This window comes from Leucoraja erinacea, chromosome 30 (genome assembly GCF_028641065.1).
Source record: "Leucoraja erinacea ecotype New England chromosome 30, Leri_hhj_1, whole genome shotgun sequence".
Lineage (NCBI taxonomy): Eukaryota > Metazoa > Chordata > Chondrichthyes > Rajiformes > Rajidae > Leucoraja > Leucoraja erinaceus.
The window spans coordinates 13,799,371-13,943,549 of NC_073406.1; the positions used below are offsets into that span (position 1 = coordinate 13,799,371).

A 144,179-nucleotide genomic window follows, 5' to 3' on the forward strand; every position below is an offset into this window, starting at 1 on the left:
GGCCAGCACTAACACCAACACCAGCACTAACACCTGAACATCACACCAGCTAACACCAGCACACAGAACTAGCACACCACATCAGTTTGGTTCCAAACCATTTTAACTCCTCTTCCCACACCCATACTAACCTTTCTGTCCTGGACCTCCTCCAATACCAGAGTGAGGCTACATGCAAACAAGAGGAACAGCACATCATATTTCACTTGGGTACTTCCACTTACAACCCAATCTTATGAACATTAAAATATCCAATATTAGATAACTACCAAACCTCTTCCCCCCACCCTTCTTCCCCACCATCCTTTCTTTTCCCCCTCTTTCGTCTGTGCCTCATCTGGGCATACCTAATTCTGCCCTCCCCCTCCCCCTCCACTGTGTTACTCCAGCTCTTTGTGGCTTTTTTTTGTAAACCAGCATCTGCAGTTCCTTGGTTGCACAAACGAGCTCACCATGTTGGCACAGCCAGCCAGTTCCAACTTCAAGGCACCACAACAAAACTTCCCATGTGTTCTCAGTTAACATTTTAAATCAATTAGTTTATTTCACTGAGTCTATGCTGGTAATCAATATCCAAAACCAAAATGTGTAGAAATTAACTGCAGATGCTGAAGATAGACAAAAGTGCTGGAGTAACTCAGCGGGACAGGCAGCATCTCTGGAGAAAAAGGATGGGTCGGGACCCTTCTTCAGACTGAAGGTAGAGGGGAGGGAACGAGAGGTAAGAAAAGGCCAGAACAAAGTGTCTATCTCAAACCAATGTGGTTTTTTTTTGTGAAAATACAGATGAACAATTCTCTAATTAATTGAAAGAAGAGAAATCTGATAACACTGAGGATTTCTGCCACACAATCCTCGGCCTCTCCTGTGCCTCGACTGGGTTCCATCTGCACCCAGTGTACCAATGTTCACATCTTGCCACAGTTGTAAGAAACAACTCCCTCCATTTCTGGCGGTACTGTCTGAGTATTTTCAGTCATCCAACAAGAAGCATTGCTTTGTTACCTGGAATAAATGAACATTGTAAATTACGTGTAGATTTCCTGTATAGCCTTGATGACAAATGGAAAAAAATGTTCCAATTTCTCTGTTATTTCACACTTGACAAGTTCCACCCCAAAACAAGGCTACTTGTCTCTTTATTCACTTCTCCCCCATTAGTGATACGAATGTTACATTCTGCAGCTTCTTGTAGCTTTTAACCAAATGTGCAGCTTTAACTCCCCAGTGAAATACAAATTACAAACCAGAGTCAAATGTTTTGTGCAACTAATATTATTTTAGAAAGCAAAATGACACAGTGATTCTGCATTGGATGATTGGGGACTGTATTTCAAACATTCCATTACTCCATATTTCTGCTAAAATTACTTCAGTGTTATTTCAGATTTCTGGAGGGTATATGAATTTATGTATGAAACATTGCACAGCTGAGAATATGAGAAGAACAAGAGTCTTTGAGATTGCTCTGAAGAATGAGAGGAAAAGTGAACAGTGAAACACCTGAGGAGACACTTCCTCGGAATCCTTCCCAGCCCCACATCCCACCTAGCAGCCTACATCAGTCTGGAGATCTACAGTAAATGAGGACCAATTCACCAGAATGTGGACTCAAATGGCACCTGTTATACTCCACGCATTCACTGAGCTTCCCCCCCGGCTTGTAGCAATCTGACCTCTGAAGCAGATTCAAGATCATTTCCCTGAGCTTCAGCTCACGGTCGAGACAGGCAGTGCAATGCAGTCCTCAAGTTACCCCTCAGCCTCCTGCGTTCCAATGTGAATATTTCAGTGATTATGTTCCAGTGAGGAGCTTATCCAGTCTCTCCTTATATCCGCCTTATCCAATCTGAAGAAGGGTCTCGACCCGAAACGTCACCTATTCCATTCTCCAGAGACGCTGCCTGACCCGCTGAGTTACTTCAGCTTTTTGTGTCTATCCTTAAAAAACTACAGCCATCCATTCCAGGCACCATCCCGGTGAAAATCTTAAGCCCCTGTCCCACTTTCACGACCTAATTCACGGCCTCTGCCGAGTTTGCCCTTGACTCACACTCGCAGCATGGTCGCCACGAGGTCGTAGGAGGTCGTAGGTAGGTCGTGATGCTAGTCGTAGGTACTCGTGGCATCAAGTAGGTCGCGGCGTATTTTCTAGCCTCATTAAAAATGTCCACGAGTAAAAAAAAGGTCGGCATGAAAAAAATCGATACTTTTTACTCGTACGTAGGTCGTAGGTGGTCGGAGGCAGTCAACGGTGATAAATTTGGGGTGAAAAAAAGGTCAGTAGAAATAAAAGGTTATTTAAACAGCAGACCGTCACCTCTGTCACTCCAGGGCATGTTCATTCATAGCTGGAGAGTGTTTTTGGAGAGGAGACTTGTGTTGTAGAGATGGCACCAAAAGGGCAGCAGCGCAGGGGAGGGCACAACCCTAAAAACAATAGGCCATGCAGGTGTTGCCCACCCAAGAGGAAGAGTGGCAGGAGGAGATGCCACAGGGGGTGATAGTGCAGGAGGAGGTAGCTCTGCATGAGAGACCCCTGGGGGAGGAGACCAGGGTGGTGGTATATGTCCCCACCACCACTCCATCCTTCACTGCCTCATTTGAAGGCAGCAAAGCAGCCCTTTCTCCTGTGTCTGGCACATCATCAGAGGCAGATGCCCCATCGGTGGTGAGGGAGGGCTGGAGGGAGGTTATGCCCTACACCTTCACCAGGCAGCAGGAGGGAGACATTGAGGAATGGTTCCAGCAGAATGCCACCCTGTACAATAAGGAAAATGAGGGGTACAGGGACAGGGACAAGAATGGCATGCTTGCCTACCACTGCCCCACATGTGTGCTTAAAGTTCCATCTTTTGTCAAAGTCCAGCGCCACTCTCTTCCAGTCATCTGGTGTACTGGTATAGTCCATCACATCATCTCCATTCACCCATTGAGATCTCTTCTTGTGCTTCACCCTTGCTCTTCCCCTTCTGCCTTTCTTAAAAGGCTGCTGAAGCAAAACAGCTACTGCAAACAGCAGTAAGACGTACATGGTCGAAGCCAGTCTTCACCATAGTCGAAACAGGTCTTCTTCATTGTCCTTTGAAGGTCTTCAACATAGCGGTGGGAGGCCTCCAACATAGTCGTAGGAGGTCGTAGACATGGTTGTGGAAGATCTTAGGAGGTCGTACACATAGTCGTGGAAGGTCGTAGGAGGTTGTAGGTTACCTCGACCTTGATTTCTTTAGGTCATTTAAGGTCATCAGAGGTCGCGAATTAGGTCGTGAAAGTGGGAAAGGGGCTTGATGCACTCTCTCCATTATTACCAGTCTTGCTGAAGTGTGGAGACCAGAACGGTATATAATACCATAATTGTGCACTAACCTATGTTTTGTATATATTCCTAATCAACATATCTCTCAGAGCACCTCATATTCCGCCTGGGTTGCTTGCGTCCGAATGGCATGAACGTTGAATTCTCCCAGTTTTGCTAGCCCTTGCTGTCTCCTCCCCTTCCTTAACCATAGAGCTGTCTCCTCCCATCCCCCCGCCCTCGGGCTCCTCCTCCTCCCCCTTTTTCCTTCCTTCTCCCCCCCACCCCCCATCAGTCTGAAGAAGGGTTTCGGCCCGAAACGTCGCCTATTTCCTCCGCTCCATAGATGCTGCTGCACCCGCTGAGTTTCTCCAGCATTTTTGTGTACCTTTAATCTCTCAGAGATGCCAAGATCCTGTACATTGCTGCTATTCCACAGAGTATTCATGCCAAATGCATTTTAAATGCAGTGAAAGACCAACCCTTCAGATCTCATTCCAATTTCTTTCCTCTCACCTTAATCCCATGTCCTTAGATTCTAGACTCCCCTGCTAAGGGAATAACACTGTGACCATCTATCCTATCTATGTCTTCATAACTTTATAAACCTCTCTCAGGTTATCCCTCAGCTTCCTGTGTTCCAGCGAGAATAGACCCAGCTTATCTCTCCTTAACCTCCTTTCTAATGAACATCCGGGTGAAGCTCTTATGCACTTTCTCTATTGCTGCCACATTCTTCCTGTAGTGTGGTAACCAGAACTCCAATTGCGCTATAAAGCATGTTTGGTATCACCCAGTCAATTATGGATCTAATTCACCAACAAGATTTAGTAACTTCTTTAAGAAACTCAAATTTATTGCAACTGTACAAAACACTAATTAGAGCACACTTGGAATACTGCATGCCATTCTGATTTTTGACCACCGGGTGGTGCCCGTAATGGCGCCCGTAATGGCCTCCTCGCCAACAGTCTGCCCCATTTCATCTCTGTTTTTGTTATTTTGAGTGTGTCTTAAGGGTATGTTTTAGTGTTTCTTGGTATGTTTTATGTGGGGAGTGGGGGGAATTGGGGGAAACTTTTTTCAGCCACTTAACTCGAAGGAGATGCGATTTTTTTCCATGTCGCATCTCCGCCCCCCCCTGCGGCCTAAGAACATGGAGCGGTGCGGCACAGAGCTTCAAGCCATGGGCGCAGCGCAAACCTACCATCGCGGAGCCGGTGAACCTTTGCCGAGGATCGCCAGCGAAAGCGTTCCGACCGCTGGGCCTGTGGACTTTAACACCGTGAAGCCGCGGTCTCCGGTAAGAAGAAGCCGACTCGGGAGCTCCATGCCGCGAAGTGTTCTGATCCATCCCGACGCGAGGGCTTTGGACATCGGACCGTCGTCAGCGGCGAATGCTGAGGACAGAGGCATTGGGTTGGACAGAGGCATTGTGAACCGAATCCTATTCATGTGTTGTACTGCTCTATGTTCTATATCGTACATCTGCATAGAATATCTTCTATGTTGCTTTACCCAGCTTAAATTGAAGTAATGAAGTAATGAAGCGATGGGCTGAGTTTCAAAGTAAACATCTTTTCCTTGAATAATTGTCTGCATTGACAAGATTTGTAACTCAAGTCTAGAGTGTTTCATTGTCATATGTCCAGAACAGAACAATGAAATTCTTGCTTCCAGCAGCACAACAAAATACATAAACATAGTACTCTACAAACACATATTTCTGCCCAGTTTAACACAACACGGATAAGGCAATATGACCAAACTTTAGCAGAAATCAGAATAACCTGATTTTGGCCAAGTGTCGAAAGTCCCTGTTGGTGAAATGTTCGCTATTTTATAGGCCTTTATATAGAACAGATGTTATTTAATTGGCAATGATAAACTCAAAAATCCCCCACCTGGAGCAAGATGCAGGCTTCAATGCTGCAACAACAGCCAACTGTAACCTGCAAGTGTGAGCTCCTTGAAAAACTAAATGTGGAATGACAGGATTACACCTATCACATTAATCATGTCTAATTATGCCAATATTAAAGGAGAATTAATTGCCTTATCTAAAGAAATTAGATTCTGGGAGAATATTCTAACGTTTCCTTGCAGCGAAACAAGATGTCTCCTTATGTCTCCTTGTCACTATTACAGGTATCAATCATTCCTTCAACTATTATTTATGAGTTAATTTACTAATGGAACAAGATTAAGGCAATGAGGCAGCATTTTCCACTGCCTAAATTCCCCATTGTTTCGCTGTTAAGCAGAAACTCGGTTCTCCCAACCCCAGCGGGTTCATGACTCTCCCGATTCCAGCAATTTGTTTTGTTTAAAAAAAAAAATGACGGGTTTAAACTTTTGTTTTATTAGAGGTTGAAACGAGCAGACCATTTCCTCGCTGAAGCCCCCTGATGTTTAGCAGTGCTGCTCGGTGAATTAATGAGTGTAACGTGAACTGAGATTTAATTTTATAAGATTGAAGACGCTCGCAAAATGATGTGCTCCTAATTATCTTGAATGACATTCCAACCACATTCCAAAGACATGCAGGTTTGTAGGTAAATTGGCTTCGAAAAGTGTAGGGTAGAACTAGTGCATGTGTGATCACTGGTCGGTTTGGACTCTGTGGGCCAAAGGACCTCTTTCCACACCGTATCTATAAACTAAACTTTTATGGAAGTTGTGACAGAATATTTTAAGGGAGAAAAAAATGTAAAATATGGTTTATTTTAATAGAGGCAAAGTCTTTCATTAGTACAATGCCATTCCCAAGTGACCTCAGGTTTTTGAATGGATTAAGAAAACGTACTTCATATTTTCTAACGACGACTAATCTAAATATGATCTTTTAAACTGGAACTCACGTTACTTTCTATTTCAATGACATTGGTCGATGTGGGACTTTCTTTTGAATTCATTTAGGGGATGTGGCTATTACTGACAAGCCACTTTATAATTACCTTGAGAATAGTGGCGAATTATCGTCTTGAATTGTTGCAGTCAGTCAGTGTGCTGAAAGTACACTCACAGTGTTCTCACACAGACAGTTGAAGGATTTTCATCAAGCAAGAAGAAAATAGTGATAGATTTCCAAACAATGACGGTGAGATTGAGAGTTGTGGGTGATGGCATTCCCACACAGCTAACATCCTTGTTCACCATGTCAGGCATTTGGGACACAGCATATTTCTCTAATTTCACGTAACCTTTGCATTCCCTCTCTCTGTCCACCCCTCCCCCACCCTAGTCATCTTGCTAGTCTCACTGTTCTTATCCCTTCGTTTTCACCTCCTCCTCCACCAACAACGGACCATTGTGGACTCTTTGGCCATCGCTGCTGTCTGATCTGTTCGGCACCTTTTCATATCTCTAGTTTCCCTCTACCTTGACTCTCAGTCTGAAGAAGGGTCTCGACCCGAAACGTCACCTATTTCTTTTCTCCAGAGATGCTGCCTGACCCGCTGAGTGTTACTCCAGCTTTTTGTGTCTATTACAAACCTTTACCGTGGTGCATTTTATAGATGGTGCACACTGCAGCCAAGGAGCATCAGTGGTGGAGGGAGTGAATTTTTTTTGTGATCAGATGTAAAATTGTGAATCTAGGCACCATGTCTGATATTAGCATTCAGTGTGCAGGTTCTGTCTTCGCTGCATGGACAGTTGTAAAGGCTGCAGCTTTCAGATAAGTGTTATACATTCACACAGGGCTATCTTACTTATTTATCTATAAATAAGGTGTTTATTTTATGAAATGTGGATCTGAATCAAACTCATTCAGATCCCTTTCTATAAAAAAAAAGCAGAAAATGTTGGAAGCACTCAACAAGTCAGGCTGCATCTATGATGAGAGAAACGGGGTCTATATTTTAGGTCAACAATCCTTGAACAGAACGAGAAAAATTAGAAAACAAGTGTTTTTTAGGTTGTAAAGAGATAGAGGGTTGGAGGGAACAAAAGCAATGTCTATGGTCAGGTGGAGACCAAAGTTCTCAAGATAATTAGCATCTCCTATTCCATCCGACCATGTTACATGGACTTTCAGGGACTGAACATTAAATTCGACTGTGTCAGGAAACCAGCTGTTTTTATTCTCTCGACAGATGTTCATGGATAATTCAAGTTCAGTTTGTTTCTTTGTTTCTTTCATGCCTCTAATCTGGATGATTATCTTGACAACTGGTCTCTATCCTATCACAGACAATCTGCTGGAGGAACTCATGGGGTCAGGCAGCATAACAACCCCGGATCCTAATGCAAACACCAATTTTCTTGGATTATTTGGTGCTTCAGATCAGGATCCGGAGTTCCTATTGTCCCTGGTTTCCGAGTTTCTATTTTCCCAGCTTAGGTTTTGTTGTGGATATATTACACTTGATTCCCTCTTCAGTCAATGATGTATATTATAGCCTCAGCAATGATCCCCCTGGTACCCAATGAAATACTAAGTCAATAATAAACTATCAATTACTATGGGACTATCCCATCGTTTAAGCAACAGTTAAACAGGTTCCATTGACTCAGTGAGAACGTCTTTAAAAGTGAGGAAAATTGAGATCTCTATGGCACAACAGCAACGTACTGAACAGGGAGGAGGTGGAATGTTGGGATCTCTCCTATAGTGGCTACTGTGTGGACCATCTACAACATGGTCTTCATTTACTCACCCAGGCTTTTCCGCCAGCACGTCCCAAACCCATTACCTCTACCAACAAGAACGACAAGGCCAGCTGGCGTGCGTGACCACCACCTCTTGTAGGTTCCCTCCCAAATCACACACCGATCAGTCCTGAAAATGCGTCACCAGTCCTCCATCGTTGTTGGGTCGAAATCCTGGTAATTCCACATCAGTCCCGTGGGACACCTTCACCTAAGGTTCGGCACTCAAGAAGGTGGCTCACCATCACCTTCTCAAGAGCAATTAAGGACGTGGACCAAAAATGCAAATACAAAAAATATTTGAATGGGATCTTGGCATACGCCAAAACTGCAGTTGATAACACTATGCCTATGGATATCCATCTCACCAGCCCAAGATGCAGATCACCTGTTCCTGGGGATTCATAGGTTTTAATTTCTCTAAAACAGTTATATTGTTATATTCTCCAATGTTGTTATATTGTCTGGAAAGTCTAGTCCAGATACTGGTTCCATTGACTTCAAGAAGGTCTTTAAAAGTAGATAGGGCATGATATATTTGCAGAGGTGTGATCATGGGTCGCGACTTCCCTTTGATTTCTATGGAAGAGATGTTTGATAGTATTGGCAATCAGGCTGCAGAGATTAGCATTTCTATGGAAGAGATGTTTGATAGTATTGGCAATCAGGCTGCAGAGATTAGCACTCCAGTATTGATGTTTAACAATGTTTTACTGTGTACCTGATATCTTATTGCCCGATTGCCTTCCCATAGAGAGGCATTATATCTCCAGTGGAGAGCATCAAGATGAAAGCATTTTCTACTGTGCACACACACACACACACACACACACTCAGTTCTGCGCCTCCACAGAAGGCTGGTATTTGTCATCTCCTTACCTCTGGCATCAGATATCACCTACAGTGAGGGTGTGGTGAAGGTAAAGGTGTATGTTTTGTGCATGTGTATGTGCCTGTGCATGTGTCACTGTGTGTGTGAGTTTTGTGTGTATGTGCTTGCGATGAGCACGTGTGATCGTATGTGTGTTCCTATGTGCCTTTGCGTTCATATAATAGTATGGATTTGTTTGCATGTTTGTGCATGTGTGTGTGTTTGTATGTATTTGGGTGTACTTGTGTGAGCGTGTGTGTGTGTGAGAGGGAGAGAGTGTGTTTATGTGAGTGTGTGTCACAGAATCAGAGTTATAGAGCTATATACAGCATGGAAACAAACCCTTTGGCCCACCTTGTCAATACCATCCAACATGGCACACTGAGCCAGTCCCATTTACCTGCATTTGCCCCACATTCCTCTATATCTTTCCTGTCCAGATATCTGTCCAAATGTCATTTGAAAGTCATAATTGTATCCGCTTCCAAAGACTCCTCTGGAGGCTTATACCAGATATTGACTTCCCTCTCAGTGAAAAGGTTGCCCCTCAGGTCCGTTTTAAATCTCTCCTCTTTCAAGTTAAACCTTTGCCCTCCAATATTTGAATCCTCGACCCCAGTAAAAAGATTGCCACCGTTCACTTGTGAGTATGAGCGTGCGTGTTTGCATCCATGAGCTTGTGTGTGAGAGCAAGAGTGAATGTTTGTATGTGAGTGTTTAGTTTACTTCTGTGTGTTTTTGTGCATGCATGTGTGCGTTTGAGTGTATTTGTGTGTGTTTGTGTATGTGTGAGTGTTTGTGTGTGTCTGTGTGCGCTTGTGTGGTGTTTTATGTGTGTGAGTGTGTATTTGTGTGCGAGTTCTTGTGTTTGTGTGCATCACCATGTGTGCGTGTATTTGTGTGTGAGTGAGACTATGTATGAAACTGCATATGCGTGAATGTGTGAGAGTCTGTGTGTGTGTGTTTGTGAGAGTGTGCATGCACATGTGCGTTCTCTGCCCGTTTGCCTGCTGCTGTTCACGTGCATCTATGTGCATCATATGTAGTGCAGGAGCTCCCAGGAGTTGTGGATCTATCCACAAGACGTGGTCACCTCAGGCAAGTCGAGTCTTCAATACTGACCTCTGACTGCCCCTGAAGTCGGTGTCTTGGAGTGAGGTCCACCATGGAGCGAAGGGTTGGAGCCACTTTCAAGTCGTGTTCATGCCCCAATTGAACTTTTCCATTGATCCAGAAGATGCATGTCCCAGATTATTAATATTCTGAAATCGATGAAACAAATTTAAATTTATCTGTTGGGGATTTGAAGCCACAACTCTGAATCAACAGTTCGGAACTCAACATTAAGCTCAGAAAATTAACCACTTTGTCCCATACTTTCTCTTTGATTATCTGTTCCAGAGGAATAGAGGCAGGCTAGATGAAAGGGCAAGGATAGGCAGATGGAGTATAATGCGAAAAGAATATCAAGCCATCCACTTTGATGGGCAAAATAAAAAAGATTAAAATGTGTTAATGTTCAGAGGAACCGAAATTTCCTTGTAAATGAACCACTATAAGTAACCATACAGGTATGGCAAGCAATTAAGATGGCAAATAGTATTCCGGCTTTAAGTGCTAGGGCATTGGATTATACGAAGTAAGGTTGTATTATTGGAGTGATAAGGAGGCTTGGTGAGAGTACAAATGGCACATTGTGCCTAAGTCAGTCCCTCTACAAAAGAAAGAGTACACTTGCTAGAAAGGGAATGTAACAAAGATTAAGCAGATTGATTTCAGGGATTGATTTGTCGCATAAGGAGAGATTAGGCAGACTAAGTTATTCTCCGCTTTATTGAAGGAGAGCTAATCTCGGACAAACCTTACTGGGCTTGAGCATCAGGTGCAGAGGATGTTTCTATGCTTGAGGAGTCCAGGAGTGGGGCGCACAGTTGACGAATAAAGGGGAAATTGCTTTGGACTGTGACGAGGAGAATATTCCTCACAGAGTCATGGACCATCAATTCACAGAATTGTACAGTGCAGAGCCGGCTGTACTTATTGAGAAGGCTCTGCTCCTTCAACTTCTGCAGTAAGATGCTGCAGATGTTCTACCAATCGGTGGTAGCCAGTGCCATCTTCTTCGCTGCCGTGTGCTGGGGCAGCAGAGCGAGGGCCGCGGGCACCAATAGGATCAACAAACTCATCAAGAAGGCCGGTTCCGTCCTGGGGGTGGAGTTGGATTCATGGCAGGTGGTCTTGGAGGAAAGGATGCTCCTCAAACTGCGAAGCATCTTGGACAATACAGCTCACCCCTTCCATGACACACTGGTCAACCTGAGGAGTACCTTAAGCAACAGACTGGTTCCACCAAGATAAGTAGAGAATGCCACAGGAGATCTTTCTTCCTTGTGGCTATCAAACTGTATAACTCCTCCCCCTTCTGTCAGGTGAACTGACTCCCCCTCCCCCCCTCCCCCCTCCCCCCCCCCCCCCTCCCCCCCCCCAATCTTTGCACGTCTTTACTTTCATGTTTCATGTATTTTGTGTTTCATGACTGTTGGCAGATCAATTTTCCTACTGGAATAAATAAAGTTCTATCGTATAGTATCGTAGAAAGAAGCCCTTCGGACCACTGAGTCCACACCGACAATCAGCATTTATACCAATCCTACATTAAGGACAGTTTCTTCCCAGCTGTTATCAGACAACTGAACCATCCTACCAACAATTAGAGAGCAGTCCTGAGCTACTATGTACTGTACCTCATTGGAGACCCTTTGATCAGACTATTGGATGTTATCGTGCACTAAACGTTATTCCCTTTATCATGTATCTGTACTCTGTGAATGGCTTTTGTGTGAAAAAGTTGCCCCTCAGGTTCCTATTAAATCTTTTCCCTCGCACAAGTCTATTTCCTCTGATTTTTGATTCCCCTACTTTGGGTAAAAGACTCTGCTCATCTACCCTATCTATTCCTCTCATGATCCTATATACCTCTATAAGATCACCCATCCTAGCCTGCCAAACTGCTCCCTATAGCTTAGGCCCACCAGTCCTTGCAACATCCTCATAAAGTTCTCTACTCTGGTCGGCTGTGGAAGCTCAGTCATTATTTTCATTCAGTACAGAGACTGGTACTTTTCCCGGGGCTTTACAGGAATCATGAGGTATGGCTCATAGAAAATGGCTCTGAGGTGGAAGAGTAAACATGATCCTGTGGGAACCTGAAACGTCACCTATCCATGTTTGTCAGAGATGCTGCCTGACTCACTAGGTTATTCCAGCACTTTGTGTCATTCATTTTAACTGGGTGTCAGTGATACCTCCTGTTTCAAAAACCCAAGAGACCGTATTGACCACAAGGTATCAGCCATTGTCCTCTTCTTTAATGGTTACCTCTTCACAATGATGCGCAATACTTTAAGAATTGTGGTTGAGTTATTTGTACATCAGATTAAAATTTTCTTTCAAAAATGCTGCTCATTCAATTTTACAAGTGTGAAGAAAGACATTATTTCTTTTTCACAGTTATATTGTGCTAGAATTATTTTTAAATTAATATTACAATTTTGGAAAAACCCAACAACCCCCACAATCTAAGTGTGGATTATGGAGATGTCGGAGACCTTACATTTGGAAAAAATGAGACTTGGCTTAATTGACAAACCAGAATTATTTGCTAGAATATGGTCTCCATTTCTTGATTTTCTGAAAGGGTAAATTGATCCAATACGGAGGCCTGACTGAAACTTGAATCCAGGATTGGATGAATGGTTACGTTTTATAATCTATGGACCTATCTCCAAAGCTGTATTATTGGTAATTTATTCTATTTTTTAAATCTTTTTTTTCCTTTCTTTCTATCTATAAAAAAAATAAACAAATAGAAGCTATGTTAATATGCAATTGGTAAACGAGGACCCCAGCTATTTTGATAACTGAGATCCCAGCTATTAACAATATGTAATTGATAAACAAATTGTGTTTTGATTACAATATGTATATGCTTCTAATAAAAATATTATACACAAATTATTTTAATCGTTCCTTCTAAATCCTGAGAAATAAATATCTCCAGGGTGATACAACATTGTAACATGAGATTTTTCTCCAAATTTTCCAGCTAGTCTAAAATTCATCTGTATCACAATACTGCCACCTACTGATGAGATCCCTATATACTTCTATACCACATCCTGAATTAGTCACTACAGAGTTATTTTCTTGTGTCACTCAGCGGGTCAGACAGCATCTATGGAAAAAAGGAATAGGGGACGTTTCGGGTCGAGGCCATTCTTCAGAAGAAGAGTTCTTCTGGAAGGGGTGTCATTCTGGAATAGGTGACATTTCGTGTTGAGACCCCTCTGAAGAAGAAGGGTCTCAACCCGAAACGTCACCAATTCCTTCTCTCCAGAGATGCTGTCTGAGTCATTGACTTACTCCAGCTTTTTGTGTCTATCTTAAACCAGCATCTACAGTTGCTTCCAACACAGTTATTTTCTTCCTGTCTTAGCCAGTCCCTCAGGACCGAGGATGTCTTTCTTCTACACTGTTGATCTTCAGTCCAAAGAAGGGTCTCGACCTGATATACGCCATCCATTCCTTCTCTCCAGAGATGCTGGCAGTCCCACTGGGTAAATCCAGCAATTTGTGTCTATCTTTGGTGTAAACCAGCACCTGCAATGGAATGGAATACTTTATGGAATAGAATACAAAGCACATTGAAATTCCTTGCTTGCATTCCTTTGCTCCCCTTGTGCTTCCCCCTCCCTCACGATGGTCCCCCCATGCTCTCATCAATCGCCGACCTTGGGTCGACCCACGAGGCTTCGCCGCCGCCGCGAGGCTTCACCCCCACCGAGGCCCCATCGTTGCGAGGCACCACCACAGCCACAGAGGCTCTACCACCACCACCGAATCCCCAATGCTGCCGTTGAGGCACCAACGCCACCGAGGTTTCACCGCCGTCGGCGAGGTTTTACAGTGGCTTTACCAATGCCGAGGCCCCACATCAAGAGTTCTTTCCTGCTCACATTGTATCAAGTGGCCATTTGCTGTGCCACACCTCCCCACCTGCCACAATAGGGAGGACTTCTCCTCACACAGATGCACCTTCAAAGCTCATCACTGTTTGTAAGCATTCATGCATTGAGTGGAAGTAGCTTAAAGGCAAGTTCTTTCTTATATCAATGGTTCCTCTATTTGTTTCTCAACTCCCTCATTGAAAACCTAAAGCACAGGTTTGCAATATATTTCCAATTGATTCGTCTGAGTTCTGATGTGAAAAGTTTTCTGACTCTTCTTTGTGTTGAAAATACTCTTGTGAACTGATGCAAAATATTTTATGAATTTGTCATATGCCTCAACATCTTAAATTAAGCTCGGGGATTTTGATGATTTGAAAGGATTTTGAGTTATTTCAAAGAAAGGAAGAACTTGTTTCATGTAGCACTTTTCACAGCTTCAGGACCTTGCACCAAAGAACTTTTGAAATGTTGCATTGTTCCCACAAGAGCTCACTGCAGGCCACACCTGAATATTTAGCCCAGGAAATGATATTAGCCCCGGGCACAGAATGACTTCCAGCATGGAAGCATCATGTAAAACAGAACTGTAACTCCAAGTGACCCCAGGAAATAATAATTCACAGTTAATATGCACTACTTTAGACTCTCGACTTTAGAGATTCAGCGTGGAAAAAGGCCCTTCGGCCCACCGAGTCCACACCGATCGGCGACCCCGCCCATACAAACACTATCCCAAACACTAGGGACAAATTACAATTTTACCCAAGCCAATTAACCTGAATGTCTTTGGAGAGTGGGAGGAACCTGGAGCAGCCGGACAAAACCCACATGGTCACAGGGAGAACGCACACACTCCATACAGACGGCACCCGTAGACAGGATCGAACCCAGGGTCTCTGGGGCGATAAGGCAGTAACTCTACTGCTGTGCCGTTGTGCTGCCCCAAATATCATAACCAACAAATTGTCAGTTTAGATGTAGCTTTGTTTCCTGTTTTGTTTGAAGTGATAAATAAAGGATCAACACCTGCCTGACTCAATGGAGAGAGCAGGGTCCCATGAATGACATTCCTGTTCATCTGCAGATCCACCACATTTAATTCTAGACACGTCTATACACACCTGTCCAAGACATTCAAGATACCAAAGTGTGATTTTTAACCTCCACCTGATTCTGAGCCCACTAGACATAAATTGATCAGCATATCCAACCGATAGCCAACATGGCCACACTATCTTTCCCTGCAGAAAGTGAGTTAAAATTACCCAAGCGTGAGATGGGCTCTGCTATAGTTCCCACCCTTTAGTTGATGATCATTGCTCTGCATTGGAGAGGAAAATGCAGACTGTATGACTGTTTTGTGGCACTGCTTCATTCAGCAATTCCTGCATGCTTATTTCAGATATACCGTAGTCCTTCCACACTGAATCTTGGCAACATCTTACTGGGATAAAGAACCTTACTCTGATTTCACCTGCCCCTTGACTCCGTATCAGGTCACCAGATGTGTCTCTCTCTCAGAAATATTCCCTATTTTTTACCCATCCATCTCCACCCACTGCCCCGCTAAAACTAACTTGTTTTCTCGCCTTTCCAAATCAGGTCTTCACATTGAAGTGTTAAGTGTGACTTTCCACAGATGCTGCCTGACCTGATGAGTGGCTCCAACAGTTTCTATTTTTAAGTCAAACCACATTGTCTGGTATTTTCAGATAATTATCTTGCACTTACTCATCTCTTACTTGGATTTCCACTTTAGTTCAGCATGCACTATCAGATTCAGATTCAATTTTAATTGTCATTGTCAGTGTACAGTACAGAGACAACGAAATGCATTTAGCATCTCCCTTGAAGAGCGACATAGCAAACGATTGAATAAAAAATAAATAATAAGTGTCCGGGGGGGGGGGTGATGATTGGCAGTCACCGAGGTACGTTGTTGAGTAGAGTGACAGCCGCCGGAAAGAAGCTGTTCCTCGACCTGCTGGTTCGGCAACGGAGAGACCTGTAGCGCCTCCCGGATGGTAGGAGGGTAAACAGTCCATGGTTGGGGTGAGAGCAGTCCTTGGCGATGCTGAGCGCCCTCCGCAGACAGCGCTTGCTTTGGACAGACTCAATGGAGGGGAGCGTGGAACTGGTGATGCGTTGGGCAATTTTCACCACCCTCTGCAGTGCCTTCCGGTCGGAGACAGAGCAGTTGCCATACCATACTGTGATGCAGTTGGTAAGGATGCTCTCGATGGTGCAGCGGTAGAAGTTCACCAGGATCTGAGGAGACAGATGGACCTTCTTCAGTCTCCTCGGGAAGAAGAGACGCTGATGAGCCTTCTTGATCAGAGTAGAGGTATTGTGGGTCCAAGAGAGGTCATCGGAGATGTTGACTCCCAGGAACCTGAAGCTATAAACATGTTCCACCTCCGTCCCGTTAATGTGGATGGGGGTGTGCGTGCCGCCTCTGGACTTCCTGAAGTCTACAATGAGCTCCTTGGTCTTCTTGGAGTTAAGGGCCAGGTTGTTGTCAGCGCACCATGCTGCTAAGTGCTGGACCTCCTCCCTGTAGGCCAGCTCATCGTTGTCATTTAATTCTTCACCATATCAGAGATATCTTCCATCCTCCCTTGCACCTTCCACTTGGGGTTAACATTTGCTTCATCTGTAACTATTCCCAGTTGCGGTGAAAGGTCATCAATCTGAGACATTACCCTCCGTTTCTCTCTCCACGGATGCTGCTCAACCTGCTGAGTATTTCCAACATTTTATCATTTTATTTCATAAATGCACAACCTGTTCAAGATGTATTCAAGATGGATTTCAATTAGTGATAGGCACAAGGAACTGCAGATGCTGGTTTACAAAAAAAAAAATTAAATATGCTGGAGTAACTCAAAGGGTCAGGTAGCATCTCTGGAACAATTTCAACATAAATAGTCAGAGCAATTTAGACTGATTGTAGTAGGGATGGAGATATCTGGAAGGAAGATAAGGGTGGGCGTGGGAAACAAAACCAGGCAAGGGGTAATTGGTGATGCTATGGTTAGCGTGGAAAATAGTGTAAACGTGGACAAAGGATATAGATCCTGAAGAAGGGTCTCAACACGAAATGCCAGCCATTCCTTCTCTCCAGAGGTGCTGCCTGTCCTGCTGAGTTACTCCAGCTTTTTGTGTCTACCCTCAGAATATAGATCAGATGGAAAGCTTGGTGGTATTCAGGTAAATGGAATATATTCCAGACAAATGCAAGGTGATGCCTTTTTGGAAGTCAATTAGGAGCAGGACATAAGCAGTAAATAGTAGAGACCTAAGGAATGTTGATGAACAGAGAACATGGGATTCAAGTCCATAGTTCCAATTGTTAGGAAGGTGGATAAGCCCTGTGGCACGTTTGCCTTCATAGTTCAGGGTATAGAATATAAAAGTTGGGATGTTATGTTGAAATATTGCAAATCATTGATTAGGTTGAGTGCACCTCTGGTCTGCACACTCTAGGAAGGATGTGATTGTACTGGGGAGAGTGCAAAGGATGCTTCCTGGATGTGAGAGATATAGGGAGATTAGATAGGCTGAGCTTGTTTTCCACAGAACAAAGAAGGTGAATTAATAGAGGACTATAAAAATATAAGAGGTACAGTTAGTTCAGTAGGTCAGTATCATTTTCACAGAATAGATAGAAAATAAGGTTATAGGTAGGTAGGTTTAAGGCAAGAGGAAAGAATTTGAGAGGAAAGGTTTTTTTTCATCCTGCCAGATGAATTGGTGAAATCAGATAAAATCACCACATTTAAGAGGCACTTAGCCAGGAATAGTCAAGGCATTGAAGGATGTGACATCACACAGAGAAATGGAATTAGTGTGGATAGGCAAAACAGTTGACACAAATGTGGTGTCCGAAGGGCATGTTTCTATGTTGTGCAATTCACAGAATCGTACAACACAGAAATAAGTCCTTTGGCTTACCTAGTCCATGCTAACCTTGACGCGTGCCCATGGTAATGACATTTGCTTGCAATAGACCTGCATCCCACTTTGCTTTTTCTATCCAAAGACCTATCCAAATGCCTTTGTAATTGTATCCACCTCTGTCACCTTCTCAGATAACTTGTTGCAGATACCCACTTCCCTCTGTGTGAAAAACGTACCCCTCAGATCTCTTCAACTGTCTACTTTCGAACCTTAAACTCCCCTGCCATGGCCAGAAAAAAACTTTTATACCTTATGTATGTCTCTCATAATTTTATAAATCTCTAGGTCACCCCTGAGCATCTTCTAGATCCAATAAGAATAAACCTGGACTATCCAATCTCTCTTTATAACTACAGCCCTCCATACCAGACAATACCCTGGTGCATCCCTTCTGCACTCTCTCTATTACCACCACATCTGTAGTATGGTGACCTGAACTGTACACAATATTCTAAATGGGGTCTGACCAATGTTTTGTACAGCTGCAACTTACAGAATAATGAAAGGCATAGAGTGGATGTGGAAAGGATGTTTACACTGGCGGGAGTGTCTAGGACCAGAGGTCATAGCCTCAGAATTAAAGGGTGCTCTTTTAGAAAGGAGGTGAGAAGGAACTTCTTTAGTCAGAGGGTAGTTAATCTGTGGAACTCATTGCCACGGAGGGCTGTGGAGGCCCAGTCAGTGGATATTTTTAAGGCAGATAGACAATTTCTTGATTAGCATGGGTGTCAAGGGTTATGGGGAGAAGGCAGGCAAGTGGGATTAGGAGGCAGAGATCAGCCTAATTTGAATGGCGGAGTAGACTCAATGGGCCAAATGGCCTATTTCTACTATAACTTGTGACATCTAACTTTTATCCTCAATGCCTCAGCCAACGAAAGCTAGGATGCCAAATGTCTTGTCACCACTTTCAGGAACCTATGGACTGTATGCCATGGTCTCTCTGTAAATCAACGATCCTCTGGTCCCTGCTATTTACTGCGTATGGCTTGCCAGAAATTCCTTCGCAAAGTGCATTACCTCACACTTCTTGGGATTAAATCCCATCACCCACTGCTCCGGCCAACTTTCTAGCTGATCTATGTCTCTCTGTATCCTTGGATAATATTTTTAACTATCCACTACTCCACATGTTGTATGCGCTATGACTCTACTGGAATATATTCTGGACTAATAATCCAATGTGGTATGAAAGGAGTGTTGCAATAATTTTTGAATTAAAAATGAAGTCCAAACTTGTGTAGATATAAAAAGATCCTCTGGTTTTATTTGGCGAGATACATTTTCCATGATTTCTGACCAGCATTTATCACTTGACTGAAACAGGTGAAGCAAGGGCACAGTGGAGCAGCGGTAGAGTTACTGCCTTACTACACCAGAGACCCAGTTTCAATCCTGACTACGGTTGACGTCAGTATAGAATTTGTACGTTCACCTTGTGACCGCATTGATTTTCTCCGAGTGCTCTGATTTCCTCCCACACTCTAAAGATGTGCAGGTTTGTAGGTTAATTTGTCTTTGGTAAAAATGGAAAATTGTCCCTAGTGTGTAGGATGGTGCTAGTGTATGGAGATCACTGGTCGGTGCAAACTCACTGGGCCGAAGGGCCTGTTTCCGCGCTGCATCTCTAAATTAAACTAAGATAATAATAATAACTTTATTTATAAAGCACTTTTAGGCAACATCAGTTACCACAAAGTGCTGTACAAGGGAAATCAACAAAAGTTATCACAAAACTAAAACCATTAAAACGACAGGACTATAAAAACAGTAAAAAATTAAAAGACATTAAAAGCACTAAAACAGGAACAATGTCTCAGCCAGTGTCGAAAGCCAGTGAATAAAAGTGCGTTTTTAGGGAGGATTTAAAGATGGACAGTGAAGGGGCCTGTCTGATCTGCAGCGGCAAGGTGTTCCAAAGTGCCGGTGCAGCAACAGAAAAGGCTCTATCCCCTCTGAGCTTCCGCTTAGACCTTGGTACCTCAAGGAGCAGCTGATCCGCTGACCTGAGGCACCGGGTAGGAGCATATAGGTGGAGCAGCTCAGAGAGGTAAGGCGGGGCGAGGCCATTCAAAGATTTAAAAACAAATAAAAGAATTTTAAAATGAACTCGAAAGTGCACTGGAAGCCAGTGAAGGGAGGCCAAAATTGGGGTAATGTGCTCCCTCTTTCGAGTTCCGGTTAAAAGGCGAGCGGCATGATAGTGTCATTATCTCATTCATATCTATAGGTCCCTGCTTTGTTCAAATTAACTGTTGATGTTTGCAACAATACAAAAGTGAGCACAATTCGGGCTATGGATATAAAAATCACATGTTAGTGTACACTGATTCAGAGACAGGAGTCCATCACACACAATGTGCTGCTTACTGTCAGAGCACAATGTACATTATGTACATAATCACAATAATACACACAGGTAAACATTTCATGGTAGTGAAATTGTCAATGAATTTGAGCAACTTTCTTAAAAATGAAATTGCAATACTAACTTTGAAATGTTCCTTTTCCTGTGATGTTCTGAATATTATGCACTACCAATTATTCTAATGCTGAACCACGTTCATAAATATCAGGATCAGAGGTGACAAATGAACCACATAATTCAAAAGGAAGTGATTCACTCTGATCTTAACAGATTGAAAATCAGATGGGTTTTATGCTGGTTTTCAAGTTCGATTGTCACCTGTAGGTTAGAGATAAAACTAGCTCAAACTATGTGGATAGACGGTTTGTTGTGGATTTTGAGACATTAAAGGAAAAGCAATTTAATTCATTCATTTTTATGAGTTAATGTTGACGTTTCCTACAGTTTCCAACATAGCAGTGACTAGACTTCAATGTCTGTGAAGTACATGAGGGCTTCTAAGGATGATGAGAGGCACCATATAAATGCAATCCTTTCTTTTGTTGTCTTAAAACTGTTTGATGAATGAAAACCACCACCTGTATTCAGAATGGGAAGGGACCAAAGAGCAGGAATTTACAGATGAGTCAGCTTAACACCAGTAACAGGAAAACTGTTAGAAGCTATATTAAAGAACTTATAGCAGGGGGCACTTAGAAACAAAGTAATCAAGCCGTCAATATGATTAAAAGAAAAATCATGTTTGGCTAAGTTATTGCCTTGATAATAGGAGACAGAGGGATGATGATAAAGGTTGTTTTATGAGTGGAATACTGTGAGCAGTGGTGTAGAAAGGGGATCAGTGCTGGGGCCTTTGACATTAACAACCCAAATGTGAATGCTGGAAGTATCATTGGTAAGTTTGCAGATGATATGAAAGTTGGTTGTGTTGGCAATGTTGAAGAGGATAATTTTAGGCGACAAAATGAGATTGATCAGTTGGGCAGGGCAATGACAGATAGAATTTAATCCTGACAAGAGTGAATTGTTGCATTTTATGAGGTCTAATAAGAGTACGATAGATAGTCAAGTCATGTTTATTGTGACTGATACCCTGAATGACAGGGATCCAGGGAGCATTGAGAAACGAAGGAACATTGGTATTGAAGTTCAAAGATTCCCAAACCTGTTGGCACAGGTAGACGGGGTGAAGAAGGCATACAGGATGCTAACCTTCATGAGTTAGGGCCTAGCGTATATGAAAAGGTACAGGGTAGGTACAAAGTTGGTAGTTAGTAATTAGACCACAGTTGGAGTACTGTGTGTAGTTCTAGTCACTGCACAATAGGAAGCATGTGGTTAAACTGGAGACAGTACAGAGGAGAGTCACCTAAAAATTGATCAGGTTCAAAACTTTCAGAGGCACTGGATAGACTGAGTTTGGCTTCCTTGAGGCAAAGGAGGTTGACGGAGTACCTGATTTGGCGTGCACAAAATTACGAAAGATATAGGTAGGGTAGATAGTTATATGTTTTCTCATGACGGAGGTGTCACGAATGGATGTAGATATAAGGCAAAGCATAAGAGGGGATCTGAGGAAGAATATTTTCACCCAGAGGGTGGTTGCAATCTGGAACACATGTCCTGAGGAGGTACTAGAGGCAAATACGTTCACAAATAAAAAGAACAAAATGAGGATTTGAATCACCAAGACATCTGGGCTCCAGACCAAGTGCTGGTAAATGGGATTTGTTCAGACAGGACCCTATGGTTGGCATGCTGGGCTGAAGGGCCTGTTTCCATTTCTTATGACTCCATATAAAGGTAACGCACTGCATATAGAAGGGGGTTGGTGAAGGCACAAAACTTAGATTTTTAGAAGGCAGTTTATAAGGTTCCACATTGAAGGTGATTACAGAAAATAAAAGTTCCTGGTGTGAGAAGTAACATTTTGAATAGCAGACTGGCTAGCTAATGGGAAGCAGAATGTAGTTGTAAATGGTTCTTTTTGTTGGTGGGCAAGAGCGATGTGTCACTTGTTATCGATGCTAAGGCTTCAACCTTTTACAATGCATGCAGATGATTTTGATAACAGCACAGAGGAATGGCCAGAAGGAAAAGTGTGAAGAGAAACAAGAAGAATGACAAGGAGATAGTGTAGGATTCAGTGCAAATAGGGTATAAAGTAAGAAAATGCGAATTTCTATTCTGGAAAATGTCTATTTTGGTGCAAAAAATAAAAATGATCCTGATCAGAGCTTTGAGGCACAGAGGCATATCCTGGTGCATAACTCGCAAAGAGTTAGTATGCAGGTTGCACAAATAGCTACAGACTCTTGCTGTTAATGTGAGGGGAACTGAATATAGGAACAGGAAGGTTATGAAGAGTTGAGGTGAGAGTGGACTTGAGAGTCTGAGAGCTTCTCTCGCTCGTCTCACAGGCTTGTATCAAAATAATCCACAAGCTCCCGGGACTAATACAAAAATATATACAGCTGTACATTAGCCACGCTCAGCAGGTAACAATATCCTTTTTTTTTAAAAAGAATCCATCAAATGAGAAAAAGAGAACGTATTTAACACTGCAGTGGAGGCAGTTACAAAACTGAAACAAAATAAAGGAACATAAAAGGTCCCAAAGTGCAGGAAGGAAAGTGCTTGTGATTTATGAATTGTATTGCAATTCCTTGGTTCCCGCTGAGGTCCCTGTGTTTATTTTGTGCAATAGTGTTTGTGGGTTATGGTACATGAATGCTGAAGCATAGTTTCCGAAGTGGAACCTACCACAGTATGTGTGAATGTGTAGCTTTAAACTGCTGCTGTGAAGATGGAGGCAGCTTGACGCAAAGAATCAAATGAGGGATGGAAGGACAGGAACCTGTGATAATAAAGAGGCAACTTGTCAGCAGAATTTTTACCTTGCACACGTGGAAAGTAATATTGCCGATGTCTCCTGATAATTCAGTGGGAGAAACGTAATCAAGCATCGCTTATTAGTTTAACTGTTTCTCGAGAAAGCAAAAAGCAATCCTACCAAAGACGGCTATCTCTCATCTATGAATCTTTTGTTCCAATGCATAAAACAGATCATCCAGGTGTTTAATGAGAAAAAGCAAGGCAGCCTCTCAGACCCTTTGTGAATACAATTACAGAATTAGATCTGCCGGACTGGCAGGTGCACAGATTAACTTGACACTAAGCAGCATACTTTGCTGAAATAATGCAGCTGTCTCTCACAGAATAAATTCGTCAAAAATTCTATTTCACGGAGAGAAATCATTCGATTTTTGTACTACAGGTGCTTGTTTGCTCCACTTATGGCAGCAGATTTGACAACTTCCATGGCAGAAGCAACGGGAGCACTGTGGTAATTCATCAGGGCTTGAGACAAGCTCTTGATTATAGTATTACAGCATTAACATGATTAACCACTGCAGTACAGTGTAGGTTGTCATTCACAAGCAAGAGGTGCAACTTGGCATGTAATGCCCGGATGATCAACATTAGAGCAAAACGTTATTAATCAATTGACGGCAATCATTGTTCCAGTCACTTCACACCCAATGAACATTATTGAGAGAGATTTATGGACATTCTCTAAGCACTTTGAAGGAGCCAATATTATTTTGTCAATATAATTAGGGATTGGCTGTGATTTTATGTGGTGAAATACATGGCTATTACAATATAATGCAAATTACACAAGACACAAGGTTCAGTGTTGTTTTTCTCATGATGCTTTCAAAATGGATCTACAATTGTATGAACATTTGTTTTGACCTGCGGTTAGTGCCACCTCCTCACCACCCACACATTCTGGTCCTTGTGAAATTACATAATAATTAGCCAAAATGCTGCTTGAAATGGCGTGAAGGTGGATTCCACCTGGAGGCAGCAATGATTGTACAGGCTAGATGCAGGAAAAATGTTCCTGATGTTGGGGAAGTCCAGAACCAGGGGTCAGTGTAAGAATAAGGGGTAGGCCATTTAGGACTGAGATGAGGAAAACGTTTTTCACCCAGAGAGTTGTGAATCTGTGGAATTCTCTGCCACTAAAGGCATGTTTTCAAGAGAGTTAGATATAGCTCTTAGGGCTAACTGGATGTTTTCAAGAGAGTTAGATATAGCTCTTAGGGCTAACAGAATCAAGGGATATGGGGAGTAAGCAGAAACGGGGTACTGAATGTTGATGATCAGCCATGATCATATTGAATGGCAGTGCTGACTTGAAGGGCCGAATGGCCTACTCCTGCACCTATTTTCTTTGTTTTCCTGGAACCACAAATAGCTTCACGTGTTTGCCTCATGCCAGTCAAAACAGGAAACCACCCCTTGAAGGAGATACTCTCTCCGAATAGCCAGACAGCCATAACTCATATGATGGCTGCCATGCGGAGCAGGCATTAGGAGAGAGCTCCAGATTTCACTCAGATAAACACAAGAAGCCACACGAATGAGATACACGCGAGGGAGGTCCTGCATACAGCGTAGGGAGTAGGCATTCTGCCAAGTTGCCGTTCGAAGTCTGGCAAAGAGTGATTACAGCAGTCTCCTCAAGGAGTGGGAATACCTTTACAATGGAGCAATGCATGAAGAAAATAACTTATTAATGCATATATACTGTATACTCTTACATACTAATGCGCACCTCATGGGAGACTCAAGAGGCTGCAGATGATGGAATCTTGAGCAAAAAGCAAACTCAGCAGGGAAATGAACAGTCATCAGTATGAAGAAAGGCTCTTCATGCCCATTGTTTGAGGAGGAGTCCATCACCAATCTCTCATCGGCGGTAGTTCAGACCATGAATTCTACTGGTGGTGATAGAGGTCACACAAAATCTTGCAGGTTCCATGGCCTCTCACACTGATCCAGATAAGTTTGGTGTCTGCCAAAAAGGAGCTTGGAGGCAGTCTACAGTTTGCATGTTCTGCAACCAAATGTGTTTCCTGCAACATCACAAAGTCATGTGGTTTGGTCTGTTTCTCTAACTTCAAGTAACCCTTCAAGTAACCCTTGCTTTCCCTCTCTCTCTCCTTCCCTTCCCCACCCTAGTCCTCCTATTACTAATTCACTGTCGTCCTGATTTATTTTGGTGTGCCTCAATGTCACCTTCCCCTCAGCCAAAAATGAGCCATTCTACATTTCCTCGATCGTCAGCTGCTTTAATCAGTCCTTTACATACTTTACATTCTTGTTCTACCTTTCCATATCTCTAGTTTCCCCATCCCCTGACTCTCAATCTGAAGAAAGGTCTCGACCCGAAACATCACCCATTCCTTCTCTCCAGAGATGCTGCCTGTCCCGTTCATTTACTCCGGCATTTTGTGTCTATCTTTGACCGATTTCTGTGTGGTATAACACCATGCAGAAATGCTTTAAATGCATTTTTTTTTTTTTAAGTTCCTGGTTTATGTTTTAATGAAACAGTTTCGTAAAGATTGTCAAAGCAAATACTGATGTCAGATAACATCATGAAGTCCATTCTGAAGGTGCTAATGATGAGTGGCCATAATACAAGTGAATTAGTTGCGGGACATTGACTAAAAGACAAAAGGACCAATGAGCACTTGAAAGTTCCAAAACATCCATAGAAGCAAAACATGTTTGCAATAGAATGTGAGGTGGTTCACATGAGTCCCTTTCAATAGTATCTCCGATGATCTTTCCTGGACCCAGCACACCGATGCAATTATAAAGAAGGCATATCAGTGACTCTACTTCCTGAGATTACAGAGATTCGGCAGGTCGAAAAGGATTCTCCTAAACCTCTACAGGTGCACGGTAGAGAGTATTCTGACTGGTTGCATCGTGGCTTGGTTCGGCAACTTGAACGTGTAGCAGCGGAAAAGACTACAAAAACTTGTGACCAGTCCATCACCGGCTTTGACCTCCCCACTGTCGAAGGGATCTATTGTAGTCACTGCCTCAAACTCATCAAAGATCCACACCATCCTGGCCACACAATCATCTCACCATTGCCATCAGGAAGAGGATACAGGAGCCTGAAAACTGTATTGTCCAGGTTCAGGAACAGCTTCTTCCCTACAGCCATCAGGCTATTAAACACGACAACAAATAAGCTCCGAACTGCAAAAGACCATTATTATTGCACTATCTTTGTTAATCATTGAACTTTTATTTTCTCTTCCCCCATTATGTACTATGTTTACATACTCACATATTCTGTTGTGCTGCAACAAGTAAGAATTTCATTGTCTCATCCGTGACAGATGACAATAAAACACCCTTGACTCTTAACCCAGGAAGAAAAGGAACAGCTCAGCTTGAAAGAGAAACAAGGCTACCAACTAAAAAAATTATAAAAAATGGCATGGTGTAATAGCTTAGGAAACAGTTACTCACATGTAAGATCAAATAAACAATACATGTAAAAGCATAGAGAGCAAGTGCAACTAGAATAAAGAGAATGTATTTAAAGGACCGAGTATGAAGAAGTGCGACTCAAACGGTCTCAAGGATTTGGAGGGGGGCAGCCTCCAAGATTTTGAGAAATAGGCTACAATTATTGTTCTATTGCATAAGTGTGCATAGGTAGTTTAGGTATTACTTTGGCATTGGGCTTGGTTGAGCGTTTATGCTGGTGTTATAGGATAAGTACTTTGTGTGTTTTAACAGTAACTACATTTATTGGGCTCACAACCAATGTATCTCTGCCAACAGTGGCTTGTTAAGAGTTACAACATAGTTTCTTGAGTTATTTTAAATTACATTTTGAAAGTGAAATGAAACTTTGAATTGGCAAATCTTAACGATCTGAAATGTCAGCTCAGAGTCAACATCGATGTCCCCTCACCTGCTGAGTATTTCTAGTAATTGCTGTAAACCTTACAGTACATTAAACTAGGTGACAGGAAATGAGGATCCTCAAATGGTTCAAATATGTCATTAAGATATTATGAAGGCAATGTTTCAGTGGCCTTTTGCTATCTGATCATTAATACATCGGGTGATATATATAGATAATTACTTTTGCCGACTTTTCTTATTCATAGGAGGTTCAGCAAACCGAATAAAGGAGTAATTGTGGTGAATTTTCCAGAAGTGTATCTGTTTATTAAAATCTAATACTGGACAATGTGAGAAGGGATCTCATTACAGGCATGAAATGGGTAGAAAGATATTTTACAACTTCCATATAATATACTTAATAAATGTTCAGAAGCCAAGATTCAGCCTAAATCAATATTTTTATTCATATTGTAAACCATTCTGCATAGATCTCATAGGTCAGGTTTTGAATGCAAACCAGCTTAAAACGTGCAGTATCATCCAAGATTCACAATTCACCTTGTATGTTGTCTCTCTCATTTTTATGGAATTCTTTCACTCTCCGCTCCCACCCACAGCCCCGTTTCCTCAACGGACCCTGCCCCTCACCCACAAATTATGAAGATAAAATGTCCAAAATTAATAACCCCCGAATAAGACTGCAGTGAAAAGCTTCATTTAAATCAAGTGATCACAATGACCAAATGTTATAATGATGGTCATTTAAAATAAAAACTTACGACATCAGCTATATAACCTTGTTCACTGGAATAAAATATAAAACAACAAAATTAGCAAGTGGATGCTGCTAAATTCCTCGCCTGACCCCTTCAATATGAAGAACATGTATTTCCATATTTTAAAAAAATAAAGCCGCATTCCAAACACCGTAAATTATTTCAAAGCCACAGTAAGAATACTTTTAAGTTAAAATATAAATGAATTCTCACTGTGTGTCTTCCGGAAATCTTAGTTTTATTCTATTGCAAAAATAAAATCAATTCCACCAAGCTACAGAGAAAAAATAACAAAATCCCTGTGGTTTTATGATTCAAAGCCATTGGAGGGCATTATGAGAAGGTAAGGAGGTTTTAATAGATCCTGCTATAAAAAGCAATCTCACCTTTTAAGTTATATCAATATTCTGGCCTTTTACAAGGTTAATAGAGGAGACAGATGAAATTGCATTACTTTGTTCAATGTTAACACTTATGGTTCAGATAGGTGAAAGGCTACATAAATGTACATCACCAATAATAATTGCCTGTCACAATTAAATATTATTCCTTGACCATTAAACACCTGTCATTTTGATTATTTTTCCAGTATTTACATCCAATAGCACACTGGTCATGGATTGTAAATTTGACTAACTTGATTGTTTATTACTGATATCTTGAATGGATCGAAGATATCTTCAAATTTTTACTAATGTTTTTAACCAATTGAATGAATATCCAGCTAAATGAATCCAAACTGAAATAAATATCCAGCTAAATGGTTTTAGCAATTCAATTTAAATCAGCTCATAGAAGTGTCAAATGACAGTGTGCAGAAAATGGAATGTTCAAGGTTTTGTGAGTAAAATAGGTTTTGAGGAAAACTTAGACAAGATGTCAGCTGCTCGGCAAAGTACCAGCAAAGGCTCAACACTTCAACTTTTTTCCCATTCACATCAGATCCACCCTCCCACAGTGAATCACTTCCACATTATATACACACTTGCTAGATCCGACCGATAGCTCACTCAATAGTCACATCTGGAGTCGCTGGAGTCAAGAGGCAACAAAGCCCGCTTATGTACTGTCTACAAGGAGACTCATGGCATCATCTCCAATAACATATCTCATCTCATTCAATCCAATACCCATAAATCTACAAGACAGTTCTCAGGTCACATTACACTAGAATTAGAGCAAACAAAAATGGCTATCTGTCACTATATCCATGGACTATCACAGAGTGGAGCAGCCTTCCCGACACCACCAGAAGTACACCAACCTTGTCACTCATCAAGTCACAGCTCAACAACTTGGACATGGATCATCTCACCCAATCAAAATAACCCTTTTGCAACCAGTGCCCATTCGAGCGTAGCCTGCACGAGATAGCCAGTTGTGCAGTAGCAAACACAAGCAGAAATAAATCCTAAAGCTTGACCTTAACCTGAGCAACTTCTCTTTCGAGACTATTGTTTCGGTTTTTACTTGCTTTCCAGTTCTGTGAGTTTGAAATTGAGGAGCAACACTCATCCCAAGTTGTTCCTTTGAATACTCAGTGTGAACCTCTCTGAATAGTCTTGCAGCTATCCTTGACCATTTTACTCAGAGGCTTTTTCATTAGTTCCAGTATTTTTTTAAAAGACGTGTAAATCTGCATGTTCACACAATGCGTTCACATAATGCTGCGGACCTCACACAATGTGCGAGCATGGAATGGACTCTGAAAATGGCACCAAAACACGGTGCCTCTTGTATGCGGGATCAGTAGATTATTTCTGTACAATTTACTAATCAGGAATGTGCTTGGGAATGGCAATATTCCTCTGGACTGTTTGCAAGAAAATAATTTCAATGTGTGATTGCACTTCACATATGTGACCATCAAAGCACCATTGATATATCTAGAGCCTAGCATTTGAACACTATGTTTAATATGTTTTAAACTTCACTTTCTCCCCTACATAGTTTATAAAATATGTCCAATTTTAGACTTATTTTCTTACTATTCTGGCTCTATCAATATTCTGTATTCTGTATTTCACATTTAAAAACAATGTATATGCACTGGAAAAGTACAAGGACGAAGAATTGAGAGACCACAAAAGCAAAATGCCACTAATTAAAAGATGTCAGAAACAGGCAGCATCTGTAAAGGGAGAAACACCGTTTTTTTTTAAAGATATAGAGTGGAAACAGGCCCTTCGGCCCACCGAGTCCACACCAACCAGCGATCACCAGCACACTAGTTCTACCCTACACACTCGGGGCAATTTACAGAAGCCAATTAGCCCACAAACCTGTACATATTGGAGTGTGGGAGGAAACATGATCACCTGGAGAACACCCACACGGTTACAGGGAGAATGTATAAACTCTATGCAGACAGCACCCGCAGTCAGGATCGAACCTGGGTCTCTGATGCTGTAAGGCTCTACTGCTGCCACTGTGCTGCCCATTCAAGAATTCTGAAACATTAATTGTGTTTCACTCTCAAAGATGCAGTCTTGTCTGCTGGGTGTTTCCAGAAGTTTGCTTTGTGAGAGATGGTACTGAGATATATTGCTAAGTATTATATGTAAACTACAGAGCACGGCAAAAAAATTAAATCATTAACTGTTGTCTGCTGAATGCACATTTTCATCTGATATCCTAAATTTGTGAGGAAGAATTAAAAGACCAAAGGAAATAGCTTTGATGGGGTAGCCTTTCTTTGACCTTCCATAAATTCTTCTGGACGTGACTTTGCAAATAGACAAGTTTTAACAAATCAAACCAAGTACGCTCAGCTTTCAAAGCAGATGGTCAAAATGAGATTTTTACACAATCACCCATGGACAAATAGATATTAGTTCATTTCTTTACCCAATTGGACTTCACTTCACACACCCCATCCATTGGAACAAAAAATAATCTGAAACACTTAACATAATATGGAGTTCATTGCAACCTCTGGAGTGAATATGGAGTTCATTGCAACCTCTGGAGTGAATACCAATAAATTGCAACCCTGCTAATCAAATTCTAACTCCTCTAATTATATGGCGTCAAGTTAAAACATTTCAAATGCTACGGACAATTAACAGCAGTTTTTTTTGTGAATGCGCTGGTAGGTAACAGGTCCACAACAGCTTTACCGGCACCTTGGTTCCAGAGCCTTACCGGATTATACGTTTTGCTGGACCAATAGTAGGCACGTAATAATATTTCATAATGATAATAATCCGGGTTGCTGTTCCAACTCGACATGCTGATTTATCCAGAGCACAACCTCAAACATTTTGCTCAACCTCGACTTTACTGTCCAATCTCAAACATTTTGCAAATTTTATTACACATGCAACCGTAAGCTACATCAGAGTAGCGACCTTTAACAGGTACAATTTTGTTACAAATGGTGTCCCTGATGGGTACAACGTCTATCAGTGTGAGGAATAACACATGCCACCCTGAATAATTCAGAGTTATTTCTGCAAACTTTTCAAATCCGTCTCGTTGCCCAGCAATGCCAGGATTCTTTAATGTCTTCTAAATCCACGCCGAGATATGATATTCTTGGGACTACATTTATGTGTTTTATCAGAGAACATCCAGTACTCAAGGACAAAGGCAACCAATAAGCAAGGAACAATCCTGGCCTTTCATCTCCCTCTGCGTTGGAATACCAAGAAGAATTTAGAGATTCCCCTGTCTCTGCGAACCACCTTAGCATCGACCATTGATCACACCCGAACCATACAATTCATCCTTCACTGAGGCAATATTTCTAACTTCCTCAACTATTGCCCACAGAACTGGCTGCTTGAAATGACTGGGGAACAAGGCTGAGGGAGACCACACGGTGCTACTACTGCAGGCTTTGTTGTAGCTTCAGCCCAACAACCTTTCCATTTACGAATGTTTTGGCTCTACAAACATTCAGGACTTGCGAGATATTTTATATCAATGCCTTTTAAAATATTAAAATATTTGCATGATGTGTGAATCTTAAATTACATTGTAAAGGAAAATGTTCTGGTCATATTCTTGAAGTCTTCCAGTGGTGTTTTAGAGTATTATTTCCACACATTTTCATGGAGTCTCTCCACAGATCAGTGTCACAGTCCCATCCAATAGGTCATCCACATTAAGAGCAACAACTTCATGATGTCCTGAGGAACCATTCTGAGAATCGGGCAATGCCACAAATACCTGCGATGCAACACCAGCCAGGTGAGTTTCCTCCAGAGAAATGACCTGCTGGGTGGCTGTCAATTGTCCAGTTGCTTGGATAACCTACATTTAAAACAAAACAAAAATACATTATGACAAATTCAATTTTTAAGAGCACAACATAGATCAGTATCGCACAGGAGACAGCCCTTCGTCTCACAATGTCCGTGCCACATATGATGTCCAGTAAAACTAATCTCCCTTGTATGCACATGGTCCATATATCTCCCCCCCCCCCCCCCCCCCCCCCCCCCCATGGGACAATATAAAATCTTGTTAGATACCACTATTGCATCTGCTTCCACCACCACCCCAGCAGCATATTTCAGGCACTCACCACTCTGTGTAAAGAAACTTGTGGTGTACCACTCAATGTCATAGAAACATAGAAAATGGGTGCAGGAGTAGGCCATTCGGCCCTTCGAGCTAGCACCGTCATTCAATAGGATCATGGCTTATCATCCAAAATCAGTACCCCCATACCGCCCTTTCCCCCATATCCCTTGATTCCCTTAGAGCTAAGATCTAAATCTAACTCTCTCTTGAAAAGCAGAATCATGGTGTCCACCTGAAACAAATCTGATTCAGAGAATGAACATAAACTCTGAAACATTAACCTTGGCACCACCATCCCATAGATGCTGCCTTAGCTACTAAATATTTAAAAAATGTGTTAAATATTAAGTTTTTATTAATTTCAACTTCTGTATATAAAAATTAAATATTAAAATTAAATATTCTTAGATGCATTTTTCAACTTATCTTTCCTTTCAGCCCTTCCTCTCTCCAAATACTTACATGAGCCTCACATAATCACAATCTCATCTCATTAACCACCTTCTCATCAGATTAACATGCACCAAGCGGAAATAGATTTAGCTCTTAGGACTAAAGGAATCAAGACATACGGGGGAAAAGCAGGAACAGAGTACTGATTTTGGATGATCAGCCATGATCATATTGAATAGCGGTGCTGGCTCAAAGGGCCGAATGGCCTACTCTTGCACCTATTTTCTATATTGCCGTTTGGGAGTGTGTTGGAAGGTGGCGTTAGCCAAAGGTCAGGTATCAGATCAGTGCTTTATTGGATTTTAGAAAATAACCCAAACATGGGTATAGGGAGCAATGTTTAAAAAGTCTACAGATTTCATTAAAATTGGCAAAATGGCAGATGGTGATGAGGATAATTGTGGAATCAGGAATGCCATATGGACTTTAATGTATCAAAAGGCATGAAATTATGCTTCTTTGCTGGACTAATACATTGTAACTAGCAATATTTTGAAAGTTTGAGTGAATTTTAACTGGTTAGTCCTCAGCTGGATCAGAGGCTAGCACAGCTTCACCATATTGACTGAAGGGAAGTTGGGTTTGATTTATGAGAAAAGATTGCACAAACTACACCTATGCAGTCCTGAAAATAAGAGGTTGTTTCTATAAACAAAACAAAATTCTTAAGACTGGACAGGGCATATTCAGAGTTGAGTTTCCCCTAGCTACAGATCTAGCAGTGATTATTAGTCTCAAAATTATTCTGCTATTCAGAACTAAGAAGAAATTCTTCGTCCAGTGGGTGATTAATCTTTACAATTCTCTATCAAGAAGGTGATGGGTTCCCACTCACTGAATATATTCAAGGAAGGAATGAATCGATTTTCAGAAACCAAGAAACCAAGGAATATGCAGGGAAATGGCAAACCTAAAAGAACAGCCATGCTCTATTGAATAGCAGGGCAAGGATGAGGGAACAAAATGGCCTACGCCTGTTTCTACTTCTCAAATCTCAGTGACAAATCTGGGAAATATATAAATTCTTTGAAAATGCATAGCTGATGTTTATAAGGATATCATTAGAAATAAAATATGCCGGTTGTAAATAAAGATTAGGAAAATTACATTGAAACAGATTAAATCAAGAATTTTTCTTAATTATACGAATCTATCGATGGACGGAAACAATTTCTTCTGGCAAATGGGTCAGTGACTAGAGGTCATGCATTAGAACTAATTGCCAATCAATCTAGAGACAAAATAGGGAAAAAATATTTCCAAGTGTCATGAGAATCTAAAAAAACTGTCCAATAAGACAGTTAAAACCAGGTTAAAATAAAAGCCAAAAATGTGATGAATATAGTGGTAGGAAAAAAGGAATTGTCTAAAAGCCTTGGCAGTAAGCAGAGATAATAAAAAAAGATTTCACTTACATTACTTTATTCCTTTCAGCTACTACTTTTGAATGTAATTATTGTTATAATGTAGGAAATCTAGCAATCAATTCACTCACAGCAAGCTCCCAAAGAAAAGTAAAGGGATAATCACCAGATAACTAGCTGAGGGACAGCCAAGGACAATGCAGACATTTAATAGATATTTTTGTCTGAATATTTACCATTTGTGCTGCCTCTTGAACATTAGCAAACAGGATTCTAGCATGCTTGCTCCTCTGATGCTCTTCCAGGTCCCGCTGAGAACCGAACAGCTGGGCACAATCCCCGCACAGGAAAGTGCTGGTTTGTTGAGTTGAATGTTCTGTGCTCAAATGATGCTGCAAAGCTCCGGGAAATCTGAATGTTGACGGGCAGTATGTACATTTAAATGGATGGATACCTAATAATAAAATTCCACATAAAAGTCAATTGACAGCACCAAGAAACAAATTAAACTGTCTACCTTTTATAAAAACCTGTGGAAAAAAGTTAATACATATTTGATTTAAATAATTGCACTTTACGTGCCATTAAATTGCCACTGCATCATACATTTTATTTAAGCTGTATATTCCAAACAGCTTTGTAAATACAAAATACTGTAAGACAGTGGGAATCTGAAATTACATTAAAAAAAAGCTATGAACACTGAAGCCAGACAGCTTCTGTGGGGAAGGAAAGAAAATCAACATTTCAGATTGACGACTATCCATCAGTTTTGCAGCCTCTCGTGGGGATTACTATCATTTTCAATTTGTAGAACGGCCTTGCAAATTACAAGAAATAGACCCAGGTGGAACTGTAGAATATTCTGTTATCTCTGTTATTGAAAAACACAACATTTGTGTACCAAGGTGCAGATCAAAAAACTACAGATGCTAGTTAATACACAAAAGGACACAAGGTGCCGGAGTAACTCAGCAGGTTAGGCAGCATCTCTGGAGAACATGGATGGGTGACGTTTCGGGTCGAGACCTTTCTCCAGATGTGAAGTATTAGGCACCATAGATATTGTTCTTCAAAAGATTCTTGGCACCTTCAATATCATATGACTTCAACAATCCTTTCAGTACAAAGATTCAAGCAACGTGTGGGAACGATAAACCGTCAATATTACCATCAGTGCTTTCACCAGGTGCTATGATGCTGCATTATTACAATTGGCCTTCATCAGTTAGAGTATTGAGTATAGAAGTTGGGAGGTCATATTTCAGTTGTAGAAGACGTTGGTGAGGCTGCATTTAAAGTATTGCATTCACTTCTGTTATATCCACCATGATAAAGGAAAGATGTTGTCAAGCTGGAAAGGGTACAGAGAAGCATATTGCCAGGACTAGAGGGTCTAAGCTGTAGAGAGAGGCTGAGAAGGCTGGGACTCTATTCCTTGGAGCGCAGGAGGATGAGGGGTGATCTTATAGAGGTGGATACAATCATGAAGGGGATAGATCGGGTGGATGCACAGAATCTCTTGCCCAGAGGACATAGGCTTAACACCGGGTGGCGTCATCAGCAGTGGCTGCCTTGCCAACAGTCTGTCTGTCCTTTTGCAATAAGTGATGATCATAAGTAGATAGTTCAAATTAATCACAAATCCAACATTTGATGTTCATTGGCTCGGCAGATGGATTGACTCTTTCCAGCCTACCTGAACATACCTGAATGTTTGGACTTTGTATGTACATGCAATAACGCTTGTGAAGCAAAAGTCTCATTGCATTCTTCACACTCCAACATCTTCATATCTGAGAAAATTAAATGCAATATTAAGTGCAACATTACAATAATAGAAAAGGAGATAAACATTAGAATTAAATATTAACAACTGATAATAGTTAAAGTTGGTACCACTGATGAATTCTACATTGAGCTTAGTTTAATGATAGAAAAAAATCATGGACAGGCAAATGCAGAAGCGGAAACTGCATTTCAATATATATCAATTCTCAGTCATGGAGACAGCACAGAAAACACTGGAAATCAGCAAGTCAGGTTGAAATTGTGGAGAAATGGACAAATGTTTTAGGTCTGAGGCTTTTCATCGGAACTAGGAAAAGTTAGAAATCAAACAAAGGGCAAAGGACATTTATTGTCACATACACCAATTGGTGCAGGGAAATCCGAGTTACCATGCAGCACACAAATAAGATAAACACAATGCTATTGTAATTTACCATAAAACATTAAAAAAATCCCCCCACAGAGGAATCAATGTTTCCCACTGTAAGGGAAGGCAACAAAGTTCAGTCATCTTCCACTTATAACATAAGTATAATTACAGGAAAAGATATGCAGCAAAGAAAACTAAAGGGAATTTCCGTAATAGGGTGTAGACCCAAGGGAGACAGTTTGCAATATGTGGCTGCAGAGTCAACGGAGTGTGGTTGATGGTCACTTAATTCCCCTGTCTGGAGAAGATGCAAATAGAGCAGGATGAATGAGAGATGAGAATAAAAACAATACTGGAACAATGAAATATAAACACTGCAGATGCTGGAAAACTGAGATAAAAAGAATGCTGGAAATACCTGCGAGTTAGGTAGTATATGTGGAGAGAAAAACAGAATGAATGTTGCAGCTTCACCATCTTCCCAATTAACCCAACTAGTTCTGATACAAACTGAAAAGGATGATCATTAAAGCCTTGAACTCAATGGTGATAGATACTCTGGCACAAAATGTGATTGTGCCTCAAGTATACATAGCATTTTATTGGGATTAGTATAAAATCCAGACATAGTTTAGAGTAGTATTGGAATTAAGAATGAAGGTGGCAAGTCTTCTGCAAACTGGTCATCTAATATGCATTTGGTTTCTTAAGTGCAGAGGAGACCGCATCATATGTAGAAAGTACAGCTAAATCGCTGCTTCACCTGACCTGGTGTGCTTTGACCTGATTGTTTAAGACATTATCATCAAATCATTACTCTCTTCAGCAACTAAACAACCATTCTAAATGATCAATCGTGCACTTTTGTCCCATGCAGACTACTGACTTATGAACTAGAGTCTCTGCGACAGTTACCTGAATGGTCAGATTTCACGTGTTTGTTCAGAGCTGTCATACTGGCAAAGGATTTTTCACAAGCTGAGCAAGTCAGAGTGGCAAACTTTGGAGAGCGGTGATTTTGTGCTGCAAAGATGTCAGGGTGATGAGTTCGATTGTGATACCACAGTCCAGACAATTGCTGCATGAAAGATCATAGGAAGTATTTATTACTTGGAAGCTGAGGATTATTAACGGGTGCACAATGACAGTGTTTCTCTCTTGGATCCAGTGCAGTCTCTCCTCCACCTTCATTTTGAACCATGTTCCGTTTTGAATTTTAAATGCTTTAATGAATTTTACATATATGAATTTCCGACGTTATATTGAAAGGATATTATTTACTGCACTTCCCACTTTCTTGCCTTGGTCTAATGATGGCATAATTACTGCTGCAGTGCACACACACCTCTGTTACTTTAGCTGCAAGATCATTCTTCATTTCTGAACCTGGCCAAATGGTCAGCGATCACAGAAGCAATTTGCATCTACTGCTTTCACCTGCATGATTTGGCACTGACAACCAAAATGGAAACTTTTGCCCTTCCTTGTTCGGTCTCCAAGCAAATCAACAATCAAATAAAGAGTGGCTCAACACAAAAATCAAACCTGCTGCCTTTCTGATTCACACAGCTTCAGTATCAGGCAAGCATAATCCTTCTGATGGGTCAGCTCTCCAACTGCACATTTTAGTTCTGCACATTTTAGTTTAGTAATGCATTTATGAGTAGCAATTTTCATACTGAATCAGAGGAAATCTGATGGAAGTGATTTGGACTTTCTGATAAATAAGGGCAATTTGGAACAAAGCTATCTTACATTGACATGCATGCAGATCATTTTAAGTGTTTCTTATCTACAGAAACATTCCAGGGCACTGTCACTATAACTGATTATAAACCAACACCCAAATACAAAATTCTGGATTATGGTTCAATGTCTGGTTCTGAATCTGCATCCAACAATCCTACCTGATAAGCCTTGTCACAAATTTCACAGTTATATGGCTTTCCACCAACATGTGTAACCACGTGTCTTTCGAGAAGTGATGGTGCACTAAAATTCTTGCCACAAACATCACAGGGATTGTACTCGGGAGGATGCACTTCCTGGATGTGCTTCTTGTGCTCTTCTAGAGATGGGAAACTCATTCGGCACTTCTGACAGTCATATGGGTCTTCCACATCTGCAAAGATCAGAAAATACATCTCATCTGCACAAGTTCACTGCCAACATCAACAAAGTAATATCATCTCATTCCTATTTTCTTAATTTTCAAGCTAGATGTAGTTAGTGTTAATAAGAAGTTGCTCAAAATGCCATCCATCTTCCAGAGAAAGGTTCTTAATTTGAGATTATGTGGGTTAATAGTTGAGCAGTTTGATCACTTTTACAGCACATTGAGGTTAGAAGTTTCAATATAATTAATGACTTGCTTCAGTCAATGCGTAATCCCCATAAAATTACAATAATAAAGCATATTATCCAGATAAACAGGTTTTATAAAGTAAGTTCTGCTTTTTCGATGAATGCACCCAAAACTAGCAACATACAAGCAGTAAAATACTAACAGGGCAGGAACTCAGCTGTCCAACCCAATATACATCTATCAGAGTGTTTAAGAAGGAACTGCAGATAGAACATACATCTATCAGGTGTTTCTAACAGCAATATTGCAAATTTGAGGGAAGAATGGAAAGAAACGTCATGCTTATACTCTTTTAATACAATGCTTGACTGTACAATTTCCAAGACACTTAGTTTTTCATCAAAAACACTTGTATTTACTTATAAGCTATCTCTGATCCATTACTGTAAGCTCCAGAAAAGAATTTAAAAAAGCCTATTTTTGGAAAATCAAAATTGGAACAGAAGTCTCTGTGATTGTCTTTACATTCTACGTTTGACTTTTGCAGCAACTTCGAAACAAAAATCAGTTACTCTTATTCAGACTATATTTACTACATTACCAGATAGAGATTTTTCACATTAGGTTTCTTAGGATGGAAGAATGATGAAGATTCACAGGACTGTTAAACCCCACAAACATTATAAAACTATCAGATTTGATCCAAACGGAATTCTCTAAATCTCTTGAATTTTCGGTCCATACGTGAAAAGAAGTTGAAATCCGAAATGAGCTGACCACTGACACATCCTTTAGATCAATAATGTACATACCACTTGGTGGCATCACTGGTGATGATCTAAGATATTCCGCAATGAATTACTGGAGAGTGAAGTCACTTTCTATCCTTATCTGCAGCTAATCACTTCATGTTCACACATGGGTCAGAACCAGATAGTAGCTCTTTGGCATCCAGTTAGAGCCTTACAATTCACATGTGACTTGGATGAACAAAGCAAAATATTGGTTGGTAAGTTTGCTATTAACGCAAAGATAGGAAGAGAAGTAAGTTGTAAAGAGAGCATAAGGAGGCCACAAAGGAATATTGATACGTTATCCGAGTGGTAAAAGATCTAGCAAGTGGAGTAAATGTCATAAGGAATAGGAGTAGAATTAGGTCATTTGTCCCATCAAGTCTACTCCACCATTCAATCATGGCTGAACTACCTCTCCCTCCTAATGTCATTCTCCTGCCTTCTCTCTTCTCCCCATAACCTCCGACACCTGTACTAACCAAGAATCGACATATTATGTCGAAAAAGAGAAATTGTACATTTTGGCAAAAACAAGGCCTATTATTTAAAGTTCAGAAAGCCTGAAAACAAAATGCACGGGGACTAGGGGATCCTATTGCAAGATTTGCAGGAGGATATTATGCAGGTATAGCAAGTAATCAGGAATGGTTACATAATTATATTTATTGCAAGGGCAATTGAACACAAAAGTAGAGAGGTTTTGCTTCAGTTCCATTGTCCACAGATGAGATCACATTAAGTCTTAAAAAATCATTTAATGAAGGATGTTAACACAGAGGAAACTTTATTAATCTAATACTTTGGTTCCTTTATGCGGACAAATTGGACTGCCTAGATCTGTACCCTCATGAGTTCAGAAAACTGGCAGATGATTTGATTGAAGGTAGACACAAAATGCTGGAGTAACTCAGCGGGACAGGCAGCATCTCTGGAGAGAGGGAAGGGGTGACGTTTTGGGTAGAGACCCTTCTTCAGTTTTGATTCAGATGATTTGATTGTCTTGATTGACAGGGCAAATCAGGAAAGAATGCTTCTCATGGGAGAATTTAGAACTGGGGGGTCATAGTTCAAAAATAAAGGCTCACTCATTTAACCTGCTTCAAGGTCCGAGTATTCTATTCATACTCCCATTTCAGATCTACTACCTCTGAAATAAGGTTGTACCTTTTGCCCACCATATTTATCTCTGGACATCATTATTACAAAACCCTCTTGGTTTTGCAAAGCTGTTTTTGCTGAAAATATGGTACAATCTCACTGGATAGCATACAAACAAAATGTTTCCACAGTATTACACGTGACAATAATGAATCAATATTTCTCAGTTAAGGCCCACTAGTCCTCACGTAGGGCTCCCTGATATACATTGGCTATCATTCCAGCAATGCACTAAGGATTTTAAAATCCTATTGTGATACTTTACTATAATATACAAATTATTTCATGCCCTTGGCCTTTCTATCTCTGTATCCACTTAAAATCTCCAAGATTTCTGCGCCGTCCTAAGCTCTGAAATTCCATATAACTCTTTCCTTCCTTTCCCGTAAAATGCACCAACAGCTTTACACTTTTGTGTATCTATCCCAATATTTAGATAGTGTTGTTCCCATCACCAGATTCTGCTGCCTTGTATATTTCACTTTCTTTAAAGGTTCATAATAAACTTGGGAAAATCCTGCCAGCAAATATTATTCAATTATACATTGCTGGATTAATTCCTTCAGTTGAATTGTTTGCTGCCCTGGAGTATCTGATTGACATTGGTTTATTCTTGTCACATGTACCAAAGTACAGTGTAAAAACTTTGTTTTGTGCAATATCCACACAAATCATACCACCCAAGAGGTAGTTCAAAAGAGAGAACAAACAGGGTGCAAAATACAGTATTACAGCTGCAGAGAAAATGAATTAGGTGAAATTCAAGGGCATTTTGATTTATTGTTGCATTGTTAAAAGTCGCAATGGAGAAAGAGAGCTGTGAAATAATGCGCATTAGTTTCAAACTTTATGTTTGTGCAGAGTAGCTCTTGAAGATTTTGTTATGATACTCACTGTGAAAGGAGCGCAAGTGCATAGAGAGCCCATTGGCCTGGCTGAACCCTTTGCCACATTCCCGGCAGACATATGGCTTGTCCCCAGTGTGTGTCCGCACATGGCGGGTCAATTCAATTGACTGAGCAAACACTGTATCACAGTACTGACAAGCGTACATTTTTCCTATTGGATCACAAATGTTCAAGATATTAAAACAAGCTAAAGAGCTACAAAGTACTCCAAAAATACTGGTGCTTGGCCATTTATGAAATTTACAGCTTGGAGCTTTCTCAGATAAGAGACAAGATCAATGGCTAATGCCTACTTGGTCCCATTGGAAAAAAATCAAACTCTGGTGAGCTGTACAGCCCAACAAAGCGATGTTGACAATATTATTTTAATATCTGATACTATAAAGACCTCTTTCAGCACTGATTCCATTTGCACTCTTAATCCATGGAAGACATCAAAAAAAGTGGACGAGGGAAGAGTGTCCTCCCTTTTGTACCACCCATTTATTTTATCATCATCACTTTTAAAAAATGTTTTGTATCACTCCTAATGCATGAGATATTTACTGTAACAAAATAAGCCCATAGTAAAACCCAAAGTGCTGGAGAAATTCAACGGGTCAGACAACATCGCTGGAGAACATGAAGAGGTGTTGTTTTGGGTCAGGATCCTTCTTGGTAGTTAAAATCGGAGAATTCAATGTTTGTACCGTTATGTTGTAAACTACCCAAGCAGAATATGAGGTGCTGTTCCTCTACCAAAAGTGTAGGCCCAGGACAGAAAGGTCGGTATGTGAATGGGAAGAGGAGTTAAAATCGTTAGCAACCAGGAGATCCAATAGGCCTTGGCAGACTGCGCACAAGTGTTCGGTGAAGCAAAAACATTTGGTTTTGCCAATGTACAGGAAGCCACATCAGGAACACCGGGTGCAATAGATGAGTTTTGAGGAGGTGCACATTAAAGGAGTTGCATCTCTACCCCCTCACATGAAAGTACCTAGAAGGGGTCCATGGATGGAGATTAGGGAGGAGGTATAGGGACAGGTGTTGGATCTTCTGTGGTTGCAGGGGAAAGTGCCTGGGGTTGGGTTGGAAGATATGAGTGAACCAAGGAATTGCAAACAAGGTGACGGGAGTGTCGGAGAAAAATGTGTTGTGGGTGAAGGTTGATGGGATGAAAGGTGAGGACCATGAGAACTCGATCCTGGTTCCGTCTGGAGGGAGGGGAGCGAGAGCAGAATAACAGGATACCAAGGAGACGTGAATGAAGGATCCATCTACGACTGCAGGGGGAAACCACATTTACCAAAGAAAGATGACATCTCGGATATCCTGGAAGGGAAAGCCCTATCATGGGAATAGAACTGTGGGAATTGCTAGGTTTGTAGTAGATGTCAATGGATAGTCTGTACCCTGTGATGGAGTCAGAGATCATGGAAGGGAAGAGAGGTGTAAGAGATAGTTCAAGTGAATTTGAGGGCAGCCCCCCCCCCCCCACACCAAATCATTCTGAAGAAGAGTCGTGAGCCAAGATGTCACCTATCTATTTTGTCCAGAGATGTTGCATGACCTGCTGAGTTATTTCAGCAATTCATGTTTTTTTTTGTAAACCACCATCTGCAGTTTATGTGCCTATTTGCCTTCATCATTCAGGCTATCGACATCATGTTGCAAGTGTAAAAGTCAATGGTGAGACTGCACTTGGAGTATTGTGTTCAGTTCTGGTCGCACAGCTATCCAAGAATGTTATTAAGTAGAAAAGATTCACTGGGATGTTTCCTGGACTATATGTCTTGAGTTTTTAAGGAAAGGCTGGATAGGGTGGGATTTTATTCTCTAAAGTGTAGGAGACTGAGGGCTGACATAAAGAGGTAGGAAAAAAATCATAAGGGGTATAGATAAGGTGGACAGTCAGTCTTTTCCTCACAGGAGAGTTTAAAACAAGACAATAAAATTAAAGATAAGAGGAGAAAGAGTTAAAAGAGGCCTGAGGAGCAATTTTTTTGCAGAGGGTGGTGGGAATATGGAACAAGCTGCCAGAGGGATCTGTAGAGGGTACAGTTACAACATTTAAAAGATGTTTGGATATGTACATGAATAGAAAATGTCCAGCCAATAAGCCAAATTCAGTCAAATGGGACAAGCTCAGTCTTAGTCGGCATAGACGGTTATGACCACGTGGCCTGTTTTCACGTTGAACAACTCTATGTCACAAACAGTGGCACGGATACCTCAGTAAAGAGTTAGGGAGACAACTTCAAATGAATTGGAGTATCAATGAAAAAATATTACAACATCATTGCTTTTAAGTGCTTTCGCACTCATACCTTCCGAATGTTTTTTCTTCATGTGATATGCCAAGGCAGCAGCTTGTACAAATGTCATGTCACAAAGTTTGCAAAAGAATGGCTTCTCTCCAGTATGGAGTCTCATGTGATTCTTCAGCGTGGAATTTGCTGCAAATTTTGCCCCACAGTCATTGCAGGAGAAGGGCTTCTCATCAAAGTGATCAGAGCGCTTATGATATTGCATTCCTGCAGAGGAACATGAAACACATGAAAGCTTTAAATATTTAATATATAACATAAAGCAGGCTAGGGACAATCATGTCGTCATCATGTTAGCAATGTGTGCACAGGATTATTATAATATAATTGGGTTTAGAACTGCCTGGAGGTAGTTCTTCTTCAGTGCTTGGTACCTTCATAATTATGGTCATGGATAAACATCCAAAACATAAGGATTTAAAATTCTGCAACAACATGCTATGAAACCTTTTTTTTTTAAATGGCAATCTATAAATGATAAGGAAATCCAACAGTCACAAATCTTTATTTGATCAAGAGAAGCTACCTGATCTACCGATGCAACATTTGCACAGCTCCAGTGCTGCATTACATGGTTAATTCTCAACACTGCTTAAATTAGAATGGTAAAAATAATGCCAAATTGTTGTCACCTAGATCGCGCAAACAAAAAGCATAACAATGTAGGCAAGTTGAATTTTTACTGTTATTTGCTTAGATTATTTTTATGTTTTACTACACACACACACTCCCTCTCAGCTTGTCAATAGAGTACCTTTACCTTCAGTAAATTTGAGCCTGTCAAGTTCAACCAGTCTTTCACTTACTTCCTTTTATTGAACTCATCTCTCAATCTTACATGAAAATAGCAGAGGACAGCAGTATTATTAGAAAATTCAATAATGATTAATTTCTGAAATCATTTGCCCAGGAATTACTGATGCAAGCAAATGACATTAGTTAAGTGCAACATTTACTTACAGCAGGAGAAGAGATAGAGAAAATTAGAATAGACACGAATGAAGAGGAGGGAAGTTGCATGTCAAAGGTGACCCCGTGAATGAAAGATTCAGCAAAATTATGGGCTCAAGGAAAGAGCGTTCACGTCGCGGCCCTGTTTCCACAAATCTTTCCACCATTACACACAAGAAGCACAAGAAGCGCAAGACGCCATTGTATGCAGATGCTGAGAAGTGTGTTCAGCTCTGGTTGAACAATTTCTAATCTTGTGTTGTGGACTCGATTAGAAGAAGCAGGATAACCCCGTTGAATATCTATCAACTTTATTATCAATCAACTGGTGCTCAGACTCTCATCTGTTGGAGATGAGCATTACCTGACACTTGTGAATAACAAATCTCATTCACCACTTAACATTACATTGGGTTGTCCAGGTCTTATTTCACACCGACTTACAGACTGCTTCACAATTTGAGTTAGGAATATGGCCAGACACAGCAGTTAAAAAAAAAATGGGAGGGGAGGAAAATTGGGCTGATGAGATTCCTTCCCAGGAGCAGACGTACACCCAATGGGCTGAATCGTATCTTCTGTCATAATTTGCAAGATAAGGTCCATATCCCTACATAGTTACCGTTGCAATCTGCTCTTGGCTAACTTAAATATGGCTACATGTCATCCAGTATTCCCCCATTAATTACATTCTCAAAATACCCAATTCAATTTGTCAAACATGATTTGTATGTCTAATTATATTATTCTTTTTTTAATATCCTGCAACCACATACTTAAAAATGGTTCCCAATGTTTTCCAGGCACCTGGAATTAGGCTGTTCATTATTTTCTCCCACCTGTTAGTTACTAATCCAATAGGGACCATTCTAAAATATCGAGAATGCAGCAATAGTCCTACAGATGCTTCCACTTTCTTTGTTAAAAGCCTAAGATTACAGACCATTAGGACAGACACCATCTTTTACTAATATTAATTACCCTCAGTATCCCAGTACTTATATTTCCCACTTGGACAACAGATGAACAATTCCCGTCTAATTCCTCATCTAAAGGTAGACACAAAAAGCTGGAGTAACTTCACGGGACAGGGTCTCGAACGTCACCCATTCCTTCTCTCCAGAGATGCTGCCTGTCCCGCTGAGTTACTCCAGCTTTGTGTCTATCTTCGGTTTAAACCAGCATCTGCAGTTCCTTCTTACACATAATTCCTCAGCTAGTTCCTTATTCCCCATTACAACTTCTCCCAGCTCATCCATTTATAGGGCTCATAATCAGCTTTGCAGCTCTCTTTTTGCATAAACTTCAAAGATCCTACAATCTGTTATATTTCCTGATTGCTCTCCCAATCCCCATGTTTCCTTGTCTTCTTGGAAGAGGCCCTTCTTTGAGTTTAATACAATGCTTAACCCCAAATTAACTTTGGCTAGGTCAGTTTCCAACCGAGTTTATTTTTTCTTAATACAAAGTATAATGCGAATAAAATTAATTTTTATGTTTTCCAATTAGCTTTTAATCCAATTGTCCAATCTGTCTTTAGCAAACAACTCCCACCCCAGTACTATGTAACTGATTTTAGTTTCAAGACTTGAATTTCAGACTTAAATTATCAAATGCTGTCAGCACAAATCCTTTCTAAAGGCTCCTTTACACGAAACAAGCCTGATCATTGATAACCGGGCAGCACAGTGGTGTGGCTGGTAGATTTGCGGTCTCACAGCACAGGTTCAATCCTGATCTCAGGTGCTTTCTGTGCGGAGTCTGCACGTTCTCTCTGTGACCGCATCAGTGTGCCCTGGGTCCTCCCACATCCCATAGACGTGGGCGTTTGTAGGTTAATTGGCCTCTGTAAATTGCCCCTAGTGTATAGGAACTGTATAGAATTAGCGTGTGTGAACGAGCGATCGATGGTTGGGGTGGACTCGGTGGGCCAAAGGGCCCATATCCATGCCGCCTCTCTAAACTAAACTGATGGATAACTCCAGGAAACATCTTCAAATGCATTTTAGAAACACATCCTCAGAAACGATTTTACTGTTATGATTCACCCAGTCTAAATTAAAAAAATGAAGTTATCCACAATATTGTATCAACATTTCAAATGCAGAAGCATTTGACACCCCAAAATATAACACCCCAAAATATAAACAGTATGATAATGCATGTTTAAACATCATTCACTGTAGCTGCTGAGTTTTCAGGTATCGGGCTACTTAATATCAGCTCAACTCTAATACCTCTCTCAAAATTAATACAATTGTTCAGGCCCAATATTACAGATCCTCATAATTTTCATAATCGTCATAATCATTCAGCACACAGCCAGTGCTTCACACGTCGCCCACCCAAGTCTACCTCAGCATCTTAGGTTATAAAGTATCCCCTGTAACTGTAAACACTATTCTTTTTAAAATATTAAATACTACTGCCACACCGACTAGAAAAACCTCTCCAAATGTTGAGAAATGACAAGCTTTGCATCGGCTAAAATCTAGCGGTAAATTCTTCAAAACATTGATTCACTATTTCAGCAATATTATTATATATAGAATTAGCGTTAATTCTACTGACACTAATCTTTTAGAACTTTGAGTCTGTGACTGGCAATTGCACTAGCTGAATGAATTACCAGAGCTTTCTAACCTGACTGGTGAGCAAAGGACTTCCCGCAGATGTCACAAGATACTGGCAGCCTTCTCTTCTTTCCCTTTGGTGCAACATGCACATCTTCTCGGGGATTTTCTAAATTCTTTTGGGAAGTCCTAGTCTCTTCACATTCCTCCCAGTTAACGGTTTTAAGTGGACCAATCTTGCGACAGCGGGTGAGGTGTAGCTCAAGACGACATTTAAACATGAAAGTCTTGCCACATGCAGAACAGGAAAAGTCCTGCTTTCCCCTGGGTTTGTGCATTGGCTTCATCGGATCCATTGCTGGATCACCGCTACTTTCCTTGACATGGCCAGTGCCAACAGGGTGATCCCCATCTTCCTCACTTCTCTCATCCAGATCCATTGGATATTCCTTCTGATCCTCTTCCAGATCACTCATTGCTTCTTTCAATAGCCCTAATAAATTAGAAAAAGATTTGGCTTACACTTTCAGAACATGAAAACTCTTTAGGTTGCTAAATAGGAATATCGTAAGACTATTTTCACAATATTTCCAGAAATTTGCAAAGTTAATTTATTGCCTACACTCAGTAAAAAGTTAATACAATGACTAAAGGTTTAAGCTTCCTAATACAGTTTTGCTCAGTATTTATTTTAAGTTATTGCTCCTTGGGGAACGCGGCATCAGGGTTTAAAAATCACATTTCTCCTTTCACCTCTCGATTAGGGCAGTTCTAACAGAAGGGAGAGATTCCTATGTTAAGAATTTGGCTGCTTTGACCCAGTTCCAAACATACAACACTATTCATAATTTGGCATTAAACTTGAGGATTTATTCTGTAGTTGGCATTAGAATTGGAAGTTGAAATGCATTTTGTTACAATATACACTTAACAATCTAACAAATTACTTCAAAGAGTAGAAAATCACTATTTAACACATATTTATCTATCTATATAATACTAAAAGTCTTGTCTTGTTTATCTCTCTATGAGATCAAGGAATTGCGCCAAAACGGTAAATAGCGCGAAAATCTTTTACTCAGCTTTTTCCCGGGGTGGTCAGTATCAAGTTTCACAGTATCACATTTAATATTAGATTTCACGTTATTGATATTTAAAGTTGATATTTAAAGTTTAATAATAGCCAACTTTGAAAATAATAACTGCCTGTGAGAGTAAGACTTTTCTAGCAGCTTCCAGTATTGATGTCACAATGCTCATCTCATAGTCGTCCAATCACAGTGGGATCTCATTTACACAAGCTGCCGTGAAGATTCCGAAAACCGAAAATGACATCACAATGTGATCTCTGCTACTGATCTCTGTTGTCAGGAGAGGGACATGGTGGGGGAGATTTAAAAGTTTTAAAGCAGGGGTCGGCAACCTACGGCCCCCGGGCTGAATGAGGCCCATAACCCAAAATCATCCGGCCCGCAGGCGTATTTTTTTTCCGTAGTCATCCGGCCCACAGACTTCCTTCATCTCCGGTACCTCAAGGTCCCGAGGCGCTCAGGCGCGGTGACACAAGGAGGCCTGCGCTGGCGGCCGCAATTGCCAGAGCGGGGCCGAACTCTGGCTGTACCGCTTCCTGCGCAAAGCCGCCGGCACGGCCGTGCACCTTCTGTGTCTGGGATCGGGGTTGTCAATAGGCCGGGGACGAGTGAGTGTGAGTATTCGAGCTACCGCCTTCAGGACAGTACCAAGGCAATGGACCGTAGGTACGCCGTGTTTGTGAGCGCCCGTAACTAAGGGCCAGTGCTCCGGGTGGTGTCCTCGAAGGGGCGGGATCCATGTGAACACGTGATTTGGTGCCTGCCGTGCGGGGCGGGATCTATGTGAACACGTGATAGTGGTGACCTGCCATCCGCTCACAGACATGCGTCCCGGCCCCTATGCAGAACGAGGTTGCCGATCCCTGTTTTAAAGTGACATTTAAAAATTGGATTTCTTCAAATTTGCACTGGCAGTTATGACGTCACAATGCCCTACCGGCTACAATGTTTCTATCCCAGAACACTAAGTCCTTCACAGCAAATGTCCTGCAGGAAAGGAATCTGCAGGCCTAACCCAGCACAGAAAAGTTTAACGATTAGATTTGGATAACAAAAGGTGGCCTTGTCAGTGGCACCTACATCACATTAAATCTGAGTGCAATTTCATTTTTTTTTTTAAGTTTAAACTATCCTGCACAATAGGGGGCTATGGGTGAGCAGTGTAATATTGCATTGGCGGAACAGGTTGCGTTGGGGGAACGGGCGAGTGGTGGAATCTTACGTAGGGGAACGGGTTGCGTTGGGGGACCAGCCCTCCCGTGTAACAGGGAAGCAACGGGTGAGTGGTGGAATTTTACGTTGGGGAACGGGTTGTGTTGGGAGACCAGGCCTAACGTGGGGGCTATGGCTGAGTGGTGGATTATTGTGTTGGGGGAACGGGCTACTTTGGAGGAACAGGCAAGTAGTGTAAACGGGTTGCGTTGGGGGAACGGGTGAGTAGTGGATTATTGCGTTGGGGACAGGGCCCAATGGGTCCCACTTGGTCTAGTCACTCCTAAAATCAAGTGTTTATCTTTATCTGACAATGAAATTTGAAACCCTACTTTTACATGACATTCTAGAATTATATTGTAATTTCTTTACTTAAAGCTGTGATTGATAGTCAGTGTTCAATGAAGAACATAATTCATATATGTGGCCGACAGAGCTCACTGCCTGGGTGGCTGTAGTTTTGTGATGAAGAATAGACAATGCACAAAGACATTTAAAAACTGAGAAGGATTTAAAAGACACTTGGACAGGCACATGGATAGAAAAGGTTTATAGGGGCATGGGACAAAGGTGAGCAAATGGAATTAGTTTAGATTGGGCATCTTGGTCAGCATGGACAAGCTGGGCCAAAGGGCCTGTTTCTATGCCCTATGTCTCTCTACGACTATGAAATGTTCATGATTATTTCACCCTGCATTTAGTGGTGAAATGGAACTACTAGCTAGCTCCTTAAATCTAGGTTTGAATTTAGATATAGATATTACTATTTAATCTCTCTAACAGGTTTGATTTGAAAAGTTATAAGCAGAGAGGAAAACTGCTTTCACCGTCATGGTAACCAACAACCTACAGTATTCATTATTTCTCTCATAGGTGCTACTGATTCAAGTATTTCTAACTCTTACTACTTTATTTTCCTTCTGCTTTTCCGAGGGATATTTCTTGAAATTATATCTTAAAAGTTACAAACTGAGGCAATTCAAAAATCATTGCTGATTATTGCTGAGCAAAATACTGCAAGCATCATTCTTGGTGGATCAACAAGCTGTGAACGAGCTTACTCCAGAGTAATTTTACAAGCTATGCCTTGAACCACAATGTGGGTGTGGATTCAAAATTGGTCCTTAAAGGGATTATTTAATTGACAGTAGTAGTAGGCATTACGTTTTTAGCAAGTTCACTCAATGACAGGTTAGGAATGCCAAACTTTTTAAGAATTATAGGTCAGGACATATAAAAAAAATAACAAAGTAGTTGAGATATCTCTGATACAGAAGCAATCATTCTGAAATCTATGAAAGTTAGAGCAATTGCATCAAAGTTATTTCGCCAACTTTGTAAGATGGAAAATAACCATTACAATCCCTGAAGATGACAACTTTGGAACCCAAGTAAATTTGTTTATTTATGGCACCTGTATAGGTACAAAGCAAGTCGGTGTAAAATAACAATGTTTTATGGACAAAACTATAAAAATCTTACTTGTGTCCATGCTCATAAGATATCTAAACGCAAACCCTTCTTTGTACAATTACCTGCATGTTCCATTGTCTTCATTACCAATTCAAGGGACGGATGGGACTCACTGATCATATGCAAGAGTTTACAAAACACCAGGGCAGGAATGAGTCGTTCTTCTAGAATTTTGCCCAGAATACTTTCTAGTGACTGACCAGCAGTATCCTTGAAACAACAGCTCTTCAAAATCTGACAGTGGGAAGAAATATAAACCATGCAAATGATTCATGAGAATTTACAAAAATATTTTTTAGTGCATATCAAAAATCTACTCAATGTATATACTCAACTTGCCACAGCTCTGAATATTTAGTAGTCAGGTCAATATAAACTATAAGTACTCAGCTCCTTGAACTAATTCTCCTGTATTTTTGTATAACTCTAGTATAAATTATGTAAACTATTCTGATTTTTTATCATAATAATATTTTGCAGAAGCTGACAGACAGTTAACTGTGTGTTGTGGAAATTGCAATTATGTGATCTCTATCGATTCACATCACCTATTAATTTAGGGTTTTTTTTAATGGAAATGCATTATTGTTCACCATTTTTTCCCTTTGCTGCCCTGTTTCCTAGTTGATTAAGGGATTGCAAGATATTGCATGGGAACAGGCCCTTCAGCCCACTGAGACCACACTGTTCATTGGTCATTCGTTCACACTGTGAGGAAAGAGTTAATAGACAAGGTTGATTTAGACTAGGGATAGAAAAATATAACTTAGAAAGAAATAAGATGTCAGCGGAAGCCAGACTGCTAGTAGATTAGAAAATAACGATATAAAGAACAGAGAGAAATTCTAGATAAAAAGTAGCAATAGAAATACTTCAGTAGAAGTTTGGGTAGGCGTTCCACGACGTTCTCGTGGGAATCTGGGTTTTATGTTATGATTGGAAGAAGCTCAATGGGTGTGAAAATAGTGAAAAGAAATGTATAAAGATAGAAGACATCCCGATCCTCGGTGTGCCTCTAGGGGACCTAGGAGAGGCACCTATTCTGCAGAATATGAACGTAATAAAAACACTTCTTTGCCTGAATTTGTCTCAAGAGCGTTTGTGATTTTGAATCTCACAACACTACTTCTCTATGTTATCCCACTTTTGCATCCATTGCCTACACACCTGGAGGCAATTTACAGAGGTCAATTAACCTACAAACCTGCTTTGGGATGTGGGAGGAAACCAGAGCACCCAGAGAAAACCCACAGTCTCACTGAGAACTTGCTAACTCCACACAGACAGCACCCAAGATCAAACCTGGGTCTCAGGCACTGTGAGGCAGCGGCTCTCCCAGCTAGCTGTGTCACTGCCTCTTGTCTGACTATCCCACCAAATGTAGAAGCATATCTCTATTAATTTCACATAAAAATTATGGGGCTTGAATCTGTCCCAGGAATTGACTGAAACAGATGGAAGAATCCCAGCCTTTTATCAACACTGATGTGGTACTGTAACACAAAATACAAAATACAGGAAATGCTATATAGTTCACTTTTGCACAATGCAAGGACTTTTACCAAATGCAACCCACACCCGTGATAGCAAGAGAGCCTTTAATTCAACAAGTACAAAAGACACGCACTTGCTTTTATATTAGAAATTGCTCGCAAAACTAATGGGAATGCCAGTAAAATGCAGAAATTTAAAAATGCACGAGATTCTATTGGAAAAATGGTTATTGGGTACAAATAATATTTCATTTTATTTTTGTCAGATACTCTTGTGATGCTGCTGAGACCTTTGCTCACACCAATCAGCACATCTGATGGTGATGGATCTTTCACTTACATCTGTCAGGATCTGTGATGGTGGTGGAACACTCCCTGAAAGCACACAATCCATGCATGCAGGAAACCTCACTTACACCTCATAATATTTTCAACGATGAAGGGACATTGGCCTAATGTTGCAAAGCCATTCATCTAAACATTGAAAAAGTGAATGTGCAATCTCACACAAAGAGTTTGCACAACCCTACTTCCACTTTGATAATGATAGAGTTATTTATTCAAGTCTAGAAGCCACTGACAATCTTGGCCAACTAACTCCTGATCAATCAGGTGCTTACGATAATCCAGTTTGTCCTCCGACTCAAACTGAACCTGCCATAGGTACTATCATTTAAAGAATGATAGAAATTGTTTATCATTAGAAAAGCCTATTGTTTAATGCAACTATGCTAGTTAAACATTCTGTTCTTGGGTGTGTGCTTTTTACATGCTATTTCTTTTAAAAAAAATAATTGTAATTACGCTAAGATTATTATTTTTTTTAATGATTCTCAAGCCTGTTGTATATTGGGACAAGCCTTTCTATGTGTGCAACTGTCTGGTGACACCAGTCAGCCCCTGCTCTGCGTTATACCTCATGGGCTTGCAAGAACACTGCCACCTAGCAAAATATTGTGTCCAGAACCACAATGCAAAAAGTTGCAAATGGTAAGTGGCATCTAATTTAATATAAAACAAACTGCAGTTGCAGGTTTATACCAAAAATGGACACAAAATGCTGGAATAACTCAGCAGGTCAGGCAGCATCTCTGGAGAATATGGAGAGGTCGGGACCCTTCTTCAGTCTAATTTATAGGCTAGGTGGTGGGGGGGGGGGGGGGGTCTGTGCATATCAGTTTGTAACATTGCAAATCCTCTGACACTTAGTTGGTACATTTTTGTATCAGCTTTTCTAGTTGTATTCTGCCATGTCAAGTTGACGAATGAATCTGCCTACGTAAACATGTTGTACCATATATACCTCCTTGCTAGTGATGCCCCTCTAATACTTTAGATTTGGATCTCCAAACCAGCTTCTTTTGCTATTTGATTAAGAAAATAACATTAACAATTTCCTTACAAAAAACATTACTGATTACATTATCCCTAGCTTATTATGTTTTTTCACCTAACAACAGATAATGCTTTGCATGCTTCACAGGAGATTTCAGTGATATATATGTGCAAGTCAAAGTAGTTCAAATGTATTAAGGTAATGGGAAATGCAATAAACCTCTGCATCAAGATAATTAAAGTGTGAACATAAATTACCTCAATTGTTTCAGCGGGAAGATTTTCTACACCAGGTACCAAACAGTCCAGCAGTGGACTGATGTCCTCAATTCCATTGATGATCAACCGTCTGTGTTTTCTTAAAATACTGAAGGCTTTACTTTCCTCATCACTCACTGGGGAGGGGGAGGGGGGAAATGAGAAGAATTACCCCACAACAGAGCTAAAAAATCAACAGAAAATAAAAGAATTTCCGACAGCGTCAACAGTAATTTAAAAATCTATAGCAAACACACAACCTGCTCGAGAAACTCGGTGGTCAAGCAGCATCTGTGATGGGGAAGGAGCTGAAGAGGTTTGAGGTTGAGACCCTGACATCAGGACTGAGATTGTAGAGGGAAGATGGTCAGTCTAAAAGAGAGAGGGAGAGGTGTGGCATGGGCCAGAAGGTGACTGGTGGACCTTATAGTGGTGAATGATGGTGGGCAAATGGAGCCAGGTGAGAGAGGGGAGACAGACAGGTAGATGAGAGATCGAAGCAGGCAGACAAAGAAAATTTTTAAAAAGTAGTTTTAAATTCACTCATCTAAATATTTTTAAAATTTTCATTGCTTTCTGCAGAACCTTAATGATTAATGCTATTTCTATAAATGATCAATAATATTTTTTAAATTATTATTGCTTTCTACAGAACATTAATGTTATCTCTGTAAAGAATAACACTAATCTTAATCATAAATGAACGACAGAAAGCGTGAGGGTTATAACATTCAATGTTTTCAGTTTTAATGAATGCAAACATGAGAATCCCTAACTTCCACTAAAACTGCCATCATTACAAATACACAGCAGTTATTGTAATCTGTGTTGCAGTTATACCCACCTACAACTGCACAAAGCTGCTTCCATAACTTGCCTCTGTCTATAGATTATTAGTTTCTCAACTTCCTAGGCTTCACCTGCACCTATTATCTATGTATCTATGGGAGAAGGCAGGAATGGGGTACTGATTGTGGATGATCAGCCAGTATCACATTGAATGGCGGTGCTGGCTCGAGGGGCCGAATGGCCTACTCCTGCACCTTATTGTCTATGTAGGCTTGCATTAATAGATGTAAAAACATTCTCAAAGGACACTGATTTGTCGTGATGGTTTCATATCCCAATGTATTGCTCTGATCAATGAAATGGGAAAAGTCTGCTTCATCAATTCCATCATGACACCGCCTCATTATTGAGGTTGGAGCTACGATCAAATTTCATTCCTAATTCATTTACTTATGGAAACATAATTACATTTTTGATATATTTTCTTGCCTTATTATTCCTATTCATGTTAATGCATAACTTTCAAATGTTTACCAGAAGGTTTCTACTGGTACATAAGGCAATCTCTTTTATGCAAGCTTCTAAAAACAAACAGTTTACAGATGCAACACAGGCTGCCATAGTTAGAGGTTCCCATTACAATATCCAGCCACGATGGTTCTAACATACCAGTCAATTACTCTAACACTTAATCACACTTATTGTAAGCCATCAACTCATTTTACAATGTTTTTTTTTTTTTAAAGCACTTAGGAGCCACCAATTCTAACATTAAATGTGTTATTTATTTAAAAAATGTACTAATTCCAGGACCACTGCACAAAAGCCTCACCTGATAAAATGAGTCGGAGACCATCTGGTTCTTTTTGGAGTTCATCCAGCAGGGTGCACAGCTTTGGCACATCCTCTTTCATTCGGATGAGCACTTTCCATAGAGTGAGTGCTGCCAGCGTTTGTTTCTCTAACACTGCTTCCATCAACTTATTTGTGCAATTCACCACATCTTTTTCATTAATAAGATCTTCAATTCTCTGTCAATGGCAAAACATATTAAAGATTAAATGATATTAACATGCGGTATCCTATCAACATGCACTTTTAACAATGAAGCATCAGTGCTTACAAGTATGCGTTGCATTTTGACTGGCTGCTTTGTATGGTATCATAGCAACTAAAGCAACAACAAAAGTTGGCACTGGAGGAATTACTTGCCGAGCATTTAATGAAGATTAGAAAAAAAAATGTCAAGTTTACTGCTGCTACTCACCAGCTGTATTTTACTCATGGAGAATTCACTGTGGACTTTAATGAAAATTAATAACAATTCAACTGAAACTGCAGTCCTTTACTAAAATTGAACCAAAAGCTACACATCACAAGTTTTGTTTCTCAAGGGGTTAATTTTGTTTTGTACCAGAGGTTCGGCTGAAAATATGCAACAATAAAATGAATTATAAATACATGCTTACCAGGTTGATTCCTGGAAGGAGGGGGGGGGGGAGGGGGGGATGAGGGGGGGGGGGGGGGGGGGGTTAAGCAGACTGACTTTTATTCTCTAGTATGAGGGGTGATATTATTGAAATAACAAATATCTAAGGAGGCTAATAGGACAGATGCTGGGGTGAAGATTCCTCTTGCCAGAGTGTCTGGAAAAGGTGGTGCAGTGGTGCATCTAGGGCTGGTAGTGCTGCTCTCTTACAGTGCCAGAGACCTGGGTTCAATCCAGACCTTCGGTTAACAAAAGTTAACAAAAGCATATCTACCAATACATCAAGAATCTAAAACTATTAAGATACAATATATCATGTTGAGTCATATTAAAAAAATCCACACCTGTTTGTCGTCATCAGATATATCCTCTGAAATAGACAAGACATTGTGCAGGGTTTGAAGCTCAACCACCACATCAACAATATTCTCTTGATATCTCCTGAGCAAGTCAAATGCACAATCTTCAAGGTTTTTCACTCCTGCCCAGAATTAAAAAACATTTAGTTTAATAACCAATAACCCATTTAACAATGCTATGAAGTGCAACCAAAACAATAATAACTTGCATTGACATAATTGTTTTTAAGATTTTATAAAAATGGTGCCTCATAAGTAGAAGGAAATAAAAAATTCTAGCCACATTGTAGGAACGACTGACACCGAAAAGTGATCAAATATTTAATACACAAGTATATTTTAAAGGTCCCAATGGCTTCACGAGTATTATTAAATAAGATATAATACCTGACACAATGAAATATGAAGGAAAATAACCCAAAGCTTGGTCAAGCAAACAGCACAGGTGCACAACCTTTTATCCGAAAGCCTTGGGACCAGACACTTTTCGTAATTCAGAATTTTTCGGCTTTCGGAATGGAAGATTTTTAGCGTAGGTTTTAACGGCTGGCTCAGTGGTAGAGTGCTCGGCTCATATCTGCAAGATCGCGAGTTTGCGCCTAGATCCCGGCAGTTACTCGATCGCGAGTTTGAGTCTTCAATGTAGTTTTTTCTTGCAGAATAGGAGAGAATAGGGAGGGTTAAGCTGGGATCATTCTCTGCGAGATGATCTTAGTGCGGGAGACAAGTGTAGGAGAGGTGTACTGACTGTGTGGGCAGAACTTTGGAAGTGATTGCCCACCATTCTCAAAAGCCGCTGTGTCTCCCTGTCCCTCCAACTCCAGAGGAATCCGCTCCCCGATGGGCCGCTACGGCGACAAGTGGCAGTTCGCCCACAGCCCAAGCTGCGCCACCCCAAGAACAAGACGTACCTTGCACACCATCAGCTTCTGCGTGTTCCTCTGGAGTTGGAGCGGGGCTGGGCTGGAGTTGCTGATCTGGGATCTCCGTGCTTGCAGTGGGCCTGGGGGTCGGTGTCCCGATGAGGGGGCGCAGCTCAGGCTGTGGGCGAACTGCCACGTCGCCGTAGCGGCCCATCGGGGAGCGGCTTCTGGTGGTCCTGACGTCTCTCAGCTCCTGTCCAGAGGGGTGACCGGAGACGTCAGGACCAACAGGAACCCGCTCCCCGATGGGCCGCTACAGCGACAAGTGGCAGTTCGCCCACATCCCGAGCTGCGCCCCCTCATCCGCAACCCGGGTTCCTCTGGAGTTGGAGCGGGGCTGGGCTAGAGTTGCTGCTGGCTGTGAGTCTCTGGGATCTCCATGCTTGCAGTCGGTGTCCCGTTGGTCCTGACGTCTCCGGCCACCCCCCTGGACTGGAGCTGAGACTGGGAACTGTACCGCCCTTGCCCCCTCCCTCTGCAACTGCAAACAACCCCACAGTTCCCAGTCTCAGCTCCTGTACAGGGGGGTGGCCGGAGACGTCACAGCCCGAGCAGCGCCGCCTCATCCGCAACTCCAAGACCAAGACGTATCTTGCACACCATCAGCTTCTGTCCCTACGGGGAGTGTGTTCCTCTGGAGTTGGAACGGGGCTGGGCTGCTGCTGGCCTCTCTGAGATCTCCGTGCTTGCAATGGGCCTGGGGGTCGGTGTCCCGTTGGTCCTGACATCTCCGGTGACTGGCACTGACCTGCTGGCATCGCCAACGTGAAGACAGTGCAAAGCCCCCGCGCCGGTGCAATGGGCGGGGAGCTGGAGAGGGGAGGGAAGGGGTCACACACATGGCCAGGAAGCAGAGGGGTGTAGGTGGGGTGAAACTGAAGGGAGCGACAATCTGCTGCTGCCTGCCCGCTGAGTTTAAAAAGTTCCCACGCAAGACTCACGATACACGGTGTATCGTGAGTCTACCGTGGGAACTTTTTAACTCAGCGGGCAGGCAGCAGCAGATTGTTAATTATTAACCCTCCCGCGCAATATACCCTCACCTTCTCTTTTATGAATGGGGATTTAGTTCCCCTTTCTTCGAGGACCGACCGGAGGTTCCGCTGTCACCTCTGCGGGCCGCCCTCGGTGAACGTCTTCAAGGACCTTTCTTCAAGGACCGAAAAAATGTCCACTATTCGGAGCTTTTCGTTATTTGGAACTTCGGATAAAAGGTTGTGCACCTGTATTTAGGACTATTTTGAGAAAGGGTAGAGGCTGAGATGCCAAAAGGTGTGGAAGAAATTTCAGGCAGACTGCAAATGGTGAAGTAGTGGAATTTATGGATAAACAGGAGGCCATAAAAGGGAAGAGTGCAGAAATCTCAGAAAGGCTGTAACAAAAGCCTTCTTGGCCACCATATCTACTTGTGACACCGCTTTTAAGGAACTATGTACTTGCATGCCTCAATCCCTCTGCTCCCCAGAGCCCTGCCTGTGGAAATTCTGCCCTGGTTAGACTTCCCAAAATGCAACACCTAGCCCTTCTCTGTATTAAATTCCAACAACCATTCCTTCGCCCAACTGATCAAGATCCCACTGTAATATTTGACAATCATCTTCACTATCTACAATATCACCTCCTTTAGTCTCATTTACCAACTTGCTAATTTGTACGTTCTCATCACTGATATAGATGGCAAACAATGGGCCCAGCACCGAACCCCGAGGCACACCACTAGTCACAGGCCTCCAGTCCAAAAAACAACCTTCCACTATTACCCTCTGCTTCCTTCCATGATGCCAATTTTCTATCCAGTCGGCTCTCTCTCCTTAGATTCCTCGCGATCTGACCTTCCAGAGCAGTCTTCCATGAGGAACCTTGTCAAATGCCTTGCTGAAATCCATATATACATCTACAGCTGTGCCCACATCACCTTTTTGGTTACATCTTGAAAAAACTCAATAAGGTTTGTGAGAAACAATCTCCCATACAAAACCATCCTTACTATCCCTAATCAGCCCATGTCCATCTTATCCATCAGAGCACTCTCTAGCAACTTTCTGACCACAGAAGTTAGACTCACTGGCTTGTAGTTGCCAGGCTTTTCCCTGCAGTCCTTCTTTAATACAGACTGCATCCTCCAGTCTTCCGGCACCCAACCCGTATTTAATGGCAACTCTTTAATCTCAGCCAGGGCAACCTGTAATTTCCTCCCTAGCTCCCCAATGACCTTGGATATATCCTTTCAGGCCAGAGAGACCCAGGACCTTGCAAGGTCTACCAGAGGATAGCAAAGGAGATAATAGTTGTAACTTCTTAAATCTGCCATGTTTAAGGTTAAGATTAAGGTTACTATTGAAACTTAATCATTACTAATCTGAAATACTTAATTGCTTATATTAGATGCTTATTGTTTTCTATTTGCAAAAGTAAAGAAAACAAAAATATTTCTGAAGTGACTTGCTAGTTCCTTTCTTCTTCACCCAGTGCTTTCATTTTATCCACTGCTATCTACTTAATTGCTTTATTTGTTATTTCAACAACATAATACAAGGTACACAAACAATGAGGAAAGCAAATGGGTCTTTGGCTTCAAATTTCATATGGAACGGATGAGTTTCTTTTTTTCATGGAGGTGTGAACCTTTTGAATTCTAACGCAGGTAACTGTGAAGATTACATTACTAAGGATGGTAATCAGGGATGAGATAGATTTTTAGACTTTATAAGAATTAATGGTGATTGGGATTAGGCAAGAAAGTGGAAGTAATGTCATGACATGATCAGCCATGATCTCACTGAATGGTGGAACAGTGAGCCCTGTGTGTCCACAGGGCTCCTATAACTCACTTTTTTAATAACCATCTTTGCCAACTATGATACCAACCACATTTGCATCATCTGCAAACTTACTAATCATGCTTTGTACATTCCGTCCAAATCGTTGATAAAAACCTTAAACAGCAAAGGGCCCAGCACCGATCCATGAGCCAAACCATTAGTCAAAGGTCCCCAGTCGAAAACAACAACATTCCATCAGCACCCTCTGCTTCTTTCCATAAAGCCAATTCTCTATCCAGTTGGTTATCTCTCCTTGGATCCCAAGCGATCTAACCTTCCAGAGAAGTTTACCATTTGGAACCTTATTCTCATTTATAAACTCCGTCCAAACATTGATGAAGTTGTGCAGTAACATGATATGCCGCACATTCTGCATAATGATGCTGTACAAACATCCATACACATCGCTAAACGAGACAATAAAGTGTTCTTCGCTTTCCGATATAGTTTGATGGGTTAGCAGTTCCTTTCTTACAATTCATGTTTTGGGTTTTAGTGTCACAGACTACTCTCATGAATGAGGCTAAACCACTGTCAGGAAGTGCTTTCACTGAAAAAGAACCATTTTTACTGAAATCATTAAAAACAGAAATCCTGGGAATACTCAATAGACCAGGCAGTCACTATGAGAAGAGAGTAAATCTTATAAGATTATAAATTCCAAAATCAAACACGTTTTCAGCTGCAGAGGTAGGAGAGATGGAGAAAATAAATGAACCCTCTGTGATAAAGCAGAGAACACAAAAGCCTGAATGACAGAAAACTATATGGCTGCATGCAAATTTGATTAATGTGCAAAAAGGCTAGTGTGTATGTGGTGTAGCGAAGGGCTTGTTTCTATGCTGTACATCTCTCTGACTATAAGTGGAGGTGGTGTCTGTAGATAAAGGGTGGTGGAGGCTTATAAAGAGCAGCTGATCTGTCTGGATGAGATGAGTGGAGATGAATATGAATGAGAATGCAGGAGAAAGGGGAAACAATACAAGAATCGTGAAAATGTTAGTGGGTTGATATGAAAGAGAATAAAGATAAATCAGGCAGTTTATGTCAAGGGAAAAAAATGCTTCATGGTTTGATCGAAACTGGTCAATCCTGATATAATCTTGTTTGTTGAAATTGTTGAATTCAATGCTGAATCTTGATGGTTACAATATATCTAATCAGAAGATGGGATGCCGTTCCTCAAACCTGTTGTGGAATTCTGCGGAACAGTTACAAGACCAAAGACAGAAGGGTCCAAGTTGGAATGGGATAATAAAATAATACCAATACTATGTGTGGCATTGAATAATACATTAAACAGAGGGCCAAACTTTTCTTGTGTAGATATAAAGTGTCTACATTTTACATCTATTTTGTAAAAGCGCAAGGGAGGTACCAAGAATGTCACAGCCAATATTTATCACTAATTTAACAGCATTATACAGTTTATTTTGTCATTATCACATTATTGTTCCATGCATGAAATGTTTCCTATATTACATTAGTTACTACTTTAAAGTCGTGGGCAACCAGAAGTTCAGGTTCATCACTCCAGACTGAATAGAGGCATTTGGCAAAGCTGTCACCCAACTTGCATTTGGTTTGTACACTACAGAGGAGCTGGCTGCACCAAATGCAATGCACTAAATTGGAATAAACAGTAGTGAATTGCTGTTACACGAGTCCCTGGATGGTGGGAAGGAAAAAGGTAAAAGGCACATGTTTTGCACCTCCTGGGTTGGCAGGGAAAGCCACCCAGAGAAAGGGAGCGAGTATTAGTGGAAATATATGAATTATCAGAATCATGAAGGGAATTGATGTAACTAACCTGACTTTGTAGTTATTCCTGGTTCTTCAGTGAGAGTCCTTAGTAATGACTGTAGAACAGGGCAAACCTCTTTCATTGTTTGGAGAAGATTTAATGCAGTCTCAGCACTTAATTGTCTCTCTTCAATTGTTTTCCTCAATAACTTAGCCATGGCATTTCTGGGTGTCTCTCCTTCGCAGCATTCCGCAATCACCTAAATATCAATATGTTTACCGTGACTAGATTTCTTGTTAGTAACAAGGAAAACTCTGAGTGAACGGTAAAGGACAAAAAAATAATCTAGAAAAATTACCTTTTTCTCCTCTTCATTGAAAATGGTTTCCTCAGCAGACTCAAGACACGCCAATAAAGGACTCAAATCTGTCACACTTTCCAAGAGCTCGTCTTTGTGTAAATAAAGATTGAGCAAAAAATCTTCTGTGTCAATACGGCCTACATGGTAGAAACGGTCAATGTAAAGACTTTTTATACAAAATTAGACAAAATTAATGGGTGTATCTTGTGAGAAAATTAATGCAAATACTAGAAAGTTGAATTAAAACAGAATACTTGAAATCCTTATAAGTTTAAGCAGCACGTGGAGAAATAGGCACAGTTAACATTACAGGTTGATAAGTTACCTCAGCTGAAAGAAGCTGCAATGTTGACTCTGCTTCGCCATCCATAAAACCAATGAACATTTGCAATAGTTTCTACTTTATAATTAAAGTAATTAAGTATCATATGAATTCATTTGTTCAAGAAGGAACTGCACATTCTGGAAAATCGAAGGTACACAAAAATGCTGGAGAAACTCAGCGGGTGCAGCAGCATCTATGGAGCGAAGAAAATAGGCAATGTTTCGGGCCGAAACGTTGCCTATTTCCTTCGCTCCATAGATGCTGCTGCACCCGCTGAATTGCTCCAGCATTTTTGTGTACATATGAATTCATTTGTTCTCTCTCTCATTCTGTCAACGTGGATATCTTCCACAAATGTGCATCTTCGCCAGGAGAAGATAAAAATTTGGACTTGGTCTAAGAATAACTCGCATTCAAATTAAACCCATTGCTCAATTAAGCATCACAACATTAGTCTGCCAACCCACACTATTTATAAATCTGTGAAAACCATGCAAATTTCCATGCCAATAAGTAGTTGTGAATAGAACTTAACATTGTGTAGTCAGCCAGTGTCCACATTCAGAACTGTGGAGGCAGTGTGCCTCAGAGGTAGATAGCTGTGGAATGCAAGATAAATAGGAATGCAAAGTTGACGTCACAATCAGGTAAGCTGTGATCTTACTAAATGGCAAAGCCGGATTGAGGATTCAAATTGCCTGAGTCCATTCCTAGTTTGTGCATGCACAATGTCTTAACGTTGTGCATCTCTGAAAGATGAAGAAAGCAAAACACTTATTATTCCTTTCTGTCAATGTGCAGCAGCATAGTTGGAGGTAACACCCTTGTATCGAATCTGGAACATCAAATGCCAGGGAATTTAGCATAAAAATCTATGCTGACACAAATAATATTTATGAGGGAGTGCTGCACTACTTGATCGTCCCAATCTTCTAACCTACCTCCTTGTAGCCCTTGCACTTTTTGTTTTAATCTGTATTTTCTCTATAGCTGTAACAACTATAATAATTCTGCACTCTGGACTCTGGTTATTCTGCACTCTGGTTATTTTTCATTTTTGGTTTACCTGATATACTCTTGTATGGTATGCCTTGCCTGGAAAGCAAGCAAAGCAAACTTTTTTACTCCTTCTCAGTACACAAGAAATAATAAACCAATACTGATACTGTGGGAGGCACGACATTAAGCACAAGCCCATTGCTTTTGTGGATGTAAAAGGTCCCATGGCACTATTATGTCGAAGTGCACGAGCGTTACCAAGAATGGCACAGCTAATATTTAACATTAATTTAACATCATTAAACAGATCATTTGGTCATTATCACATGATCATTCCATATGTAAAATTGGCTATCATATTTCCTACATTATAACAGTGACTATACTGCATAAGTACTTCATTCGCTACGAAGCACTAGTTTGAGATACCTTGAACACAAAAAGCAATCAACTACTATATACTACTGACTTATTTCAGTAAGTTGGAATTAGTCTAGAGTTCACAGATATTACAGACATGATGGACCAAATTGTGCCCTTCTGCATCATAAACTTTCAATGATCCCATAATTTCTTAGCCAAAATTTAGGGTCCAAATGACAAGTCCATGGCAAGGTGCTGTTGTCCCAAGAGTGCTGGTCATAATCAAACATTCAGGGCTGATGCCTCCCTAAGGAAACACATGTTTCTGCTCTGTATGGTAGTGCCTTCTAAAAGGAAGATCCAGGATATTGATTCAGATTACAAAATGGAAACATTTCCCAGACTGCAAAAAGTATTATGTTTTTTTACAATCTTTTAGTTATAAAACAGTTAGATAGATTAGTCAATGTCCCATGGCAACTGGATGCAATGCTACAGGTTAAAGTAGAGCTGTACAACCATCTACTGGCGAGAATCTGCAACAACATTTTCACATCGATCTCTTTCAATCAGAAACTCTCACTGTAATTAATTTACACAGGTAAATTCAATGTTGACCTATAAAAGAGGGCCCAAAACAATGACAATTGCAAATATGTTCATGGACAGGACAAAGTTAAATGTTTGAACTAATACTCAAAGAAGCAGAGCAATAGTGTGCCAATTTGTACGAGTATAATATGAGCATACAATACAGGTAGTGTGGAAGCATCAAATGATCTCACACTTATTTACCATTACACTTTACCATCAATCTAACTGCTGGCAATAATTTTATTATTGTGCAATTAAGTAAAAACGCCTCAAGGTTCATCAAAGAAACAAAATCAGACAAAATGATCTTATTTCAGGTGACCAAAACAGGTACATTTTATTCAACGTCCCCAAGGAGGGAAGAGATGGAGAGGTTTAATGTTTAATCCAGAGTTTATGCCTGGATGAGTTAAGGCACAAAAGCCAAGGAAATGAAGGATGGATAGTCCTTGAAGGTAATATAAATGCAGAAGGCCACAGAAGTAATCTGATGCAGTTCTGTTTGCCTTATCAGCATGTGGGCTGTTATTTTCCTATCAGATAAAAATGCATGTATTGATAAGCACTTAAAAAGTAAAAAGATTTGTTGGCTTAACAAATGGACGTTTGTAATACCGAAGAAAATAGCTAAACACCTTAGGCAATAAATCAGTTCTATTGTAGTCTTCTGGAACAATGCCAGAAGCTACAAGACTATTTTATCAGAAGAGTATTAGTTTAACTTAGTTCATTATTGTAACGGTTACTGAGATACAGAAAAAAAAGTGGTTAGTAAGAGTGGATATGGAGAAACTCGTAAGACTAGCCATGTACTCCATAGATGCTGCCTGACCCACTGAGTTATTCTAGCACTTTGTGTCATTTTATGTACCCGAGTTTTACAGCTCAACTTCCTCTTAGCAGGATACAAAGTCTTGACTCAAATTATAGAATATGAAATCACCAATTTAACAAATCAATGTTCAGAACCAGCTGTTAAAGCGAACTCACCAGTTAGCATTAAATGCTCTATGGGCAGATTTTGGTTTAAGTTCTGAAGTACAGTTTTCAGTCTGGGGTAAGCTTCTTTACTCTGTTGAAGCACAAATAACAGGGTTTCTAGTTGCAAAGTCTTCGCTTCTGTAATTCTGTCCAGTAATCTGCAGAAAACCTCACTGCTTTCTGCTTCTTTACAGCAGTCTAAGAAAACCTGAAATAGAACATAGGTGTACATACGTTATATCTATCTTATCCAGGGGATTTAATGGGCTAGATCATGCAAACCTAATCCAAACTATCTCACTCTGTCAGTCCCTGGAACACTGTCCAGTCACCCAGGAACACTACCTGCTGTCCATCCATACCTACACTTACATGGACTTATAGATGCAGAAGGATTATATCGCTGGACATCCACTCCAAAAGTCCTGGTACATGGACTAGATGGCAAGTGTATCAAGTAATACAATGAAGATATCCTCATCACAAAATGTCCCTGGCAAATGGCAAAGTGGAAGACTGTGTTTTGCCAAGTGTAATCATTGTTAGAGACAATTACAACTATCGAGATATAAAAAAAATAACATTTAATTAAAACATTTAAAACATTTTAAATGTTAACCAAAAACACAAATAATTAAATACGTTACACAAAATGAAAATAACTTAAAATAATAACTCCCCTTCCCCTTTGTCTCCTAAATATATGCACTACCACCTCCATAAAAAACAATGCAGTCTGAGACCCTATGCTAGTGACAGAAAAATGTGGGGAGTCTGCCTCATTGTTCAATGGGAAAGGATCAAGTATTATCTTAATAAGATAATTAATGCTCAGGTAAGAGCCGTATCACCACTGTTCGCGGAGGGAGGGGGGGTCAGAGAAGAAATCACATTTGAAATACATAAAGATTTTTTTTTTTAATTGTGTATCAATACCGTTTTCTCTGGCAATGGGATATCATCACATTTTGTCACAGATTCCACTAAACCTTGCACGTCTTGGACTGCCTCTGCAAGATCCTGTCTGTGCAGTAATAGGAACTCCTGTTCTGTGAGATTCCTCGAATCTACTGCTCAGAAAGACAAAAGAATCATCATTACTCAAGAAAAAAATTATGATAAAAACATATCAAATTTGACACAACCAAGATTAACATTCCCTAAACCTGTTAACTTTAAGTAAAATTAATTATCTATTATAACAAACAAGCCATTGGTTAACACTTTCCCATTACACACACATTGACCACCCAGCGAAGGAATAGGCAACGTTTGTGGTCGAGACCCTTCTTCAGACTGATGTCAGATGGGGTGGGGGGGGCGGGAAAAAGAAAGGAAGAGGCGGAGTCAGTAGGCTCTGGGAGAGCTGGGAATGGGAGGGGGAAGGAGGGAGAAAGCAAGGACAACCTGAAATTGGAGAAGCCAATGTTCATACCGCTGGGGTGTAAACTACCCAAGCAAATTATGAGGTGCTGTTCCTCCAATTTGTGGTGGAGGCGGCCCAGGACAGAAAGGTCGGATTTGGAATGGAAGTGGGAGTTGAGGTGCTGAGCCACCGGTTATTGCAAACTGAGTGGAGGTGTTGTGCGAAGCAATCGCCAAGCCGGAGTTTGGTCTCACCAAGGTTGATCATGTGCTGAATAATCCAACCAGATTTTTGTTTAGAAGCGGAAAGAGATAATAGAAATTGCATTAATTGCAACGTGTAAAAAGAGATGAGATACTGTATTGTAATTTTGCTGCATGTCATTGTGGTATATATCACGTCTTGGTTGGTGAATATGTTTAGTTTGCGACTTTGAAGCAGAAATAATATGTGAATGCTTCGTCCGAGCACATTATCGCACGCGTCATGCATGCCGTCTTAAATGACCACCTAAACTGTCATTTGGCAACCTAAAAAGCTGCCGAGGTTACCCGGCTAGCAACAGGGAAAAACGTTATGTGAGAGCCCTGCTGTTGTTGCAATTGCTCCTGTACCAAGTAAACTAAATGGGCCCATCTGGAATCACAAAAACACCAAACCACTCATGAACTTGAACTAATTGAAAGATTCAACATGGATACAGGTCTCACGACCCATGGAGTCCACGCCGACCATTGATCTCCTGTTCACACTAGATCTATGTTATCCCACTATCGTATTCACTCCATCGTATTCGCTCCATACATACATACATTTTGGTGAACTATGAGTTTACAACAATAATCCAATAATTTGTACTGGTTACCTTAACTGAAACTAGCTTTTGAAAAGATTTATTGGATTACTCCAATAATTTAAATTCCTCATCTACCATGGTGTGAACTATACTCATTATCTCTGGATCAAAGGTTCAGAAATCTGGCTGGCTATCTATAACCTAATCACAATGCTACATGTTAAGTGTGGTCACACAGATAAATTCACACCCAAATGTCCAAGTTGTACCTGGGCCCACATGCTTCTCTTTTTCACAAGATGATTCAGTAACCATCTCTTCTTTGATTGTTCCAATACAATCTGGTGGTTTATTAATGTCCTGGATGTTATTAGCACTTGTATCTGGTAAATTTTCCTGGTGCTCTCCATCTTGTTTTGGTTCATCATTTTCAGCATACACAGTATTTTCATCAGAGGGAAGAGCAGCCTCCATAAAGCCCACTGTGCCAGTGCAATTTAATCCTTGCACAGAAATATTCTTATCTGAAACCACTGTTTCAGCATTTGTGGTACAAGACTCTTTATTTTTGCCTGACTCTTGCACCACCCAATTTGTGCCAGCTGGACTCTGTGCGATTATGTGCTGCACCACTTCGTCCATAGAAACCCGCACCTCACTTGCCGTGGTATGTTTCATCAGGCTTGCCACGATGTTCTTACAGCTCACAGCAATGTCAAACATCTGCAAATTATCTGCAACAGAAACAACTTTTGTGAAGTTGTGCTTTCCTGGAGGCACCTTTCCTGTGTAGACCATCTCCAAAAGGATAGCAAACTCTTCTGGGCATACTACTGCCTGGTCAATAGAAATTGTGTCCGTGTTATCCAGGAGAGATTTGAACAACAAACTGGAAGCAGCCAGCACTAGCTTGTGTGCTCTAAACTCAGTGCTTCCAATGAATAGGGTGCAATCACAGAACTGCTCCTCTTTCCTCAAGGTATACAGTTGCTGCATGAGCTGCCCGCTGTAGTTTGGCAATTCCATGGTGTCAGTCGTCTTCAAACCCCTCTTCGAGATAATGCTTCCAAGTACTGCCTTTGAACAGTAAAGAAAAATCTTGGATGAATCTCTGACACTTTAGAACATTTCATTCTCATTTTCTACCAAATCATTTTTTTTAAACCAAGTAACTATATATCACTATAAATAGAAAAGCAATACATGCCCAAAACACCCAATGGCAAGCAGCATCTGTGGAGAGAGAAAGATGCTATTGAAAATCAAACCATCTCAGATGCTGAAAATCTGAAATAAAAGAGAGGAGTAATAATGAACAAACTTTTATCACAATTGAATGAGAAAACAATATTAAGCAGGTCAGATCACATGTGTGGAAAGAGAGACAGAGCTAACATTTCAGGTCAAAGACCATTTATCAGAATTGTTTTCTATTTTTATTTTAGATTTTCAGCATCTGCAGATTTTATTTTCACGTACAAGAGTGAGAAGTTGGTTAGCACCAGATTCTATTTTGTTTTCCTTCCCATTTATTAAAATATAAAATAGGATAATATCCGTATTCCAATCTGCCAGATATCATATTCAAGGAATCGCAGATCCTGGAATCTTGGTTATAAAATACAAAGTGCTGGAGTAACTCAATGGGTCAGGCAGCATCCGCGGAGGGAATGGATAGACAACATTTCAGGTCAAGACCCTTCTTCAGTCTGCTTTTAGTAAGGGGGGGGGGGGGGGGAGGGGGGGGGGAGTGCAGAGGAAGAGTGAGAGGGGGTCTTACAGAATGCATGTTAGAGAGAGGAAGAGAACTTCTTCAAATTAGGTGTACTTTGAGAAGATTTTACAGTGGACCAGTAAAAGATACAATGCTGAAGTAACTAAGCGGGACAGGCAACATCTCTGGAGAGAAGGAATGGGCGACGTTTCAGATCAAGATCCTTCGTCAAACTCGACCTGAAACATCACCCATTCATTCTCTCCAAAAAAGCAGCCTCTCCTGCTGAGTTACTCCAGTATTATGTGTCTATCTTCGGTTTAAACTAGCATCTGCAGTTCCTTCCTACAACAAATTATTGCCTGTCCATTCCTTATGCAAATGCTGCATGATCCACAAAGTAACCCAGCATTTTGTGTTTCACAATCAAGGGCAGTGTTAATTGATATTGGTCCATAACAATATTTGTAAACAATTGGAAATAACAATTTACCAAGAATGCCAATAACAGAGTGCATACTGATTATATCAACAAATCGATAGCAGATTTCAATGTGACCTCGTACTTAAAAGTGATTCTGGAGTGTGGTCTAAGTGGTGAAAGGTGTACATAGTAGAGGTTAAAAGAGGATACATCCAAGCATTATATGGTTAAACTGTCAAAGACAGTACCGAAACCTATTAAAAGGTGAATGGTTCGCTGGTCTTCAGAGGCTGAGGCCCATAGGTGGTTGCAGGCCCCACACAGTGGCCGGGTGCAGGGCAAGCTCGCATAGTATAGGGACGGGGCAACTGGGCCCTGTTACCAGAGCCGGGCCTCCCTGCGTCGACGTTGTCAGGATCACTGCCAGGAGCTGCGGGCCAAGTCCAGTGCAGCGAGGGGCTGAACGGCATCCTCCCGCCTGGGAGAGGGGGGTGAGGGGAGCCGGCACCCTCGGGGACACGCAGTTTCCCAGATGAAACGTCAGACACAGCTGACTCCAGCCTTGGCCGACCGACGGACGGACAAACTCTCCCCGGACCGGACCGGCACTGACCTGGGACCGCTCGCTCTCCCATCGCACAACCGGCGTCCGGAACCACGTGAGCTGGCGGATCGCGCACAGTGCGCAGGCTCGTATGCTGGTCCCGTCAACGGGTACGCAGTGTGCGCATGCACGGGTGCAGGGGTGCCGGACCCGTCAACGAGTACGCAGTGCGCATGCTCGGGTGCCGGACCCGTCAAAGAGTACGCAGTGCGCATGCTCGGGTGCCGGACCCGGCAATAAGTGTGTAGAACGCAGACCCAAGTCCGCTGTGAGCGCGCTTTGCGCAGACTCGGATGCCGGACCCTGCTACTAGTGCGCAATGCGCAGACTCGGATGCCACACCCGGTGACAGGCGCGAAGTGCGTATGCTCTAATTCGGTTATTAATTTTAAGGACATGAAAAGCTGCTTCAAATTTTAGTTTAGTTTATTTATTGTCACGCGTACCGAGGTACAGTGAAAAGCTTTGTTGCGTGCTAACCAGTCAGCAGAAAGGCAATACATGATTACAATCGAGCCAACTTTTACCGCTGTACCATAGAGAGTATCATGACGCTTCACGGTATGGTACAGCAGCTGCACTGCTGCGGACAGGAAGGCACTGCAACGGGTGGTGAAAACCGCGCAGCACATCATCGGTGCCCCGCTCCCTGCCATGGATGCCCTCCACCGAAAACGGTGTCTGAGACGGGCTGGGAAGATCATCAAAGACCCCTCACACCCCAACCATGGACTGTTTGCCCTCCTCCCATCCGGGAGGCGGTACAGGAGCCTCAGGTCACGTACTAGTAGGATGAGGAACAGCTTCTACAACAATACAATCACATTGCTGAACTCGGAGTCCCGCCGATAGATTTCTCCGGTCCCTCCGTCCCCATTGTTTAATTATTCTGTATTTTTTGATGATTCTGTATCTTATCTCTTTCTATTTTTTTTATTTCTTTATGCACAACTACTACGGACTGACGCAAAACTGCATTTCGTTGTACTCATGCTTGTATTTGTGCGATGACATTAAAGTTGAATTGAATTGAATTTACAGTGTATAGGGTGATTTCACGAAAGGTCACTGGAGCGTAGATCCGCACCCACGTGACCGAAAATCTCAAGTGGAGGACATGCTACACATCCGGTACATGTTAGTGAATGGGGAAAACACGCACTTTCACACCCGTTAAAAACATCGAAAACGGCCAGTTTTTGAGCTGCAATTTACTGTGCCAGTCGGGGTGACCGTGAGGCACAGCTACCTAGATTTACAGTCCAAAAAAAAGATAGAAACTAAAGTAAATTCAAGAGGGAGCTGAAGGTGCAAATCCAGTGGAAATGCTTATCGGACATTTGCCGTGGAGATTTAAAGATCCAAAATATCGGGAATTATCTCGTTTGCTCGCTGAATTTCATCAAAAGTGAGGCATTATTGACTTTTTAATCTTTATTGATGAAATGCAGTGAGCAAACGCTATAATTCCTGATATTTTGGACCTTTAAATCTCCATGGCAAATGTCCGCTGTTCACTTCCGCTGGATTGGCACCTTCAGCTCCGTCTTTAATTTACCTTAGTTTCTCCACTGAGAATCTTAGCTGTGCGGTCACCCCGACTGGCACAGGAAATCTAAAAACTGGCCGTTTTGACCTTTTTAACGGGTGGGAAAGTCACGTTTTTCATTCAGAATAGATACCGGATGATAGCATGTCCTCCACTTGAATGGGTGTCACGTTTCGGGTGCTCCAGACCTTTCTTCAGTATAGACGGGAAGGGTCTCAACCCGGGTGAAACGTTCTTCCCATTCCGAAGCGTCTCGACCCGAAATGCACCCATGCCTTATCCCAGAGATGCTGCTGAGTTACTCCAGCTTTTTGGGTCTATCTTCTGTTTAAACCAGCATCTGCAGTTCCTACACATAATAAGGGAATAAGATTCAGTGCAAGGTAAAGCCAGCAAATCCTGACCAAGGATAGTCCGAGAGTCACCAAGAGGTAGACTATCCTTGATCGGACTTCGCTGGTTTTACCTTGCACTAAACATTATTCCTTTATGATTCTATGCACAGTAAATGGCTCGATTTTAATCATGTATTGTTTTTCTATACTATATTTAATGAAAAGGCTGCAGTCTGAAGTGTCCCGACCTAAAACATAATCTATCCATGTTCTCCAGGGATGCTGCCTGACCTGCTGAATTACATAAAATAATTAAACTCTGACTTTGGAATCTAATCAAATAATGAAAAAGTTCATTTATGACAACGACACAGCTAGTAGAGTATCTACCTACAGTTCCAGTGTCACACGTTTAATTCTGACCTCTGGGTGGTCCAATTTTCTCCCACATTCCAAAGACGCACTGGTTATCAGGCTGCTATAAATTTAGCTAGGTGGCTGGTTGAAGAAATAGTGGGGAGGACATGGAGATGTATGAGGAAATTGGTTACAGAGAGATAAATATAGAATAGACAAAATGCTGGAGTAACTCAGCAGGACAGGCAGCATCTCTGGATAGAAGGAATGGGTGCCGTTTCAGGTTGAGATCCTTCTTCAGACTTTTGGGTCGAGATCCTTCTTCAGATTATTCTAAATGGAGAATAGGAGAGCTGGCATATACTCAATGGGTCAAATGGCCTTAAAAAGTTACATTTAAATGACATACACAAATATAAGTTTCACTAGCTGTATGCATTTCACCAATCTTCCACAAGATGGCAATGATCTGTCCTCTGTATCGAATCAAGAGTTGAGTGTTTAATTACTGTACCCCTAACGGAACAGTGAAATTCTCACTTATAGCTTTGCAAACCCATTAGTACAAAACACACAAATAAATACACTATAGTAATACAATAATTTTAATAATCAGCCAGTGGCACAACTAGTAGAGTTGCTGCCTGACAGTGCCAGAGACCTTGGTTTGACTTTGGGTGCTGTCTGTGTGGAATTTGCTCATTCTCGCTGTGACTGTGTGGATTTCCTCTGAGATGAGAGCGTGGCCTAGGTGTATGGGGCTTTGATATTAGCTGCATTTTTAAGATCCATTTGATAATCAGAACCCATGATGGACCGGACAACATCCATCACTTTCTATCATTTCCTTAGCTCCTAGGCGCTCAAGTTAGCTATCCAGGCCGTGATGCAGTCAGTCAGTTTTCTCTCTAGACAAGTGCTGAATCTCTTCAATCTTCGATGAAAGTAGGGGCACTGATGAGCCTTCATTGTGATATGTATCCAGTTAGCCAGCTGTCCCTAGATCATATGTGATCTAATCTTCCAGAGCATCTACCATTCAGGTCCTTATCAAAGGCCTTCCTGAAGTCCATACAGACCACGTCAAGGGCCCTGCCCTTGTTAATCATCTTGGTTTGTAAGACACAATCTCCCATGTACAAAACCATGCTGACTATCTTGCATCAAACCCTATCTATTCAAATGCATGTATATCTTTTCCCCTCAGAATCCTCTCCCATAACTTTCTTACCGCAGATGTTAGGCTTGCCGTTCTATAGTTCTCAGGTTTTTCTTTGAAGCTCTTCTTAAATAGAGGCATAACTTTAGCCACCCTCCAATTATTCAGCACCCCAGCGTGTTTAATAATGAATCATATTTCAGCCACATCTCTTCTCTCTAGCTTCCCACGATGTCCTTGGATATATCCAATCAGACATGGGGCAATTATCTATCTTCAGACATCTTGGATCGTCTGACACATTCTCAACTGTAATATGAACTGACCTCAGGACATCTCCAGTAAACGTCTGCAGTAAAAGCAGGAGAAATATTCATTGAGGACGTTGCCCATCTCTGTCTCTGCACATTGATGACCACTTTGGTTCTGAGATGCGCTATGCTCTTTTTAGTTACCCTTTTGTCTTAATATACATAAAATCACTTTAGATTCCCTTCAATCTTATCTGCCACAGCAATCTCATTCCCCATTTTGCATTCCTGATTTCCTTCTTTACTGTGCTCCTTAATCCCTTTTATCACTCCAGGTATATATTTGATTCCAGCTGTCTATACTTGACCCATGTCTCCTTTTTCCTGACCAAGGCTTCAATTTCTCTCATCATCCAACATTCCTTTCTCCTACCTGCCTTGCCCTTCATTTTAATAGGATCATGCATACAATGAATTTTCCCTCTTGCACTTTCAAAAGCATTCCACGTTACAGACGCAAAGAACCTACAATCAACTTTTGCATGTTGCTGTCTAATACCATTGAAGTTGCTCGTGCCCAATTTAGAACTTGTACCTTGTGGACCAGTCCTGTCCTTAGCCATAACTATTGTAAAGCTAATAGAACTGTCAACTTGCCAACTGACTCTTCAGTTACTTGACTTTCCCAGTACCTTAATAGTAGGTCAAGATAATCTCGCTTGTTGGGCTCTCGACATCTTGCCTGTGGAAACTTTCCTAAACACATTTGCTACCCCAAGCTAACTTTCCTAAACAAATGCTACCCTATCTACGCCATTGGCACCACATCTATCCAAGTCTAAATTGAGAAAGATAATATCCCCAACTATGCAATCTGTCAACTACCCTATGGAACTGCCTGCAACCTCCCAGCATATTTGTTCCTCTAATTCTTGGTGACAAGTAAAGGCCCCAATGCACAATGCCTCACTCGATGATCCTACATTAATGTTATCTCAGAATATTGTCAGGGTCTCCTTAATAAACCAACTCCTATTTCTCTTTTCTCCCCACCTCTATCTCGCCTGCAGCACTTGTACTCTGAAACATTATTGCCGAATGTTCTGTCCCTGAGCCAAGTTTCGCAATGGGTATAACATCCCTGTTGCTCTTACTTATCCACACCCTGATTTCATTTGCATTACCTGTCTAGCATTGAAATAAATACAATTTAATCCAGCAGTCTTTCTCACTCCCTTCTGTGCTCCTGCCGATCCAATACTGAACTCACTGTCATTTTAACTAATGTGAGCAGAGGCTTCCACAAAAGTTGGTCAGTTCCATGATTGGTGGTTTTCACTCAAGAAGATGACAAAAGGACGCAACAGTGATAAAAAATATTACGCTTCCATTAATTTTTATGTTAATTAGTAAAGGACAAGGCCACTGTTATGGTTCCATTGCTGCATGCACTGTGATCCTTCCTTTGGAAGACAACTGAGGAAATGTATAATAGAACCGCTCGGATAATGATTTTTATATAGGCTAGGTAATTTGCAAGAGAAAAATTTGGGGTTTTCAGAAACACATGGCTCTGCAAGAAATAAAGTACAAATAAGCACATACAGGGAACAGATGAATCAAAACATAGCTATTGCTTTTAGGCAATTATAACACTGTAGGAAATTGTATTTGATATAATTTTGTGTTGAAGAGTGGCTTGTTGAATGGGGCCTCTTCTCAGGTCAGAGGTCATTTGCTCTTTCTCCATGGCACATTTCTGAGCTCGAGGAGTGACACATGGATGGAGGTTTATGGCTGTTTATGCCGAGTTCGAGACAGACTTCAAGGCTGAAATATAATAGACTCTGGTTTAGCTTTGGCTATGTTAAATTATAATGAGATTGAGATAAGGGATAGCATGTGACCGTGAGATCTACTTCAAACATTTCAATCTATCATAAGATTGCATCCTTCAGAATGGGCAGTAAAAGTTTTTGTGGAACACATTAAATAAGGAAACATTTGAATCAATCCATTTGAATTCAGAATTCATTTTTATTCACTCGCTGAATCACACAGCAGGCATGGGAGCAATCTTGGTTATCTTACACTCATGTGCAAAGCACTAAAGACTCGATCAACATTGAAAACAATACCTCAGACGTTTCCTGCAATCCATTGCAATATTGCGGCATTTGAATTACGATGTGAACTATTGGTTGGTTAAACCGAGTTATTTTGTCAATCTAAATTCAAGAAAACGTGAATCAAACACTTGTTGCTGTCGAAATCGATTCTTTATTCAGCGCAGAAACAATTCATTGAACCTCCAACACAGAGCTGTCAGCTCTGGGGCAGGTCCAAATAATTAGTGACTCTGGTACAATCTGAAGGAATAGGTTCAAGGTGAAGGGGAAAAGATTTAATAGGAATCAGAGGGGTAACCTTTTCACACAAAGGATGGTGGGTGTATGGAACAAGCTACCAGAGGAGGTAGTTGAGGCTGGGACTATCCTATTGTTTAAGAAACAGTTGGACAGCTACATGGATAGGACAGGTTTGGAGGGATATGGACCGTTTTAAACCGTAACGGCAGGCGGCGCGACTCTCGTCAGCAGCGGCCTCTGCAGCCCGTCTGGTTTTTATTATTGTTGGCTGGTTTTTATGTGGGCAAGTTGGGGTATGTGTGTGGCCTGTTTCCACACTCCCTGCACGGGAGGGACCCGTATCACTGTGACTCTTGTTGTTGGGGCTGCAACGAGAAGCGGAATAGGAATATTTCCGGCTAACGATTTCATCAAAGGCCAAGATGAACGGTGGTGCTGAGACCTCCGGAGATTCGGAGGCTGGGGCGGACGGCGGCACTGGGAGCCCGCGTGAATGAAATCAATATTACCAAAAGAGGATAGAAAAATTGAATGCTGGAAATATGAGATTGGAATGGATCTGACTATTATTGAACTTAGTATAGAATATGGAAGATTGCAATGTGCCCAGTCAGAAGATGAGATCATGATCTATGACCATGTGGAATTCACCTTCATTAGAATGATGGAGAATGTAAATTATTTTTGTTGTTCTTGGGCTAAAGACAGCTAGATTTTCGTTTGGACCTTCCAAATCAAATCTGTCTTGAAGAACATGGGAATAATGCAACAGGGACATTGTTGGCTGGTGTGGGCAAGTTGGGGTGAAGGGCCTGTTTCCACACTATCACTATGACTCTATGACTATGAGAAGCAGAATACATATTTCCGGATAATGATTTCATCAAAAAGATGAAAGGTTGAGAGGGGATGAATGAAATCAATATTACCAAAAGAAGATAGAAAAATTCATCAGCAATATGATTGGAATGGATTGCTGTGTTTGAAGAAGGAATATGGAAGCAGATGCTGGAGAATCGAAGGTACACAAAAGAGCTGGAGAAACTCAGCGGGTGCAGCAGCATCTATGGAGCGAAGGAAATAGGCAACGTTTCGGGCCGAAACCCTTCAATAATGAGTTGTGGGCAACAATGGGAGCCTTTCATCAGCAAGACTGATTCCTAATTGCTGTAATGGTTGTGGTTAGTAGCTCCCACAGTGCAGTTATGGGCATAATCCCAGCATAGAAAATTAGTGAATGCACATAAGAGAAATATATTACTCCAGGAAAAAATTGTGTGGTTTGTGTAGTGTTGTTCATTTTAAGAGTGTCCCGAGAAATGTATCCTGAGAAATTCACATTGCTATCATCCACTTGTAGCAGGGTTGGCAATATATCATGAAATTTCAGGTTGCTTACTGGAGCTGGCAGGGCAGCAAGGTACTTTGTAAGGTAGAGACCGAGATGCTTTGTAACAAACAAGGTAGAGGTCTGAAGAAGGGTCTCGACACAAAACGTCACCTATTCCTTTTCTCCAGAGATGCTGTCTGACCTGTTGAGTTACTCCAACTTTTTATATTTATCTAAGGTAGAGACGTCTTATGTACCTGTGGATCTCCACATGGAAGCAAGGAGAGACAATTGTTATCTACCACTGGAGCTGTAGAGATTTATTTCTCAACCCCGACACCTGTTTTGCAGATTGTGGGAACAAGAGTTTGGGTTCTTTATTCTGGCATACGCATCTTCTGAATCTTGCAGCTGTGGTCATTTGTGCTTGGTCAAGATCATTTTCTGGTCAGTGATGATTCCAGGACATTGGTGCAGAGTGTGCAGGAAGTGATGGCGAACAATAACTTTGCATCATAGCCTGGTTTGGCAACTCGAACACCCAGGAAAGAAGGAAGTTACAAAACTTCCCCAGTCCATCATGGGTATTGACTTCCCACCATCATAGGGATCAATAAGAGATGTGTAACGGGTATAGTTTGGATCCAATAGCAGCACAGAATCAGACAGGTAGAATTGGTAATGATACTGTAACACAGAGTAGTAACACAGGAATGGGTACACCGTACTCACACAGAGGCTCAGGATTGAGCGAGGGTTCTGAAGAGGGGCAGGCAGGAGACGTAGTCGGGGTAGCGGAAGGTCCGGTAACCAGGAGATCCAACACACGATGCAAACAAACCAGCGAGGGACAGACAAAAGGAGAGTCAAAGCCAGGCAGGTAGTCGTGGAGCCGTTGCTGGGATACACCAAACAGCCCAGGAGAGAGACAGACAGAAACCAGGAGGTCGGGGACAGAAGGCTGAGGTGCTATCCGGGAAGACGACAGGACGGAATGGTCAGGGGCAGGCAGGTTCGAATCCGTGTAGGCAGTCGGGAAATCGCTGGAGAGTCTTGCATGAATGCTGAGAACAATCTGGCACTGTGTGAACGGTGAGGAGAGTCTATATACCGGGTTAATAGGTGATCAGAGGCAACTGAGTGCAACAGGTGAGGAGAGTTAGGCTGATGAGAGGGGAGTGGCAGGCGAGGAGAAGGAGGGACCAGTGGAAAAGTACTGGGAGGTGAAGTGGATGAGAATGAGGAGAGGGCAGACTGTGACAAGATGCTGCATCAAAAGGATAACCAGCGTCATCATGGACCCACACCAACCTGGCAACGCTCTCATTTCACTTCTGCCATAGGGAAGAACGTATAGGAGTTTGAAAACTGTAACTATCAGGTTTAGGAGATTTTTTCCAACAACCATCAGGCTATTGCGCACTATGAACTCTAAACTATGAACTGCAACACATTCCAGGTCCCCACCATTCCCTGTGTAAAAAGAATTCCCCAGCACTTCTCTATTAAACTTTGACTTTGTTTTGTTTTTGCACTTTATTGGTTTTTTAATTTATTAAACTTTTTCTTCGTTTGTTGTGTAATCTATTGAGTACTGTGTTTACAAACCTGTTGTGCTGCTACTGCAAGTAAGAATTTCATTATTCCATTTTGAGGTATATGACAATAAAACACTCTTGACTTCAGACTCTATTAAGGGTGAATTGATAGCACTTCCACAATGCAGATGATCTTTGGCTAAATTTTTTCCAACCCTAAATGGCATTTGGCACTTGCTGCACTTGAACTGCTGCCCAGTTTATGCTCCAAGCTTTTGGCGGGGATGCTTGTAAGGACCCATGCACTGGCACCTTTTTCCATTGACAGTAACTTTTTGCTTCTTTCTCTTCCTGATCCTTTTCCTCGTCTTTGACCCTATCCTGCTGATAAGGCGTGGGAGAGAGTTGTGTCCTGGTGATGCCAGATGGTGTTGTATGCAGTAATTAATGATGAAGCTTGAGAGTATTGCAGGATGCATGCCTTATGATCCATGCAACAGAACCACATCTTGCAGACAGCAAGGTCGCTCTCCACTACACCCGTCATGCTGCATTGGAGTGGTTACATTTGCACTCTCTGATACGCCCAGGTACCTCGATTGCAGTGACTATAGAATGGGAGAGATTGCAAGTTTCAATTGAAATATAGCATAGCACGACACAGTTACATGAGTCATGGGAAGATTCTAAGAGGAAGGTGTTGGGAATGTGTCCCCAGGGTGGCAAGTTCAGATCTGCAGGACAAAAAATGATTTTTTCCTTTTTGGCCAAGGCTGCATCAGCCAGATTATGTCTATGGAATTACGTATCCTCGAGGATTGAGTAAACTGAATTTTATTAGTCTGCGTCATATAACAAATATGTTTAGGTGATGGAATCAAATTAAGGAGGTAGACTACAATGTGACTACAATACATAAGTTTTCCCCAGAATTTAAAGTTCTGAAGAGATTTCATGGAGATTTTCATGAACAGAAATTGATAAGTAGGTTGAGATAAATAATTTCCTCTGAGTGGAAATTCAGAACTAGGGGGTATAGCTTATAATTAGAGCTAGAATTTCAAGAGTTTCAAAAATTTGGAACTTTTCCCTAAAATATCCAGGTCAGTTCCTACTATAAAGCCAGTGGCTGATAGATTTTGGTTAGCCAGAAGTACTAAGTAAGAGAAATGTTGACTGTCCATTTCCCTCCACAGGTGCTGCCTGACCCGCTGAGTTCCTCCAGTAGATGTTTTTTTTGTTCAAGAATCCAGCATCTTCTGTTGTTTTCTACTGAGTTGGGGATAATAAGCACAAGCGCAAATATGAAGTAAGTTTCAGATCAGCAGTGATCTCAGTAAGTAACATCTCACTAAGCAGCTGCTGGCTAGCGGGCTTGAATGACTAAATACTGTCAAAGTCAAATCTATTCGTCAGATGCACCAACAAAGGCACAGTGAAATGAATTTGCCATGCAGCGATACACTTAAAAGAAGAACATAAAATATACAATAGAGTTCAACACAAACATCCACCACAGTGAGGAATGCTGTGTATATAATGTGTTATATGTATATAAGGCAACAAAGTTCAGCCAGTTCTCCTCCCCCATCCCTGATCTTCTTGCAACCTCTCAGCTTTGTCATAAAGTCATAGTGATACTGCATGGAAACAGGCCCTGGAAACTTGCCTACACCAGCCAGCATGTCCCAGCTACACTAGGCCCACCTGCCTGCAATTGGTCCATATCCCTCCAAACCTGTCTTATCCATGTCTTTGTTGGTCTTTGCTTTCCTCAATTCCATATAGGGGGTGTCCTCACTGTGCAAAGTAATTAATTTACATTTTGGTAACAATAACATAGTCAAAATGGCAGGTATTGAAAAAAGTATTTCATTCTTTGATGTTTTAAATTTGAGTGGAATCTGACTGCATTGATTTCAGATGAACCGTTTTGTAGCTGAAAATGAAAGTGGAGGTAAAGAAAAATATACAGCCTATGTTAGTCAATGTGTATACAACATTGCCCAGCTGAAGTACCGATGAGTAATATAATGAATTAAAAAAAATAGCCTTGGTCAAAACCACCCTATCAGTCTTTACATTGCCCAGTCCATCATCGGCTGTGACCTTCCTTCCATCAAGAGGATTTATCGCAGTCGCTGCCTCAAAAAGGCTGGCAGTATTATCAAAGACCCACACCATCCTGGCCACACACTCATCTCCCTGCTACCTTCAGGTAGAAGGTACAGGAGCCTGAAGACTGCAACAACCAGGTTCAGGAATAGCTACTTCCCCACAGCCATCAGGCTATTAAACCTGGCTCAGACAAAACTCTGATTATTGATGGCCCATTATCTGCTATTTGCACTTTATCAGTTTATTTGTTTATGTGTGTATATATTTATATTGTGGTATATGGACACACTGATCTGTTTTGTAGTAAATGCCTACTATGTTCCATGTGCAAGAATTTCATTGTCCTATCAGGGACACATGACAATAAATTCTCTTGCAATTTGAACAGGCCGGAATTCCCCAGCCCCAGAAAGGTGCGACAAACCACACCAGAATAGTGGATGATCGAGTTTGCTGACTGGTTTCATATCATTGGAGTTTCCACATCCTGCTTGGGCTTTCAGTGTCCTACATTTCTTTTTCAATTATTCTACCACTCCCATCTCTCAGGCTTCTGATCCCTTCCCTCAGGCTCATGGTCCGCCCATCCCTCTGATCAGTTCCTGCTCTTTGGCTCCCTATTCAATTATACAGTAGTGAGATGCAATTTGTCTAAATGTGCCTTTAGCAGTATTGTTTTCTACACACGTACCACCTCCCACCAATCTTTTAAGTTCATTGATATCACCTATTCATTTCTCCCCTAGATTTGTTCTAAATTCTTCTTAAATATAATTAAAGTGGAATCTCAGCTGCGCTGAAAGTTCCACAGTTCAACTCTTAGTTGGGTAAAGTACTTATCGAAGTCCTGCTTTGTTATAACATTCATGGCAGCACAAACAACTAGATGCTGGAACCTTGAGTAAAAAAGTGCTGGAGGAACTCAGCAAATCAGGCAGCATCTGTGGAGGAAATGGACAGACCCATTACCTTTATCAAAGGGTCCAAACCAAAACGTCATCTGGCCATTTCTATTTACAGATGCTGCCTGATCTGCTGAGTTCCACCAGCAATTTTGTTTTTTGCTCAACAATTCCCACTCACAATAAAGTGGAAACATCTTCTTTACATTCGGTTTTTCCAAGGCTTTTCATGGGTTTGAAGACCTCTGTGTTTCATTTACCAGGGCACTCAAGTCTCTGTGTATATCAGCATTCAGTACTCTTCATTTAAACCATGTTCTGCTCTTCCTAGCAAGATGGAAATCTTACAGTGCAGGTTAAGCAATGCTCAAGAAGCTTGACATCATGCAGGACCTAGCAGCCCATTGATAGGCACTCCATCCAGCACCATTCACTCTCTCCACCATTGGTACAAGTAGCAGTACTTTGTACTATCTACAGGGTGTGCTGCAGCATCTTCAAACCAATCACCTCTACAAGCTAGAAGGGCAGCAACAGCTTAGGAACACCACCACCATCTGGAAGTGTTGCCCTCCAACCCACACATCATCCTGACTTGGGAATACATCAGTCTGAAGAAGGGTCTCGACCCGAAACGTCACCTATTACTTTGTCCCATAGATGCTGCCTCACCCGCTGAGTTTCTCCAGCATTTTTGTTAACCTGGGAACATATCACTGTTTGTTTGATGTCGCTAAGTTGAAGTCCTGGAACTCCCTCCTCACTAGCTACATGGGTATATAAACATCTCAAGAACTGCAGTGGTTCAGGAAGGCACCTTCTCCAGTGCAATCGGGGATGAGCAATTAAATACTGGCTCATTCTGCGAAACACATATCACCTGAATGAATAACAGTACAGTTCCAACATGCTCCAGTTGCCAGATTATTACCCACTCGATTAACCTTATGCCTTCCCAGAATCTTTATCTGGACTCGGTTGGCCAAAGGGTCTGTTTCCATGCTGTATCTCAAAGGTCAAAGGTATTTTATTAGTCACATTCACATACACCCAGGTGTAGTGAAGTGAAATGCTTTTTACCATTTTGCAGCACACAAAAAAAGAATACAGACATAACACCAATGAGAGTCTTAAACACATAGAACATCCCCCCACAATGCCTCCCACCATGAGGGAAGGCACAAAGTCCAGTCCCCAACCCCAGTTCACCCATAGTCGGGCCTATTGAGGCCTCCACAGTTGCCTCTATGGAGGCCCGATGTTCCTGGCCGTTCTCGCCGGGTGATGTTGCTCCGGCGTCGGGAGAGTCCTCCCAGCGGCCTGGGACACCTGGAACGGCCGCTTCCGCACTGGAGGCCGCGGCTTCCGAAGCCAACAAGGCCGCGCTAAACTCTGAGCTAAACTGGAGATCAGATGCTGGAATATCTGTCTGTCTGTTCCATTGCTGAGCACAGTATTTTGTATCTGAAACGGACACAGAAAATGTTTGAAATACTCAGCAGGACAGGCACCATCAACAGTGGGTTACCAACAGGCCATTAGGTTGATCCAAGGGTGTACATTGGGATCACTTATGTTCTACTGCCACTCTTGGAATAGTGTGAAACTGAGGCGTCAAGTTCCATTGGCGTTACAGATCCCCAATTGGCAAGTATGATTACAGAAGAACGATAGGGTTGAGCGCAGACAGGGGACAAGTGTGGAATATTCAGTAATTAATTAAGTCATACAACATAGAAGCAGTCCCTTTGGCACACCAAGTCTAGTCCACCATGATGGCTGGGGTGATGGAATATCCACTCTACCTTCCTCAACTACCATGGGACTAATGGCAAGTGAGCAACTCCCTCCTGGTGCAGACGTAAATTGGGAATGCCTCAACCGATTGAGAACTGGTGTTGGCAGAGTCAAGGTGTCTATAAACAAGTGGGGATATAACTCCAACGATATCACCTGTGAATGTGATATTGAACCACAAATAATGGAACACCTGCTGAAATGCCCTCAACTGGAAAACCAATGCACAGCTGCTGATTTCGAATGAAGATGCCGAGAAGTGTGTTCTTGGTTCTTGGTTTCTTGGTCTTCCAAAATATTCCAAATGGAATTTAAACTGGAGGTGGTGAAGGGAGGGCTTAAGCCAGAAAGGGTTATTGGGAAGAAAGAGCTACTTTAAATTTAGTTGCATCTGGTTGGGTAACTATAGTTGGGTGGAGATTATTCCATGTTTTAATTGTGCGGGGGAAGCACGAATTGCTGTATACATCTGTCTTTGTAGCTGGGATCACAAATTGGATCGAATGCCCTCGTCTGCTCCTAATTGGTTTGGGTTTGGTGTAGGTCTTGTAGTCTATGTCGAGCTGATCATTTAACATTTTGTGAAAACAGGTCAAACGGTGAGCTTCACGTCTGTCTTGGAGAGGGTTCCACCCCAGAGAATTCAGAAGTTTGGTGACACTGGCTGAACAATATCTAACCTTGTGATGTGGACTCGATAAGAAGTTGTTCTCCTCCTCTAGATTTTAGGTCATACTTTGTGATACCACTGTCAACTGTCTGATGTTGTACCTTAATCATGAAAGAGAGTCATGCACTCTGATTTGGAAGGGAAAATTTACATTTTCTACCCCCATGTTAGTCTGTACACCTTAAGGTTAAATCTAACAAAATCCAAAAGTATACTCATCAGAAGTACGATTTATTTTTAACAAAACTATTGGAAACAACTTTAACATAGGAAAAAACTGGCACAGATTTCACAATCTTATTTTTCATGTGTGAAACTGCCTGCAGCATTGGAAAATTACTCTCATGTTTCACAATGAACGATCAAATCAAAGTTGAACAAACAACATGGTTTATTGTAATGCAAATGCTCTGTGTTGTAATACCTCTTGACCTTTGCAAAACAGAAGTTTAAAGATGTAAACACTGATATCTAAGCAGTTCCGAGCAATCTGTGGAACTTCATTTGTCTATTTTGTCTTCAAGAGTGACTATTAATGTTCTACGGTTGTTCCTTTGTTTTGTAAATGTTTTAGAGGGAGCATCTATTTTGAATCTAAGTGTGAAATGGTACATAAAATTGTCCAGCTAAATTAAAATTTCCCCCCAAAATATATTAGCAAAATTCGAAATGTAAGATGTTCTCTGAACTATTTCAAATGGAAAGCATAACAGAACGCAACCATTTTAATTTATTTTCAGTCTAGATGAAGGGTTTTCCTCCACAGATGCTGACTGATCTTCTGAATTCCCCCAGCTACTCTTTCATTGCTACAGATTCCAGCATCAGAGGTCTCTTGTGCTAAAGAGATTTTAAGTATGCCCACTGGTGCCTAGCCACCTGAGAGGATGAGCATAATTTGAACCAACAAATCAGTGAATCTTACATAGTTGGCCTGGAGATATGACTGGAACCTGATACGTTAATTCAATCATAATAGCCGGATCTCCTGCAAGTATTTATAGCTAAACTGAGAACTACAATCTCACCTCTCAATACCATTAACGCTCATTGAGTTCAGCAGTCAACTTGTGCAATGATTCCAACACGTGGATCACAGACACATACTGAAGACAACTTGACCAATCTTCATAGCACTGACAATATTTTTCAAACATTTTAAATAATTGAAAAATATTTGGTAAGAAAACGGAGAAGATGCAGGTGAGGGCTCCACCAACCACAGCCCTGTTTCCTAAAATGATGAGCTGGATATCTTGGAGAGCAAGGACTCATCTCAAGAACAGATGTCATAGAGTGATACAGTGTGAAAACAGCCCCTTCGGCCCAACTTGCCCACACTGGCCGACATGTCCCAGCCACACTAGTTCCACCTGCTAGCATTTGGTCCATATTACTCCAAACCTCTCATATCCCTGTACCTGTCTAACTGCTTCTTAAATGTTGGGATTGTCCCTGCCTCAACTACCTCATCTGGCAGCTTGCTCCAGACATCCACCATCTGAGTTACCCCTCAGATTCCTATTAAATATTTTCCCCGTCACCTTAAACCTACGTCCTCTGGTCCTCGATTAACCTACTCCGAGCAAGAGACGCTGCGCATCTACCCAATCTATTCCTCTCATGATCTTATACACTATGATGTGGTGGAGACAAACAGAGCAAGGGGGATGGAATCCTTATGATATTGTGTTGGAGGAGGTGGTGTGCAGCTCGACTACACCTCCTCCATTTCCACACTTCTCCTTCCCAGACTCCCCCTAGACAGAACAAGGACAGAGTCCCCTTGGTCCTCACCTTTCAGCCTCAGAATCCAGTACATCAATCTTTGACATCGCCACCAGCCACAATGTGATCCCACCACCAGAGACATTTCCCACACCATCCCCTTCTGCTTTCCTCAGGATTCACTTTCTTCCTGATGCCATGGTGTGATCATCCCTCCTCCTCCCCAGCCATTTTACCTGACATCGATAGGAGGTGTATCATTTGTCCCTAACTCCCTTAAACCCCCTTTTCACGGTGCGACTTGACGACGCAGGAGGTAACCAGAGTTGACATCGGGAAAATCACTCCGAGCAAGAGACGCTGCGCATCTACCCAATCTATTCCTCTCATGATCTTATACACTATGATGTGGGGTGGAGACAAACAGAGCAAGAGTGTCGACTGGAGCATTGCAACATTTTATGAACGAAGTCCTTATGATAACTCTTGCGGTCACCGTGTCCTGCGAGGAGGTAGTGGATAGAGTGAATCCAGCCAGTTTGCATTTACATACGACTACAAAACTCCTCCATTTCCACACTTTTTGTCTGAAAGCTTCCCAGACTCCCCGGGCCAGACAGAACACGGAGGGACAGAGTCCCCTTTCCTCAGGTCCTCACCTTTCAGCCTCAGAATCCCAGTACATCACATCTTGCTGGACAAACTCAGCGGGTGCAGCAGCATCTACAATGTAGACAACGTTTCGGGCCCCCGCTGCACCCGCTGATCCCACCGTGTGTGTGGTTGGGACCAGAGGGGGGACATTTCAGCCACACGCTGTCCATTTCCCCGTAGATGCTGCTGGCCCGCGGAGTTCATCTCAGGATTCAGAGAGAGAGGGCTCCTTCTTCCTTTGATGCCATGCTTGTATGATCAGCATCTCTCCTCTGCCTGGCCCGCGGAGCCCTCCATTTTACCTGTGTGAGATCTAGGGAGGGAGAGTGTGAAGATTCTCGTCCCTAACCTTCCCATCTTGCGTCACGCAAAAACAGCCATCCAACAGTCCCAAACAACTCTTCCAGGTGAGACAGAGGTTTACTTACACATCCTCCAATCAAATCCACTGCATCCAGTGTTGTTGATGTGGCCTCCTCTACACTGGTGGGACTAAATATAGACTAGTTGACTGCTGCGCCGAATACCTGCATGTTGTCCGCCAGGTCCAACTGGTGCTCCCAATTGCTAGTCTTTTTTTTATTATATATTTTTATTAGAAGCAATGTTTAGTAGTATAAACGTGGCATATGACAAAATACATTCATCTTCAATTCCAAACTAACTGCATCAACAGCAGAATCATACTTCCTGTTGACCTGCCTACCTATTCTGACAAGGTTCTCCACCCAATGAAACTTGTGAAACTTTCTTAAATTTAAAAGATTATCAGTTGGGCATTGCCCACCAATACGCAATTCAAACAAAGGATTATAGCAAATACCCCTTCCTATAGTGCACACCTGGAATCTCAAAATATTTGTCTTTGAAGGTGTGTACAAATGTATAGACTTTGCAACATTTACTGGATACTGAATTTGTTCTCAACTCGCAGTCATGCAGCACATTCATGATGATCTTTTGCCTGTCTACACAAATCCTTGCATTAGGGTCACATTTTGCCTGTGTAAATTCCTCCTAAACATAGTAAATATATCAGATTCCATCACTTTCTCTGGCAGTATGTTTCAGATATCCAGATATCTTACTCCTCGTGTCCCATTTATAACTCCTTCCTCTCACCTGAAACCTATCCCCTCTTGTTTTTGATACCCTTACCATGGGAAAAAGATTCTGACCATTATAGCTCTATCAGGTGATCCCTCAGACTCATTCATTCTAGAGAAAACAAGTTGAGCCGAAACAATCCTACCCCATAACCAAAGTCCCCTAATCCCTATCTCTCCAGTACAATCACCTTCTTTCTTGAGAGTAGCTACCAGAACTGCACACGATACTTCAAGGCTTAACCAATGTTTTATGGGAACATATTGTCGTAATGTTTATACTCTATGCCCTGAAGTATGAAGGTAAACATGCCAAATGTCTTCTTCAAAACCCTATTGACCTGTGTTGCCAATTTCAGACCTCCCGTTGGATTGCAACCTTGTCGTGGTCGGGGAGCTTGTGTGGCTCAGTGACCCCTGGAGCTATGCCAGTGGGAGATTCGTCTCCTGTTTGGGTTTCCCATGGTGGACAGGTCGAAGGGTAGAGGCGAGACGAAGAGCGATCCACTGGTCCTCCAGGCTGGAGGTTGAGCACAGAGCTAACAACCCTGTCTCGTAAATCAAATATGTTACGTAAACAGCAACTGAAGGAATCAACACTGCAGGACATGGCCTGGGGTCCAGAAGCTAGCCCAGAACAGACAGGAGTGGAGGACCTTCGTTGTTGCCCTACATGCCAGGAGGCATAATAGGCAGTAAGTAAGTAAGCAAATTTCAGAGAATGTTTTGGAAATGCAAAATCGACATGACACAAATCACTGATGTTGAGGTCCACCCATAGACGTTGGTGTTGCCTTAGTGGCAGGAGGGGGTCCAGGGTAATGGTGTAAGTTGAATGAACTCATCATCACAGCAGAAGACTGGTAATGCATTAGAAGGTCAGAAGTTCAGTAGAGGAAAATCCCCCAAATCCCACTGCTGATCCTCTGACAAGAACAACTGGTAAATGCTGGCAGTTTTAATGTAACTGGCAGAAGGGCATCTGGAGATTAGCTCCTGTGTGTTTTTGGGTATTACTCATTTTTTTTAATTTACTTATCTTTTGCCTTGCTCTCACCATGATTACAGTTAGTATCTGCAGACTCTTGTACTTTCAAGGTACTTGAAGTTGTAGAATTCATTACTGGGTAAAGAGAGCAGCAATGTGCCCAGACAGAAGATGAAATGTTGTACCTCAAGCTAGCGATGGGTCTTATTGTAACACCGCACATTCTTTGAAACTACACAGATTGAAATGTACCATTTCAGTTGTAACGATCATATCAGGAGAATCCGTTCATGCTAGGAGCCAGCTCAGTGAATTTCTACTGAGTTATCTGCAATGTTAATATATCATCTGTTATATAAAGGGACCCAGAATATGACTCTTGATCTTTGCTTTGAGGATAGGCTCCACTACCAGTGATCCAGTCTACACTGAGAATTTGTAGCTTGGCCGAGAATTCTGTCAGAAATCGGCCTAGAAATCTAAATGTGGGACGCAGTCATGGTGGACTGCCAGACTCCATCAAATATTCAGCTGGGAGTGTGTAGAACATTGAACAATACAGCAACAGAAACAAACCCTTGGGTCAATGAAGTATGGGCTGACTATGTAGCCAATTTAAACTGGTACCATCTGCCTCCACATGGTTCATATGCCTGTTCATGTATGTACCTAAATAGCTCTTGAATATTACTATTATATCTCAAGATTCAAGAGTTTATTGCCAAGTGTCCCTGATAGAACAATGAAATTCTTACTTTGCTTCAGCACAACAGAACATATTAGGCATTGACTACAAAACAGATCAGTGTGTCCATATACCATTATATAAATATATACACATATGATATACACCCAGACTATGCCCCCTTGATTTTTGCTTCAATTACCTCCCTTGGCAGTGTGTTCCAGGCAGGCATCTTCCACTCTATGTGTAAAAAAACTTACCCGATAAACCTTTAAACTGAAGAAGGGTCTCGACCCAAAACGTCACCCATTCCTTCTCTCCAGAGATGCTTACTGTCCCGCTGAGTTAAGTTACTTCAGCTTTTTGTGTCTATCTCCTTTAAACTTTCTCTCCTTCAGCTGCAGTAAAGCTCCTGACCAACTCATTATCCAGGTATCTGGCACCAAGGATACTCTCTTTTACTTACTGACTGCCAGCTACTCGGAATCATGGAAAATGGTTACTGTATCCATCACATCCAATGTTTGCCTCTAAGTTTTCCTTAATTTTCAGTGCCAGAATCTCGATTGGTGGTTGCAAGAGTGAAATCAAGTGACAATTGGAATAGTTGTGATAGTTGGAATGTGAGGAGAAGGGGAGTCTCATCTTTCTCACTGTTCTCAGCTGCAGTACGTCTTTAGAAAACAGAAATCCACCAATGCTGCTGTTCTGAAATATAAATGATGTACTCAGACCAGGCTAGTTCTGATGAGAAGCCAACAACCAAGACCACTGACTCTTGTTTCTTCCCCCACAGATGTAACCTGACCTGCTGAGTGCTTGCACTAGGTTTCTTTGTATCTCAGTGTTAGTCATCATCATCTATGGGAAGGAACACCACTCCCTCCTGAGCGCATTAGGAAATCAAGGTGCATCTTACTTTTTAGCTTACTTTCGAGATACAGCGGTCCACTGAGTACGCGCCGACCAGCTATCCCTATCCTACACACATTATCAATTAATCTTCAAACCTGTACGTCTTTGGAGTGTGGGAGGAAACCAAATATCTCTGAGAAAACCCACGCGGTCATGGGGAGAACGGACAAACTCCTTAAAGACAGCACCTGTAGTCGCGATCGAACCCGGGTCTCTGGCGCTGTAAGCATTGTAAGGCAGCAACTCAACTGCTGCGCCACAATACCGCCCTGTCTTGAGATGCTGTTGGGCCTTGTTGTTATGTACAACCTGTTCTGCAAAGAAAAGCAGAGCTGCAAAAATGAGCCTTGCACAAGCTTTTTAGACAATAATGGAGTCATTACCGTTAATTATGTAATAAATGTGGGCCACAATATAAAAAGGTAAGAGATTGATGGAAATGTAATGATGGAAACTGATACGAGTTGAGACAGAGATCAGGGTGCGGTAGATTGAGCAAGTGTCTCACCTAGTATCTGTTTTCATCATGAAAACCTCCTACGTCTCCTACAACAATGTGTTCAGGCTGTAATAATTATCCTCCAAAGAAACAAGACCACCTTCTTTCATGCAGTAAAAGGGAATTGCAGATGCTGGTTTATACCAAAGAAAGACACAGAATAGTGGAGTAACTCAGCGAGTCAGGCAGCATCTCTGGAGAAAATGGATAGGTGCCTTTTTTGAGTCTGGACCTTTCTTTTTGTTGGAGGGGGGGGGGATGTTGTTGGAAATTGTTCCCATAGAAACTAAGAAACTAGACCTTAGACTATTATGTGAGAAACTAGGCTTTTGTCTCTCACTTAAATGATCAAGAATCGAAGGAGCTGTCAATTGGGGAAAGAGGTGTATATGCAAAGAGGACACGTACCAGGTAATAATTGAATGGGAATAAGGAAATTGGTTTCAAGTTAGCAACAATCTGTGGACATGTAGTAGTAAAGTGAGGAACATAAGGACCACGGGCAATATCATAATCAAATTATCATAACAAGAGTTAACTATTGGCAGACTGCAATGGTCCCATCATGGATCCTAGTTAGAACACAACTAGCCATACAAGACTGGTATACTCGGGTCAACCCTATGCTTTTGTGCAAGAGGGCACAAAAAACGTAGGCCTTTTATTCGGATTAACATAGATCCTATTAGGATGTATTATGCCTCGGACAATTCGACGGCATTATATGACACAATATGTGTGCACATTTCATCCATTACATTACTCATTTTGTCACTTGTTCTATCCGGTATCACTAACATTCTCATTCTATTCATTTTCTGTTGGCTTGATACAGGAAGGGATATCAGATGTATGAATGGAAGTGAACCATTCATTGCTTTGAGGTTGTCTTGCTATTGATAAGAACCATGAGAAAAACACAAAGTGCTGGAGGAACTCAGAGGATCAGGCAACATCTATGGAGAAAATGGATCGACGAAGTTGTATCAATGACTAGGGCAATTCCAGCAGGTAATTGATATTTCCAAATGCTCACTGCCCTTTACTCTTACTTAGTTGAGCAAGCTCTGATATGTTGGGGAGGCAGATATACAGTTAGAACAACTGTCTGGACTAAGAGCTGGTTGAATCTCATAGATGAGGCTAGTTTGATCCTGTGAGTACGGAGTAGGTAGCTGCACCCCTGACCACAAATGATATCTGCTATTGGCTTGAGCTGTTGAAATATTTTGATCCTTACCATGACTGTCCTTATTTATTTTATTTTTGTATTTGGTTTACTCATAGCCTCGAAGATGGGAATATGACTAAAAATATGTGTATTGCTAATAATTTAAGATAGAACTGCAGATGCGGCAAAAAACGTAATGTATATTTCGCAGAAATTACAACTACTTGTTGTAATTAGAAATGATGGAATATTTCTACTAATATAATGCACGTAAACAAAAATGCTGGAGAAACTTAGCGGGTGAGGCAGCATCTATGGAGAGAAGAAATAGGCGACGTTTTGGGTCGAGACCCTTCTTCAAATTAATAATTAGATAGTTTACCGAAGGAGCCCTAATCAATGAAAATAATGCTTCAATTAATTCCTTTAAAAGTTGTTGTTCCCTTGTAAGGGAGTTGAATATGTGTTAATTAGAGGCAGCAGTAAACAGAACATTATTAAAGACGTGCATTCCTTGGAAGAGAGAAATTGTCAGGCGTGTCATGTTAATCATCAGACTGCTGAACAATGCTCCCATAAACTACAATGTGCTCCCGAACTCCCAACCTGTTTTGTGACCTTGAACTTTTTTTTCTCTCTGCACTTACCTAAGATGTTTCAAAGTGCTTATGTATAGTGATACGAGTACTGATCTGAATACAGAAATACATTTCCCTGTACCTGGGTACATGTGACAAATAAAGTACCATTGTCCATTGATTTCTCAGTAGCTGTAATACTAAATTCTGCACTTATGTTTCTCTTTGCACTACCTGTGCACTTGTGTATGACTTGATTGTACTCAGTCAGGTGTGATCTGACTGGACAGCATGCAAATCAAAGTTTGACACTGCATCTTAGACCATGTGTCGATAATAATAAACCAAACATTTTAGTCATGTGGGAGGATTTTCTGGAGACAACATGAGTGCCGCGTTTCCCATGGTTTGGGTGTATGCTGTAAAATTCCAGATATCAGAAGCTGATAACCCCGCTTTCATGATAACAACCTTCTACACAAGTACCTTCCAATCTGCCTGTCCCACTGAGTTACTCCAGTTTTTTGTGTCTATTTTCCAATCACAAAAGCTGTCATCAAACATTATGCACTTTTTTGGAACCAATCTGTCACTTTTCCATAGTATTCTAAGCAAATTTTATAAATTAATATAAATTATTCATAAAACTCTGATGAAGTAACATTAGATTGGTTGGAAGGCGCAAACATCAATAATATCCAGTCAATTTGTAGCATCAACAATAGAAAATCAGCCATTCCAGATATTAGAATTGTTTGTTTAGATCAAATAGCTTAAAGTAAGTATTCTGATTATATTTCGCAGAAATTACAACTACTTGTTGTAATTAGAAATGATGGAATATTTCTACTAATATAATGCATTGGTATTACAGTAACATGTCAACACCCAAGACCACTGACTGTTTCTTCCCCCACAGTTGTAACCTGACCTGCTGAGTACTTGCACTTTGTATCTCACTGTTATGGCTCTTTCTCACGGTGCGACCTGACGCAAGACTTAACAAGAGTTTAACATCGTGGGAACCTCCTGCGATAACAGTACGGCATTCGTGGACCACCGAGGACCTCCGTGGCGCTAACGGCAGGTAGTCGTGTAACTTGTTAAGGTCGGGAGAAAATTCAAACATTTTTGAATTTCTCCAAGAGTGACTTGAGCAGCGTTGCGACATTGTATGAACGCAGATGCCAGTGCGATATCCGTGCGATATCCGTAATGACTCTTGTGGGTACCGTGGGAACTCCTGCGAACGGTAATATGGGTTGAGCACAACACCGGCTGAAAGGAGGCCATCGAGAAGCAGATGTACGCTTTTGAAAATTTTTTGGCATTGGCTTTTTTAAATGTTTTATGTAGTTTATGTTTTTATGTGTCTTGAGTTCTATGTGCAAATCCTTTTCAGTTCCAGGTATCAGAGTGTTGGAAGCAGGATGCCAGAGGCCACTCAGCCACTCTAGCCTGCCCCCACCCACCCACACTTACCGGGCACCTCCTTTCAGCCGGTGTTGTGCTCAACCCATATTACCGTTCGCAGGAGTTCCCACGGTACCCGCAAGAGTCATTACGGATATCGCACGGATATCGCACTGGCATCTGCGTTCATACAATGTTGCAACGCTGCTCAAGTCACTCTTGGAGAAATTCAAAAATGTTTGAATTTTCTCCCGACCTTAACAAGTTACACGACTACCTGCCGTTAGCGCCACGGAGGTCCTCGGTGATCCACGAATGCCGTACTGTTATCGCAGGAGGTTCCCACGATGTTAAACTCTTGTTAAGTCTTGTGTCAGGTCGCACCATGAGAAAGCCCTTTTAGGCATCATCTATGGGAAGGAACACCACTCCCTCCTGAGCACATTAGGAAATCGAGGTGCATCTTGCTTTTTAGTTTAGTTTAGAGATACAGCGGTCCACCGAGTATGCGCCGGCCAGCTACCCCCGCACATTAACACTATCCTACACACATTATCAATTAACCTCCAAACCCGTACGTCTCTGGAGTGTGGGAGAAAAACCAAAGATCTCAGAGAAAACCCACGTGGTCATGGGGAGAATGTACACACTCCATACAGACAGCACCCGTAGTCGGGATTGAAGCCAGGTCTCTGGCGCTGCAAGCGTTGTAAGGCAGCAACTCGACTGCTGCGCCACAATACCACCCTGTCTTGAAATGCTATTAGGTCTCTGGTTTTGGTTGATTACTGCGCAAACACCTCATAAGTGGTGATCTCGCACAGGTTGGAGTGAGTAGAGTAGTGATTACATTTTGAAGTGGGCCTTTTTTACCAAGTTGAGGAGATCTAGTTGCTCAATCCCCTTTTAAAATGACTTAACATCGGGAGCAGCACATGTGTTGGGTGGTAACATATTCCATTCCCTTATCGTCCTTGGGTAAAGGGAATATTGGTGGCAAAGCTTATTGAAATTTAGCGAGTTGATGATGGAGGGACAGTTATTTTGTCTTGTTTCATGGTAGTTGGTGCTCTGGGATGACGGAAGATTTGATGGTGTGATTTTGTCAATCTCCTTGTAAATTGCAATAAGTCTTAGCCTGATTCTGCGGCGCTCTAGGGTATCGCTTACGAGAGAAGTCAGCATATTATTCACGCTTGATTTGCACTTGTAGTCATTACATACAAAGCGGGCTGCTCGGCATTGTACTTTCTCCAGGGTGATCTTGTTTTTCTTCTTCTTCTTCTTTCATGTGGCGTGCACAGCCTAAAGTTGTAGAACAACTTATTCTTTTTGATCTTCCGTTTGTGCATGTTGAGTTGATTGCATTAGTCGAAACAGGGCGGACCACGTGAAGGTTGCAATCTTCCACCCCATTGTTGTTGTTGAATGGTCTTGATGTACAACCTGTTCTGCCAGGAAAAGCAGAGCTGCAATAATGAACCGTGCACAAGGTTTTTAGAGAATAATGGAGTCATTAATGTTAATTATGTAAAGGCGGGCCACGGTGTAAAAAGGTAAGAGATTGTCATGACGGAAACTGATACAAGGCAAGACAGAGATCAGGGTGCGGTAGACTGAGCAAATGGTAATCTCATATGTCCCCTACACCAATGTGTTCAGGCTGTAATCATTATCCCCCAAAGAAACAAGGCCATCTTTCATGCAGTAAAAGGGAATTGCAGGTGCTGGTTTATACCAAAGAAAGACACAGAATGCTGGAGTAACTCAGCGAATCAGGCAACATCTCTGGGGAAAATGGATTGGTGCCTTTTTGGGTCTGGACCCTTCTTCAGACTGATTGTGGGGGGGGGAGGGGGGGAGGTGATGTTGTTGGAAATTGGTCCCGTAGAAACTAGACTACACAATGTGCTCCCGAACTCCTAACCTGTTTTGTGGCCTTGAATTGTTTTTCTTTCTGCACTTACCTAAGATGTTTCAAAGTGCTTATGTATAGTGATACGAGTACTGAACTGAATACAAAAATAAATTTCCCTAAATAAAGTACCATTGACCATTGATTTCTCAGTGGCTGTAAGACTAAATTCTGCACTTATTTTCCTCTTTGCACTACCTGTGCACTTGTGTATGACTTGATTGTACTCAGTCAGATATGATCTGACTGGACAGCATGCAAATCAAAGTTTGACACTGTATCTTTGACCATGTGTCGATAATAAGAATCAAGACATTGTAGTCAAGTTGGGACATTTTCTGGAGACAGCATGAGTGCCGCGTTTCCCATGGTTTGAGTGTCTGCTGTAAAATTCCAGGTCTCAGAAGCTGATCCCGGCTGATAATAACTTTCCAGATAACAACCTTTCAGGTTGGCAGACAATTATTGGTTGATTGTTATCGAGGTCAGTCCTACAGAGGCTCACTATTTATAGGAATAATTAATATCTGTTGAATAAATGTCACATATCTCTGATTATGGGCTGAAGGGCCTGTTCCTAATCGAACAATAGATAACAAGACCACAAATAGAATAATAGATAACAAGACAGAACGTAGTGTAACGGAGTTTACTGATGTTTAGTTTAATTTAGAGATACAGCGCGGAAGCAGCCCTTATGGCCCACTGAGTCCACACCAACCAGCGACCCCTGCATATTAACACTATCCTACACACACTAGCATTATAAAAAATATTTTTTTGAACTAAGAATAGGAAGGTATCTGGGTGTGCCAGTTTATAGGAACTGTTTTGGAATATAAACATGCACATATAGCCCCAATTATGAAAATTAGTGGTATGTTGATATTTATTCAACGGATAATCCTGAGCGATGATTTCATACAATGTTTTGAAAAGGATCTACAGCCTGAGAGCCAAACATTAGCAATATGATACAAGACAATTCAATAATGAGGCGAGGGGAATTTTTTTGGGGCAGTTGGTTGTAATCTTTAGAATTCTCCACCTGAGAGAAATAGACTTCTTGGCACCAAGGGAATCAAAATACATGAGGTCGCGGGAGAAAATAGACGAGATTCATCATCACAACGCATCTTGTTCACTAGTCAGATAGACAGAAAATGCTGCAGTAACTCAGCGGGACAGGCAGCATTTCTGGGAAGAAGGAACGAGACCTTCTCGTTTGCAGGCTATCCAGTCAAAGAAAATACCATACATGATTATAATCGTTAACATGAACTCCTCCTATTTAGACTAGCCATCTCCACAAGGGTCTTCAAGAGTGCAACCATCACAAAGTATTTCATCATTGAGACATAGAAAATAGGTGCAGAAGTAGACCATTCGGCCCTTCGAGCCAGCACTGCCACTCAATATGATCATGGCTGATCATCCCGAATCAGTACCCCCATTCCTGCTTCCTCCCCATATCCCTTGGTTCCGTATCTTCATCATGTGTCAATGGTCATAATGAGCAGAAGCATAACAAAATAATCCATAACAAGAGAAAAACTACTAATGGAGGCAATATATTTGAACCCTGCATAGTGCCTTTCCTCCTGACCCAGAAACCCTCACCATCATCAACACGGCCCAAGTTAAAGCTGCTTGCGACCTAACATCGAGGAGTTGGCGGCCTTTGCTGGAGACCAACTTCGGGGAGCTCCACCGCGGAGCCTGCGGACTTACCATCACAGAGCTCACGATCCCTGTCAGAATCGACTTTGGGGCTCCATCGAGGCTGACCGTAGAGCTCGCGTTAAGACCGTAAAGCTCGCGTGAAGCCATTAACCGGTCGTTAATAACCTCAAGAAAATATTAAGTCTACGTGAGCCTGCTTCAGTTTCCTGGGTCCAACAGAGAGAAGTCTTCCCCCCCCCCTTTCCAGGGTTAATCACTCTGTTTACAATGATCTCTGCATTATGAAGTCCTCAACAGTGAACCCCATGGGCAATTACTACCAAAGTGTCTGCCCACACAGTCAGTACACCTCTCGTACACTTGTCTCCCGTACTAAGTCACCCCACCCCCCCCCCCCCCCCTCCCCCCATCCTCCTCCCCCCCCCCCCCCCCCCCCCCCCCCCTCCTCTCCCGTCCCGACCCCCCTAAGAAAGGGCAGATGCTGGTTGACAAAAAGTGAACACACAGTGCTGGAGTAACACAAAGACGTAGCAGAATTTTGGAAACGTCATCCCGTCACCTATTCCTTCTCTGCAGAGATGCTGACTGTCCCGCTGAGTTAAAAAGTTAAAGAGTGCCCATGGTAGACTCAAGAGTCACTACGGTAAACTCACGGGACACTACGTTCTTACGAGTTTAAATTTTTCCAAATTTTAACTTCAAGAGTAAATTTGACTCGTGGAAATCTTTAAACATGTTTAAAGTTTTTCAAGAGTTAACAAGTTTCCCGGATACCTGCTGTTAGCGCCACGAGTCGCTAAGTTGCGTCCACGAGTTCCGACGTTCCCGCATTATTAATTGTACGTGATTACCACGAGTTTAATTTGTTTTAAACTCGGGGTCACTCGTGGGTCGACTCGCACCGTGAGACAGGGCGTTAAGGGTGCAGTTCTGTGAGCAGATACAGTGTGCTCATGGACTAAACAATTTTACTGTACAACAAAGTCTATTGCATAACAGAGTTTATTACTTCCAACTGCCTTATAATTATATTCCGCACACCTATATTTTGTTGCATAACTGGTGAATCATTCCATACTTTGTTTATCATTGGTAACTAAAAGATAATGTCTACCTAATTGAGTGTTTATATGTTGTGCATCATTACTAGATAATTACAATATCTCAAAGTCAGGTCCATTTCAAGTAAATATAATGGAATTTTGCACACCACCTAATCACATAACCTCGTGGGAGAGGGAAATGGGATAATCAGCTTCCATGATATTTCCCCTGACCCTTTACTTGTAAAAGGTGCAGAGATTGAAGAAACCCATAATGATGGGAACAGAACGAGACCTTTCATCCACCCACTGATATGCAACAAACAAATCACCTCTACTTTTATAAATTCCCTCAGAGTGCAATCTAATGGAAATTTGTTGATGTTGAAGAATTCCATGGGTCTGCTGCTCACTTTCTCCTGAACTCCAGATTTGATTCACCATTTTTCCGGTGTGGTAGGAATACCGTGATATGACGTGAAAATACTTCAGAGCACAAGTTCAGCCGACAAAAATACAGGTACAGACAAATGACTGCAGAACAATATATTCCTGGCTGGCATTTTCCTGATTCTTAAATATTTGTTTCCTATGTGTAAAATGGGGTTAGGGTCCAGTACTGCACTCGATGAGTTCTGATGAAGGTTCCAGATCTAAAAATGTAACCATTTCAATTTTCACTTGTGTTACCTGACCTGCTGACCTTCATTTTCAGTTTTCATTCAGATATTCAACCTGTGTTTATTTTATTTTTTAATTGCACGCAAGACTGACATTGTTTAATTCTTAAACCACGCTGGTATAACAAAACATCTTTGCACAGTTTTCTCTTCCCCAATTCTATAAGTAATAGAAAAAACACAATTGCTTTTGTCATCATCAACTTCCTTGCTGTCAGGTCAGATTTGACAACATTGAGGCGTTAGATGGCAAAGTGATTTAAAAAAAATGTTACAATGTTAGGAGGTAATAGCAGGAAATGGCCAAATTCATCACATAACTAAACAAATCTGTACACTGACTCGATTGTAATCATGTATTGTCTTTGACTGACTGGTTAGCACCCAACAAAAGCTTTTCACTGTATCTTTTCACGGTACACCTGACAATGAACTAAAACTGAACTGAACTGATCCAAATAAAAGTTAAAAAAAATATTTAATAATCAAAGGAGGCAAATTACCCAGCAATGCAATGCTCACTGTTGACCCTATTACCTCTATAGTGTTTCAACTGATGGGTCAAACAAAAAGGCTCTAAACCAAGGTTTAGTTTAGTTTAGTTGAGTACAACTTAATCTTTATTAACATTCGCGTAACTTTAAACATGCATGCAAACAATTGACTTTTAATAACTTCTCATTTACCTTTCTAGTTCAACATCACTTCTTAAACTAAATCACAAAACTCATGACTTGGACTCAGATGTATGAATGAATTGGCCAGATTCACTCTGATGGTAGGGGGTAGTCTTCTCTGAGCTTCAAACTCAGGTCCCTCCTTCTTGCGATGGTTGTTCCCAGGTTGTCGCGCCTGATGCCCTCCTTTATACTACTTTTCCTTCCATCTTCGAATCAAAGCCTTTGTTCTAACACAAGGCTCTCATGACTTTACAGTTAATCATTTCAAGCTGTCACTCCTCCAAGGGCTGAATAAACCAAACACATCTTTATTCCTTATCAGGCTAGAGAGTTATTAATTATGTTGCTTGTTCATATTTCCTTCTCATTATAGTTGTTTTAATCTTCTCAATCTAGTTGTATAGATTGCTATGTTAAGAGGGAGTTAAATGTGGCCCTTGTGGCTAAAGGGATCAGGGGGTATGGAGAGAAGGCAGGTACAGGATACTGAGTTGGATGATCAGCCATGATCATATTGAATGGCGGTGAAGGCTCGAAGGGCCGAATGGCCTACTCCTGCACCTATTTTCTATGTTTCTATGTTTTGCAATATGTCCGTTCCAGGCACCTTATCTTCTCAAGGCCGTACTGCCTTAGCCATGAAGTTACCTTCAACTCTGCTCCCACCAGATGTCAATGACGTGACTGTTTTCACTGCGCTTCTTTGTTCTCCTGGCTCCAGCATTTTGCCCTGTCTGTCTCTAGCTAGTAACATCCTCCCAAAGCCTGTCGGGATACTTGACATCCAGTCCCAGGCTATATCACAAAAGCATAACAAACCAGCTACTGATTGCTGCTCTTCAGTCCACTCTCAATCATCAGCACCGATGGAACATGGTGTTGAGCAAAACTCACCCGCCAAGCTGCCAACTCAGGCTCTGTTTGACTTGCATTAAAATTAGCTGAATTGTGTCTTCACAACCCAGACTCACAGATGGACAAAAGAATGGTGCATAGAAATTAGATTTCATAGTCCTGGACAGACCTCATTTTGGGTCAGAACCCTTCTTTAGACTCAAGAAGACTCCAAGTGAAACATTGTGCAGTCCATTTTCCTCCACAGATGTTGCCTGAGTAGTTGAGGTCCTCCAGCAGTCTGTTTTATTGCTCAGGTTAAGAATAAGGGGTAGGCCATTTACTACTGAGATGAGGGGGCCCCCTGTGGGGGCAGAGAGATAGAATCCTCTGCACACAATGATGGCTCCTGCAATGAACCATGCTGTCCTGACCCCAGTTATGTCTGCCGGGAAGAAACAGATCTGCGGTTCCGCCCTCCAGTGATTTACCGGGACAGATTCTGTGTGCTGCTTCCAACTGAGTAGTTTGGCGATGCCAGGCATCTTTTCCTGTGGTATTTGCTCCTCTGACGACCAGGAATACAAGAGGATGCATCAGAATGAAAGAGTCCCCTCCGGGGCAGCCATGGGAACTGGGCCTTCTAGTGACTGACCGTGAACAACAGTCAGAATATGAATGAAAGTCAGACCATACGTATGGGACGTGTGGTAATGTTGATTGATGAATCATGATTACACCAGAACCCCACTCTTTAAAATAATGTAATTGTACCTCTTGCATTCATATGAGAGGCAGAGAGCGCTTTTGTATCTAAAAGACAGCACTTCTGACAGAACAGTACTTACTCAATGTGCTCAAGTGGCTGTATTAAAATTTCAATTCACTGCCTTCTGACCAGGATACTTTCTTTCTACAGAGCAGCAGGTCACATCTAGCTTAATGCACTTTCTAGTTACTCTTACAATAAGGTTAGGCGGCCTATTAATTTGTGCAATAATTCCAGTTGGGGTTGCCAAAGTATTTCATCTATTTGAAGGTTGTCCAATTTCTCAAACAATGCATTTGCTTTGATATGGTGAGGTTGATGTGAATTTAATTTGCCAGTGGGCAAATGCCTGGGTAAATACTTGCTCATAATTTAGAAGCTTCTCCCAGAAATATGTTTGCCACTGTAACTTTGCTGAAGGAATTGCAAGAATCAACATTTGAAAAACAAACTTGAAAATAATGAAAACACATTTTATGTATCTGAGCTGTCAAAGAATACCTAGAGTGACACACCTAGTAGAGCTACTGCTTCACAGTTCCAGAGACCCAGGTTTACGTTGAGTTCGGGTGCTGACTATGTGAAGTTTGCATGTTCTCCCTGTGACTTCATAGGTTTCTTCACAAGGGTGCTCTGGATTCCTCCGACATCACAAAGATGCAAGGGTTGGTAGGTTAATTGGAAACATAGAAAATAGGTGCAGGAGTAGGCCATTCGGCCCTTCGAGCAAACACCGCCATTCAATATGATCATGGTTGATCATTCAAAATCAGTACCCCGTTCCTGCTTTCTACACATCACCCCTGATTCTATTAGCCTTAAGAGCCATATCTACCTCTCTCTTGAATACATCCAGTGAATTGGCCTCCACTGCAGAGATTTCCACATATTCACAACTCTCTGGGTGAAAATGTTTTTTCTCATCTCAGTCCTAAATGGCCTACCCTTTATTCTTAAACAATGACCGTGGGTTCTGGACCCCCACATCGGGAACATTTTTCCTGCATCTAGCGTTGACCACTGTACATTGCATAGTAGAATCTGGAGCAATTAGTAGGAAAAAGGGACAAATAAAGAATTAGTATAGGATTAGTGTGAATGGGTACTTGATAGTCAGTATGGCCTCATTGGGGCGAGGAGTCTTTTTCCATGCTGTATGTCTCTGGTGTGCACTCCTATGCTTAGAGCAGTGGTCTGTCAAAATGTATTGTGATTATTTTGTTGCACAACATTAAAATCCACCACATCCTTGTCCTACGTGTATCAGAGTTCCTTTGTAAAGTTTATCACCATTGTGCCTAAATATTACATTTGCTTGTTCCAGTTGTTACTTTCTCCTGCATTCTTTTCTGAATAATTTAACTGTCAGAGAGAAAATGTGGAGTTCAGTGCAGATTGCAACATCTGACTGTCAAGTAATTTCCTCCTACTTCAATGATTATGAAATTTAAGGTAAAATATTTACATAATAATGTCTTTTTGAACACCACCCATTTCCAGCTATTGGTTGCCTGAATATATAAAACAGGTAACAGGGTGCTGATAGATGTCACACAGTGATGCTGTCATGTTATCCTGCCCATAGCTGACTCCCACAGGTAAGGTCTTAAACATTATTTTTCAATAAGAAACAGGAGTTGTTGACCAAGCCCCATAAAGTAAGATGGGAGTGAATAGGGAAGATAGGGTAAGAGGAGAAACAATGTTGTCAAGCTTGGTGTTTAAGAGTATCCTAATTGCAAAATGTTCTTTCATTCTTCCCTTTCTTCTAACTCAGTAACTTAGGATGGAAGATAATTTGCTTTTTCTCCAACTACCTATGCAGGGTGAGGCCAATGTGGAAAGGAAGCACAGATTTGTTCATAAATGAGGCGGATGGGTTGGTTGTTTGTGAGGTGATCTACTCCTTTCACTCCTCATGTCGGGTGTCTGTATTCTCCATTTATTAAATATTAAAGAATAAAGAGATGCATGGAGACTATATGTAGGAATTTACGGGCTGCCAGATGGAGGTTCTTATTTTCTCTAACTTTTTTTGTCAGCAGTTATTGCTCATCCTAATTACTCTTGTAAAAGTGTTGGTGAGCCGCCACCTTGAATCAGTGCAGACCTCCCAGTGATGGTGCTCCCACAGTCTTGTGGGCGGGAGGGAGTTCCAGGAGTTAAACCCAGGAAATTCCGGGAATTAGCAACCAGTATTAAATGCCTGAATGATGTAACGTTGGGAACATTTTAGGAGAGAGGTGGTTCATTCTTCAGGTTGAAAGGAAGAGGTCTTTCACAGAATGCAAATGAACATTTTGGTTTTTTTTAATCCCACCTCAGCATAAGCATCTCATGCTGGATATTCGAGGCAGAGCCAAGATTAAAACTAATTCGAATTTTGTAGTTACAACTAATGTTATAAAAACTGAAAACACCACATTTAAGAAATTTCGATCCTACTTGCAGCTTGAGCTTATTATGGGGGTTACGTGTTTGAAAAGCAGCGTGTACATCAAAAAGCGCAAAAATCAAACGTTTACCAGGCATCGCACACAGCTACTTTGCCAGGCATAAATTTAAGTGTGTTATTCCGAAAGTAGAAATACATAAATTAAACTTTGGTAGTAATTAGACAGGCATTATTCTATGAATGCGTAAATCATGCATAAGTAAAATGCAAGGTGCCTGTATTTGGAAAGAGCCACTAACGTCACGATCTTATATTATGATGTTTACAAGCAGCATTATTGGGTTTGCTGGTATCTCTATTGCAAGCACTTGGCAAGGTCCCACATGGTAAGCTTGTCCAGGATGTTACGTCACATGGGATCCAAGGCGGTTGTTGATAAGAGACAGAAGGTTGTGGTGAAAGGATGTTTTTACTGATTTGAAGTATGTGACTAGTGGTATACAACAGGGAATGGTTTCAAGGTTTCAGGATCAATTTATTGTCACATGTACCAATTAAGGTACAGTGAAATTCGAATTACCATACAGCCATACTTTAAAAAAAAAGCAACAAGACACATAAAAATCAACATAAATATTCACCACAGTGGCTGTCCCACATTCCTCACTGTGACGGAAGGCAATAAAGTCCAATCTTCTTCCTCTTTTATTCTCCCGTGGTCGAGGCAGTCAAACCATCTGCAATCAAAGCTCCAGTTTTGGGGCGGTCAAAGCTCCTGCGGCTTGGAGTTCCCGAAGTCGGTCTCTAACCAGAGACCGCAAACTCCGCGATGTTGAAGTCCGTAGACACCCATGGTTGGAGCCCCAAAGATGATTCCCGTTGGGGATTGCGGGCTCCCGCGGTGGAGCTCTCGAAGACTGTCTCTAGCAAAGGCCGCCAACTCGTCGATGTTAGGCCACAATGCGAACAGAGATACGATACGGAAAAAAATCGCATCTCCGTCAATGTAAGAGATTGGAAATAGTTTCCCCCAACTCCCCCCCTAGCCCCCCACATAAAACAAGCTAAAGATCACAAAACAACATACATTTAACACATACTATCAAACAACAAGGAAGGAAGGGGCAGCCATTGCTGGCGCCACCCGATGGTGCAGACCTTTCATGTTTGTGATATATATTAAAGAGTTGGGTACTAATATTGGAGATATGAATAATACGTTTGCAGATGACATGAAAATTATTGGTGCGGTAGATCTTGACAAATGTAGGGTGATGCATTTTTAGGAAATCAAATAAGGTTCGAACAAACAGTAGGGCACTGAGAAATGTTGATAAACAGAAAAAAACCTAGGAGTCCAAGGCCATAGTGCCGTGAAAGTGGAACACAGATCTTCTTCTTGCATATGATGTGCACAGCCCAAAGTTGTCGGACAACTCATTCTATTTGATCTTATTTGATTGTGTACACCAGGTTGATTGCATTCATTGAAACAGGGCGGCCCACGTTAAGGTTGCAATCTCCCACCCCTGAAACACAGATGAAGATGGCATATGACATTTTTTACTTCATAGATTAGGACACAGAATGTAAGAGTTGCAATGTTGCAACTTTAATAAACTCTGGTTCGGCTGCACTTAAAGGTATCGTGAACATTTCTGGTCACCACAACTATATGAAGGATATGATTGCACTGAAGCGAGTGCAGACAAGATTCACCTGAATGTTGCTTGGATTGGATGTCTTTAGTTATGGGGAGGGTTCGGAAAGGCTGGGCTTGTTATCCCTGGAGCGATGGAGGCTGAGGAATGTCTTGATAGAAGTATATAAAATAATGAATGATGTAGATTAGGTAGATAGTCAGAATATTTTCCCATGGTAGGGATATCAAAAGCAAGCTTTCATCAGAGGGTGGTGAATCTGTGGAATTCTTTGCCACAAAGGGCTGTGGAGGCCAAGTCAATGGATATTGTTCAGGAAGAGATAAAACGATCCTTGATTAGTACAGGTGTAAGGGATTATAGGGAGAAGGCAGGATTATGGGGAGAAGGCAGGAGAATGGGGTTAGAAGGGAGAGATAGATTAGCCATGATTGAACGGGGGAGTAGACTTGATGGGCCGAATAGCCTGGTTCTGCTCCTATCACTAATGGCCTTATGACTTAAGTAACAAAGATTTAAGGTGAAAGGAAGAAGTTTTAAAGGGATTTGAGGGGTAGGTTTTTTAAACGGGGATTGGTTGATATCTGGAACTCCCTGCCAGAGGAGGTGGCAAAATCAGATACAATCATTGCATTTAAGAGGCATTCACCTGAATGTTGCTTGGATTGGAGTAATGCTTTGAAGGATACGATCCTAATGCAGGCAAATGGGATTAATGTACATGGGCAAAAAGGTAAACATTTATATATGGTGGGCAAAAGGCCCATTTCTGTGCTGTACAACTATGACTATTGTACAGTATCCAGCAGTAAGCCTCACAACTGCAGAAACGGCATTTCGTTTGGACCTCCAGGGGTCCAAATGACAATTAAATTGACTCTTGACTCTTGACTCTTGAGCTAACCTTTCAAAATACAACTACACAACACAAGAGGCACAGTTCCCGCCATTGGACAATGTTACTTCCTCAAGAAAGAATGTGCAACCATTGAGCAGGTATTCTGCTTGTAGGGGCTTGGAGAGGGACATAGATAGACGCAATGAGTGGGTTACTGTGCAAAAGAATCACATGTCCATAGTAGCTATGATACCAATCACTTATACTCACATGTATCTCAGACGTGTAATTGCAGTTGCAATAATCAGATGTCAGTTGAACTCCCTTTAGGATTATTTTCTTCTCTTGTTCTGCATTTAAATCACTTCAGATTATATTTCGCTCAGTTCAATGGTATACACTTCATTTGTAAAACACGACCAGGAGTTGATTGCAGATACGTCCTGTTCTGCCACATTAATTATTTTACTAAAGCCAGCAATGCCCTGCAAACTATTGAGGTAAACATGTCTAAGATCAATAAATCCATCAGATGAACAATGCCATGTTTCTGGTTAATGTTTGCCACGCACAGAGAAGTAAAAAGAAAGAAAATATAAATAAGCTGAGCCAATATCACAGATGGCCAACTGGTACAGACTGAGAAGTCAAGTTGAAGGAAGGAACTGCAGATGCTGGTTTATACCGAAGATAGACACAAAATGCTGGAGTAACTCAGTGGGACAGGCAGCATCTCTGGATAGAAGAAATGGGCAATGTTTCAGGTTGTGACCCTTCTTCTGACAGGAAGCTTGTGTAAAACAATTAGAACTAGTATCAGTGGAGACACAAGGAACTGCAGATGCTGGAATCTTGAGAAAAATATCAAACTGCTGGAGGAATTCAGTGGGTGAGGCAACATCTGTGGAGGCATATGGACAGACAATATTTCGTGTTGGAACTTGTTTTCAAGGTTGATTCATTCAGTCTCAACCCTGAATGGCATCTGCCTATTTCCCTCCACAGTTGTTGCCTGACCTGTTAAGTTGCTCTCAAACTAGTGTCAGTTCCTGGTTTCCTCTCACTGGCACTTATGTAAAAAATTCTGTACTCAGTCCTTAGTGTAATCAAAGCAATTTGTCATTTCCAGAACTACAACCTAGAGAAGTCAAGTTACCTGTTGTTGTAAAATATTGACTCCAGAAGGCTGCACATGCCCAGACTGAAAATAAGGTTGTGTGAGCAGCATACGTCCTGGCAAGTGGAGAGTATTCATTATACTCCTCATATCATCTGCAGATATTGAAAGGCCTTAGGCTGTTATGTAGGCATTTCACCTCAGGATATCCTGCTGCTGGCCTGCTCTCAGACTAATGCAGATATTCCCCCACTTACGTAAGGGTTATGTTCTGTGAACCCTTGCATAAGTCAGATTTTATGCATGTCATAAGGTCATAAGTAATAGGAGCAGAACTAGGCCACCAGAAGAATTTTTCTTCTGAAGAAGGGTCTCGACCCGAAACGTAGTCTATTCCTTCTCTCCATAGATGCTGCCTCACCCGCTGAGTTCCTCATGGCTCCTTTGATGCTATTTATTGCAGTGGTTGAGCTGAACATTCTGAATAAAATAATTTCATACCTATAAAATGATATAAGAGTCATAGACTTGTACATCATGGGATCTGTTCTTTCTGCCCACCTTGTCCAAATTGGAATATTAATCATTTGCCTACAATTGGCCTATAACTTTCCAAACCCTTTGTATCCATATATCTGCCCATATCTATATTACTAAAAGTCTAATCTTGACCGCTTTTTGGCTCGCTGTGCTGTGATTTCCGAGAGAACGCTGCCACCTACGGCCGTCATTTTTGGCAATTTCGCTCAGAGCCCCCCTCCGCCTTCCGGGACCAGAGGATTTTTCCCATCGATAAAAAATCAGAGAGAGATTAATGTTTTTTTTTAATTGCCATTCTCTTTACTGCCCCTGCTGGTGGGAGGGGGGAGGGACTATAAAACCCGGAAGTGGTGTGCCTCACTCAGTCTCTGCAAGATTGAGGAAGCCAGAGGGTCACGTCTTTCTGAGCTCTGAATAACACTGAACACATGTCTACTCAACTGTGAGTCCCCTTAATGTGGTTTGAAAATGAAAATATGGTTGGTTTGAAGTAAAAAGGCACTGCCTGCAAATGGTGGTTTGGGTGCTTTGGGTTGAAGTAAAAAGGCACTACTGCAAATGGTGGTTTGGGTGCTTTGGGTTGAAGTTAAAAGGCACTACTGCAAATGGTGGTTTGGGTGCTTTGGCTTGAAGTTAAAAGGCACTACTGCAAATGGTGGTTTGGGTGCTTTGGCTTGAAGTTAAAAGGCGCTACTGCAAATGGTGGTTTGGGTGCTTTGGCTTGAATTTAAAAGGCACTACTGCAAATGGTGGTTTGTGTGTTTTGGCTTGAAGCTAAAAGGCTGTACGGCAAATGGTGGTTTGGGTGATTTGGCTTGAAGCTAAAAGGCACTACTGCAAATGGTGGTTTGGGTGGTTTGGGTAACTTCCTGTTTGCAATGTATATAGATTTTAGATAAAACGCTACCACTTATGGGTGTGATTTTTGGACATCTTACTCAGCTCCCTCCACTCAGCAGGCGCAGAGGATTCTTCCCATCAATGAAAAATAAAAGTGTTATTAGTGTTTAAAATCTTTTGAGAATCTCTCTCCTGTCAATCACGCCATGAAGGCCACACCTTTTCCAGTGGGAGGGGGAGCGGTTATAAAACCCGGAAGTGTGGATGTGGCTCAGTCTCTGCATGATGGGGGAGGGAGAGGTCACGACTGTCTGAGTTGTGAATCAACTGAACACATTGAATGTCTACTGAACTGTGAGTTTAGAGTTTTGTGTGGTTTTATGGTGGTTTCACCCTGCTTGAAATGGTATGAAACTGCATTTGAATGTGGTGGCCTTGAACCCTGCATGGTATGAAACTGCGAATGTGGTGGCGCCCTGCATGAAATGGTATGAAGCTGCATTTGAATTTGGTGGCCTTGCACCCTGCTTGAAATGGTATTAAACTGCTCTTGAATTTTGGTGGCCTTGATCCCTGCTTGAAGTGGAATGAAACTGCACTTGAATTTGGCGGCCTTGCACCCTGCTGAAAGTGGTATGAAACTGCACTTGAATTTGGTGGCCTTGCACCCTGCTTGAAATGGTAGGAAAATGGATTTGAATTTGGTGGCCTTGCTCCCTGCTTGGAATTTCAAGGAATAGCCATGCGTCAACTGCCAGTCCACCAGCCGTGAGTGAGCTGCCAGCACATCAGGCTTGTGGGACTGAGCTGCCACCACAAAAACCCATACCCGCCCTCCAGAAAGCCCCCCCACTGACCACCAATATTGGAATTGGTGGAGAGGTGGAATATTGCGTCGGGGGACCAGCCCTCCTGTGTGAACATGGGACCCAACGGGTCCCACTTAGTCTAGTATCTTTTAAAAGTCATAATTATATATCTTCTATTGCTTTCTTTGGCACGATATTATAGATACAGACTTCCCTTTGAATGAAAAAGTTGCCCCTGAGATTGCTCTTAAATCTCTCCCTTTATCTGAAGCCTTTGTCCTCTAGGTTTAGTATCCTCAACCCTGGGAAAAAGATTGTGAGCATTCACATTATCCATGCCCCTCATGGTCTTCTACATCTCAATCAGCCTCTTACATTCCAAAGAAAAAAGTCCCAGCCTATCCAACCTTTCCCTATAACTTAAGCCTGGAAGTCCAGGTAACATTCTGGTGCATCTCATCTGCACCCTTTCCAACTTACTTGCTATAAAATGATGACAGCCGACGTGGTTCATTGATTTTATTGCTGTGTATCTGAGGAAACAACTTTGGACAAATACATAGATAGGGAAAGTTTAGAGGGATATGGGCCAGGTTCAGGCATACAAGACAAGCTCAGATAGACACCTTGGTCCACATGGACAGGTTGGGCCTGTTTCCATGCGGTACAACTCTACGACTCCAAAAGAGTTTTGCCAGAGAAGTGCACTATCAAATATCTGAGCTGAATGCAATAAAAACATAGAACATAGACAATAGGTGCAGGAGTAGACCATTCGGCCCTTCGAACCTGCACCGCCATTCAATATGATCATGGCTGATCATCCAACTCAGTATCCTGTACCTGCCTTCTCTACATACCCCCTGATCCCTTTAGCCACAAGGGCCACATCTAACTCCCTCTTAAATATAGCCAATGAACTGGCCTCAACTACCTTCTGTGGCAGAGAATTCCACAGATTCACCACTGTGTGAAAAATGTTTTCCTCATCTCGGTCTTAAAAGATTTCCCCCTTATCCTTAAACTGTGACCCCTTGTAGTGAGTAATAAGTAAGAACTCCTCAGAACCTGAGTGTACAAAATGCTTGGTGAAGTTGGGTTTCGAATAGTAGGTCCAAGTAATCATATCCACGTGATGGCTCCTATTGACCCAGGAGATGGTGCAGAGGGAAGCAGGTACAATCAGATACAGTTTAAAACCTACCTGTTATTATTAGAGGCTGATCAAAAGTGCTTCATTCTATTGAGAAATTGCACAGAATTGTTTTTGCAGATATTCGAGGTTTAAGGAAAACATTTCACTGTGGGGAAATATGATGCATAGGCTTATTATTGGCCAGCAGGAACTGTATTAAAATATTGCATATTGCTATTACCACAGGTTACACATTTTATGTAGATATTTTTCTTAATGCATTTTGTGGTTTGTTTGCATTTCTTGGGTCATAATTGTAAGTTTTCTTTTCCAGAATTTGAACAGAATGGTTAAAGCATTTTTGGTAAGTTTATCAATGTTCAGTCAAGAGAGACAAAGGTAAAACGTTCATTTTCCATCTACTGTTTCTTCAGCAACTACTTACAAGGAGGAAACCTTTCCCCAAAGTTTTGGATTGGAGTCAAGAGGATTATAGGGGATAGGCACAAAATGCTGGAGTAAATCAGTGGGACAGGCAGCATCTCTGGAGGGAAGGAATGGGTGACGTTTTGGGTCGAGACTCTTCTTGTAGGGGATGTCAGGAAGAACTCTTCCCACAAGAGCGTAGTTGAAAACTGGAATGCACTGCCTGGGATGGTGGTGGAGGCAGAGACACGTACAACAATTTAGAAGTATCTAAATGGACAGTTGAATCACTAAGGCACATGAACCAAGTGGTGGTAAACAGGATGAGTAGTTAGATAATTGATGGTTGGTGTGGATATGGTGAGCCAAAGTGTCTCTTGTTGTCTGACTCTACACTGCATGACAATAAATGTTGAGGACAAAGACAGGGTGCAATACCACGAGCCTACAGTAGAGTAACTTTTATTCAACAATGATTGGGATAAGTAATTATTTCCCAGGTCACTTTTTTTGAAATGAATATCAATTATAATTTATTAAATTATTACTGGTGATATTCTCAAGATATCTGAAAGAGATTGGAAAATTGCAACAAATTATTATTGCAAAACAATGAGATGCATGGTCTGAAGAAGGGTTTCGGCCCGAAACGTTGCCTATTTCCTTCGCTCCATAGATGCTGCTGCACCCGCTGAGTTTCTCCAGCTTTTTTGTGTAACCTAATGAGATGCATGTCTGTTTGTAGTTTGTTTGGTTGTTTGTTTGTTGTCTTTTTGCACAAAGTCCACGAGCATTGCCACTTTTCATTTCACTGCACATCTCGTATGTGTATGTGACGAATAAACTTGACTTGACTTGACTTGATTTGGATACTTTCACTTGCATTTATTTACAAGACAGGTATATTGAGATGCAGCTTTACTAATATCTTTGTTTGATCCTAGGTATTTATAACTATTGTTAAACTCTGCACCAACGGTAAGTATTACCGTTTGCATTGGATCATTTACAAACTTTTTAAAATTAATTCTGAAAACCATTCAAATGATAATTACAACAATTGTTTGCTTTTAGATTATGTTGCTGGATTTCGCAGTGAGTATATCCTTTCCATTCTAAATAGAACAAATTTTCACTCCAACATCAAAGCTCCATAATGCTTCAACCAGTGTGTCCTATATATTAATCAACTTAAAGAAATGCCACAACAGAATAACATATGATCACACACTACTTTCCTTATTTTGCATTTATTATCAATTTTGATTGTTAACTGGTTTTGCAAACCATCGATCGGGCTGGTCCAATATGAAATAGTTCAAAGGACCCCTATAGACACAAACTGGGACCTAACATGAGCTGGTAATTTACTACACATGGAGTTGATTGATGACGACAGATGTGATTGTGTCTGGATCAGTTAGGAAGGTAAGAGGTAACATGAAGTGGACAAGAAAAATAAAGTGATGGGCAGAACAGGTAAACGGGTGGAGGGGGTTTGGAGCCAGTTTTCTTCTACAAGAGTTTGTGATGCGTTTGAAGGGAAATTTTGCTACGTGTAAGCTATGCCCGTCAACGTCTGCAGCTGTTCCGTCACAAAGCTTTCAGGTCTATCAGATCAAATGTTTACATTTAATTAACTTTTTCCTTTGTTTCTTCAGAAGCAGTCTGTTGCAAAACTGAGTGGTTTGACCGTGATGACCCATCAGGAAATGGAGATTATGAACTCCTCGCCGATCTGCAAAAGGAAAATCCCGGCCGCATCTGCACTAAACCAATTGCCTGTGAGGTAGAAACCACAAAAGGGATACCGGCCTCACAGACTGGAGAGAACTTCGCCAGGTACAACATATAGCCGGCCATATTATTGCACTTCTATTATTTTATTCAAAGAGCATCAATAGTTTTAGCAACTACTTTATCTCACCTCTCTACATTCTGATCAACAGTTGCAACATTTCTACTGGGTTCTTTTGTGTGAACAAAAACCAACGTGATCGCGCCTGTCAAGATTACAGAATACGATTCACCTGCCCTGATTCATTTTGTGAGTATGATGCAATTGTAAAACTTATTTTGTTAATATTAGCTCCAGAAGAAGATTATGACGCTGACATAATTGCAGCTCACCTATTACTCAGCCATCTAATTCCGGTCCCTATATTTGTTGATTTTCTTAATTTCTAATAATTAATGTGTCCCGACCTTAAACATTCCTCCGTCTTTAACAGTCCCTTGGAGGGTGACTTGCCTCCTCTCTGCCGCTGTAGTGTCTGAAGTGGTTGACGAGGTCAACATGTGGTGTGCAGACTCTTCCATAAAAGGGGCAAATATTGGATGACATTGATTAATTCTGAGCATGTCTCAAATAATAACTGAATTGTTTGTTTCTGCTTTTAGGTAGTGTTACCAAACCTCTTGGTGAGTATATCACTCCCATTATAAATATGGCAACATTGACATTGACAGCAATATGAAAGCTCTTTCGAGCTTCAACCAGTATGTGTTAATGTTCGCTTCATAATAATCAAACTAAAAAACTGCGACATTGGACAATGGGGGCTTCAGTGAGACTGAACCTTAAGATTTGAAATGGTTATCATCTCATGTGTGCATGTTTCGGAGGAAATGCAACAGATTCACGGGAAAGATTGCAGAAATTGCATTTTTGCCACATGAGGAGAGATTGAATAGACCAGGGATACATAGACCTGCAGATGCTGGTTTACAAAATCAGACACAAAGTGCTGGTGAAGCTCCGCGGGTTAGGTCCCGCTACGACTGGGACTGTCGCCGGCAGTCGTCTGAAAAATTGCCGAAGTAGCACAGGGGCTTAACTTTTGTGTTTCTCCGGTCCTCTGGCAGCACATGTTCACCCGAGGATGGTAAATCACTTAAGTCATTTAATTATCCTGCCAAGCAAGATATCTGATTGCAAAAGGTGGGATTGACATGATGAGCACAGGAAAACTAGACAGGAATTTCAGAGGCACTGAGACATCATGGGATTTGAGATGAGCTGGGAATTTAGAAAGTCGTGTTTTATTGATGAGAGAGTGGTGATATGCAGGGGTCAAGACCATTAGCAGTGGTGAGAGGAAACAGTCACCAATATCAGCAAATGTGGCTCAAGAAGAGGAATGTGATGTGATGGGCAGAACAGGGAATTAGCTGAAGGGAACTGGAGCTGGGTCTCATGTACATGAGTATGTGATGCATTCTGCATGGAAATATTGCTGCATGCAAGTTATGCCCAACATAGATAGCAGCAGTTTCATTATGTAGCTTTCAGATTTAACCGACCCAATGTTCACTTTGAATCTACTTTCTCTTTCTTCTCCTCAGTACGGTGTTGCAAAACTGTATGGTTTGACCGTGATGACCAATCAGGAAAAGGAGATTATGAACTCCTCGCCGATCTGCGAACAGAGAATCCCGGTCAGATCTGCAAGGATCCAATCGCCTGTGAGGTGGAGACAACGTCAGGGATTCCGGCCTCACAGACTGGAGAGAACATTGCCAGGTACAAGATATAGCCAGCCATAATATTGCACTTTTAATATTTCATTCAAAGTCCATCAGTAGATTTATCAACTACTTTATCACACCTCCCTACATTCTACTCAACAGTTGCGACGTTTCTACTGGATTCTTTTGTGTGAACAGCAACCAACGTGATGGCTCATGTCAAGATTACAGAATACGATTCACCTGCCCTGATTTTTATTGTGAGTATGAGGCAATTGTAAAATATCATTTGTGACCATTAGATGTAGGAGTAGAACTGATGTTGATTCTGACTGTAATCGCAGCTTAACTTTTACTCGGCCACCCTCTTCCTATCTGTCTATTTGCTGATTTCCTTCCAATAGATCATTTGTCCCAACCTTAATCATTCCTCCTTCTGTGACTGTCCCATGGGATGGAGGGTGGCATGCCTCCTCTCTGCTACTGTGGGGTCTGAAATGGTTGACAAGGCCAATGTGTGTCGTGCAGACTTTTCCACATACTGTTTGGGGCAGATATTGGTTGACATTTATTAATTCTGAACATGTTTCCAATGACAACTAACTGAATTGTTTGTTTCTGCTTTTAGGTGATGTTACCACACCTCCAGGTGAGTAATCCAAGGGTCTCGACCCCAAGCGTCACCTATTCCATCTGTCCAGATATGCTGCCTGTCCCGCTGAATTATTCCAGCATTTTATGTCTATCTTCAGTGTAAATTAGCATTTGCATTTCCTTCCTACATAATTAACTGAATTCATTGTTTTAGGCAATGTTACCATCTGGTGAATATTAGCCTAACATTATAAATAGTATAACAAATAGAGCAATATACTCTGCATCTCCATCCCCCACTAGGAAAGCCCTCCGTTTCTTCCTCGACTGCAGAACCATCCAATTTCCCTCCACCAACACTCTACTCCATCTAGCGGATCTGGTCCTCACCCTTAATAACTTCTCCTTCGACTACTCCCAGTTCCTCCAGGTCCAAGACATAGCTAAGGGCACCCGTATGGGCCCCAGCTATGCCTGCCTTTGTAGGGTATGTTGAACAATCCCTGTTCTAGGCATACACTGGCCCTATCCCCAAACTCTACCTCTCTTACATTGGTGCTACCTCCTGCGCCCATGCAGAACTCATGGACTTCATCACCAATTGCCATCCTGCACTCAAATTTACTTGGACCATCTCCGACAACTCCCTCCCCTTTCTTGATCTCACCGTCACCATCACAGGAAATAGACTGACATCTATGACAAACCCACTGACTCCCACAACTACCTCGACTCAGTGTTTCCACTTTGAAGGAAATTACCTGAAATTCGGGGAATTCCGGTTGTCTTTGGGTAATTTTAGGGAAATTAAATAATATTTCGGGAACTTTCCAGGCTCGGTAAGCCTTCCCCAACTCCGCATGTGTAACTGCCGTCCCAACTATGCACGCGCGGAATCCGGGCCCACTGCACACGCGCGGAGAGACTCCAAAGGGTCCAATCAGGCCCGCGGGATGATTTGCGGAAAAAAAGTATCTACTTGTATATTTACCACCATCCGCGCCTGTGCAGTTTGGGGAGGCCCGTCAGCTGCGTCACAATTGACAATGGCGGCGGTGACGCGGTAGGGATGCGGTCTCCACACGCATGCGCAGTGGGCCCGAGCTCCTAGCGTGCGCAGTTGGGGCGGCAGTCGCACATGCGCAATTGGGGAAGCGTTACCGGGCCTTCCACAGAGCCCATTCCCTCCGCAACCACCTGGTTAATTCATTACTTCCCACCCAAACCTCCCCCTCCCCTGGTACCTTCCCCTGCAACCACAGAAGATGCAACACCTGTCCATATACTTCCTCCCTCGACTCTGTCCAGGGACCACAACGTTCATTTCAGGTTAGGCAGAGGTTCAATTGCACCTCTTCCAACCTCATTTACTGTTTCCATTGGTCAAGATGTGGACTCTTATTCATCGGCGAGACAAAACGTAGACTGGTCGTTTCGCTGAACACCTTCGCTTAGTCAACCTGAACCTGATCTCCTGGTTGCTAAACACTTTAATTCTTCTTCCTGTTCCCACACAGACCTTTCTGTCCTAGGTCTCCTCCATTGTCAGAGTGAGGCTAAACACAAATTGGAGGAACAGCATCTCATATCTCCCTTGGGCAACTTACAGCCCAGTGGTATGAATTTTGATTTCCCTAACTTCAGGTATCCCTGGCATTCCCTTTCTCTCTATCCCTCCCCCACCCAAGACTCACAAGCTTCACCTAACAAACAGCTAACTAGGCCTGTTTCCTTTATCATCATTACTGTAGCGGAAGATTTTTCAAATCTGCCGCTACAGGAAATTAACTCCCTAGCCACTAATTGGGTGAGACGGGATAAGGGGAATATCTTCGGTACGCATGCAAGCTGCCTCAGAGACCTTCAGAGCTTCTCCTTTCATAAAGCATCAGCACACAGTCTTTTAATGAATATTTTTTGCATATCTTTCATTCATTGTTCTTTATCTCTCTACATTATCGTCTATATCTCTCCTTTCCCTTATCCCTAACCAGTCTGAAGAAGGGTCTTGACCTGAAACATCACCCACTCTTTCTCTCCAGACATGCTACCTGTCCCACTGCTCTAGCTGTCAATCTTCAGTTTCAACCAACAACTGCGGTTCATTCCTACACAGAGCGATTTCAAAGTTCTTAAGAGCTTCTCCAAATGTGTTTTAATGGCCACCTCATAATAATCAAGTTAAAAATCTGCCATTACAGATTATGGAAGCTTCAGTGAGACTGAACCTCGAGTGTTGTCTATCATCTTATCAAGGAACATAACTTGTGCTAGCCGTAGAGGGGAATATCACTGGGAGGTTGCAGAAATTGCAATTTTCCACATGAGGAGAGTTTGAAAAGACTTGGGTTATAAAGAATTGCAGATGCTGCTTTACAAAATAATTTCTGCAGCATCAGTGCATCAGGCATCATCTCGGGATAACATGGCTGGGTGATGATTCGGGTCGGAACCTTTCTTCAGACAATAACTGTTTTGTCACGATTACAGAATACGATTCACCTGCCCCGATTCCTTTTGCGATTATGAGGCAATTGTATAACTTTATTTGTTAATGTTAGCTACGGAATTAGGAGTGAAGCTGATGATAACTCTGACTGTAATCACAGCTCACCCTTTACCAGGCTATCTCTTCCTATCTCTCTATTAGCTGATTTCCTTACTTTCCTATAATAAATTTGACCCAATCTTAAACATTCCTTTCTTGACTGTCCCTTGGGGTGGAGGGTTGCATGCCTCCTCTCTGCTACTCTGGGGTCTGAAGAGCTTGATGAGACCAATGTGTGGTGTGCTGACTCTTTCACAGAAGGGGCAGATATTGAATGACATTGACTAATTCTGAACATGTTTCCAATCATCCAGTAATTAACTGCATTGTTTGTTTCTGCTTTTAGGTGATGTTACCATACCTCCAAGTGAGTATTGGCCTCACATTATAAACAGTGCCACAAATACAGCAATTTCAAATCTCTCTAAGAGCTTCCTCAAATTAGTTTTTATGTCCGCTTCGCAATAATTAAGTTAAAAAAACTGCTACAAAAATGGGGGCTTCAATGAGACTGAACCTCGAGAGTTGTCTGCAGTTATCGTCTTATCGAGGAACATAAATTGTGCCTACCATGGTGGGAAGTACCACTGGCAAGGTTACAGAAATTGCAATTTACCACACGAGGAAAGGTTGAAAAGACTAGGGATACAAAGAACTACAGACGGTGTTCTACAAAAAAAGAAACAAAATGCTGGAGCAACTCAGTGGCTGACGCATGATATCTGGAGAACAGGGAATGGTGATGTTTCAGGTCAGGACCCTTTTTTAGACCTGATTTGTTTTGTCTAGAGATTTGTGGAATGGGAAGTTATCTCATTCCATGAGGACTCCGTGCACAGGCACCGGTGTCTCAGAATAGAATGAAGATAATTTGGGACTGAAACAGGACTCATTTCTTCACCAATAAGCTGTTGAATGTATAGAATCCTCCATTCCAGAGAGCAATGGAGGTTCAATCAGAAGAGATTATTCATTTACTGCACATTGAAGGATACGTTGATAGTGTTGAACAATGAGTCTGTGGTAGAAGATTGCCAATTAATTAAATGAATGATGGAGCAGGTTCGTAGGGCCAGCCAAATCTCTGAAGCCTGCTCCTAATTCTTAGGTTCTTATCTTCTATTCCAATATATGTTTTCGAAGGCAACATTAGTACCCTCATCAACTTTATGTATGATCTGTGAAATCATTGTAAAGACCTGTCATTTTGGGGATTATCTTTGCCCCTCTCTTGTACAATGGAGTAACATCTGCGTTTCCCCGGTGCTCTGGCTGCACTTCATCAGTGACCTTGATCAATGGCGGAGCAGGTTTGAAGGCCACATCTATGACTCCTGCTTCTAATTCTCACTTTCTCATCTTATATTCTGATCTACATTTTAGAAGGAACTAGAGTACCCGTATTAACTTCCTGAGTGATGTTGGTTCATCATAGAGTCTGAACATTTTTTCTTGTTTCTATATTGCTGCTGCAAGTAACAATGGCATTGTTCTATCAGGGACATACTGTATGACAATAAAACACTCTTGTCTCTGGACTCTTGCCAGTTCCACAACAAACCTTTCTGGTTTGTAAGACCCAAAGTAAACATTGTTACTTCATCCGAAAGGCCGGTCATTTTTGGGATCATCTTAGCCCCTCTCTTGAACAAAGGAGTAACTTCTGCGTTTCTCCGGATCTCTGACAGAAATTGTTCACGAGAGGAAAGTGACTGACTTAAGATTCATTTGAGTATTCTGCCAGCCATGATTGAGGATTGCAGGAGGTGGGATTGACACGAGGAGGACCAGGAAAACTAGACATGGATTTAGTAGGAATTCTGGGACTTGGTATCATGCTGGTAATTTACAAAGTTGGGATTTTATTGAGGAGAGAGTGATGGCGATTGATGTGAAGGGGTCAGGACCAAATTGGAGCAACAGAACCTCATATTTTGCTTGCTCAGCTTACAACCCAGCATTATGAATATTCATTATTTTAAATTCAAGTAACCCTTGCATTCCCTCTCTCTCCAGCCCTCACCTGTCCTAATCATCCTGCTAGTTTTACTGTTTGTATCATCTTGTTATCCCCTTCTCCAAAGCCAACAATGGACCATGTGGGTTCTTCGGCCATTAGTGCAGGCTCTGATTTGTTCTGTACCTTTTTCATACCTCTAATTTCTCTTTCCTCCAACTGTCAGTCTGAAGAAGGGTCTCATCATGAAACATCACCTATTCCTTTTCTCTAGAGATGTTACCTCCACAGCTAATTTGCTCCAACATGTTGTGTCAATCCATCAGACCCAATGTTCACTTTGAATCTACTTTCTCTTTCTGCTCTTCGTCAGTGGGGAATTGCAAAACTGCGTGGTTTGACCGTGATAACCCATCAGGAAATGGAGATTATGAAATCTTCCCCAATCTGCGAACTGAGAATCCCGGTCAGATCTGCACGGAACCAATCGCCTGTGAGGTGGAGACAACATCAGGGATTCCGGCCTCACAGACTGGAGAGAACATTGCCAGGTACAAAATAGAGCCAGCCATATTATAGCACTTTTATTATTTAATTCAAAGTGCATCAGTAGTTTTATCAATAACGTTATCATATGTCCCTGCATTCTACTGAACAGTTGCAACGTTTCTACTGGATTCTTTTGTGTGAACAGCAACCAACCTGATCGTGCATGTCAAGATTACAGAATACGATTCATCTGCCCTGATTCCTTTTGTGAGTATGAGGAAATTGTAAATAATTATTTGTGAATATTAGCTACTGAATTATGAGTGGAGCTGATTATAACACAGACTGTAATAACTACTCACCGATCGCTTAGCCACCCTCTTCATGTCCCTCTGTTTGCTGATTTCCAGACTTTCCAATAGTAAATTCATCCCCATCATAACACTCCTCCTTCTTTGACAGTCCCTTTGGATGGAGGGTGGCATGTCTCATCTCTGGTTCTACAAGTTCAGATGTGGTTGATGAGGTCAACATTTGGTGTGCAGACTTTTGCAAAGATGTGGCAGATATCTGCCGATAATCATTAAATCTGAACATGTTTCAAATAGTAATTAACTGAATTGTTTGTTTCTCCTTTTAGGTGGTGTTACCGAACCTCCTGGTGAGTATATCGCTCCCATTGTAAAGAGGGCAATGTTAACAGTAATATGAAAGCTCTTATGAACTTCATCCAGTATTTTTTAATGTCCGCTACATAATAAACAAGTTAAAAACTGCCACAACAGATTATAGGCGCTTCAATGCGACTGAACCTCAAGAGTTGCTTGTAGTTATCATCTTGTTAAGGAAACAAAATGTGTCCATGCCATGGAGGGAATGTAAAAACGATTCACGGGTTTGGGAACAGAAATTGTGATTTAGCCACATGAGAAGAAATTGCAAGGACTAGGAATACAAAGTACAGTAGATACAGCATTACAAAATAAGAAATAAAGTGCTGGAGTAACTGATCATGTCAGGCATCATCACTGCGATCATGAATAGGTGATATTTCGAGTCGGGACCCTTCTTCACATTAGAACATGTTTCTCCAGGGATTGTAGAATGGAAAGACATCTCCGTCCCTTTGGACTCCAGGTGCATGCACCACTGTCTCAACATGAGAGGAAGATATTTTGGGATTGAAATACGATTAGTTGTTTCACTCAGAATGTGGTGTATTTTTGTCATTCTTGATTCCAGAGTGCATTCGAGGACGTTCAGAAGTGATTGTTAGTTTTCTGGACGTTAAAGGATATGTTGATAGTGCTGGAAAATGAACTTGAAATAGAAGATTGCTAGTTCAAATGGCCACATGTCTGACTCCTGCTCCTAATTCTTACTTTCTTTTCTGATATTCTGATTGATGTGTTAGAAGGCAACTACAGTACCCAACTTCATGTGTGGTGTTAATTCATCGTAAAGGCCTGTCATTTTTGTGATTATCTTTGCCCATCTCTTGAACAAAGGAGTAACCCTTGCATTCCCTCTCTCTCCATCCCTCACCTGCTGCAATCATCCTACTAGTTTTACTGTTTGTATCCCCTCGTTATTACCTCCTCCAAAGTCAACAATGAACCATGTGGGCTCTTTGGCCATTAGTGCAGGCTCTGATTTGTTCTGTACATTTTCAAACCTCTAATTTCTCTCTCACCGGTCTCTCAGTTTGAGGAAGGGTCTCGACATGAACCGTCACCTATTTCTTTCCTCTAGAGATGCGACCTGCCGAGCTAATTTGCTGCAACATGTTGTGTCAATCCATCAGACCCAATGTTCACTTTGAATCTACTTTCTCTTTCTGCTCTTCTTCAGTGGGGAATTGCAAAACTGCGTGGTTTGACCGTGATAACCCATCAGGAAATGGAGATTATGAAATCTTCCCCAATCTGCGAACTGAGAATCCCGGTCAGATCTGCATGGATCCGATCGCCTGTGAGGTGGAGACAACATCAGGGATTCCGGCCTCACAGACTGGAGAGAACATTGCCAGGTACAAAATAGAGCCAGCCATATTATAGCACTTTTATTATTTCATTTAAAGTGCATCAGAGGTTTTATCAACAACTTTATCATATGTCCCTACATTCTACTCAACAGTTGCAACGTTTCTACTGGATTCTTTTGTGTGAACACCAACCAACGTGATCGCGCATGTCAAGATTACAGAATACGATTCACCTGCCCTGATTCCTTTTGTAAGTATGAGGCAATTGTAAAAACATATTTGTGAATATTAGCTACTGAATTATGAGTGGAGCTGATTATAACACAGACTGTAATAACAACTCACACTTTGCTTAGCCACCCTCTTCCTGTCCCCCTGTTTGCTGATTTCCAGACTTTCCAATAGTAAATTCATCCCCATCTTAAACACTCCTCTTTCTTTGACAGTCCCTTTGGATGGAGTGTGGCATGTTTCTTCTCTGGTTCTTTGAGTTCTGATGTGGTTGATGAGGCTAACGTGTGGTGTGCAGACTCTAGCACAGATGGGGCAGATATCTGCTGACAATCATTAAATCTGAACATGTTTCAAATGATAATTAACTGAATTGTTTGTTTCTCCTTTTAGGTGGTGTTACCGAACCTCCTGGTGAGTATATCGATCCCATTATAAAGCGGGCAATGTTAACAGTAATATGAAAGCTCTTATGAGTTTCATACAGTATGTTTTAAAGTCCGCTACATAATAACTAAGTTAAAACAGATTATAGGCGCTTCAGTGCGACTGAACCTCAAGAGTTGCTTGTAGTTATCAGCTTATTAAGGAAACAAAATGTGTCCATGTCATGGAGTGAATGCAAAACAGTTTCATGGGGAAGGTTGCAGAAATTGTGATTTAGCCACATGAGAAAAAATTGCAAAGACTAGGAATACAAACTACAGCAGATATGGATTACAAAATGCTGGAATAACAGAACGTATCAGGCATCATCTCCGAGATCATGAATAGGTCCTGTTTCGATTTGGGACCCATCTTCAGACTAGAACCTTTTTCTCTAGGGATTGTAGAATGGCAAGTCGTCTCTGACTCCTGCTCCTAATTCTTACTTTCTTTTCTGATATTCTGATTTATTTGTTAGAAGGTACCTAGAGTACTCATAAAAACTTTGTGTGGTGTTAATTCATCGTAAAGGCCTGTCATTTCTGTGATCATCTTTTCCCCTCTCTTGAACAAAGGAGTAACTTCTGCGTTTCTCCGGTCCTCTGACATCACTTGTTCACTTGAGGAAAGTGACTCATGTAAGAGTAATTTGAGTATTCTGCCAGGCATGATTCAGGATTGCAGAATGTGGGATTGTCACGAGGAGGACCAGGAAAACTAGACATGGATTTCGTAGGAATTCTGGGACACGGTACCAGGCTGGTAATTTAGAAAGTTGGGATTTTATTGAGGAGAGAGGGATGGCGATTGATGTGAAGGAGTGAGGACCAATGGCAGCAGTGAGAGGAAACAGTCACCAACATCAGCAAATATGGGGCAAGAAGAAATAAGTGAAGTGATGGGCAGAACAGTGAACAAGGTGGAGGGAGCTGGAACCAGGTCTCATGTACTTGAGTATATGATGCGTTCTGATGAGAAATATTGTTCATGTAAGTTGTGCCCAACGGTTAGCAAATCGATCAGGTCTCTCTGTCTCGACATGAAAGGTAACCTATTCCTTACCTCTAGAGATGCTACCTGGAGCTAATTTGCTCCATAATTTTGTGTCAATCTGTCAGACCCAATGTTTACTTTCAATCTACTTTCTCTTTCTGCTCTTCAGTGGGGAATTGCAAAACTGCGTGGTTTGACCGTGATAACCCATCAGGAAATGGAGATTATGAAATCTTCCCCAATCTGCGAACTGAGAATCCCGGTCAGATCTGCACGGATCCAATCGCCTGTGAGGTGGAGACAACGTCAGGGATTCCGGCCTCACAGACTGGAGAGAACATTGCCAGGTACAAAATAGAGCCGGCCATAATATTGCACTTTTATTATTTCATTCAAAGAGCATCAGTAGTTTTATCAACTACTTTATCACATGTCCCTACATTCTACTCAACAGTTGCAACGTTTCTACTGGATTCTTTTGTGTGAACAGCAACCAACGTGATGGCTCATGTCAAGATTACAGAATACGATTCACCTGCCCTGATTTCTTTTGTGAGTATGAGGCGATTGTAAAATATCATTTGTGAATATTAGCTACTGAATTATGAGTGGAGCTGAGTATTACACTGACTGTAATAACTACTCACCTTTTGCTTAGCCACCCTCTTCCTGTCCCTCTGTTTGCTGATTTCCAGACTTTCCAATAGTAATTTCATCCCCACCTTAAACAGCCCTCCTTCTTTGACAGTCCCTTTGGATGGAGGGTGGCATGTCTCTTCTCTGGTTCTATGAGTTCTGATGTGGTTGATGAGGCCAATGTGTGGTGTGCAGACTCTTGCACAGATGGGGCAGATATTTGCTGACAATCTTTAAATCTGAAGATGTTTCAAACGATAATTAACTGAATTGTTTATTTCTCCTTTTAGGTGGTGTAACCGGACCTCCTGGTGAGTATATCGATCCCATTATAAAGCGGGCAATGTTTACAGTAATATGAAAGCTCTTATGAACTTCATCCAGTATGTTTTAATGTCCGCTACATAATAAACAAGTTAAAAAACTGCCACAACAGATTATCTGTGCTTCAGTGCGACTGAACCTCGAGAGTTGCTTGTAGTTATCATTTTGTTAGAGAAACAAAATGTGTCCATGCCATGGAGGGAATGTAAAACAGATTCACGGGATAGGTAACAGAAATTGTGATTTAGCCACATGAGAAGAAATTGCAAGGACTAGGAATACAAAATACAGCAGATACTGGATTACAAAATAAGAAATAAAGTGCTGGAGTAACTGATCATGTCAGGCATCATCTCTGGGATCATGAATAGGTGATGTTTCGAGTCGGGACCCATCTTCAGACTAGAAACTTTTTCTCTAATGATTGTAGAATGGAAAGTCATCTCTGTCCCTTTGGACTCCAGGTGCATGCACCACTGTCTCAGCATGAGAGGAAGATATTTTGGGATTGAAATACGATAAGTTGTTTCATTCAAAAGGTGGTGTATTTTTGTCATTCTTCATTCCAGAGAGCATTCGAGGACATTCAGAAGTGATTGGTAGTTTTCTGGACGTTAAAGGATATGTAGATTGTGCTGGAAAATGAACCTGAAATAGAAGATTGCTAGTTCAAATGGCCATATGTCTGACTCCTGTTCCTAATTCTTACTTTCTTTTCTGATATTCAGATTTATGTGTTAGAAGGCAACTACAGTACCCATTTCATGTGTGGTGTTAATTCATCGTAAAGGCCTGTCATTTTTGTGATCATCTTTGCCCCTCTCTTGAACAAAGGAGTAACCCTTGCATTCCCTCTCTCTCCATCCCTCACCTGCTGCAATCATCCTACTAGTTTTACTGTTTGTATCCCCTCGTTATTACCTCCTCCAAAGTCAACAATGAACCATGTGGGCTCTTTGGCCATTAGTGCAGGCTCTGATTTGTTCTGTACATTTTCAAACCTCTAATTTCTCTCTCACCGGTCTCTCAGTTTGAGGAAGGGTCTCGACATGAACCGTCACCTATTTCTTTCCTCTAGAGATGCGACCTGCCGAGCTAATTTGCTGCAACATGTTGTGTCAATCCATCAGACCCAATGTTCACTTTGAATCTACTTTCTCTTTCTGCTCTTCTTCAGTGGGGAATTGCAAAACTGCGTGGTTTGACCGTGATAACCCATCAGGAAATGGAGATTATGAAATCTTCCCCAATCTGCGAACTGAGAATCCCGGTCAGATCTGCATGGATCCGATCGCCTGTGAGGTGGAGACAACATCAGGGATTCCGGCCTCACAGACTGGAGAGAACATTGCCAGGTACAAAATAGAGCCAGCCATATTATAGCACTTTTATTATTTCATTTAAAGTACATCAGAGGTTTTATCAACAACTTTATCATATGTCCCTACATTCTACTCAACAGTTGCAACGTTTCTACTGGATTCTTTTGTGTGAACAGCAACCAACGTGATCGCACATGTCAAGATTACAGAATACGATTCACCTGCCCCGATTCTTTTTGTGAGTATGAGGCGATTGTAAAATATCATTTGTGAATATTAGCTACTGAATTATGAGTGGAGCTGATTATTACACAGACTGTAATAACTACTCACCTTTTGCTTAGCCACCCTCTTCCTGTCCCTCTGTTTGCTGACTTTCCAATCCTAGTAATTGCATCCCCATCTTAAACACTCCTCCTTCTTTGACAGTTCCTTTAGATGGAGGGTGGCATGTCTCTTCTCTGGTTCTACTAGTTCTGTTGTGGTTGATGAGGCTAACGTGTGGTCTGCAGACTTTTGCACAGATGGGGCAGATATCTGCTGATAATCATTAAATCTCAACATGTTTCAAATGATAATTAACTGAATTGTTTTGTTTCTCCTTTTAGGTGGTGTTACCGAACCTCCGGGTGAGTATCTCGCTCCCATGATAAAGAGGGCAATGTTAACAGTAATATGAAAGCTCTTGGAGTGAATGCAAAACAGATTCGTGGGGAAGGTAACAGAAATTGTGATTTAGCCACATGAGAAAAAATTGCAAAGACTAGGAATACAAACTACAGCAGATATGGATTACAAAATGCTGGAATAACAGAACGTATCAGGCATCATCTCCGAGATCAAGAATAGCTCCTGTTTCAATTTGGGACCCATCTTCAGACTAGAAACGTTTTCTCTAGGGATTGTAGAATGGAAAGTCGTCTCTGACTCCTGCTCCTAATTCTTACTTTCTTTTCTGATATTCTGATTTATTTGTTAGAAGGTACCTAGAGTACTCATAAAACTTCATGTGTGGTGTTAATTCATCGTAAAGGCCTGTCATTTCTGTGATCATCTTTTCCCCTCTCTTGAACAAAGGAGTAACTTCTGCGTTTCTCCGGTCCTCTGACATCACTTGTTCACTTAATTTGAGTATTCTGCCAGGCATAGAAACATAGAAACATAGAAATTAGGTGCAGGAGTAGGCCATTCGGCCCTTCGAGCCTGCACCGCCATTTAATATGATCATGGCTGATCATCCAACTCAGTATCCCGTACCTGCCTTCTCTCCATATCCTCTGATCCCCTTGGCCACAAGGGCCACATCTAACTCCCTCTGTAAATATAGCCAATGAACTGTTGGCCTCAACTACCCTCTGTGGCAGAGAGTTCCAGAGTTCACCACTCTCTGTGTGAAAAAAAAAGTTCTCCTCATCTCGGTTTAAAAGGATTTCCCCCTTATCCTTAAGCTGTGACCCCCTGTCCTGGACTTCCCCAACATCGGGAACAATCTTCCTGCATCTAGCCTGTCCAACCCCTTAAGAATTTTGTAAGTTTCTATAAGATCCCCTCTCAATCTTCTAAATTCTCGAGAGTATAAACCAAGTCTATCCAGTCTTTCTTCATAAGACAGTCCTGACATCCCAGGAATCAGTCTGGTGAACCGCCTCTGCACTCCGTCTATGGCAATAATATCCTTCCTCAGATTTGGAGACCAAAACTGCACGCAATACTCCAGGTGTGGTCTCACCAAGACCCTATACAACTGCAGTAGAACCTCCCTGCTCCTATACTCAAATCCTCTTGCTATGAAAGCCAACATGCCATTCGCTTTCTTTACTGCCTGCTGCACCTGCATGCCTACCTTCAATGACTGGTGTACCATGACACCCAGGTCTCGCTGCATCTCCCCCTTTCCCAATCGGCACACATTTAGGGAAAGTAATAGTCTGTGATTTCCCGTTTTTGTTTTTTTGCAAAGACTAGGACCAAAATGGATAACCTCACATTTATCCACATTAAACTCTCCGAGCATCTGCCCTGTTTCATTTGCCCACTCACCCAGCCTATCCAAGTCACCTTGCAGTCTCCTAGAGTCCTCCTACACAACTTCTAACACTGCCCCCCAGCTTAGTGTCATCCGCAAACACTTCTGGAGATATTGCCTTCAATTCCCTCATCCAGATCATTAAGGTATATTGTAAATAGCTGGGGTTCCCAGTACTGAGCCTTGCACTTGGTACCCCACTAGTCACTGCCAGCATGATTCAGGATTGCAGAAGGTGGTATTGTCACGAGGAGGACCAGGAAAACTAGACATGGATTTTGTAGGAATTCTGGGACATGGTACCAGGCTGGTAATTTATAAAGTTGGGATTTTATTGAGGAGAGAGGGATGGCGATTGATGTGAAGGGGTCAGGACCAATTGCAGCAGTGAGAGGAAACAGTCACCAACATCAGCAAATATGGGGCAAGAAGAAATAAGTGAAGTGATGGGCAGAACAGTGAACAAGGTGGAGGGAGCTGGAACTAGGTCTCATGTACTTGAGTATATGATGCGTTCTGAGGAGAAATATTGTTCATGTAAGTTGTGCCCAACGGTTAGCAAATCGATCAGGTCTCTCTGTCTCGACATGAAAGGTAACATATTCCTTACCTCTAGAGATGCTACCTGGAGCTAATTTGCTCCATAATTTTGTGTCAATCTGTCAGACCCAATGTTTACTTTCAATCTACTTTCTCTTTCTGCTCTTCAGTGGGGAATTGCAAAACTGCGTGGTTTGACCGTGATAACCCATCAGGAAATGGAGATTATGAAATCTTCCCCAATCTGCGAACTGAGAATCCCGGTCAGATCTGCACGGATCCAATCGCCTGTGAGGTGGAGACAACATCAGGGATTCCGGCCTCACAGACTGGAGAGAACATTGCCAGGTACAAAATAGAGCCGGCCATAATATTGCACTTTTATTATTTCATTCAAAGAGCATCAGTAGTTTTATCAACAACTTTATCACATCTCCCTACATTCTACTCAACAGTTGCAACGTTTCTACTGGATTCTTTTGTGTGAACAGCAACCAACGTGATGGCTCATGTCAAGATTACAGAATACGATTCACCTGCCCTGATTCCTTTTGTGAGTATGAGGCGATTGTAAAATATCATTTGTGAATATTAGCTACTGAATTATGAATGGAGCTGATTATTACACAGACTGTAATAACTACTCACCTTTTGCTTAGCCACCCTCTTCCTGTCCCTCTGTTTGCTGATTTCCAGACTTTCCAATAGTAAATTCATCCCCATCTTAAACACTCCTCCTTCTTTGACAGTTCCTTTAGATGGAGGGTGGCATGTCTCTTCTCTGGTTCTACTAGTTCTGTTGTGGTTGATGAGGCTAACGTGTGGTCTGCAGACTTTTGCACAGATGGGGCAGATATCTGCTGATAATCATTAAATCTGAACATGTTTCAAATGATAATTAACTGAATTGTTTGTTTCTCCTTTTAGGTGGTGTTACCGAACCTCCTGGTGAGTATATCGCTCCCATGATAAAGAGGGCAATGTTAACAGTAATATGAAAGCTCTTATGAACTTCATCCAGTATGTTTTAATGTCCGCTACATAATAACTAAGTTAAAAAACTGCCACAACAGATTATAGGCGCTTCAGTGCGACTGAACCTCAAGAGTTGCTTGTAGTTATCATCTTGTTAAGGAAACAAAATGTGTCCATGCCATGGAGGGAATGTAAAAACGATTCACGGGTTTGGGAACAGAAATTGTGATTTAGCCACATGAGAAGAAATTGCAAGGACTAGGAATACAAAGTACAGTAGATACTGGATTACAAAATAAGAAATAAAGTGCTGGAGTAACTGATCATGTCAGGCATCATCTCTGGGATCATGAATAGGTGATGTTTCGAGTCGGGACCCATCTTCAGACTAGAAACTTTTTCTCTAATGATTGTAGAATGGAAAGTCATCTCTGTCCCTTTGGACTCCAGGTGCATGCACCACTGTCTCAGCATGTGAGGAAGATATTTTGGGATTAAAATACGATAAGTTGTTTCATTCAGAAGGTGGTGTATTTTTGTCATTCTTCATTCCAGAGAGCATTCGAGGACATTCAGAAGTGATTGGTAGTTTTCTGGACGTTAAAGGATATGTAGATTGTGCTGGAAAATGGACCTGAAATAGAAGATTGCTAGTTCAAATGGCCACATGTCTGACTCCTGTTCCTAATTCTTACTTTCTTTTCTAATATTCAGATTTATGTGTTAGAAGGCAACTACAGTACCCATTTCATGTGTGGTGTTAATTCATCGTAAAGGCCTGTCATTTTTGTGATCATCTTTGCCCCTCTCTTGAACAAAGGAGTAACCCTTGCATTCCCTCTCTCTCCATCCCTCACCTGCTGCAATCATCCTACTAGTTTTACTGTTTGTATCCCCTCGTTATTACCTCCTCCAAAGTCAACAATGAACCATGTGGGCTCTTTGGCCATTAGTGCAGGCTCTGATTTGTTCTGTACATTTTCAAACCTCTAATTTCTCTCTCACCAGTCTCTCAGTTTGAGGAAGGGTCTCGACATGAACCGTCACCTATTTCTTTCCTCTAGAGATGCGACCTGCCGAGCTAATTTGCTGCAACATGCTGTGTCAATCCATCAGACCCAATGTTCACTTTGAATCTACTTTCTCTTTCTGCTCTTCTTCAGTGGGGAATTGCAAAACTGCGTGGTTTGACCGTGATAACCCATCAGGAAATGGAGATTATGAAATCTTCCCCAATCTGCGAACTGAGAATCCCGGTCAGATCTGCATGGATCCGATCGCCTGTGAGGTGGAGACAACATCAGGGATTCCGGCCTCACAGACTGGAGAGAACATTGCCAGGTACAAAATAGAGCCAGCCATATTATAGCACTTTTATTATTTCATTTAAAGTGCATCAGAGGTTTTATCAACAACTTTATCATATGTCCCTACATTCTACTCAACAGTTGCAACGTTTCTACTGGATTCTTTTGTGTGAACAGCAACCAACGTGATCGCGCATGTCAAGATTACAGAATACGATTCACCTGCCCTGATTCCTTTTGTAAGTATGAGGCAATTGTAAAAACATATTTGTGAATATTAGCTACTGAATTATGAGTGGAGCTGATTATAACACAGACTGTAATAACAACTCACACTTTGCTTAGCCACCCTCTTCCTGTCCCCCTGTTTGCTGATTTCCAGACTTTCCAATAGTAAATTCATCCCCATCTTAAACACTCCTCTTTCTTTGACAGTCCCTTTGGATGGAGTGTGGCATGTTTCTTCTCTGGTTCTTTGAGTTCTGATGTGGTTGATGAGGCTAACGTGTGGTGTGCAGACTCTAGCATAGATGGGGCAGATATCTGCTGACAATCATTAAATCTGAACATGTTTCAAATGATAATTAACTGAATTGTTTGTTTCTCCTTTTAGGTGGTGTTACCGAACCTCCTGGTGAGTATATCGATCCCATTATAAAGCGGGCAATGTTAACAGTAATATGAAAGCTCTTATGAGTTTCATACAGTATGTTTTAATGTCCGCTACATAATAACTAAGTTAAAACAGATTATAGGCGCTTCAGTGCGACTGAACCTCAAGAGTTGCTTGTAGTTATCAGCTTATTAAGGAAACAAAATGTGTCCATGTCATGGAGTGAATGCAAAACAGATTCATGGGAAAGGTAACAGAAATTGTGATTTAGCCACATGAGAAGAAATTGCAAAGACTAGGAATACAAACTACAGCAGATATGGATTACAAAATGCTGGAATAACAGAACGTATCAGGCATCATCTCCGAGATCATGAATAGGTCCTGTTTCGATTCGGGACCCATCTTCAGACTAGAACCTTTTTCTCTAGGGATTGTAGAATGGAAAGTCGTCTCTGACTCCTGCTCCTAATTCTAACTTTCTTTTGTGATATTCTGTTTTATTTGTTAGAAGGTAACTAGAGTACTCGTAAAAACTTTGTGTGGTGTTAATTCATCGTAAAGGCCTGTCATTTCTGTGATCATCTTTTCCCCTCTCTTGAACAAAGGAGTAACTTCTGCGTTTCTCCGGTCCTCTGACATCACTTGTTCACTTGAGGAAAGTGACTCACGTAAGAGTAATTTGAGTATTCTGCCAGGCATGATTCAGGATTGCAGAATGTGGGATTGTCACGAGGAGGACCAGGAAAACTAGACATGGATTTTGTAGGAATTCTGGGACATGGTACCAGGCTGGTAATTTATAAAGTTGGGATTTTATTGAGGAGAGAGGGATGGCGATTGATGTGAAGGGGTCAGGACCAATTGCAGCAGTGAGAGGAAACAGTCACCAACATCAGCAAATATGGGGCAAGAAGAAATAAGTGAAGTGATGGGCAGAACAGTGAACAAGGTGGAGGGAGCTGGAACTAGGTCTCATGTACTTGAGTATATGATGCGTTCTGAGGAGAAATATTGTTCATGTAAGTTGTGCCCAACGGTTAGCAAATCGATCAGGTCTCTCTGTCTCGACATGAAAGGTAACCTATTCCTTACCTCTAGAGATGCTACCTGGAGCTAATTTGCTCCATAATTTTGTGTCAATCTGTCAGACCCAATGTTTACTTTCAATCTACTTTCTCTTTCTGCTCTTCAGTAGGGAATTGCAAAACTGCATGGTTTGACCGTGATAACCCATCAGGAAATGGAGATTATGAAATCTTCCCCAATCTGCGAACTGAGAATCCCGGTCAGATCTGCACGGATCCAATCGCCTGTGAGGTGGAGACAACGTCAGGGATTCCGGCCTCACAGACTGGAGAGAACATTGCCAGGTACAAAATATAGCCGACCATAATATTGCACTTTTATTATTTCATTCAAAGAGCATCAGTAGTTTTATCAACAACTTTATCACACCTCCCTACATTCTACTCAACAGTTGCAACATTTCTACTGGATTCTTTTGTGTGAACAGCAACCAACGTGATGGCTCATGTCAAGATTACAGAATACAATTCACCTGCCCCGATTCCTTTTGTGAGTATGAGGCGATTGTAAAATATCATTTGTGAATATTAGTTACTGAATTATGAATGGAGCTGATTATAACACAGACTGTAATAACTACTCACCTTTTGCTTAGCCACCCTCTTCCTGTCCCTCTGTTTGCTGATTTCCAGACTTTCCAATAGTAAATTCATCCCCATCTTAAACACTCCTCTTTCTTTGACAGTCCCTTTGGATGGAGTGTGGCATGTTTCTTCTCTGGTTCTTTGAGTTCTGATGTGGTTGATGAGGCTAACGTGTGGTGTGCAGACTCTTGCATAGATGGGGCAGATATCTGCTGACAATCATTAAATCTGAACATGTTTCAAATGATAATTAACTGAATTGTTTTGTTTCTCCTTTTAGGTGGTGTTACCGAACCTCCTGGTGAGTATATCGCTCCCATGATAAAGAGGGCAATGTTAACAGTAATATGAAAGCTCTTATGAACTTCATCCAGTATGTTTAAATGTCCGCTACATAATAAACAAGTTAAAAAACTGCCACAACAGATTATCTGCAAGAAATTGCAAGGACTAGGAATACAAAGTACAGCAGATACTGGATTTCAAAATAAGAAATAAAGTGCTGGAGTAACTGATCATGTCAGGCATCATCTCTGGGATCATGAATAGGTGATGTTTCGAGTCGGGACCCATCTTCAGACTAGAAACTTTTTCTCTAATGATTGTAGAATGGAAAGTCATCTCTGTCCCTTTGGACTCCAGGTGCATGCACCACTGTCTCAGCATGTGAGGAAGATATTTTGGGATTAAAATACGATAAGTTGTTTCATTCAGAAGGTGGTGTATTTTTGTCATTCTTCATTCCAGAGAGCATTCGAGGACATTCAGAAGTGATTGGTAGTTTTCTGGACGTTAAAGGATATGTAGATTGTGCTGGAAAATGAACCTGAAATAGAAGATTGCTAGTTCAAATGGCCATATGTCTGACTCCTGTTCCTAATTCTTACTTTCTTTTCTGATATTCAGATTTATGTGTTAGAAGGCAACTACAGTACCCATTTCATGTGTGGTGTTAATTCATCGTAAAGGCCTGTCATTTTTGTGATCATCTTTGCCACTCTCTTGAGCAAAGGAGTAACCCTTGCATTCCCTCTCTCTCCATCCCTCACCTGCTGCAATCATCCTACTAGTTTTACTGTTTGTATCCCCTCGTTATTACCTCCTCCAAAGTCAACAATGAACCATGTGGGCTCTTTGACCATTAGTGCAGGCTCTGATTTGTTCTGTACATTTTCAAACGTCTAATTTCTCTCTCACCGGTCTCTCAGTTTGAGGAAGGGTCTCGACATGAACCGTCACCTATTTCTTAGCTACTGAATTATGAATGGAGCTGATTATTACACAGACTGTAACAACTACTCACCTTTTGCTTAGCCACCCTCTTCCTGTCCCTCTGTTTGATGACTTTCCAATAGTAAATTCATCCCCATCTTAAACACTCCTCCTTCTTTGACAGTTCCTTTAGATGGAGGGTGGCATGTCTCTTCTCTGGTTCTACTAGTTCTGTTGTGGTTGATGAGGCTAACGTGTGGTCTGCAGACTTTTGCACAGATGGGGCAGATATCTGCTGACAATCATTAAATCTCAACATGTTTCAAATGATAATTAACTGAATTGTTTTGTTTCTCCTTTTAGGTGGTGTTACCGAACCTCCTGGTGAGTATATCGCTCCCATGATAAAGAGGGCAATGTTAACAGTAATATGAAAGCTCTTATGAACTTCATCCAGTGTGTTTAAATGTCCGCTACATAATAAACAAGTTAAAAAACTGCCACAACAGATTATAGGCGCTTCAATGCGACTGAACCTCAAGAGTTGCTTGTAGTTATCATCTTGTTAAGGAAACAAATTGTGTCCATGCCATGGAGGGAATGCAAAACAGATTGACGGGATAGGTAACAGAAATTGTGATTTAGCCACATGAGAAGAAATTGCAAGTATTAGTAATACAAAGTACAGTAGATACTGGATTACAAAATGAGAAATAAAGTGCTGGAGTAACTGATCATGTCAGGCATCATCTCTGGGATCATGAATAGGTGATATTTCGAGTCGGGACCATTCTTCAGACTAGAACATGTTTCTCCAGGGATTGTAGAATGGAAAGTCATCTCTGTCCCTTTGGACTCCAGGTGCATGCACCACTGTCTCAGCATGAGAGGAAGATATTTTGGGATTGAAATACGATAAGTTGTTTCACTCAGAAGGTGGTGTATTTTTGACATTCTTGATTCCAGAGAGCATTTGAGGACATTCAGAAGTGATTGTTAGTTTTCTGGACGTTAAAGGATATGTAGATTGTGCTGGAAAATGGACCTGAAATAGACGATTGCTAGTTCAAATGGCCACATGTCTGACTCCTGTTCCTAATTCTTACTTTCTTTTCTGATATTCTGATTGATGTGTTAGAAGGCAACTACAGTACCCATTTCATGTGTGGTGTTAATTCATCGTAAAGGCCTGTCATTTTTGTGATCATCTTTGCCCCTCTCTTGAACAAAGGAGTAACCCTTGCATTCCCTCTCTCTCCATCCCTCACCTGCTGCAATCATCCTACTAGTTTTACTGTTTGTATCCCCTCGTTATTACCTCCTCCAAAGTCAACAATGAACCATGTGGGCTCTTTGGCCATTAGTGCAGGCTCTGATTTATTCTGTACATTTTCAAACCTCTAATTTCTCTCTCACCGGTCTCTCAGTTTGAGGAAGGGTCTCGACATGAACCGTCACCTATTTCTTTCCTCTAGAGATGCGACCTGCCGAGCTAATTTGCTGCAACATGTTGTGTCAATCCATCAGACCCAATGTTCACTTTGAATCTACTTTCTCTTTCTGCTCTTCTTCAGTGGGGAATTGCAAAACTGCGTGGTTTGACCGTGATAACCCATCAGGAAATGGAGATTATGAAATCTTCCCCAATCTGCGAACTGAGAATCCCGGTCAGATCTGCATGGATCCGATCGCCTGTGAGGTGGAGACAACATCAGGGATTCCGGCCTCACAGACTGGAGAGAACATTGCCAGGTACAAAATAGAGCCAGCCATATTATAGCACTTTTATTATTTCATTTAAAGTGCATCAGAGGTTTTATCAACAACTTTATCATATGTCCCTACATTCTACTCAACAGTTGCAACGTTTCTACTGGATTCTTTTGTGTGAACAGCAACCAACGTGATCGCGCATGTCAAGATTACAGAATACGATTCACCTGCCCTGATTCCTTTTGTAAGTATGAGGCAATTGTAAAATATCATTTGTGAATATTAGCTACTGAATTATGAGTGGAGCTGATTATAACACAGACTGTAATAACAACTCACACTTTGCTTAGCCACCCTCTTCCTGTCCCCCTGTTTGCTGATTTCCAGACTTTACAATAGTAAATTCATTCCCATCTTAAACACTCCTCTTTCTTTGACAGTCCCTTTGGATGGAGTGTGGCATGTTTCTTCTCTGGTTCTTTGAGTTCTGATGTGGTTGATGAGGCTAACGTGTGGTGTGCAGACTCTAGCATAGACGGGGCAGATATCTGCTGACAATCATTAAATCTGAACATGTTTCAAATGATAATTAACTGAATTGTTTGTTTCTCCATTTAGGTGGTGTTACCGAACCTCCTGGTGAGTATATCGATCCCATTATAAAGCGGGCAATGTTAACAGTAATATGAAAGCTCTTATGAGTTTCATACAGTATGTTTTAAAGTCCGCTACATAATAACTAACTTAAAACAGATTATAGGCGCTTCAGTGCGACTGAACCTCAAGCGTTGCTTGTAGTTATCAGCTTATTAAGGAAACAAAATGTGTCCATGCCATGGAGTGAATGCAAAACAGATTCATGGGGAAGGTAACAGAAATTGTGATTTAGCCACATGAGAAGAAATTGCAAAGACTAGGAATACAAACTACAGCAGATATGGATTACAAAATGCTGGAATAACAGAACGTATCAGGCATCATCTCCGAGATCATGAATAGGTCCTGTTTCGATTCGGGACCCATCTTCAGACTAGAACCTTTTTCTCTAGGGATTGTAGAATGGGAAGTCGTCTCTGACTCCTGCTCCTAATTCTAACTTTCTTTTCTGATATTCTGATTTATTTGTTAGAAGGTAACTAGAGTACTCATAAAAACTTTGTGTGGTGTTAATTCATCGTAAAGGCCTGTCATTTCTGTGATCATCTTTTCCCCTCTCTTGAACAAAGGAGTAACTTCTGCGTTTCTCCGGTCCTCTGACATCACTTGTTCACTTGAGGAAAGTGACTCACGTAAGAGTAATTTGAGTATTCTGCCAGGCATGATTCAGGATTGCAGAATGTGGGATTGTCACGAGGAGGACCAGGAAAACTAGACATGGATTTTGTAGGAATTCTGGGACATGGTACCAGGCTGGTAATTTATAAAGTTGGGATTTTATTGAGGAGAGAGGGATGGCGATTGATGTGAAGGGGTCAGGACCAATGGCAGCAGTGAGAGGAAACAGTCACCAACATCAGCAAATATGGGGCAAGAAGAAATAAGTGAAGTGATGGGCAGAACAGTGAACAAGGTGGAGGGAGCTGGAACTAGGTCTCATGTACTTGAGTATATGATGCGTTCTGAGGAGAAATATTGTTCATGTAAGTTGTGCCCAACGGTTAGCAAATCGATCAGGTCTCTCTGTCTCGACATGAAAGGTAACCTATTCCTTACCTCTAGAGATGCTACCTGGAGCTAATTTGCTCCATAATTTTGTGTCAATCTGTCAGACCCAATGTTTACTTTCAATCTACTTTCTCTTTCTGCTCTTCAGTAGGGAATTGCAAAACTGCGTGGTTTGACCGTGATAACCCATCAGGAAATGGAGATTATGAAATCTTCCCCAATCTGCGAACTGAGAATCCCGGTCAGATCTGCACGGATCCAATCGCCTGTGAGGTGGAGACAACGTCAGGGATTCCGGCCTCACAGACTGGAGAGAACATTGCCAGGTACAAAATATAGCCGGCCATAATATTGCACTTTTATTATTTCATTCAAAGAGCATCAGTAGTTTTATCAACTACTTTATCACATCTCCCTACATTCTACTCAACAGTTGCAACGTTTCTACTGGATTCTTTTGTGTGAACATCAACCAACGTGATGGCTCATGTCAAGATTACAGAATACGATTCACCTGCCCTGATTCCTTTTGTGAGTATGAGGCGATTGTAAAATATCATTTGTGAATATTAGTTACTGAATTATGAATGGAGCTGATTATTACACAGACTGTAATAACTACTCACCTTTTGCTTAGCCACCCTCTTACTGTCCCTCTGTTTGCTGATTTCCAGACTTTCCAATAGTATATTCATCCCCATCTTAAACACCCCTCCTTCTTTGACAGTCCCTGGAGGAGGGTGGCATGTCTCTTCTCTAGTTCTACAAGTTCTGTTGTGGTTGATGAGGTCAACATTTGGTGTGCAGATTTTGCACAGATGGGGCAGATATCTGCCGATAATCATTAAATCTGAACATGTTTCAAATAGTAATTAACTGAATTGTTTGTTTCTCCTTTTAGGTGGTGTTACCGAACCTCCTGGTGAGTATATCGCTCCCATTGTAAAGAGGGCAATGTTAACAGTAATATGAAAGCTCTTATGAACTTCATCCAGGGTGTTTAAATGTCCGCTACATAATAACTAAGTTAAAAACTGCCACAACAGATTATAGGCGCTTCAGTGCGACTGAACCTCAAGAGTTGCTTGTAGTTATCATCTTGTTAAGGAAACAAATTGTGTCCATGCCATGGAGGGAATGCAAAACAGATTGACGGGATAGGTAACAGAAATTGTGATTTAGCCACATGAGAAGAAATTGCAAGTATTAGTAATACAAAGTACAGTAGATACTGGATTACAAAATGAGAAATAAAGTGCTGGAGTAACTGATCATGTCAGGCATCATCTCTGGGATCATGAATAGGTGATATTTCGAGTCGGGACCCTTCTTCAGACTAGAACATGTTTCTCCAGGGATTGTAGAATGGAAAGTCATCTCTGTCCCTTTGGACTCCAGGTGCATGCACCACTGTCTCAGCATGAGAGGAAGATATTTTGGGATTGAAATACGATTAGTTGTTTCACTCAGAAGGTGGTGTATTTTTGACATTCTTGATTCCAGAGAGCATTCGAGGACATTCAGAAGTGATTGTTAGTTTTCTGGACGTTAAAGGATATGTTGATAGTGCTGGAAAATGGACCTGAAATAGAAGATTGCTAGTTCAAATGGCCACATGTCTGACTCCTGCTCCTAATTCTTACTTTCTTTTCTGATATTCTGATTGATGTGTTAGAAGGCAACTACAGTACCCAACTTCATGTGTGGTGTTAATTCATCGTAAAGGCCTGTCATTTTTGTGATTATCTTTGCCCCTCTCTTGAACAAAGGAGTAACCCTTGCATTCCCTCTCTCTCCATCCCTCACCTGCTGCAATCATCCTACTAGTTTTACTGTTTGTATCCCCTCGTTATTACCTCCTCCAAAGTCAACAATGAACCATGTGGGCTCTTTGGCCATTAGTGCAGGCTCTGATTTGTTCTGTACATTTTCAAACCTCTAATTTCTCTCTCACCGGTCTCTCAGTTTGAGGAAGGGTCTCGACATGAACCGTCACCTATTTCTTTCCTCTAGAGATGCGACCTGCCGAGCTAATTTGCTGCAACATGTTGTGTCAATCCATCAGACCCAATGTTCACTTTGAATCTACTTTCTCTTTCTGCTCTTCTTCAGTGGGGAATTGCAAAACTGCGTGGTTTGACCGTGATAACCCATCAGGAAATGGAGATTATGAAATCTTCCCCAATCTGCGAACTGAGAATCCCGGTCAGATCTGCATGGATCCGATCGCCTGTGAGGTGGAGACAACATCAGGGATTCCGGCCTCACAGACTGGAGAGAACATTGCCAGGTACAAAATAGAGCCAGCCATATTATAGCACTTTTATTATTTCATTTAAAGTGCATCAGAGGTTTTATCAACAACTTTATCATATGTCCCTACATTCTACTCAACAGTTGCAACGTTTCTACTGGATTCTTTTGTGTGAACACCAACCAACGTGATCGCGCATGTCAAGATTACAGAATACGATTCACCTGCCCTGATTCCTTTTGTAAGTATGAGGCAATTGTAAAAACATATTTGTGAATATTAGCTACTGAATTATGAGTGGAGCTGATTATAACACAGACTGTAATAACAACTCACACTTTGCTTAGCCACCCTCTTCCTGTCCCTCTGTTTGCTGATTTCCAGACTTTCCAATAGTAAATTCATCCCCATCTTAAACACTCCTCTTTCTTTGACAGTCCCTTTGGATGGAGTGTGGCATGTTTCTTCTCTGGTTCTTTGAGTTCTGATGTGGTTGATGAGGCTAACGTGTGGTGTGCAGACTCTAGCATAGATGGGGCAGATATCTGCTGACAATCATTAAATCTGAACATGTTTCAAATGATAATTAACTGAATTGTTTGTTTCTCCTTTTAGGTGGTGTTACCGAACCTCCTGGTGAGTATATCCCTCCCATTATAAAGAGGGCAATGTTAACAGTAATATGAAAGCTCTTATGAGTTTCATACAGTATGTTTTAATGTCCGCTACATAATAACTAAGTTAAAACTGGCAGATTATAGGCGCTTCAGTGCGACTGAACCTCAAGAGTTGCTTGTAGTTATCAGCTTATTAAGGAAACAAAATGTGTCCATGTCATGGAGGGAATGCAAAACAGATTCATGGGGAAGGTAACAGAAATTGTGATTTAGCCACATGAGAAGAAATTGCAAAGACTAGGAATACAAACTACAGCAGATATGGATTACAAAATGCTGGAATAACAGAACGTATCAGGCATCATCTCCGAGATCATGAATAGGTCCTGTTTCGATTCGGGATCCATCTTCAGACTAGAACCCTTTTCTCTAGGGATTGTAGAATGGGAAGTCATCTCTGACTCCTGCTCCTAATTCTTACTTTCTTTTCTGATATTCTGATTTATTTGTTAGAAGGTAACTAGAGTACTCATAAAAACTTTGTGTGGTGTTAATTCATCGTAAAGGCCTGTCATTTCTGTGATCATCTTTTCCCCTCTCTTGAACAAAGGAGTAACTTCTGCGTTTCTCCGGTCCTCTGACATCACTTGTTCACTTGAGGAAAGTGACTCACATAAGAGTAATTTGAGTATTCTGCCAGGCATGATTCAGGATTGCAGAATGTGGGATTGTCACAAGGAGGACCAGGAAAACTAGACATGGATTTCGTAGGAATTCTGGGACATGGTACCAGGCTGGTAATTTATAAAGTTGGGATTTTATTGAGGAGAGAGGGATGGCGATTGATGTGAAGGGGTCAGGACCAATTGCAACAGTGAGAGGAAACCGTCACCAACATCAGCAAATATGGGGCAAGAAGAAATAAGTGAAGTGATGGGCAGAACAGTGAACAAGGTGGAGGGAGCTGGAACTAGGTCTCATGTACTTGAGTATATGATGCGTTCTGAGGAGAAATATTGTTCATGTCAGTTGTGCCCAACGGTTAGCAAATCGATCAGGTCTCTCTGTCTCGACATGAAAGGTAACCTATTCCTTACCTCTAGAGATGCTACCTGGAGCTAATTTGCTACATAATTTTGTGTCAATCTGTCAGACCCAATGTTTACTTTCAATCTACTTTCTCTTTCTGCTCTTCAGTAGGGAATTGCAAAACTGCGTGGTTTGACCGTGATAACCCATCAGGAAATGGAGATTATGAAACGATCCCCGATCTGCGAACTGAGAATCCCGGTCAGATCTGCATGGATCCAATCGCCTGTGAGGTGGAGACAACGTCAGGGATTCCGGCCTCACAGACTGGAGAGAACATTGCCAGGTACAAAATAGAGCCGGCCATAATATTGCACTTTTATTATTTCATTCAAAGAGCATCAGTAGTTTTATCAACTACTTTATCACACCTCCCTACATTCTACTCAACAGTTGCAACGTTTCTACTGGATTCTTTTGTGTGAACAGCAACCAACGTGATGGCTCATGTCAAGATTACAGAATACGATTCACCTGCCCTGATTTCTTTTGTGAGTATTAGGCGATTGTAAAATATCATTTGTGAATATTAGCTACTGAATTATGAGTGGAGCTGAGTATTACACAGACTGTAATAACTACTCACCTTTTGCTTAGCCACCCTCTTCATGTCCCTCTGTTTGCTGATTCACAGACTTTCCAATAGTAATTTCATCCCCACCTTAAACACCCCTCCTTCTTTGACAGTCCCTTTAGATGGAGGGTGGCATGTCTCTTCTCTAGTTCTACTAGTTCTGTTGTGGTTGATGAGGCTAACGTGTGGTGTGCAGACTCTTGCACAGATGGGGCAGATATTTGCTGACAATCTTTAAATCTGAACATGTTTCAAATGATAATTAACTGAATTGTTTGTTTCTCCTTTTAGGTGGTGTAACCGAACCTCCTGGTGAGTATATCGATCCCATTATAAAGCGGGTCAGTCAGCATCTCTGACGAAAAGGAATAGATTGTAATGAGGAGACCAGTCTTCAGTCTGAGAGTCAGGGGAGAGGGAATCTAGCGGTATGAAAACGTACAGAACAAAGCAGAGCTGGCACCGATGGCCAAAGAGCCCACAATAATAAACCTTATCGGACGACTAAGGTGGAGAAGAGATGGAGAGAGTTGGAAGGCAAAGATTACATGAAATTAGAGAAATTAATGTGCAAATATTGGGTTGTAAGCTACCCAAACAAAATATGAAGTGCTGTTACTCCAATTTGCATAAGGCCTTACTCTGACAGTGGAGGTGGTGCAGGACAGAAAAGCACTCTGACAGTGGAGACAGACTCGTTCTGTCCTGGGTCACCTCCAATGTCAGAGTTCGGCCACATGTAAATTGAAACAGAACCTCATATTTTGCTTGCTCAGCTTACAACCCAGCA

General features: G+C 41.6%; 4 protein-coding genes and 2 long non-coding RNA genes across 8 annotated transcripts in view; 5 read left to right on the forward strand and 1 right to left on the reverse strand.

Annotated features, from left to right (window-relative positions):
* Positions 1-30,429: 30,429 nt before the first annotated feature.
* zbtb40 (zinc finger and BTB domain containing 40) lies at positions 30,430-70,775 on the reverse strand. 3 transcript variants are annotated; one of them, XM_055659455.1, is made up of 18 exons: positions 70,692-70,775; positions 68,210-69,017; positions 66,715-66,848; positions 65,788-65,986; positions 62,514-62,653; positions 62,222-62,414; positions 56,652-56,788; positions 55,651-55,849; positions 54,030-54,166; positions 51,006-51,177; positions 47,238-47,660; positions 43,644-43,850; positions 41,324-41,488; positions 38,080-38,294; positions 37,088-37,250; positions 35,721-35,807; positions 34,248-34,465; positions 30,430-31,921 (listed from the first exon to the last, which is right to left on the reverse strand). In XM_055659455.1, the coding sequence occupies exons 2-18, from the start codon at positions 68,964-68,966 to the stop codon at positions 31,718-31,720; spliced, it is 3,750 nt and encodes a 1,249-aa protein (XP_055515430.1). In that variant the 5' UTR covers positions 68,967-69,017; positions 70,692-70,775; the 3' UTR covers positions 30,430-31,717. The 3 variants fall into 3 exon arrangements, with proteins under 3 accessions (XP_055515430.1, XP_055515431.1, XP_055515429.1); XM_055659456.1 differs by lacking the exon at positions 70,692-70,775 and adding an exon at positions 70,327-70,619 and having other exon boundaries at positions 65,788-65,869; XM_055659454.1 differs by lacking the exon at positions 70,692-70,775 and adding an exon at positions 70,327-70,618.
* Positions 70,776-70,990: 215 nt separating this feature from the next.
* Positions 70,991-86,425, forward strand: LOC129711656 (uncharacterized). The gene is made up of 3 exons (XR_008725886.1): positions 70,991-71,041; positions 80,767-80,879; positions 84,979-86,425. It is a non-coding gene; the product is annotated as an uncharacterized LOC129711656 (long non-coding RNA).
* Positions 86,426-124,727: 38,302 nt separating this feature from the next.
* LOC129711403 (cartilage intermediate layer protein 2-like) lies at positions 124,728-127,810 on the forward strand. Its single transcript, XM_055659012.1, has 7 exons — positions 124,728-124,862; positions 124,925-125,196; positions 125,304-125,401; positions 125,776-125,796; positions 126,987-127,164; positions 127,272-127,369; positions 127,740-127,810. Exons 1-7 carry the CDS (start codon positions 124,728-124,730, stop codon positions 127,808-127,810), a joined length of 873 nt encoding a protein of 290 aa, XP_055514987.1.
* Positions 127,811-129,417: 1,607 nt separating this feature from the next.
* Positions 129,418-130,645, forward strand: LOC129711662 (uncharacterized). Its single transcript, XR_008725887.1, has 3 exons — positions 129,418-130,045; positions 130,153-130,250; positions 130,625-130,645. It is a non-coding gene; the product is annotated as an uncharacterized LOC129711662 (long non-coding RNA).
* Positions 130,646-134,575: 3,930 nt separating this feature from the next.
* Positions 134,576-139,827, forward strand: LOC129711659 (uncharacterized). The gene is made up of 6 exons (XM_055659459.1): positions 134,576-137,229; positions 137,337-137,434; positions 137,809-137,829; positions 139,004-139,181; positions 139,289-139,386; positions 139,757-139,827. The coding sequence occupies exons 1-6, from the start codon at positions 136,955-136,957 to the stop codon at positions 139,825-139,827; spliced, it is 741 nt and encodes a 246-aa protein (XP_055515434.1). The 5' UTR covers positions 134,576-136,954.
* Positions 139,828-140,870: 1,043 nt separating this feature from the next.
* Positions 140,871-144,179, forward strand: part of LOC129711658 (mucin-5B-like) — a 4,759-nt gene continuing 1,450 nt past the window's right edge. The window contains exons 1-6 of the mRNA XM_055659458.1: positions 140,871-141,145; positions 141,253-141,350; positions 141,725-141,745; positions 142,924-143,101; positions 143,209-143,306; positions 143,681-143,701. Of these exons, the coding sequence (XP_055515433.1) occupies positions 140,871-141,145; positions 141,253-141,350; positions 141,725-141,745; positions 142,924-143,101; positions 143,209-143,306; positions 143,681-143,701 (691 nt within the window). The remainder of the gene's footprint in view (positions 141,146-141,252; positions 141,351-141,724; positions 141,746-142,923; positions 143,102-143,208; positions 143,307-143,680; positions 143,702-144,179) is intronic.

Excerpts from the sequence above, each read along its gene's own strand:
- zbtb40 (XM_055659455.1), bottom strand. The coding sequence starts at position 68,966 with ATGGAATTGCCAAACTACAGCGGGCAGCTCATGCAGCAACTGTATACC. Across the intron at positions 62,654-65,787 it reads AGAGCATTTAATGCTAACTG|GCCGTATTGACACAGAAGAT; the intron begins GTGAGTTCGCTT and ends TCTACCATGTAG. Across the intron at positions 51,178-54,029 it reads TTCCCGCTGAAACAATTGAG|ATTTTGAAGAGCTGTTGTTT; the intron begins GTAATTTATGTT and ends TCCCACTGTCAG.
- LOC129711659 (XM_055659459.1), top strand. The coding sequence starts at position 136,955 with ATGCGACCTGCCGAGCTAATTTGCTGCAACATGTTGTGTCAATCCATC. Across the intron at positions 137,435-137,808 it reads CACCTGCCCTGATTCCTTTT|GTGGTGTTACCGAACCTCCT; the intron begins GTAAGTATGAGG and ends TTCTCCATTTAG. Across the intron at positions 139,182-139,288 it reads ACTGGAGAGAACATTGCCAG|TTGCAACGTTTCTACTGGAT; the intron begins GTACAAAATATA and ends TCTACTCAACAG.
- LOC129711403 (XM_055659012.1), top strand. The coding sequence starts at position 124,728 with ATGGGGCAAGAAGAAATAAGTGAAGTGATGGGCAGAACAGTGAACAAG. Across the intron at positions 125,197-125,303 it reads ACTGGAGAGAACATTGCCAG|TTGCAACGTTTCTACTGGAT; the intron begins GTACAAAATAGA and ends TCTACTCAACAG. Across the intron at positions 127,165-127,271 it reads ACTGGAGAGAACATTGCCAG|TTGCAACGTTTCTACTGGAT; the intron begins GTACAAAATAGA and ends TCTACTCAACAG.